The sequence below is a fragment of the Mustela nigripes genome, chromosome 12, assembly GCF_022355385.1.
Source record: "Mustela nigripes isolate SB6536 chromosome 12, MUSNIG.SB6536, whole genome shotgun sequence".
Taxonomy (NCBI): Eukaryota; Metazoa; Chordata; class Mammalia; order Carnivora; family Mustelidae; genus Mustela; species Mustela nigripes.
In genome coordinates this window covers 133,777,518-133,916,167 of record NC_081568.1, presented here as the reverse complement: position 1 = coordinate 133,916,167, position 138,650 = coordinate 133,777,518, and the positions used below count along the sequence as shown (strand labels likewise).

General features: G+C 42.7%; 3 protein-coding genes and 1 long non-coding RNA gene across 4 annotated transcripts; 2 read left to right on the top strand and 2 right to left on the bottom strand.

Moving 5' to 3' along the window:
- Nucleotides 1–36,117: 36,117 nt before the first annotated feature.
- On the bottom strand, nt 36,118–82,803 carry ALDH7A1 (aldehyde dehydrogenase 7 family member A1). The gene is made up of 19 exons (XM_059418402.1): nt 82,571–82,803; nt 81,199–81,252; nt 80,570–80,635; nt 72,721–72,801; nt 72,269–72,392; nt 68,646–68,778; nt 66,288–66,332; nt 61,200–61,277; nt 58,337–58,434; nt 53,459–53,500; nt 52,063–52,157; nt 49,261–49,345; nt 47,781–47,887; nt 45,845–45,961; nt 44,451–44,548; nt 44,174–44,247; nt 39,700–39,775; nt 38,273–38,329; nt 36,118–36,347 (listed from the first exon to the last, which is right to left on the bottom strand). Exons 1-18 carry the CDS (start codon nt 82,760–82,762, stop codon nt 38,275–38,277), a joined length of 1,620 nt encoding a protein of 539 aa, XP_059274385.1. The 5' UTR covers nt 82,763–82,803; the 3' UTR covers nt 36,118–36,347; nt 38,273–38,274.
- A 6,272-nt stretch (nt 82,804–89,075) lies between these two features.
- Nucleotides 89,076–106,986, top strand: PHAX (phosphorylated adaptor for RNA export). The gene is made up of 5 exons (XM_059418399.1): nt 89,076–89,214; nt 92,127–92,740; nt 95,234–95,354; nt 99,884–99,967; nt 105,721–106,986. Exons 1-5 carry the CDS (start codon nt 89,119–89,121, stop codon nt 105,988–105,990), a joined length of 1,185 nt encoding a protein of 394 aa, XP_059274382.1. The 5' UTR covers nt 89,076–89,118; the 3' UTR covers nt 105,991–106,986.
- Nucleotides 106,987–110,650: 3,664 nt separating this feature from the next.
- SPMIP10 (sperm microtubule inner protein 10) lies at nt 110,651–113,301 on the top strand. The gene is made up of 3 exons (XM_059418400.1): nt 110,651–110,736; nt 111,253–111,361; nt 112,972–113,301. Exons 1-3 carry the CDS (start codon nt 110,651–110,653, stop codon nt 113,179–113,181), a joined length of 405 nt encoding a protein of 134 aa, XP_059274383.1. The 3' UTR covers nt 113,182–113,301.
- LOC132028861 (uncharacterized) lies at nt 110,714–117,949 on the bottom strand. Its single transcript, XR_009407571.1, has 3 exons — nt 117,580–117,949; nt 114,098–114,273; nt 110,714–111,320 (listed from the first exon to the last, which is right to left on the bottom strand). It is a non-coding gene; the product is annotated as an uncharacterized LOC132028861 (long non-coding RNA).
- Nucleotides 117,950–138,650: the final 20,701 nt, after the last annotated feature.

Genomic DNA, 138,650 nt, shown 5'->3' with positions numbered 1-138,650 from the left:
AGTGTTTTTTCAATGGAAAAATATGAACTTCCTGATCTCCACACTTCCTTTTGATTGTTCATGTACTGGTTTACAATCCCTATGTTTTAATCAAGTGCCAAATCTTTCTCCCCTCCTTTAGGAACCTTCTAGCTTTTTTCTTAATGTATGAGATAAAATTAGAAAGAAGACAGTTTCTAGGCTTGCAACCTAAAAATGAATGAAATATATAAACTACAGGAAAAGAAGGTAACTTTAACTGTGAAAGAATAACTGACTTGAATGTATTGTTGTCAGTGTTTCATTATGAAAGGCAGACAATATGGTGAAAAAACTAAACTAAAAAAAAACTAAACTCAAAATTAAAGCTGATATCTTGATAAAACTGGAAAAGTTTCTTGTTGTTTACCCTAAAATAGCACTAATATTTTATTAAAGAGGAAGAGTGTATTATTTTTAGCACAAAGGATTATGAAATAAATACATTTAAGAGAAGGCCAAAAATAAATATTGTTTACCAGGTTTCTGCCCCTCTAAACTTTGAAGAGCCAATGTTTTGTACTATCATTTAAATGTATTATTATTTTTTCAAAATATTAATTTGAAAATTGAAAAAATACACCCAGAATCTAATTGTTTTCTTAATTCTTGCTAAATAAGAAATGTTCATCATATGAATATCAAGATTGATTTGGGGGTGATTTCTAAAAGCATTACAAATTAGAAAAGATATATTTATATGTATGATACAAGCTATAAACAGAGATATCTTCATTAACACATATTGTGAAGACTGTACTTAATCGCCTGTTAACCAATCCGTTATAATAGAAAACTCAGATACTTAAGGCTGGCACAGATTACTGAAAGTATAGAAATACCATTCTTAACAAGTACTTTTCAGAGAGAGGTTTAAATTAGGCACATTTATAACATCCTACCTGGGGACTCTTGTAGAATGTTAATGAAGTTATAACATAGTTAAAACTAAAATTCAGAACTAAAATTAATATAATAAAGTCATAGAGTACATAAGTACAAACATTCCTGTTTTGGTCTGGGCATGATTCCCACCCTTCCAAATAAGGGAGAAAGAAGGAAAAATAATTTTTTATTTATTTCAATATTTATCATTAGAATAACACTTATTTAAATAGTTATTATTTAAATGGTAGTATTTAGTTAACAACAGTATTAAGTAGATGGGGAAAAAAGGAGGAAATATATGTATTTGAGCCCTAGGAAATGATCCTAATATTGTATGTGGTTTTAAAAGAGTTATAATAAAAAAGTTTAATAGTAAAATTGTAAGTGTCACTAATGACACTAGAGTGTATTTCTCTCTTCAGGTCACTCTAATAGTCAACTATGAGCAAGATTTAAAAAGGCATTTAACAAATGAGTGTTAAATCAGAATATATACAGAATAGGTCTTAAATATAAAGTGCTTATAAACTAAAATGTTACTATCAAAACTTACATGATCTACTGTTTTGTAAAACTGAAACAGTGATAATAATACCATATAAAGTTTATCACAAATAAAGATTAAAGAGAAGAAAAAACAAAACAACTGCCTGCTAGGTATTTCTGGACAGCAAACTACATGTTAAAATAAAAACTGCGGTTATGTCCCTTAACCACACCGGGATTCAGGTACATAAGACATTACTATAGATTATACTGTTTATAAGACACACTTCTGAGAATTATATAAATGTGTGGGCCCATTAGCAAAAATGGCACTTTTTAGTTTTCCCTAAAATAACTATTTTGGACACAAATAGCTCTATATTGTTTTATTTTATGTAATGAACCCCCTTCCCAGAAGAAAAAAAAAAAGAGAGAAAACCCTAAAAAACCCAAAGTGAAACAAAAATTCCACATACAGAGTTAAAATAAAGACAGTAACATATCAAGAAAGTACCTTCAAAATCCAAAGATTTTGAAATGTATATTTCTGTACAAATTACTTTCTAAAGGTGACTAAGAATATTGAATATATCTCAACAGGGAGGAAATGTTTGATTATATCCATAAATATTCTTTTAATATTTATAAACTGAGATAATGTCCACATATACAGCTCAAATTATACATGTAAATCTTGCCTTTGTCCCTTCCCCTGAATGCAGCTCAGCATAATATCCGACCCAGGCATGAGATTCCATGGTAGTGCTGCAGGACAAACATAAATGCTCTAGAAACATTAGCCCAGATTTTCCTAACTGAGTCTCTCCAGAAAATCATTTCACTGGGATAATTTTCATATTAGAGTACAAGATTGATATACTAACTTTTATGCAACTGAAATACTGGAAATCAGGGTTAAATTCTATAGGCTACACACACACACACACACACACAAACACACACACGGATGACAGAAACACAGGTATTACACCTATAAAAGCAATGCTTCCCCAAATAACTATGTTAGCGCTCGAAGTCATAGATCTAAATATGAAACAGCCCCTGAAAATACCAGTTGTTTTGTTGTTGTTGTTTTTATTAACAGGGATCTTGCACTCATGACCCTAAGATCCAGATCTCTTTGCCTTCTGTGCAGGAAGAGATCCAAACGAAGAGTTTTGCCAGCAAGGCACTGGCTGGTCTGCAGGGGGACGAGGCTACACCCAAGGCTGTTGCCAGGTCTGGTCCAAAGCTCTGTCAACCATAGTGAAGGAAGGTTCATGTAGGCTGAAGCCAGGAAAAAACGTAATGATCATTAATATTCTCTATTTTTTTTTTAAAGATTTTATTTATTTGCCAGAGGGAGAGAGAGAGAGCACAGGCAGGCAGAGTGGAAGCAGAGGCAGAGGGAGAAACAGTCTCCCCGCCAAGCAAGGAGCCCGATGTGGGACTCGATCCCAGGATGGGGGGGATCATGACCTGAGCCGAAGGCAGCTGCTTAACCAACTGAGCCACCCAGGCATCCCCAATATTCTCTATTTTTAAAGTTTAAAATTGGAATGGGTTATTTCAGATTGAACGTGGCCCTTAGAGCTACCCTTCCCTTCAGCAACCCCCAAAAAAGAGCAATTTTAGGCTCTGCTCTGCCTCGCTCAGCATTGGACTTGTTAAAATGGTATTTATTAAGTGCTCAGTGAGGAAGTCATTCAGAGCCAGTCAGCTGTCGGGGAGGCTGTGAAGAAATTTCCTAGATTGCTTGGCATTCCATAGTTCTGGGGACAACTGAGCAATTGCGTATCTTCCACGACACATCCCCACATGGTGAAGGCGGTAGCAGCATTCTGTTCAAGGATTAACTTCGACCACGGGAAACGAAACCGTTTTGTGCTACACTAAGAACGAAGAACAACAGTCCCATGAGAACGCCAGGGCTCTGACGTGGCTGACGTGTGTAACTTTGTGCGGATGCTGGGAGGTGCTCTGGGCTTTACAGACAAGTGTCTTGTGACCCAATTCATTCACCAGGCAGGTGTTCCTGAGAGGTAGTCTACTGACGGAAGACAACTGAAGGCAGAGGACTGACTGGACCATCAAAGCCGAGTGTCTGCTGAAGTGAATAAAACGCTGTGTAAATCTCGGTGTCACCATGGCATGAAGAAAATGAACTACCAAGGAGGAAGAGGGATTAACTCACAAGGAAACGCGAGGTGATCTTGACCTGCACTGACCTGGTAGGCTCATCCCCGTTCAGCTGTCTCCATCCAGAGGCTCATGAACAGAATCTTACCGGCAATCTTGGTAAAAAAAGAAGCCAACAAGCTTTGGGTCAGCATACACCTCCTTTTGCTGCCACTGTTTAACTCTCGAAAAACCTTCAGAGAGATTTTCCGTTGTATTTCACATCCTTCTGTATGCTCAGGGAGTCGTGTATGATTTTCAGGCTCTCCTTGAACACTGCTTTCTGTGATGCCACCACACGAAATCCAGCTTACGTACTGTCTGTCTGGAAGGTTCGTGACCCTACTGCATGAACAGATTTGTGAAGGATGTTTCAGAAGAAAGTAACACGAGGGATGGACTTTCTGAGTGGCTTGAGCCCCCTCGGGGCTCCTGAGTTTTTTCCATGTATTTTCAATGTCAGGAATAATTTGTTTCAAAGAATAAACGATATAAAAAGAGGTCTGTAACAACTGTAAACCTTCTCAAGCAATTGAATCCTTTCTCCTTTTTTTTTTTAAAGATTTTATTTATTTATTTGATAGAGATCACAAGTAGGCAGGGAGGCAGGGAGCCAGGCAGGGAGAGGAGGAAGCAGGCTCCCCGACAAGCAGAGAGCCCGATGCGGGGCTCGATCCCAGGACCCTGAGATCATGACCTGAGCCGAAGGCAGAGGTTTTACCCACTGAGCCACCCAGGCACCCTGAATCGTTTCTCCTTTTAAGGGGCACAATGTGAAGTTTGGTGGGGATCCAAATGCCATGTCAAATTGTCTTCGCCAGAAGATGATTCTTACGGGGCCCCTGGGTGGCTCAGTGGGTTAAAGCCTCTGACTTTGGCTCAGGTCATGATCTCAGGGTCCTGGGATCGAGCCCCGCATCAGGCAGGGCTCCTGTTTCCCTCTCTCTTTCTGCCTGCCTCTCTGCCTACTTGTGATCTCTCTCTCTCTGTCAAATAAATAAATAAAATCTTAAAAAAAAAAAAAAGAAAAGAAGATGATTCTTGCAACATATCCTCCCCTGACTTAGCCAGGGAAGGAAGAACATGACTGAGTCCAATCAGAACTAGCATCTCCCCCATCCCCCAGAAAAAAGAACTAGAGTAGCCCCTTTTTACATGGAGCCAAAGGGAAGGTTAAAAGTTCTAAATACTGTCTGTGGCAGTGGTGGAATAGGAATAGGAAGCCAGTGGAATAGGAAGCCAGGGCCCCTGAAAAGCCCTTGAAGTTATACAATGGCACAGAACTACAGTCTGATGATATTAGCTCTGAGATCAGAACCCATGATGACTCGAATAGATTTGTGGTAAAGGCCATCAGCTTTCTATGCGGTTCTGTTCCAAGTAAATATTCCTATGGTACCACACCTGCTACTGAGGAGAACACAGAGATCGAGGAAAAAAGAGGGGGTGTATCTCTATCTAAATCCATATTTGTACAGTCTTTTGTTTGGGTACCATCAGGCTTTTTACAAATGAAAGACTTCCTGACATGTGGATAAATATTAATAAATCAACCCGTGACATTTATAAAGGACAAAAGACATCGCTCCCACCCTCTGCTTCTAACTTTGCAAACAGAACCTGAGATGGTGAGGTGAAATCGTTTTCTGGAGGCCTAAGCAAAGGGGACTTGCTGTAGATGGTTTTGTTTCCTTTCAAATCTGGGAGCTTATCATGTGGATGCTTTTGTTTGTACACACCTGTACTGGTTTAAGGAGATCAAAAGGTGGAAGATAGTTCTTCCTCCCAGAAACATGGTTTTCATTACAGAGCTAGGATCCTATAAACACTTTGTTATGTCACATTTAATGGTATTGTTTATATTTGGCATTTGACACTAGTAATGAACACACCCCCCAAACAGTATAACTAGACACTGTAATTCCCTGATGAGACCCTAATTTAATCAGCTAGGACACGGACACTGCCCCAGGATGAAACACTTGAAGCCTTAGCTGCTCATTTTCCTAGGTATTAAGTTTCATCTACCTTTCAAGCTGCCACGGGACCCTTGCTCTCCTAACTTTGTCTGGTCCTGGAAAAAACACAGGCCTGCCTCAACACACCCTCCTGTATTTGATGATGCTGAGACCATGGGGCCCACTCTGAGGAGGAATTTTTCTTTTTTCATTTTTATTATATTTCTTCTTTTTTAAAGATCTTCTTTATTTATTTGACAGGCAGACAGAGAGCACAAGTAGGCAGAGAGGCAGGCAGAGGGAGAGAGAAGCAGACTCTCCGCTGAGCAGAGAGCCTGATGGGGGCTTGATCCCAGGACCCTGGGATGATGACCTGGGCTGAAGGCAGGTGCATAACGACTGAGCTACCCAGGTGCCCCTGAGGAGGAATTTCTTGATTTGACTGTTCTAGTCAGTAACTATGTCCTTCCCCAGGATTACCTCACTGAGTTTTTAACAGCATCACCCCATCCCTACCCTAAAAGAGTGCCTGGACACTCTTTTAGTGTCCAAGGAATGCCTGTGACAGAGCCCTTGGGAGAAAGATGTTTGTTGAAACAGATCCTGACATCTTTATCAAATCTCCTGAATTAAAGTCTCTAGTGTTGGGTGTGGGAATCTAGTGTCACTCACTTACTCCAGAGCCATATATTAAATCCAAATTGACCCTGGATCGACACCATGAGGTCCTTTAGGAAATGAAGGAGCATTCAATGCAAGCAAAATCCAAGTCCGTGGGTTCTAAGAAGTACGAAGCAGCAGCCAACATTGTGTTCAGCTCAGATCAGCCCCCAAATTCCTTTAGGCCACCCCATATTCCTCTTTTGGGCTGAGGATGTGACCTAGGACCTGCCTTCATGGTTACGCAATACCCTGGTTATGCCCGTTCGTGATTTATTTCCGGAAAGACAGATATCCAAATCAACATCAACACAGAGCACGAAGAAAAATGTTCACTGAGGGATGTCAGAACACATTTCAAACCACACATTTCCCTGACGCAAACTCATCAGTGCATGTCGAAAGCAGATCATGAGCTGAGAGCATCTCCAGAGGTAAGGAGATGTTTGTGTTCCCAAACCAAAGAAAGAAGTCCTTGAAATACCATATTGTTGGCTCTCAGAATGGGGAGCCTCTCGGGGCCTAGACGGTCATTCACATCAACTTGTGCTCTGTACTCCTGAGGAAATACAAATACAGCAGTGGTGAAATTTAAATTTAAATTTAAATATGCTACATCCACATCAAGGAAATTTCTTGGTATATTTAAGTGTAAGGAATCCCCAGATGTGTGCTCTTCTACAGAAATGAAAATACATGGAAACAGGAAGTCAGCCTCACAACAGAGAGAGGCCACAGAGAAAGAGGACTCACACTTTTTTTTTTTTTTACCGTATTCCATTTGAGGAGACAAAGTCTCCCACAGCCTGCCCATTTCAGCCTTTCCAACTTTCCCACAGGGGAAGAAAAGCTCGGTAACAAAGAATGAAGAGAGGAACAAATCAGCCAAAATGGTAATAATGGAACAATTACACAAGACAATACCAAAAGAAAACCATAATAATGGTTTTACAAATGCATTATTTAATACAAAAATACCAATATCTCCAGATCACGACCATCATTCACACCAAGACACTTATTTTTTTTTTTTAAATTTTATTTATTTACTTGACAGAGACAGATCACAAGTAGGCAGAGAAGCAGGTAGGGGGTAGGGTGGGGAAAGCAGGCTCCCTGCCAAGCAGAGAGCCCAATGCAGGGCTTGATCCCAAGACCCTGGGATCACAACCTGAGCTGAAGACAGAGACTTAACCCACTGAGCCACCCAGGTGCCCCAACACCAAGACACTTCTAAGAGTCAACGGTGGTTTCATCAGGATAGCAGGTATAAATGGCACCTGTCCCAGGACATCCAGGACTTAAGGTCACCGAGTGATCATACACCAACAACATATCCTTCCATAAAAGCAGGGGTATTCCCAGTATCTAGGTGAGTACTTACTTAGTAAAGGCTTTGCAACATTATTGGTGGTAAAATGCTAAAAGTAAGGCCTCAGAATTCTCTAGCAATAGGCTGATTCTAGTGCTCAAAGACTCACATGACAGTTTTGGTCTTCTTGCACCTTAAAGATCTGTCAACTTGACTTCAGTCCATGAGGGTCCAATATGCAGCTGTCTCATCTCTCATGTCACTTGGTCCCAAATATTGCTTAACTTTGTTTCTTTTTTTTTTTTTTAATTTGAGTTCTTTTTTAAAATATATTTTTAAGTTTCTTTTTTCCTTTCAATTTTTATTTAAATTCTAGTTAGTTAACAGGGAGTAGAATACTCATTTCTGGAATAGATTCAATGATTCATCGCTTACATACAACACCCAGTGACCATCACAAGTGCCTTTCGTAATACCCGTCTCTGATCTTGCCCACCCCCCACCCACCTCTCTCCACCAACCCTCAGTTTGCTCCTTTTTTAAGTTTTATTTTTTCAGTGTTCCAAGATTCATTGTTTATGCACCACACCCAGTGCTCCATGCATTACGTGCCCTCCATAATACCCACCACCAGGTCAGTTTGCCTCCCCATCTCTTTTCATCTGTTTGTTTCCTAAATTCCACACAGGAGTGAAATCATATGGTATTTGTCTTTCTCTAAATTTGAGTTCTTTTTAAATCTAAGCTTTATTTAGTGATGGTATTTGGTTTCTAACATGTGAGATGTTTAAGTTATTTTTCTTTTACTGATTTCTAATTTTAGTGACAAGTATGGTCAGATAATATATTCTGGATGATATTGTTCCTTTTGGGATTTATTAAGGTACCAGATATGGCATAGTGTATTATATTAGAATTTCCCACAGAAACAGAATTGATAGGATATATAGAGATACATTAAGTGGACATTAATTATAGGCATTGGATCACGCAATTAGAGAGGATACGAAGCCTCTTCATATGCCATCTGCAAGCTGGAAATCCAGAAAAGCCTGAGGTATATTTCAGTCTGAGCTCAAAAGCCTGGGAACACGGAGCACTGACGTGCAACGGCAGGAGATGGCTGTCACAGCTCAAATTCTATTTGGCCCCACAGGGTCAGATGTCCTCACAATGGTGAACGTGTTTTTGACTTGAATTTACAGACTCAAATGCTAACCTCCTCCCAAGACACTGTCACAGACACAGCCTGTAAATCATTCAAACTGACACATAAAATTAACCATCTTATGTGTGGTTTGTTGTGTTTTTTCCTTAGTTTTTGCTCTAAAAGAACACTTTTTTGGTTTGATAGGTTTACTGCTTCTTTGTGGTACCTGTGTTGCCAGTTCTGGGTCCTGGACTCCACTGTCTTCACCAGTTTCCTCAAAAGGTCCAATTTAAGTTCCTAAATATACAGATTCACCTGTGATGTGAGAAGTCCAGGGCGAAGCGTTTATCATGTACTGCCCAGCCTTGGGCTATCGCACTGCTCTCCCTCCTGCCCCCGTCAGTCACTTCAAGTCTGCCTTTTGCCAAGGTCCTGGCTCACACCATGTGACCCTCCCCAAGCATGCACTTCAGGCCAGCCAGCGTCCTCAGCGTCAAGGCCTACTTTCTGTAACATAGTTTATAATCAATTATAGTAGAATTCTATATTATATATAATTATAATACTCAATATTATAATTAGTAACTGTGTATTTTTTCTCTCGTTAATCTGCTCTTTATCAATTTAATTCACATGCCACCAATACTGAACCGAAGAGGTAGAGGAAAATTTTCCCTCTACTTAAATATCAGGGAAGGTCCATAAAAATTTGTGATGTTCATCCATTAGAAAGACAAAAAAAGAATTTTCCACTTTTAGATCAGAACTGGCCCGGCTAAAGGACTTCAATATTCTTGATACTTCTGGAAGAAGAGATGCACCCATGAAGACCATACTCCCAAACCTAGTGACTTGTGAATTCAAAGGCAAAGTTATCAAGTGCTGAGAGTATGAATTCTGGAACCCATCTCTAGACTCAAACTTTTCTTCTGCTTCCTAATGGTGAGGTTTGGCAGAGCTCCCCATCTTTCCAAGCATTAGTCACACCACCTGCAATGGGGACGAGGACTCACAATTCTGGGGATCTGTGGGGAGGACTCGGTGAGATGATGAGCACAACAATGCAGTAACCGCGTCACCCAGGACACTCAGGGCTGCTGTGTTGATGGCATAATGGGAAGAGAGCCTGAGCCTCACCCACCAGGAATGTTGTGCATATACTTCTCTCTTTTTCACTTATTATTTTTTTAAAGATTTTATTTATTTATTTGACAGACAAAGATCACAAGTAGACAGAGAGGCAGGCGGAGAGAGAGGAGGAAGCAGACTCCCTGCTGAGCAGAGAGCCTGATATGGGGCTCGATCCCAGGACCCTGAGATCATGACCTGAGCCGAAGGCAGAGGCTTTAACCCACTGAGCCAAGTGGGGGGAAGGGAGAGGCAGGCTCCCTGCCAAGCAGGGAGCCCCATGCTGAGCTCCATCCCAGGACAAACCCAAGGCAGATGCTTAACTGACTGAGGTACCCAGGCGCCCTTCCCTTTTTTATTTTCTAACTTAAGGATCGCTTGTCTCAGAGATGTGCACCTCATAAATGAATGGAATTAACAACAAAGCTGCAGATCCTCCTTATAAGAGACAAACATATGAACACGCCTCCTCATACAATAGTAACGGGAACCTGTTACACAGCCCTTTTTTATAATTTGCCTTCAAGCTACACACAAAGAAAATGATTAAAAAAAAAACTGAGGCAGAGCCCCTGGGTGGCTCAGTGGGTTAATCCTCTGCCTTCGGCATGGGTCATGATCCCAGGGTCCTGGGATCGAGCCCGGCATCGGGCTCTCTGCTCCACAGGGAGCCTGCTTCTCCTTCTCTCTCTGCCTGCCTCTCTGCCTACTTGTGATCTCTGTCAAATAGATAAAATCTTAAAAAAACAAAAACAAAAACAAAAACTGAGGCACACGTTAGTATTACCATTCTACAGACAAGGAAGGCAAAGTCCAAGCTAAGGGACTTGCCCAAGGGAATAAATCAAGGAAAAGCACTTGAATCGTGTTCTAATTCAAAATCCCATGCCCTTCTTACCATAGTTGGTGCCTTGTGGATTTGTCCTAAATCCAGAGTATAATACTTAGAAAAATCTCATAATTAGTAGGGAAAAAAAAAATTCCAAAGATATCCCAAAATAACATTATCACAGACTACATGTTCTATCACAACTCATTAACCATCAAACATATCATAGACTATCATATGTACAAGATGAATACAACCATTCTTTAACTCAGTTTGTGCCTTTTTTTTTTTAAGATTTATTTATTTGACAGAGATAGAAAGCACACAAGCAGGGGGAGTGGCAGCCAAAGAGAGGGAGAAGGAGAAGCAGACTTCCCACTGAGTAGGGATCCTGATGTGGGGCTCAATCCCAGGACCCTGGAATTGTGACCTGAGCTGAAGGCAGCCACTTAACGACTGAGCCACCCAGGTGCCCCTCAGTTTGCATTTTCTGTTAAATATGACAAAAGCTCAAGAATTTACATTTTGTCTCAGGTCATGCAAACTTTCCCCAGAAATTCTGAAATATATGTTATTTAGATCTTGTTGGAACAACTTGCCTTGGCTTAAGAGAGGAATGTTTTGCTCAATTGCCTTTCAGAACCCATTTAGCACGGTGATCCTAAGACATCATGAAGACGTGAGGTTTAGATTCAATTTTAAGACCATTATTTGTGATTGTAAAGGCCAAAGGCTGTCCCAACACATGCTACTCTGGCATATTATTTTAAATAAAAGTTATTCAACAAGGACATTCAGAACCTCCTCTGTCCCCCTGAAAGCAGGAAGTGAATCTCCCCTGTGAAAGGACCTTCCTATACCAGGAGGTAAAGAGACACGTTTATCCCCAGAGATGGGAAATTTAGAACTAAGAAGTCTGTTTAAACAACCCTGGAGATAGATAGATAGATAGATATAGATATAGATATAGGTATATAGATATAGATATATATAATTTTTTTAAACCAACTTACTATCACAGCCCAAATTCTGTTTAGAGTTCCTTAAAATTTTAGAGTTCTCAAAATTAAGTTTTCTTTGTCCTGTCAACTCCTCACAGATTTATTGTCTCTTTGTCTAAAAAGTGTAAAAACTGCCCACCTGCCTTGTTCATTTCTTTGGTCTCAATTTCATTACTGGGCCTCCGTGAGCACATAATAAAACCTTGGGTTTTGCTCATGTTATCTGTCTCACATCAATTTAAGTCTTACTCTACCCAGAAAACCTTGAACGGTAGAGAGTGATTTTTCCTTCGCTTCTGATTATATTTTTGCCACTGGTAATTTTTGCTGGAGGGGAAAAATTTGCCTGTACTTTCAAGGTTTCTCTGGCTGGTCTATGAATTAAATTGACATAAGACGAATAAACAGGCAAAAATCAAATCTAATTACACAAGCACAGGGAATCCACATAAACCTAGGAGATTCCAAGGACAGTCAGGCAAAATGAGATTTATACATCATTCCGGACTAAGGAAGAGAGGGTGTGGCTCTGTTCTATAGGAAGAAAGACAATTCGCAGGAATAATGTAAAGAATAAATGTTTAGTAAATAAATGTTTATGGGGCCATCCGAAAACAATGGGACAGAGAGAGTACTTTGATCAAACAGATACTGGTAGGTTCCTTCTGTCTACCATATTCATATTATACTACAGTTTTCTATGGTGATAGCTTCTTTCCTGAAGATGGTTCTCTACTTAGGTTCCTTTAGGCAGTTAGTGAGGAGGTGAAAGGTTCTTCCTGAGCCTGCTTTTTCTTAGTAAGATACCTAGGAATAAACCTAACCGAAGAGGCAAAGAAGCTGCACAAGAGAACTATAAAGTAATCATGAAAGAAATTGAGGACGACACAAAGAAATGGAAAAATGTTCCATGCTCATGGATTAGAAGAAAACTGTGAAAATGTCTGTACTACCTAAAGCAATCCATACATTTAACACAATCCCTATCAAAATACCATCAATTTTTTTTCAAAGAAATGGAACAAATAATCCTAAAATTTGTATGGAACCAAAAAAGACCCCAAATAGCTAGAGGAATAATGAAAAAGAAAACCAAAGATGGTGGCATCACAATTCCAGACTTCAAGCTCTATCACAAAGCTGTCATCATCTAGGCAGTATAGTACTGGCACAAAAACAGATACATAGATCAATAAAACAGAATAGAGAGCCCAGAAATGGACCCTCAACTCTATGGTCAACTAATCTTCGACAAAGCAGGGAAAAATGTCCAACGGAAAAAAGACAGTCTCTTCAACAAATGGTGTTGGGAAAATTGGACAGCCACACGCAGAAGAATGAAACTGGACCATTTCCTTATACCACATACAAAAACAGACTCAAAATGGATGAAAGACCTCAATGTGAGACAGGAGTCCAACAAAATCCTAGAGTAGAACACAGGCAGCAACCTTTTCGACCTCAGCTGCAGCAACTTTTTCCTAGAAATATTCGAGGATGGAGACAAAGGGGAACATTCCTACACTGTTGGTGGGAATGCAAGCTGGTGCAACCACTCTGGAAAACAGCATGGAGGTTCCTCAAAAAATTGAAAATAGAGCTGCCTATGACCCAGCAATCACACTACTGGGTATTTACCCTAAAGATACAAATGTAGTGATCCAAAGGGGCACATGCACCCAAATGTTTATAGAATGTTTATAGTAGCAACATCCACAACAGCCAAACTACAGAAAGAACATAGATGTCCATCAACAGATGGATGGATAAAGAAGATGTGGTGTGTGTGTGTGTGTGTGTGTGTGTGATGGAATACTATGCAGCCATCAAGGGAAACAAAATCTTGCCATTTGCAACAACGTAGATAGAACTAGAGGATATTATGCTAAGCGAAATAAGTCAATCAGAGAAGGACAATTATCATACGATCTCACTGACATGAAGAATTCGAGAGGCAAGGCGAGAGGTCATGGGGGTAGCAGGAGAATAAATGAAAACAAGATGAAATCAGGAGGGCGACAAACTATAAGAGATTCTTAATCTCAGGAAACAAACAGAGTTGCTGGGGGTGGGGGGTAGGGATGGGGTGGCTTGGTTATGGACATTGGGGAGGGTGTGTGCTATGGTGAGTGCTGTGAAATGTGTAAGCCTGATGATTCACAGACCTGCACCCCTTGGGCAAATAATTCATTATATCTTAATTAAAGGGGGAAAAGTAACAATCAAAAAAAAAAAAGAATCAGCTTAAAATAATCCCAGCCAAAGACACACATTTTGAAGGGCCAAATTTTGCTCCCCTACATTTGCATCAATGTTGAAAGTTTAATGCACATGCAATTTTCCTGTTATTAAGGGGGGAGCGAATTCATTACAAAGTCATCTTTCCTAAGAACTAACTGATGGACACACAGTATTTTGAAATTACTATTTTCAGGATCACAGGGAAATCACGTAAAGTATTACTGCTACTAATTATCTCATATGTCTCTGGTCCTAACACCTAAGATTCAAACATCCAGATTCTATCCCAAGTGTCCAGGGCATTTTGTTTTGAACTAAAAAATTCTCCGCCCGCCCCGTACCCCGTAACAGTGAAACTCCTCATCTGTTCCGTTGTCTCTCTTCCTACATAATTCATTTACACCACCTCTGTTATCCAGATTGCAAACCTCCAGAATTCTTATACAACCAGACTACCTCAGAACCTAACAGTTCAAAGGAAAAGTAAGAAAGAACTAGTGATTTAAAAAACCAAAGGAAAACCATTTAAAAAAAGAAATAGCCCAAAGAATAACCTGAAGCATAACTTTGGGAGGCTGGCCAGAGGGAGAAGAGCAGTCTGGTTTTCTGATGACCAGGCCTGGCTCTTTATATGAGGCCATAACACAACAGGGAAACAAAAGATAATACGAAATAAAGCAGAGGAGGGGCCCCTAGGTGGCTCAGTCGGTTAAGCGTCTGCCTTAGACTCCGTTCATGATCTCCGGGAACTGGGATTGAGCTTCAGTCCTCAGTTGGAGTCTCCACTCAGCAGGGAGCCTGCTTCTCCCTCTTCCTCTGCCCTTCCCCCCAACACTTTAGTGCGCACACACACTCTCTCTCTCAAATAAATAAATAAAATCTTAGGGGGAAGAAAAAGGAATCAAGCAGAACAAAGAAGAGTGATGGGTCAGGGAGCCAAGAGAGCAAAGCCACTCTGCTAACAGGGTCACCCTCTCTGCGTGGGTCACTCACGTTCACCACCCTGCAAGGGACCACTCTGTTGTCAGGCAGATGACCTGCATCTGGCACACAGCCCAGAGCCCAACCAGTCCCCACGGCCACCTTGAGAGCAAGGCTATGGAACCCAAGGAGAACACTGTATCTATCACAGCCTCGGACTTTAATAAAAACCACTAATTATCGAGCACTTAATATGTGCCAAGTCCAGCTCTAATTACATCCTTTAGTGCTTCAATTCTACCTCTGAGGTGGGTACAATTATTAGCACCCTCTGTTAGACCAGGTCCTACAACAGTCAGATCCTGAGATAGGAATTAAATTTCCCCTGATTTTTGGCCAGATAAAATATGAGTTCTACTAAAAGTTAAAGTATAGTTTCAAAGGGAATTATTTGTTATCTTAAATTCACATCTAACTGGACACCCTGATGCTTATTTGCTGTTTAACCTGACGACCCTGTATTAGGGGAACTACTTAAATGAGGGATAAGAGGGTGGGGGCTGGACGAGGCTGGGAGAGGCCTGAGACCATGATGACATGTGAGGCCAGGGAGAAGAAAGCAGATTAGTTGCAAACATCACAAAGGGACAGTTAGGCAAAGCCACCAACAAGTCCACAAGCCAGAGCGGTAAATAAAGGATCTTTGTGTGGCCCAGGATTGGATCTACCTTCATAATCATGCCACACTCAGTGGGCTAGGAGCAGCCACAGGGGCCTAGCCTCAGGAAATCCCAGGGATAGATGGCAGAGCACAGGGGCTGAGGCCCTTGGTCAGCTGCAGCTGAAGATTAGCAAAGCACATCCTAGTGGCCACCACACTCCCACAATCCATTTTATTGGCAGTGAAACTGCGTCACGGAGAAGTTAAGTAATTTATCAGAAGTCAGGGCTAATTAGTTCAAGAGACAAGATTTGATGCTCTGATTCCAGAAGCCTTGCTAGAGATTGCTAGGCTGCCTCCTAGGTCTCCATTTCATGCACGTTTAGAAACGATCTGAAACTCGCACCACTGTATTTAACAAATAGCCCCATGCTCACTTGGGATACAGGGTTCAAGTAAACGAAGGCTAGGACAGTTTAAACCGATGTCCACCAAAGCAAGTATGTTTATAAACTACCAAAATTAGGAGATCCATTCCCAAGCCTAGCTAAGTACAGAGCAATATGAAAAAATTGCATAACCAGAAGCGCCTGGGTGGCTCAGTCCATTAAGTGCCTACCTCTTGATTTCAGCTCAGGCCATGATCTCAGGGTCATGAAATCCAGGCCTGGGCTCCATGCTCAGCGGGGAGTCTGCCTCTGTGACTCTCTCTCTCTCCTTTTGCCCCTCTCCACCACTTGTGCTCTCCAAAATAAATAAATAAATATATCTATTAAAAAAATATGTGGCCAGAATTATTCTTGGACAATTAAGAATTGCTCAAGAATGATTCTGTGGTAATTAAGATTAGTACTATCTCTTTTTAATAACATGACATCGCTAAACTCTAATTCATTAGGCTCCTCAAATCTTAGAATACCTGCAATATGTTTCCATTATCAGGCACCAAGCAAGGCCAAAGTCTGAATGAGATGCCAGGTAAACCTTCTGTAACATTGGTTGAGGCTTTTCTTAAAAGGCCTGGAAATACGTCTGAACACCTGAAGTTTAATTTCCTAAAAAGAAACATTTCCAGAAAACATTTCCTTTTTCAGAGAAGGGACTAGAGAATTAAGAGATGACCAAGGCCATCCAACGGGTCTGAGAGGCTAACCCATGTCCACTGACCACCTGCCTTCTGGGAGCAGCTGGAGGTCTGTGCAGGGGCTCCCAGCCTCTGTAGAATACAGTGACCTCAACAAATTCTTGAAGAAGCCAGGACCTGTGCAGGCAGCCCCTGTTGTCCTGGAACTGAAGACACAAGACTTGACCAAAGCCACTTCTCATCTCAAGCCTGCACACAGGAACGTCAGGGGCCCAAACTTCCCGTTTCTCAATAATCTCCTAGAAGTAAATCCGTTACATTGTTCAAGATTCCTAAGTCCAGTCCAAAACACCCTGGATTTTTGTAGTGATGACCTTCAGGGTACTGGGCATGGCTTCTAAATTATCCCTATTAAATAGAGTGTCCTATGCTTTGAGAAGCTCCTCAGGTTAGAAAATCACATGGTGACTTCCATCCAAACATTCAAATGCTGTACCAAAATGACTCACGTGGGAATCTTTTAACTTTCCTACATCCTCAGTCAGAGAGGATAGTTTTCTTGTCCTCTTTCTGCACCTTAGGCTTGCTTAATAAAACACATTCCATGTGTCTTCCTCCCTTCCCAGGTGACAGAGGACCGGGGAACAGGTTGCATGTGAAGAAAATCAATTAACAGCAATAACCAATTTGCATTAGATCCGACACCCCTCCATGATAACTTAGGAAAACAACTGCCAACTATGATGGTTCCAAATCTCCCAGATAGCAGGCTGGTCTGAATTAGCAGTTTATGTTGCCCCTCATACACACACACTCACACAATCACTAATCATGGAATGTTCTAGGTATACGGGATGAGATCTAGAACCAGTAGTCACATCTTGCATTTGAGTTTTACCAAAAAGTGGATCGAGCGGGGAATTCCAGCTGGGTGAGGACTGAAGGTGGTTTTTCCCTCTGACTGGGTGTGGGAGGATGTGGAAGTGTTTTTCAATCAGTCTTACCAAGCAAAGTTTTCCAGTGCACAAACCTGAGAAGAAATTTCTCTTCTCTGGGGCCTGTGCAAACTCTGGGAAAATACCCAAGCATAAAATGGCCCCTGGCTTGTTTTCTTTCTTTGCTTTGTCTTAGGGAAGTCTGTCATCAAGTCTCACCCAAAATATGCCAAACCATATTTGTTGTACTTGTCTCTCAAAACCTTGTGTTTTTCAGTTGAGCCTATGAAGGTGGATCTGTCAGGACCAGATATGCTGCCTTCCAGTGTTGCAACTGGAAACAACTCAAGTCCCAGCCCTAGCATGTGCCATGTTCCCTCAGTGATTATCAAGGGGAAATACTGATGGTAGCTAAAAATAGCAGTGATTAAAAACAGTCTCCCCAAATGCCCCACAGAAGGGCAGAGGAACGTATGAATTTCTTAGAGAAATCAGAGCACGGCTCTGGTAGAACACTAAGTTTTATGAGACTCAGATGAGTAGATAATGTGATTTTAAGGGGTTACAATTTAATGATACTAACACTGCACACAAATTTGATTTTTATCCTCTGCCTGGGCTTTGGAGAGGGCAGGAGACAGGCTCAGGAACAAAAAAATATTTTCTTAGGAGGAAAATGCCCATTTTGTGGGTTTCACTCAGTCCCAGGGACACACTTTCATACAAGGAAGTGGCAGTTTTTCCTTTTCCCAATTTGTATAATGTCAGGAAGAATAGACAGCCTAGTTTTCTCTCCCACAAAGGCAAGGAAGAGCAAGGAACAGGTAGGGTTACTCAAGTAAGGCCACTTGTGTGTCATAGACTGTACACCCCAAATCTGATGATGGAGGAGAAATAAGTGACAGTGACCACGCACACAATTATTCCATTTTGCTTCTAAAATCACATGTATAATTAATAATTACATGGGATACCATTCCACCTCTCTTCCACGCCCTATGAAAATGTGGGCCTCACTCCAGGCCAGACACCAGACACCTTGGTGTCCTGTTCCTCCTCCTGGAAAGTCTGTCACCTGTGCCAGCCTCCTTCCGGCTGGAGGGGAGGAGAGACTTTTCCACCACCTTCTCAGGTTCTGAGGCTGGGGTCCAGGAATTAACTGACAGGAGAAAAAGCAACAGATTTTCCTGATGTTACTATTTCTCCAAGGAATGGGTGGTTTCCTACACGTAAGTTAAAATCCAAAAGAAGCAGTTAGACTTGCAGGCCTATAGACCATTTTAGCAAAGAGCAATAAATTGTGGAGATATGACAAGATGAAGGAAAGGTGGCTTGGGGCCGGACACAGTGAAGTGTGACAAGGTGACTAGTATATACATGGGGAAAACTAGTACCAGGGAAGGGCTGTTTTCATAAGGTATTTGTAAGAATTTCTGTGCAGAATCATCTCATGTTGACTCCCTGTGTGTAACGGTAAGAATGTGCTCCTTCTTCCTGGTACACGGAGGCCATCTTTCCTGCAGGAGATCTAGACTCTACTTCTAGGCACAAAGTGTGAGATCCGACAGCCCTTCCTGCACCTGCTACTTCTCAAGTGCATTTGCTCTAAATATTCAGTATGCCAAAGACGCCTTTTTGGAGGGGTCATGTGCTCTGATCCCTCTCACTACGTTGCCTATACTTCTGCTAAGACACTCGGCAATTTCTATCACCAACTACATGACCATTCTCATCCCTGTGGAAATGTTTTCTCCTCAACAAGGCGATACCTGACCTCCCTGTCTAAATGAACATATTCCAGGGGCACCTGGGTGGCTCAGTTGTTAAGTGTCTGCCTTCAGCTCAGGTCATGATCCCAGGGTCCTGGGTTCAAGCCCCACACTGGGCTCCCTGCTCAGCGGGAAGCCAGCTTCTTCCTCCCCACTCCACCTGCTTATTTTCCCCCTCCCGCTGTCACTCTGTCAAATAAATAAATAAAATTTTTAAAAGATAATAATCAAATAAGTGCACATATTCTTCATTTCCTCTCTGACTCCAGAATTCTACCTTTGTTTTTTTTTTAGTAACAATATTGAGTGGTTTATTCACTTAAAGTTGTTGGATTGTAAAATTTAAGAAATAGTTTATATTTTTAATGTTATAATAATAAGCTCATTTTGTTCCTTTATAAACTCTTGTTTACATACTCCAGGTACTCCTTTTGAATGGTTTCTTTGGCTAACCTAAGAATTTACTTCTTTTTGTCCAATACTAGGCTAGCCATTGATATTTTTAAAATTTTTAAGGTTAACTTGAAAAATTTGGTGTGAGGGAGCTTCCAAGAAAGTTTCCTGAGAGAAATATTATAAACAATTTTGATTGCTTTATTCTATTACAGGAGCTACTTAATTGATATTTGCAGCTGTGTAGAGAGAGAAAGAAAGGAAAAGAACTGATAACTGAATAGTACTGGCCTCTTAAATATGACTCATTATTGTTGTTATTGCTTTCAAATATATCTTATATTTACAACATGAACAAATAGAACTGCATTAAAAATAAACAAGTGACTTGAATAAGTAAGCATGCAATTGAAATGTTTCAGTGGTGATATGTTTTATTTATAAATGTTATAGTCTAGAAATTTTTAAAATTAGTTTAATTTGGAACTATAGGATATATTGAGTGTCATCAACACTGGAATTTACTGCTTATTTCTCACAGGTCCAAAATACATACCTGACTACGTTTAAGTGTGGATATATAACTGGCTTCAGTATAACACACATGTAGCTGGGTTACATTTTAATTTACATTTCAACCGCTGACACACGTGCAGAAAATTACTTTTTTTTTTTTAAACATATTTTAGTTCTTCCTTCTATCTGTCAACTTCTGTAAATAAGTAAAATAAAGCAGAAATAATTTTATCAGGTAAAATTGATCTGATCTCCAAAATTATAAAAAACCTTTTCAGATTACTTTTCTCTCCTTCCTCAAGATGGGTTCTAGGTTTGTAGGTGAGAGTCTTTTTTTTTTTTTTTAATTTTTTATTTTTTATACCCTCTCTTTTTTTAAGGGCATTCTGTTTCAGATATCTCAACATGCAGTCAAAGTATTTGTTGGTGTATTTGTTTATTGACTTTAGCCACCTCCAGACTGAGGGCAAAGACTACATCTACTTGTTCAAACCAGCCCAGCACTTAGTACAGTGCCTGACACAGAGCAGGTACTCCATCAGTATCTGTTAAATAAATGAACACAGAGAGATAAGGACAAATATCCAAGTGTTATCAGTGCTTCTCTCCAGTTGGCGAAACCATGGTTGCCAGATTTTTTCTCTTCTGCCTTGGGTACTTTTTTTTTTTTTTCTTCCCTAATGCCTTGCTTCCATCATAGGAAAATAATTTATTCATACATTTTTAAAAGATGGTTCTTAATAACATACTGGAATGCTTTTTTAATTTCAAGTAGTCACGTCTTTATATAGAAGCTCAAGGCTTTTCAATAGTTCCACAACAAAAGAAGGTTAATTTCTGCTGCGATTACTTGCTTCTCAACTTGACCAGGAGGTTACCACACTGAATACAGTGAAAGGGCAGTGAGTAGTCATGTAAAAATCATAGGCTTCATGTTCAGTAGTTCCCAGTTCTGTACATGTGGAAAAATGATCTGTACTATATGAGCCTTATTTCCTTATTTAAAAAATATTCATTTCCAGTTTTGCTTTATATGTAATATTTTGTTTCTCATAACATTCATGGTCACAATTCTCAATTAACTCTTCAAGAAAACTAAAATCTCCTGTGTAGGTTGATCTAAAAAAAAAAAAGGTAAAATATTGGCAGTTTAAATTAAAAACGAAATGGCAATTTCCAACGATTCAACATAATGGGTGTTTTTCAACCTGAGGTCTCAGGAGAACACCTGGTATTTTGAACTGAGGCACTGCCCAAACTCCGGAAGTTCCCCAAATGACCCCACGTGACAGGACTGTCAGCTTTTTGACCCCTACTAGTTCAAAGTACAGGGGCATTTGAGAGCAAAATTTCTTAATGTCCCATGACTCCAATTAGAACTTTATCAAGTTCCCAATTTCGTCACTGCCTAAGCTGAATGAGAATTCCTAGAGGGGAGGGAAAAAAAAAAAGGTATTCACTTAAAAATGAAGGCAAAGAATTTTCTCATAAAGCCACGGCGCATAGATTTGAATGATAGCTCATCAAGGCCCCTTCTCCACACCTCCTCCCACACCCCTGCCCCGGAGCCCACGTCACCCACAGCCACCAGTCCTTTGGAAAAAAGACAAAATTTCCCTGCTCCTTTATGGCTAAGAAGGTACGCGGAACAAGGTTTAGACAACCGACGTGTATAGGAAAGAACTGGTTTGAGAAACATGCCATTGTTAAGGAAGTGCTTATTCATGTGAGCTAAGTTAAAGGAGACACTAAAGAAATGTAAATCCTTTAAAGGAAACAGGAAAAAGAAACTGGCTCCAGTGACATAAAAATAATAGGGGAGTGGTGGCTGGTTGGCTCTGTGGGTAAAGCATGGGACTCTTGATCACGAGGTTTGAGTTCAAGCCCCATGTTGGGTATGAAGCCTACTTTAAAAAATAGTAGTAACAGGGGAAAATCTTTTTCAAAAAATGCAATTGGTTGATTTTTCCTTATGTTTAAGAATGAAACAAAATACCAAGTTGGACACAGCAAACTTCCTGCTCCATTCAGTTACAGGTACACAGATTCCTTCTGCCTCCTGGCACATATTAAATATTATCAATGTGAGGTTTTGTTTTGTTTTGAGATTTTATTTATTTGAGAGAGAAGGAGCACAAGCAGGGGGAGCAGCAGGCAGAGGGAGAGGGAGAAGCAGAGGAGGGAGCCCCACACGGGGCTCAATTCCAGGATTTGGGGATCATGACCTGAGCCAAAGGCAGATACTTAACCAACTGAGCCACCTAGGCGTCCCTATATCAACATCTGATGTACTAATTTGTTAGTATTTCTAAGTCAAGGGGTGAGACAGGAAGAGAGGACAGGTTCCACATTTGTGAGCAGACAGGTATGAAATAAATCAGCCAAGAAAAGCACCTCACCTAAGGCTGTCCCAAGATTCTGAACACCTGAAAGTGGCATCCTTTTCTATGGTCATCCCAGCTAGATTTAGATTTTTTAATCCCACTCCCTCTGGTCCTCAAAAATGCAAATGTTAAACCAACATATGATTAGGAGGGGCTCCGTGTAACAAAAACACCAAAATTACAGTAGCACGGAACAGGATAAAAGGTTAGCTCCCTGCCTCAGAAAAGCCCAAGGGCTGGCAATCCAGAGGTAGTAATCTGCTTCCAGAAGTCCTCAGAAACCCAGCCTATTTTTTCACAGGCTATACCTCCCAGCAAAAAACTGGGAAGATGCTTTCTTTATTCCATACCTCCTGTTAATAGGAGAGAATGGATGGTAGTGGGAAATGGGGCTCCTTTACCACAACCAAATTTTACCAAACACATGAGAGGGATGAGAATATGCCACCCCCAAATATGCCACTTCAGCATAAAAATTATTTTGAGCTGAATCCAAGTGAGAATCTTCTTCTAATCTGCCTAAAAGTATAAACTTCCCTTATAAAGGTACCCCCCTCTCTTGTACCTGGAAGAGAACAAACTTCATAACCAGACACAGACAAAGTGCTGAGATGAGTCTGCATATACCTTACCAGGTAACTTTATCTTTCATTAGTTTCCCTCATATATTCACCTCTCCACAGTCTACCACCCCGAAAGTCCAAACCCCTTTTCCTTTGTCTTGTCATTTCTCAACAATTTATCACACTTTGTTAAAACAGTATGTGAGCCCCCAAGTTCAACCACTTCTTTCGGCTTTTTACTTCATTTTTATGAAGGCATCCATGCACATAAAAGTTAATAATACAATTTGTATTCCTTTTCTCTTGTCAATCTATCTTTTTTTCAGTTGGATTCACAGGTCCCAATTAATGAACCTAAGAGGGTACAGTATAATTTTTTTATTCCCCTATACATACAAAAAGAAGCCAAAATCTCCACAAAGCATCCATTTATTTGCTCATTCAAGAAACATATACTGATTCCATACTGTGTACCATGCATCCCATTAGATAACAGGAGAGAGTGAGCTAGACAGGTTCTGCCTAAGATGGACAAGGTCTTGACCTCAGACAACTTTCATTTACTTGACTGAGGGAAATGAACAGTTGAAAATAACGATGCATTGTAACTGCTGGGGGCAAAAAGAGAGACAAGTCCATTTGACCTTGGAGTGAAGATGCTCATAGAAAGTTTTCTGTAACCTTCCTTATTGTTAAGGGATACTCACAAGACAAAAGAAATAACAATGAACCAGAAGTAGATCTTGCAAGTGTAAGAAGAATCCTAAAGCAAATTTCCCGTAATGATTATGAGTCACAGCGCGGCGGGCACTATGTTGCTTGATGGTAAACAGGTCAGCCAGGGAGTCTTCGCTGGAGGGAATGGTTGGACCAGTTAGAAAGCCCCTTTTCTTTCTGTAAGCTACTAAAAATTCAAGCCCTTCAAGTCATTTAGGCAACTCTGAGGGAACAATTAGGCTTTTGCCCACTTCACAGAAACCATGTTACAGAGAAGCATTCTGTTGGGGGAGAGAGGAAATGACATACTGATGAGGTTATTTGTTTATAAAGAAGCAAGACAACGATGACTCCAGCCACTTAGCCTGAGAGGCACATGGATGGTAAAATCTTCATGATGGGGCACCTGCCCTCTTGTAGTGTGGAAGTTCTGGAAGCCAGAGTGGAGAGAGCTGCTGGGAAGACTGCACTACCTGCAACCTGCGTAGCTCTTGTGTTTTCTATAAGCAAGAATACTACAAGATCCCTCAAGGAGGAACAGAGGCCGGGTGAGCATAAGAAAGTCATAGTTAAATGTGCAGGGGTCAAAAAATAGAAATGGGGAATGAGGCTAGGAGGCTCTCAGCTTACCTGAGCTCACAGAAAATACTAGAATGATCTGTCATTTACTTGGCAGCCGAGAATGGCAGAGTTGGGAAAATGTCTTACGTTGTCCGACTCCTTGCATAGAGCAAACTAGGAGACTAAAAATTCAAGTCATTTGATGTAGAATCCATAGCCTACAGATTACAGAAATGTCCTGATACTTTTTCTTTAAGGATTCTTTTCCATCTCAGGAGATTAAAATCATTCGATCACTCTTTGGGCATCTGGAGTCAGGGTTAAACACACCACAGAAACACCACAATGATTATGCCTAATTTTTAAAGTTGGAACAGGTCATTACTTCAAGGCAAGAAAATAACTTTTCAGTTAATCATCTTATTTCTAAAATAGTTTGTCATATTTTAAAATTAAAGCTATTCCAGCACCTGGGTGGCTCAGTGGGTTAAAGCCTCTGCCTTTGGCTCAGGTCATGATCCCAGGGTCCTGGGATCGAGCCCCACATCGGGCTCTCTGCTCAGCAGGGAGCCTGCTTCCTCCTCTCTCTCTGTCTGCCTCTCTGCCTACTTGTGATCTCTGTCTAATAAATAAATAAAATCTTTTTAAAAATTAAATTAAATTAAAGCTATTAATACTCAGGAATATAATATAAAATGAAAAACTTATTCTCCAAGCTGCAGTACAAAATACAACAAGATGCATCCCTGGGACGCAGTCCCCTTCATACTATCCCCAGAAAAGGCAATGTGACTCTTCGGCTCTGAAAAAGGAGAGAGGCAAGGCTTCTCTCACATGCATGGTCTAAGTTTGTGAGCAAACCTCTCCCTCCTGGCTCACAGTAGAACGTCCTCAGGTTGACCACCCATTCAGATGATACACTATGAAATGCAAAATATCTCCTCATTCCGCACAGGAAATTTTCACAGCTAATATAATAGCCAACCAAGCGAATATGCATCCACTGCCTCAAACCAGGTCAGGAGCAGGGATGACCAGTTCTATGGCTACCTGGCTCTGAGCAATCCAACATCAGGAGTTCAAGCCACACTCCTTGGGCTGCCACGCCCATCAGAGGCAGCTCTGGAGGTCCCACCACAATGCCATTGCCCAGCCTAAGGTGATTCTGACTACACACCTGAGACATGCTCACGTTCTTCTCTACCTTCCCAGACAGGTAACTACTCTGAAGCCCAGGTCCTGTACCTGACAAAGAGGGCCCCAGCCTGTCCAGACCATGGTCTCTCCCCTAGATCCTGTCTGCTGTAGGAATGACCTTTCAATCAGGGTGACCCTATCTTAACTAAATCCAGGCCCCTGGGTCCACCCAGGCAGGCCTACATGAATTCCACAGAATGTAGAGAGTTTTACCACGTCTCTCAATATCATCTTTCTATTAGACGTTGTACACACAATTTGCCTATTTGTGCATTTGTATTTCATGATAGTGTTGGGAAAAGCAGCCAAATTGTGCCTACAGAAGACAGTGAGTGCTAGAAGAGATGTGGAATCCACTCTAGCCCTTCTGAAAGCCCCATTGTGACACATTATGAAACCACTGAGCCCCAGAGCAGGAAATGGGAGCCAAGAGGCCACACTAGTGGAAGCTCCTGTCCTGGTTCCTGGGTTCCCTTCTATTTCCTACTCCTCTTTTACCAGCACCACCTTCTCCCAGGGTTTGCTCTTTCTCTTCAGCCTGGTGTCCCCACAGGGTTTCCCACCCCCCTCTGCCAACCCTGGTCCCAGTGTCCGACTTGTCCAGGCTTCTCTGTTCCACCTTCTGCTCTTTCCTAACCAACTTCGAACGTTCCCTTATCAGCTGCTTTGGGAAGCTCACCCCCTCCACTTCCTACTAAAGGATAAAGGACGGAAAGCCCTCAGGGATGAAGACAGACTCTAAATGCATTCTTAATTGGCAGAGTATCCACATAAAGCAGCAAAAAGACACGTGACAGAGAATATTCCAGACAGTAAGCAGAGGGGAGTCTTTTAATAAACACGGAGTTGGAAGGCGTAATTTTCCAATATCCCTTCTGTCCTCTCAACATAATGCCATACCCACGTTTTGACTGGCTATCTGGGTCCCAAGAATAAAGGTCTGGGGGCGCCTGGCTGTCTGAGTCAGTAGAGCGTGCAACCTTTGATCTCAGGGTGGTGAGTCAAAGCATAGTGATTACTTTAAGGGAAAAAAAAAGGAATTAAAGGTTTCTCAACCTCTCATTGGTTGTGTCTGCTGTGTGAGTAAGTTCTACTTCTGTAATGTGAGGGGAGAGGACATGTGCAGTGTCTGGGTAACACGCTTCAACGGAAGAGCACCTTCCTTACCCTAAAGAGCGAAATGTGAGGTGGCAATGACCCACCTTTCACTATGTGGGACAACAAAGAAGCCTAAGGCCTGGACCCTGTGGGTCACTGACCCACCCTGGACTAATTTACACCTGAACTCTTAAATCAGAGAAAACTATTCTGTTTAGCCTTTCCTCTCGGTAGTCTCTGCTCAAGCAGTTAAAATAACATCCTTAATAATGCCAGGGTCCTAACTTAAGTCTAGGTAAACTTCTCACTCTTCGTGGAAAACCTGTGCTTAGCCAAGGGCTTTTTGAAATATGCCTAATTCATCAGAGCTGAAAGAATAAAGCCATTGAGCCTCTGGGTGGGAAGAAAAGGTATGAAACTGGGAAAGATCATGGTTGTGGCCAACTGTAGTGAATTAGAGTACACCACCTACGCTTTCAAAAAAATTTAATTTGAGTTTTATGGAAGTTAAATTCCAAACAAAACAGGCACCGGGCCAATTCTGGCCCACAAGGCACTACTTTCCAGCCTATTCACTTCACACGAAAGAGTTAGGGCCAGAGAGATCAGGGGATTCCTCAGAGCCTTCACCCCACTAGAAACAGAGCTGTCCCTAGACATGGACCTTCTGCTTCCAGAGCTTACTTCTCTGTTCGTCCAGTTGAAGCCCCATGCATCTCTGTTCCCTGGCAATCAGGCAGGGTGGGGGGCACCTAAATACCATTCGGAATTAAACTCGAAACTGCACATTTAAGAAGAGGTCAGGTCCTCTTTGTCTCTCTTCCTCAACAGTGCAATCCTAAAGCCATTCGATGGGTAAGAAGGATGTCCTCATGTAGGAGGTAGCTGTGGGGAGGTGTCTCAGGCTGAGCTGGGTGAGGAAGATGTCCATGGTGAGGGCAAGTCCAGTGCCCTGAGAACCAGGGTGAGGTGAGCAGGGTGTCCTTGGGGGAAGAGGGGGTTGGTGAAATCAACCAGAACAAGGATCGAGGGTCCTAGGAAGCAGGTTTCTATCAGAGACAAAAGCAGCAAATCCTGGAAGGGTGAAAACTGAACAAGCACTGTGATGTTGGACTGGTTTGTGAAGTTCTGATGTGACCTCATGGTTGTCCAGATGTAGAAAGGTTGTACGTCCATGTATTTCCCAACTCTGTCTACTGTGAGGACCTGACAGCACTGAAATCTTCATGTTGATACGTCTTGGCTTCTAAATAGGATTCTTGACTAAATGGCTTGAGAAAATGGATGATTCCAGGGCTGGGGCAGGTAACTACAAGAACCACCCAGAACATCTTGCTTCAAAAAGGAAAGCAGGGTCTAAAGAAGAATGAGAACACATCAAGAGAACACAGAAGCTAGTTTCACGGGTATCCTGCTAGCCAAATCAGGTATCAAAATTTATTTTGAGCATGTAACTTATTGGCTAAAAGAGGAAAACATAAAAACATACAAATGTAAGTAAATAAACATAAAATCTGAGGGAAAAACAGGCCACATACATAGTTTCAAAGTACCTCCCCACGAAAGACATTCATGTACAAAGGATAAAAGAATTGTTTTACAATGGAGAATGCCAGCAGACAACACCCTGTGAGAGCTACATGAACATCCTCTGTAACAAACAGATGGCAACCACACCCCACCTATTAAGATGCAGTGAGGCCACTACTGGGTATTACCCCAAGATACAAATGTAGTGATCCGAAAGGGCAAGTGCACCCAAATATTTACAGCAGCAATGTCCACAATAGCCAAACTATGGAAAGAACCTAGATGTCCATCAACAGATGAATGGATAAAGAAGATGTGGTGTATATATACAATAGAATACTATGCAGCCATCAAAAGAAATGAAATCTTGCCATATGCAATGATGTGGATGAACTAGAGGGTATTATGTTGAGCAAAATAAGTCAATCAGAGAAAGACAATTATCATATGATCTCCCTGATATCAGCAATTTGAGAAGCAGGGCAGCAGGTTGTGGGGTGTAGGGAAGGAAAAAAATGAAGTAAGATGAGATTGGGAGGGAGACAAACCGTAGGAGACTCTTACTCTCACAAAACAAACAGAGGGTTGCTGGGGTGAGGAGGGTATGGAGAGGGTGGCTGGGTTAGGGACATGGGGAAGCTGTTATATGGTGAGCGCTGTAAAATGTGTTAAACCTGATGATTCACAGACCTGTACCTGTGGCAAATAATACATTACATGTTAATAAAAGTAATTTAAAAAAAAAGATGCAGTGAGGCAAACACAGCATCACTTCTGTGATTGTATTGCTCTACCAGTTTTTTTGTAGATTTTATTTACTTGTGCGCAAGAGAGAGTACATGAGCAGGGGGAGAGGCAGAGGGAGAAGCAGACACCCTGCTAAGCAGGGAGTGCAATGTGGGGCTTAATTCCAGGACCCTGAGATCATGATCTGAGCCAAAGCAGATGCTTAACCCACTGAGCCACCTAGGCACCCCTTACAACACAAACCTTAAGCCCAAATATTCTCATGAGCAAACACCACGTTCAGGGGCATTCTACCAAGTAAGCTGTAATTTCTAAAGCATCATGGTTGGGATGGCTGGGTGGCTCAGTCAGTCAAGTGCCTATCTTCAACTCCAGTCATCATCTCAGGGTCCCACAATTGAGCCCCATGTGGGGGCTCTCTGCTCAGAGGGAATCTGCTTCTCCTTCTGTGCTCTTCCTCTCAAATTAATAAAATCTTTTTAAAAAGTGTTGGGGTGTCTGGGTGGCTCAGTGGGTGAAGCCTCTGCCTTCGGCTCAGGTCACGATCCCGGGGTCCTGGGATCGAGCCCCACATTGGGCTCTCTGCTCAGCAGGGAGCCTGCTTCCTCCTTTCTCTCTGCCTGCCTCTCTGCCTACTTGTGATCTGTCTCTGCCAAAGAAATAAATAAAATCTTTAAAAAAAAAAAAAAAGTGTCATGGTTATAAAAGCAAAAAAAAAAAAAAAAAAAACCAAAGAAAAAGTAGATAGAATAACACAGCTCCTTTTGGGTATAAAGGAGATTACTGATACAAGGGGCTAAAGTAGAACAGCATCTGAGAACAAGATGTAATATATCAGTAGTTCCCTGATTTTGATGGTGTGTAACAGTTACATAGGAAAATGTCATTTGTAAGAAATATACACTCAAGGATTTGGGGTGATGGGAGGGGTCAACTACATTGTCTCAAATAGTGAAGGGAAAGAAGTTCTTTGTACTGTACTCCAATTCTGAAGGTTGTGAAAATATCAAAATAAAAAATAAATAAAATCATAGAAGAAAAAATGAAGGGACAGCGATTAGAAAGAGGTAGGCAAGGAAGGATAGCATTAATTTTAGATGACTCGTTATTAGAGCACTACTAACTCTGGAGCCAGACTGCCTGGGTTCAAATTCCACCCCACCATTTATCAGCTGGTAGACTTGGGGAAAAGTTACTCACCACCACCCCCCCCCCCGTTCCTCCATTTCCAGGTTAATAAAATGTGGATTATCAGAGTACCTATTTCATAACTTGTTATGAGAATTAAACGGGTTTCTATTTGTTAAGTGCTTTGAAAAGTACCTGGAACATAGTGAGTATCATAAAAGTTCATAAAAGTGTAAGTAAAAGAAATAAAATGTCCCCTGGAGTAGTTCAAACTGGAATAACCTCACACATAGGCTCCACGAGGGACAGGCGGGGAGTGGATGGAAAATGAAACTTAATAATATTTCTTAACTTAAAACAAAAGATACTCCTGTGCAATTACGGCCCAAATACTATGTTTTCACTGACATTCCGTGCTCAGATTTTACCCAAAGTCAATCACCCACGGAAGCTCAGGTGATGTGTCATTAGCCGACCAGAGGTAGGAAATGCGGGTTACCAATGGTGCTGGAATGTAAAGCATTTCATACAAGTAGGGCATGGTGCTTAGCACATCCTTCTTCTGAATACAAAACCTTTTCCAGGTGACCTCCTGGCTAGGACAGTCCACACAACTTCCTTCTCTGCCGAACTTGCGCATTTGCTCTGAGCAGCAGCGCCACCTACAGCTCAACGCCGTAAAGACAACGCCATAGTATGAATCCTGGTCAAACCTCCCCAACTCTGGAGTTGAGGGGCTAAAAGACCTTCACCAGCCAAGAGCAAATGTAAAGTACTGACAGGATCTGTGTTTCCATTTTTGTAAAATAAAGACTTAATTTATCTAACACAGAGAGAGAGCGCACATGCACAAGCAGGGGAAGGACAGAGAGAGAGGGAGCAGCCAACTGCCACTGAGCAGGAAGCCCCATGGGGGCTTGACCCCAGAACCCTGGGATCGACCTGAGCAGAAGGCAGACCTTTAACGGCCTGAGCCACCCAGGTGCCCCCATGTTTCCATTTTCAAACCTAATCCACCTTAGAAAGTCAATTCTATGTAATAACTTACACATAAGGAAAGGGAAATCTCACCTACAACTGGAATCTTAAAATACACAGGCGGGGCTCCTGGGTGGCTCAGTGGGTTAAAGCCTCTGCCTTCGGCTCAGGTCATGGTCCCAAGGTCGTACGATCGAGCCCCGCATTGGGCTGCTCTGCTCAACAGGGAGCCTGTTTCCTCCTCTCTCTCTGCCCCCCTCTCTGCCTACTTGTGATCTGTGTCAAATAAATAAATAAAATCTTTTAAAAAAATCAATAAAATCTGAGTACTATGAAGTTGTTCTCTATTTTATTGATAAATTTAGTTCCAACGAAAACCCCCCAGAACATCCCTTTTCAAAAACATGAAATATCCTTCTACGTTTCTTTTAGGAAAATATGGAAAACACTCTAATAAGAGTGGTCAACATCTACAGAGCCCTCACCATGTGCCAGGCAGTGTTACTTCTTTTTTTTCCTTAAAAATTATGGCAGGTATTATTACCGCCCTGTTGAGTAGAACATATTATTTTAGCAGACCATCACCCACATTTCATTCCAAGATAATATAATTCTTTCCAAATCCTGGGAATTACGCTTCCTTGATTTCAGCATTCGATTAACACAGTGATTATGCTCTTCCTCAAAACAACAAGCAGGTCACATACCTGACAGGCAAAGGATCAACACCAGCCCAACTGCCTGCTGCTTCAATATTTTAATATTTTTTTATGATCTTATTTATTTATTTGACAGACAGAGATTACCAGTAGGCAGAGAGGCAGGCAAAGAGAGAGGGGGAAGCAGGCTCCCTGCTGAGCCAAGAGCCCGATGTGGGGCTCGATCCCAGGGCCCTGAGATCATGACTTGAGCCAAAGGCAGAGTCTTAACCCACTGAGCCACCCAGGCGCCCCACGATTTTAATTTTTAAGTAAAGGAAAATAGTAATAGTAAAGGAAATAAAAGGCCCCCAAACAGTTGAAGTTCATTCATTCTGGCAGAATGACAAGACAGTTCATTATTATCTGCTTCCCAGCTATGTCTGGGGAATAAGGAATTGAGGAAGGTGACAAACCCAGGAAGCACCAACACAACACCATTTGCACCTGGGGAATGAAGGGCAAGAAATAGGTATGGTGTTGCCAGAATCCTGTGTCATCACAGCAGAGGGGACACGACAAGGTCTGTAGTCACAGAAATAGGATTAAAACCACTGAGAGTAACTATCAAAGGCTGACAGAGAGTGGGGAAATGGATACTCTGACCTCTAAGCTTTGATTCTCTACCACTGGCCAAACAATCACAAACCAGAACACAAAGAAAGCCCAGGTGAAGGAGTCCAGAGGTCAGCCCTGAAAGACACACTGCCAGGACGATGTTGGAAAATGAATCTGCAGGAGCAAAGTGAGTGTGACCTTTCTAATTTTTGCTAAAGGCAAAATGGTTTATTTTGCAGCTTATAACAAAGCAGCCAAACTGGCAGACCCCAGATTATAGTTAAGAAAATTAAGTTCAAATAGGTTAGCTGCTTGCTAAAGGTCACACAAGTTGTCTGTATGGGACTTGACAAACAAACAAAAAAAAAACCTTTAGTAACAGGAATTTAAAGGCCTGGCAACAGGAAAAATTGGGCACCTGGATGGCTCAGTCAATTAAGCAACCAACTCTTGATTTCAACTCAGGTCATGCACGATCTCAGGGTAGAGATCAAGCCAGAAATTGGTCTCTGCGCTGGGTGGGCTCTGGGGCCGGCTTGAGATTCTCTCCCTCTGCCCCTCCTTCCACTCTCTCCTTCTCTAAAATTAGATAAAGGCCACAGGAATTAAATGTATCATATTATAAAAGGCAACAGTGAGGAAAGGGAAATTCATTCATGAAATCTGGGGTGAGTACTAAATATCTGAAGGGGAAATCAATTTAGATCAAGTCATAACATATACCCTAAGGCCAAATGGATTAAACACCGATAGGCCAATCCCACAAAAACATTTATGGGCCTTTTCCAATGGGTGGGGGAAAAAAAAGTCTCTGTATTTTTAACCCAGAACACTAGACTGAACCTTCCATTCAACATGGGGAATGCCCTTGCCAAGATTCTGCAAAAACTGCCTCCAAGAGACGCCTGGCTGGCTCAGTGGGTTAAGCCTCTGCTTTTGGCTCAGGTCATGATCCCAGGTCCTAGGATTAAGCCCGGCATTGGGCTCCCTGCTCAGTGGGGAGTCTGCTTCTGCTTCTCCTTCTCGTTCCGCTCCCACTCATGCTCTCTGCTCTCTCTCAAATAAATAAAAATCTTAAAAACAAAAACAACAACAAAAAAAACTTCTCTTGGGGCACCTGGGTGGCTCAGTGGGTAAAGCCTCTGCCTTGGACTCAGGTCATGGTCTCAGGGTCCTGGGAACAAGCCCCGCCTGGGGAAATCTGTGTTCAGCAGGAAGCCTGCTCCCCTGCCTACTTGTGATCTCTCTCTGTGTCAAATAAATAAATAAAATCTTAAAAAAAAAAAATTCTCCTCTCTAAAAATAAAAACAAAACAAAAAACTATCTCTGAAATTACCAGTTGGGAAGTTTCCACAGGATGTGCTCCAGCAAGACTAGAGTATAAAGCAATCGGACAAAATACATGGGAGCCAGGAAGATCGAGAGTCTCTAATGCAGAAGAGCAGCAAAGGAAGGGGAAATCTGCAGATGTCACTTGTATGCTAGCAAGGAGCAACCCATCTCACTGAAGCAGAGAACAAAGAGCACTGGACAGGGGATCCCAGGAAGAATAAAAACAGCTTCCTGAGTAACTGGAAAATATTAATAGGCATGTGACAGAATCCAGGAATTTTGAAATAATTAGTAATGGTCTATTTTTATGAAATATCCAGAACAGGCAAACCCAGAGACAAAAGCAGACTGGTTGACAAAAGTGACTGGAGAATAGGGTGAAAAGGGGAAAGTACTGGTCAATGGGTTATGGGGTTCCGTCTGGGGATGACAAAAATGTTCTGGAACCAGTCAGTGGTGACTGCTGCACCCATGAGTGAATGTACCAAATGCCACTGAGCTGCACACTTCAAAAATGGTTATGCCGTAGTTTAACGCAATTAGAAAAACAAAACGAAATAAAAAAAACAGATGTAGAGCACATAAAGCAATAAGGGCAATTACAAACTCCAGGAAAAAGACGAGATAAGAAAGCAGACATGATTTGTTGCCTTTTGCACAGTCGTAATTAAGTCATGACTACAGACTATGACTACAGAGTTCACATACACAGTATGTATGAAGAGATGAGAGGAATGCAGGGAAAGCAGCTTTATGTCTGGGGAAATGCTAATAAAAAAGTTAATCCTCACCTACTGCACTGAGAACTCTGCATTTAATATCTGAACTGATTTGCTGAAAAATCACAGTAGGAGCTTATTACTTAGGAATTAGCAACAGCAAAAAAGGTGAGGATGGTCATTCCAGTCAAGTGTAGGGGGGGAAGAGGAGGGAACAGTGTTTTAAGCATTCTAGGCTCATTGTATTTTTAACTGTGTATAAGTATTTAAAATACATTTAATGAACAACAAAAAAGCAGAGGAAAAATTTATAACCTAACTTTCTAAACTTAAGATGGAAAAAGATCAAGAGATTTGGGGCATCTAGCTGGCTCAGTCAGTAGAGTATATCTCTTGTTCTTGGAGTTATGAAGTTTGAGCCCCACCTTGGGTACACAGACTACCTAAAATGATTTTAAAAAATTCAACAGATTTGATTGCGTGAGAACTCCAAAACTTCAGTACATCAGAACGTATCAACACTTTCTGGGACTCAAAGGCTGTGGCACCTAATGTCTTCATACAAGCCCTTAAAAACTTTTAAGGCCAACAAACACCTAGAAGAAAACCAAACATGAGCAGTTACGTGCAAGACAAGAGAAGTGTGAAAAGGATAGAAATTGCAAACAGTTACCAGTGCAAATGTCTACAGCAAATAGGCAGATAAATAAAATTACAGCAAAGCCTAGAGGAGAAAAGATCTGAAGTGCTAGGGAAGGGGAGAAGAGCAAGCACACGGACTCCTCAGTCCCTTCAGCATTACCAGGGACAAAGTATGCCATTAAGAATATTATGTAGTGGGGCGCCTGGGTGGCTCAGTGGGTTAAGCCACTGCCTTCGGCTCAGGTCATGATCTCAGAGTCCTGGGATCGAGTCCCGCATCGGGCTCTCTGCTCAGCGGAGAGCCTGCTTCCCTCTCTCTCTCTCTCTCTGGCTGCCTCTCCGTCTACTTGTGATTTCTCTCTGTCAAATTAATAAATAAAATCTTTAGAAAAAAAAAAAAAAAGAATATTATGTAGTGGCACAGCATTGAAGAGAGAAGTGAAAAAAGGAACAGCATCCCTATTTGCTTTGAGAAAACTGCCTCATCTCTATTGTGTGAGGTCTTCGTCATGAGTGCTTGCCTCCCAAAATGGAGGCCAGGACAATCAAGTATTCCAATGCCTGCCTATGGAACTCCAGGAGTCAGGATCCTGGGGTCAGTCATTGGGATGCTCTGTCCAGAGACTGCAGAAGTACGGGAAGATGCCAAGACACTTAGGGTTCACTGTAGTGGTGAAGCTGGCATGCTGACCACAGCTCCCAACGGAGGCTGGGAAATGGCAGTATGGCTACAGTACCAGATGCAAGCAGTCAGGAGGGGCTCGACGGAAACAGTGATCACAAGAAGCAGTACAGGGTCCCTAGCGCCTTAAAATACACAACCCTAATACCACACACAAATGTGCATTTCAACTTCCTTGGTTAAAAATACTAATAAGCGATGTTTATTTTTTGATTCACTAAAAAAGAACAGAGAGGGGGACGCCTGGGTGGCTCAGTTGGTTAAGCAGCTGCCTTCGGCTCAGGTCATGATCCCAGCGTCCTGGGATCGAGTCCCACATTGGGCTCCTTGCTCAGCAGGGAGCCTGCTTCATCCTCTGCCTCTGCAGCCATTCTGTCTGCCTGTGCTCACTCTCCCCCCTCCTCTGATAAATAAATAAAATCTTAAAAAAAAAAAAAGAACAGAGAGGGACAACTGTAGCGCAAATTTTTTTAATAATAAGCATTATGACAAAAATAGGTCCTCATAATTATTAGAAACATGTAGAAAAATTATGAATTAGTCTCAAAAAAAAGGCAATCAATTAATTTTACTCAATTTCTGTATGTTAAGACTAGATCTGCCAGTCATCCCAGCATGCTAGAAAATTGGCCACCGTATCATGACTTTACCGGATACACAGGGATGGAGAGCCTCCTTAAGAACCTGAAAGAAAGAAATTATAAATGTAAAAAACTTTAAGTTAAAACAAACACAGTGATATAGCTTATATCTTAAAACATTTGTTTAAAAATAATATGCTGGGAAAACCAAGGATATGAGAAAATATTTCAATCAAAAATCACCTTGAACAATTTCACAAAATAATAATGGCCTATCAGTATGTGATTCCTCAAAGTGTTTTAAATGGGGCTTTACTTTCTTCAGATAGGACTATAGTCCCTAAGACAGGGCTAAAATACTTGAACAATGAAACCTTAAAAAAGAGAGGGGGGCAAAACAAGGCCATAGCAAGATTTCTAAAGTTAATGTGCAAATCCCATGATCTTCTTAAGGAACCACTTATTTTAAAAGGAAGGATATCGCAATATGGCATAATCCAGTCGATGAGAGACTTTAAAAAATGGAGAAAACTTGGTCTTCAGTAGGATCATTTCATGAGATGTTTCAAGGTCACCTAGGTCAATAGAGAGTACAAGTGTGTGTACAACAGAGAGTACATACAAGTGTGTGTGTGTGTGTGTGTGTGTGTGTGTGCGCGCGCGCGCGCTCTGGGCATGGGGATGGAGGAAAGGTCTGGAAATGAATGACTCCAAGCACCTCGTTCTCCAACATCATTTTTTTGTGTGTCGGTTTTCATTTTAATCAAAGTTACATATTTTCTTGACTTGAAGAATCAAACCGTTCTCTAAGACATGTTCTGAGAAACAGCCATCCCTCCTGTCTCCACACTGACCTCCCACTTGCCCTTCTGAGACAGAGCTTCTTTCAGAATTTACCTCCCTACCTCCATCAACCTTTGTTACTATTTCTTACTTCCAGGACATAATATGAATACCTTTCTCACCGTGATGAATTTTCAATTGCTTCATTTTTTTCATTTGCTTACTTCTTTGTCATAACTCAAGCCAGTCTTTACCGGTTGTCCAAATCTCTCCATACATCCTAATGCATCCGATTACCTACAAATACAATCTTCTTGGAAGGCTTCTGCCCAGGTCTAACCCAGCCGGGCAGTATAGATGGCCAGGAAGACAGGAGACCTTCAAGAGCCAATGTGGACTCAAGAGGCAACCCTGGGCTGAAATGAACCACTCCAAAGGGCTCAGTTTCCCAAGAGAAGGAAGCAGATTCTGCTTTGCAAGTTCTACATGTGAACTTCCTTTCCTCCTTTCACAAAAGCCACACACTGCCACATACATAGTGGTCATTCTCCCAGAACAAATCCAAGGGCAACCGCACAAATATAATAGTTATAAAGAAAATGCCCTAAGATTGTATAAGAAACCCAGATGATACTCTCCATAAACACAGGCAGGTGCAAAACCTATGTCCACCGTGCTCTATCTTTTTTGTGGTGACATAAAGCCAGTACGAGCAAGAGAAGCCATAATGGTGATGAACACCCTTAGTCATTTCAAACACAGCAAGTCATACCACATCGATGCTGTTCTGTGCTAATCTACAGGCAAGGAATACAAACACACTCCCTGCAAACACGCACTAGAGGCTAATGTCCGTCAATACTCACTAAAGCAATCTCTACTCACACTCAGATGTTCCTGCATCTACCAAGACTTCTATTTTCTTCCTTTTCTATTCTGTGTTTTTCCAATTTCCTCCTATGGCATCTACTCCTTTTTAAAAAAAAAAAAACTGTAGTAAAAAATTCAGGAACTCATCAACTACTAGTAAAAAATTCATCTTACCTTTTATTAAATATGGCTATATCATGACAATTTAGTTTTATTTTTTAAAAATTAAGTCTCTTGATTTAAGTGGGGCCTAGGGTTAAGAGACTAGCCACCGTCATAATCAAAATGATGCATTTATTCAGGACAAATCTTAACTTCCTTCATCTTCTTCAGAAGAAAGTCCAAGAATCTGAAGTAGTACCAATTTACTGTCACCTTTACTCAAACTTGATTCCTTGAGCCAGAGGAAGGTCCTTACTGTAATTGATGGTACTAGAAGGAAAAAAAAAATTGAATGAAGGATAGTATATACATAATTTAGAATATTTAATGTCATTAAGAAAACCTATTATATACACATACCTGTTATATACACATCTGTGTATATAACAAGGTGAAATGTCCCAAGATACAAGTTGGTACAGAAAAAAAGTTAAGATACAAAACAAGGTTAGTACAGATCCAGTTGCATGAGAGAGAAAAGACAAAGGAGAGAACATAATCCGGAAAAACACGTTTCAAAAACGTTATTCGTAGTCTTTGGGGCACAATATGGGGATCCACTCTAAATCTCAGGTGCGCAACGAAAGTAAAAGAACATAACTGACTTTGAAGAACAGGTACCAGGAAACAAACAAAACCCACAACAAAGAAATGGAACCAGGAGAGGGTGCATATGTCTGAGACTTAAAGCACAGCCAAAAGCTCCTCAGAATTTCTAGACAGACATCAAGTCACTGAAGCTCTAAGGGACTAAGGTTGAGAATCCACCTGAGGTTAGAGGGCTAGTGAGAAGCAAGAAATGAGACCAAAATGAGCATCCTGGGATCCTCAACCTTTGCTCTGTAACATAACAAGGGCCTGACCCACATATTGTTTTAATATACTTGGGAAAATCATTTCTATCTAAGGGAGAGAAAAAACAGCATACAAGCAGGGCGCTTGGGTGGTTCAGTTGGTCAAGTGCCCAACTCTTGATTTCGGCTCAGGTTGGGATCTTGGGGTCATGAGATCCAGCCCCACACTGGGCTCTGTGCTCAGCTGGAGTCTGCTAGAGACTCTCTCTCTCTCTTTCTCCCTCTGCTCCTCCCCCAGCTCATGTACCCTCTGCCCCCCAAAATAAGCTTTTAAAAAACAAATAAAAAATAGCATACAAGTAGAAGAACCAACTCCTTAGAAAACCCTCCCTGAAGCAGGCTCCGTCACCAGCCACCAGTGTGTGCTGGGTAAACAAGCTAAGGCACCATCAAGAGCCATGCTCACTACTCTGGCCTGCAAGGGCCCTGCACACTTCCCCTCTGCTGCTGCCCCTACCACCTCCAGGGGTGGTGGCCATAACCAAGGAGAAAACCCCAAGTACAGCTTCTCCCACTTTCTCCTACTGGCTGACCCTCCAATGTCCTGCTCTTCTGGTGTCTCCAGACAGAAACCACAACTGAGTTGGTTTCACGGTCGAGCCCTAGGCACTAGCTCAGGTGGGACAACCAAGGGAGACAAGTAACAATATAGGACAGATGTCCTGGGAGGGGACAGCTGCGCTTCATTACAAAACCAAACTGAAGTGAAGCAGTACAAAGAAAGAGCATACAGTAGAAAAGCAGAAAAGCACGTTCCAAACCCACCCTCCCAAAGCCTTTTCTTACCAAGTGGATCTTCTCATGTACTGTTTCCAGGCATCGCTACCAGACTCCCGGCCACCTCCAGTGTGCTTTTCTCCTCCTAGAGAAATACACGAGAAGTTCACAAATCATGAGCAGTTTTTCTGGGTACAGCACCTACTTGGTAGCATGGAGAGAAACACACCAAAAGGAGACTAGAGCTAGCCGACCAATGAGTTCACATTTAGCTCAGAGTATAGGCCTCCTCTATAAAAAAAGGACAAGAGGGGTGCCTGGGTGGCTCAGGGGGTTAAGCCCCTGCTTTCAGCTCAGTCGTGATCCCAGGGTCCTGGGATTAAGCACCCCCATCGGGTTCCCTGCTCAGCAGGGAGCCTGCTTCCCCCCCCCTTTCTCTGCCTGCCTCTCTGCCTACTTGTGATCTCTGTCAAATACATAAAATCTTTAAAAAAAAATTCAGAAAGATAAGAGACCAAATAAACAGCAAAAAAGAACTAAGGCGGTAGGGGTCGGGAGTGGGGGGGGGGGTGACACAAAAAGGGCATATAGAGGCAGTAAATCTGCCAGAAGCAAAAGAAAACCAACCTTACCACTGGACCAGATATTAAGATGGAAAATTTCTGGACAGTGGAAATATAATTTCACACTTAACCTCAGCTATATAATTTTCAATAACTATACACAGCTTTTACAATGTTCTGAAATGTTACATTAATGTCCTTATAACATAAGAAGGTAATGATTCCATAAAATAAGAGAAGGGTATTATGTGCAAGTGTGCTATCAAACCACAAGAAATAAGTCTTGGTAGTGTTTTTACTAACAGTAGAGGAGAAAACACTTAACAAAAGAGCTACAAGAAAGATCTGAGGGGCGCCTGGGTGGCTCAGTGGGTTGAAGCCTCTGCCTTCGGCTCAGGTCATGATCCTAGGGTCCTGGGATCGAGCCCCGCATCGGGGTCTCTGTTCAGCACGGAGCCTACTTCCTCCTCTCTCTCCGCCTGCCTCTCTGCCTACTAGTAATCTCTGTCAAATAAAATAAATAAAATCTTTAAAAAAAAAAAAAAGATAGAAAGATCTGAGCAGGTATCCAGCTGGCTCAGTGTTTGATTCCTGATCTCAGGATTATGAGTTCAAGACCCATGCTGGGGATAGAGATTACTTAAAAATAAAATCCTATGGGCACCTGGGTAGATCTGCCAGTTAAGCATCCAACTCTTGAATTTTGGCTCAGGTCATGATCTCAAGGTATTGAGATTGAGCCCTGTGTTGGGCTCTGTGCTCAGAATCTTTCCTTGAGATTCTCTCTCTCCCTCTCCCTCTGCCCTTCACCCAGTACACATGTACCCTCTAAAATAGATAGATATTTTTATAAAAATTAAAATATGTGAAAATCTGAGGAAATTGCCCATATTTTTTTTAAAAAAGATGAAAAATAGAAGGGAAAAGATAACAAAATTAGATGATTCTTGAAGAGATATTATTCAAATAATAGTTCTAGTCATTAGAAAAAGAGAATAATTGCAGCACCTGGCTGGCTCAGTCCATAGAGCACGTGACTCCTCATCTCGGGGCTTTAAGTTTAAGCCACATACTGGGTACAGAGAGTACTTTAAAAAAAAAGGTGGGGGAGGATGCCTCACTGGCTCAGTCAGCTAAGTCTGACTCTTGGTTTTGGCTCAGGTAATGATCTCCAGATAGTGAGACTAAGTCCCGAGTCAGCCTCAGCATGGAGTAGAGATTCTCCCTCTCCCTCTCCCTATGCCCCTCTACCTCCACACACACTAAATAAATAAAACCTTAAAGAGAGAGAGAGAAAGGGAAAAAAACTGTCAAAAAAAGACCCAGCACTGAAAATTATTCAGCCCCAACACTCTAAAGCTAATCACTGGCCCAATGTCTAAGAAAATGTTTTACAAAGATCTCAAACCTAGGACACCTCGTATTTTTTGAAATAGGAAAAAAAAAGAGATCAGAAATTGAAGTGGACTGGGCTCTTCAACCATGACACCAGCCATAATGCAAATGAATTAACAACTTCAAATGTCTGAGGAAAAACTGCTGCAAACTGTGCAGGACAGGCAGAGGTCTGTCGGCAACACTGCAGCATGTAGGAACCCAGCTGCTGAAGACAGCCCTCCATGGGTAGCAAACTGCCCTTCAATGATTAGTTTCTTACTGGGCCTCAGCTGCTCTGATACAATGTGGTTTATGTGAAAGCCCTCCTTGCCTTCAGGGAGTCTGGAGTTTCAGTATGTGCCAGGGAAAGGAGGCCTCAGCGACCAGCCTCCAACAAAAGCCTGGGATGCAGAGCCTCTCCTAAGTTTTCCTGGTAGAGAACATGTCATGTTTGTCGTCCCAACCCACTGCTGGAAGAAGGAAGCACATCCTGTGTGACTGTGATGGGGAGAACACAGAAGCGTGGTTGCTTCCTCTGGTTTCCTCCTGACCTCACCCGGCAAAACCTCATGCTGCACACACAGAAGACGGAGGCTTAAGAAGGTTCATCTATGCTAACAGAGGGTCAACAAACAATGTCTACAACAGAGAAGAGTAAGCACTGAAGCACACTACTTTGAAAGACTGAAGGAGGGGTGTCTGGCTGGCTCAGTCGAGGGATCACGAGGCATGGGGGCACAGAGCTGTGAGTTCCGCCCCATAGTGGATGGAGATTATTTAAAACTAATAAAAAACAAAACAAAACAAAACTACAGTGAATTAAGGTAAATTTCCTTTTAGTAATTTCCAAGTAGCTGCCTCTGGGAATGAAGCCGGAAGAGAAAAGTGCAAGAATCCCCTTTCCCATTTAAAAATTAACTTGTGGGGTGCCTGGGTGGCTCAGTGTGTTAAGACTGTGACTTAGACTCGGGTCATGATCTCTGGGTCCTGGGATTAAGCTCCTCATCAGGCTCTCTGCTCAGCAGGGAGCCTGCTTCCCTCTCTCTCTCTCTGCCTGCCTCTCTGCCTACTTGTGATCTCTGTCAAATAAATAAATAAAAATAAAATCTTTAAAGAAAAATTTTAAAATAAAAATTAACTTGTGTGGGCTTCAGGGAGTAAGAGTCAGGTGCACAAAGTAGTGTGGGCTACAAACAGGCACTAAGGCCCTGCAGGGGGAGAGCTGGACACGGGGGCACACAGCCTACTCAAGAGCACAGTGCAGGGGTGAGCCTGAAGGAAAGCAGGAACCTTTCCCCAAAACTTATGTAATGAATAGTAAGTACAGCAAACACTGGTCTGAAAACACTAAAAAGTGCCTCGAATTATTTACAATGTTGGAGGTATTAACACATGCGTGTTCTGCTCTATACATATATAGATGTATATGTAAGTATAAACAAGGTCATGTTTTTACTCTACTTTCGCTCATTTTTAGTTGAAATGCTTAAAACCCAACTGCTGACTGGGTTGACTTCAAGAAAAAAACAAACTACTACTTAATTTAAGCATTAAGAACTCAAGGCTTATTAAGAGAAAATACAAGCAGAACCCAGTGGAAGAAAACACATTAGTGTTTTATATAAAATAAAAACTAATGTTTAACACCACATCCCTTTGCAACAAAAAAAACAGAATTTTTTGTGTGACAAAATCTGGCTTATCTCTAAAGCCAGGGGTTCTTAAATGTTCTTTGGGTCACTGACCGTCTTCCCAAAAAAAGAGATGTCACTGCTTCAAGGGGTCACATATCCTAGGCTAAGGGCCCTGGCTCCAATGTGATGCAGAGTTTGAGAAAAGAGTCAGGTTCTGGATCATCACTCTGAATACGGCAGTAAGCTCCTCTCAAGCATGTTAGACCGGACTCTTACCAAGTTCTATTATTTCGGTTTCTTTCTTTTTTTTTAAAGATTTTATTTATTTGACAGAGAGAGAGAGATCACAAGTAGGTAGAGAGGCAGACAGAGGGAGAGCGGGAAGCAGGCTCCCTGCTGAGCAGAGAGCCCGAAGTGGGGCTCGATCCCAGGACCCTGAGATCATGACCTGAGCTGAAGGCAGAGGCTTAATCCACTGAGCCATCCAGGTGCCCCATTATTTCGGTTTCTTGGTCAAACTTTTCTAAAAGCTACTACTCCTTTTCCTTTGCTGCCTGAACTGTGTCCCCTCCCCAAATACTTATGTTGAAAACCTAACTTCCAAAACTTAGAATGTGGCTGTATTTGGCAAAAGCTCCTCTTAAAGAGGTAATTAAGGTTGAATGAAGTCATAAGCCAAAGAAAGATGTCACAAAGGTGCAGGCCTGTAACAGAAGGACTGGTGTCAAAGGAAAGGAAGAGGCACCAGGCATGTACAGGCGGGCATGGAGAAAAGGCCACGGCAGGACCCCAGGTCATGAAAGAGGGGGCTCAGGAGAAACCAGCACTGCCAACACCTTAACCTTGCACTTACAGCCTCCACAACTGTGAGAACATCCATTTCTGTTGTTCAAGCCACCCACACCATGGCATTTTGTTATGATACCCCAACCATGTGCCCCCGACGTAGAACAGGAATTCTCTACATACCAAATGCACCTCCGATCTCAGCCCCGCTTGTGGGGATGTTGACGTTCACAATGCCACAGTCGGATCCTTTCGGTCTGTGTGTAGAAAGGGAAGCAAGGTTGAGAGCAACAGATAGGAATTAAGAAATAAACTGAAAAAATCCAAGCAAAACCTCTAAGACTCTTCATGCTCAAAAATGGGATTTTCAACTATAATGGTTTCTTTCTTTCTTTTTTTTTAAGCCCACTCGTGACACAAACTAAGCTTATGTAAATTCTCAAAACAGACAGAGTTATACCCAAGCCAGCGGAAGATTCTGCCCAAATCCTTGGTAAAGATGCTACTGGAAAGCCCCTGTTTTACTTCATTATTCCAGGCGAAGACTTCCTCTTCATTCTAAAAAGGACAGTGGAAGCTGTTAGAGGATGCAGCAATTGCTTCAAAATTCACAAGAGTCCATTTCATGAGCTGTACCAATGTAATCTCCACACACAGAAGTTAACTAAAACCTCAGTATCTTACTAATTCTGTTTCTCTCATGCACAGCTTTGTGGGGGTTTTCCCTGAATTGTACTCTGAGAAACAGACGAGGACATGCTTCCACTCAAGCTGCTACATGTAAGACCTATTACTTACTGAGCTCCTCTTCTATGCAACCCACTGACCGAAGCACTTTGCACACATTTAAGTATTTAATCCTCATCCAACAATACAGGTTTTGTATTACCCCCATTTTACAGATTAAGCAAGACACACTAAATAATTTACTCAAGAATTCACTCACATACACAGAATACAAAACATGAAATTATCCTCTGTCACAAGACATGAAATAAGACGACAATTTAAATCAATATTTTTGAAAAGCAATCCTTTGAGGGGCACCTGGGCGGCTCAGTCAGTTAAGCATCTGCTTAGGCTCAGGTCATGATCCCAGAGTCCTGGGATCAAGCTCCTCATCAGGCTCCCTGCTTAGGGGGAAGCCTGTTTCTCCCTCTCCCACTCCCCCTGCTTGTGTTCCCTCTCTCGCTGTCTCGCTCTGTGTCAAATAAATAAAACCTTTAAAATAAGTAAGTAAGGGCGCCTAGGTGGCTCAGTGGGTTAAGCTGCTGCCTTCGGCTCAGGTCATGATCTCAGGGTCCTGGGATCGAGTCCCGCATCAGGCTCTCTGCTCAGCAGGGAGCCTGCTTCCCTTCCTCTCTCTCTGCCTGCCTCTCTGCCTACTTGTGATCTCTCTCTGTCAAATAAATAAATAAAATCTTTTCAAAAATAAATAAATAAATAAGTAAAAATAAAAAGTAATTCTTTAACTGTAGTAAGATATAATTCTTGTTAATATTTTCTTAAACTATTAATCATGGCATATTCAAACCTTGATTTGATCACTAAGTATTGGCTGGCATGGCTCTAGTCTGTCTGGGGAAGGAGAAGGTGGGGTGGGGAAGGAGACCCTCCAGCTTTTACCATCTGCTAAAACCTCCACAGGCTGTCCACAGATACAGGTTACAACTGTAGTAGGTCTGAAGACTGCATGCAGCTTGTCACTTGTCTGCTGATGCTCAGCACTGAGGCTATGGGACGGTCTGGTCCCTTCCATGTGGAAGCTGACCATAAGGCCTACACAGCTCAGAGCAGATGACACACAAAGGCAGCCATCAAACTCGAGAAATGGGAAACAGAATCCATTTTTACCTTGAATTTAAAGACATAAAGAATCGGAGCAAACGTCTCTGTGTGTGCAATGGATGCGTTGTGAGCCAGACCTGTCACAATTGTTGGTTCTACGTAATTGCCAGGGCGATCCATGACCTTCAGTAGAGAAATAAAGTAGAAAGAATGAAGGTGTTTTGTTTTTTGGTACTTAGGGTCAGAGGACACAACCTTCCCCTATACTTTGGAGAAAAAAAAAATAAACACCATTTATACATATGAATCATTTCCCCAAAATAACTTCCCATCATGAATAAAAATAACCTCTGTCTTGGTTGGTCAGAGAAAAACAGAAAAGAAAGTGAAGAAGCAAAACCTGTCACAGGTTGACACGACCAAGTGACACTGAAAAAAAGCAGTTATAGCTGGCTTTTTAACAAGTATATAATGTAAAAATAGGACTACACGGCATCTGAAGACTGTATCATATCCCCATCCCAAATTCCTACAGGGAAGCCTTAACCCCCACCAGTGTGACTGAAACTGGAAACAGAAGCTTTTAGTAAGTAAGTAAGTTAAAAGAGGTCACACAGGTGGGGCCTGAATCTGGAAGAACTGAAGACCTTACAAAAAGAGGAAGAGATACCAGAGACCTATTTTCTCCACCCTCAAGGCAAAGGCCGTATGAGGACACTGAGAAGATGGGCGTCTGCGTGGTCTGTGTGCCAGCAACAGAGGCCTCACCAAAAATCAACCCTGCCAGCACCGTACTTTAGACTCAGCCCCAAGAACTGTGAATAAAGTAAATTTCTATTGCTTAAAGGACCCAGTGGGGGACCTGGGTGGCTCAGCTGGTTAAGTATCTGCCTTAGGCTTAGGTTATGATCTGGGTCCTGAGAGCGTGGGGCTCCCTGCTCAGTGGGGAGTCTGCTTCTCCCTCTCCTGCACCTCTCCCTGCTTATGTGCTCTTTTTCTCCCTCTCTGAAAAAAACAAAATCTTAAAAAAAAAAAAAAAAAAAAAGGAAAAAAAAACTGTAGGTCAATACTGTTCAAATAATTGATTCTGTGGATGGTACGTAATTACTTGTTTTCAAAATCTCTCATTTATAGTATTACACATTTTCTTGCTTGTTGATTTGACTCCTTGTTTGACATCATACTTTCTCTTTTTTGGCTACAATTTCTTCCTTTGTTAAGAGAGGCATCAGTTTCCAAACACTAGGATGCGTATTTCTAATTGAGCTTTGTTCTGCACTGTGAACGCCTCTGCCTTGTTTGTGCTTGGCATGTTCTCACATGTCTGTTGACAGACATTTCAAGGTTCTGTGGGAAATGCAAAGTCCACAGTTCTGTGGAAAATGAGTTCAAAACTCTGCACCACTGCACAGACCATCACGAGGGCTAAGATTTACATAGTATAAAAATGGGAAACTACATCAATGAAGAAATGAAACCTAACAGTCAACCCAATGATTAGGCCAATACAGTGACCAACCAACCAGCCAACCAGTTATGTTCATTATTTTCATTACCCTTTATGCCAAAATTGCCCTTATAACCAACCAATCAGTTAAGAAACAATAATGTTTCTGGTGAAAATGCTAGCAGGAAAGATACCTATTATGGCATCCTAGTATCCCGCTTTTTGATACCCTGCCTTTTAAAAATAGCCACTAAATACGGATTCTGACTCTTCTAAATACAAAGTCTTGTACTATCCCAGGAAAAGGAGGTGTCCCTTCCATACAAAATCCCAGGGACTCAATTCAAAAGCAACCATGGCCCTGAGTTTCCTGTGTGTCCTCCAGAAGTGTTCCATGCATTTTACTTTGTCACTCACCAAAACACTGATTTCCCCCTTATAAAAGTATGATGGAGAAAAACAAAGACAGCAGTAGGAGACCCTTCGCCCATCCGCCCAGAGCCCTGCTTATGCTAAGGAAGCAAAATGTGTCACTACTGAGCTTAGTGTCATTACCTTGCCACCATAGACCACGGTGCCACCTTCTTTCTCTGCTTGCTCCACTGCTCCCAGAAACATGCTCACGGCCTGTTTGGTGTGGAGTGGCCCATAGAGAACATTGGCTGCAGAGAAAAAGGAATGCTCTCAATCTCAAACTGAATGGCATCATTTTCTTGTTAGAAGAGCCCTTCCGATGAACAGCCCTATGTCTTCATACAGTGCCCCAGTCAGGCAACCTTTCCCAGTGAAAGGACAGGAAATACGGAATGCTCTGAAGGACACATGGACACCATCACCACCACTCGTCTCTGCGAGGGGAGCGAGAGTAGCCGCAGAAGACACAGACACCAGCAGGTGGGACTGTGTCCTGAAAAAGCTGCTCTATGTGAACAGGGGGAAGGCCAAATCTGTCACGCCCCCTGAGTTAAAGGAATGGCTATCAATGAATCAGAGCACTGCATTAAAAATGCAAGATCCATTGATTCATGACCATGGAATCACTCTCTAAAACTTCACAGGTTTGGGAGCTGGTATGGAATCTAACCAGCAGAGATGGATGCTGCTGGAATCCAGAGCCTTAAAGGTGACCGGGGGGCAGAGGAAGAAGGGAGACTCAGGTACGCCTCAGTGAGGAGGTGGCATCTTACAGCGCCAGGCATGAGGAAAGTGGGTAACGAGAATTTCCAATGGAAAGGGTAGCGGGACGGAGCCTGGGACAGGGGAGCTCTGTGAGAAGGACACAGAAGCTGGAGCTCAGGGAGTAGGTCCACAGAAGTCATGGTGGGGGTGGTAAACAGAGGCAGAAGTCACATCATGAAAGAGCATGAGCGGATCCAGAGGGACTGGGAAGGAATCCAGGTTTTAGCTGAAGAGCAATTAGGAGTCACTGGAGTGCAGGAAGCAGGCAGGTGATTTGTCATCTAATTACATCTTTTAAAAAAATCACTCTGGGGGCGCCTGGGTGGCTCAGTGGGTTGATGTCTCTGCCTTCAGTTCAGGTCATGATCTCAAGGTCCTGGGATCGAGCCCCGCATCGGGTTCTCTGCTCAGTGGGGAGCCTGCTTACTTCTCTCTCTCTGCTTGCCTCTCTGCCTACTTGGATCTCTGTCTGTCAAATAAATAAAATCTTTGAGGGGGAAAAAAAATCACTCTGGCTTCTCTGGAAGGCAGAAGTGAAAGCAGGAAAGTCAGCTAGGTGCCTCCTACAGCCTTCCACGAGGATGGTGATGGCTTCCATGAGCGTCATAAGAGTGAAGAGAGAAAAGCTCATCCAAGTCATCCTGCCCGAACACCAAGACCTAAGCTCACCCACCAGCTGCCATCAAGCACTCACAATCCTAAACTAGGAGCAGATGTGATACCCCAAGTGCCCAATGACCCTACTTCTTATGCCCTCTGGCCTCTCAGGAAAGGAAAAACAGAAAATGTAAGATCAGAAACACTGTTAAGACCAGTTGTTAAAAGCAAACATCTTTGAAATAAACCAGATACTCACAGTCCCATGGGTTCCCCACACGGATCTGTGCATAGGCCTTTTTAAGTCTATTTACAACTTCATCATGGATGCTTTCGTGTAAAAACTAAGTGAAAAAAGGAAACATTCAAGGGAACAGTAAAATGCACAAATTAACAATGTGCAATTTTCCTTAATACTCCTGACTTACAACTCATAATGGTTTTTAAACACTGTGACCTCTGAAAACATAAGCAAATTAAGTCTTAAATAATTTCTAATTTTAATATTAACTACATTAAGGCAGTAATTCCCACTCAGTGGAGGTTAGAAAAAAATTTTAAGCCATGTGTTTAGCAAGATTCTAAGGACTTATGTGGCCAAGCTTCACACACCAATTAAAGCCTGTTTTTTGTTCTAGAGCACTTGATATCTTAATTACCAGAGAACCTCAAGTTTATCTAGGCTAATCATGGTGAACACACACCACAGCTGTGCGGTCAGCCTGGGGCTGCTGCTGTGTCACATGCCCTTAGCTCTCAGGCCAAGCAGGGCTCCAGAGGGAGACCTCAACCAGGAGCACGGCCCTTGGGCTCATTCAGGTAGGATGTAATAACATCCTGTGCTACACTCCCACGGATAGAGATGAACTTGGCAAGCCATCCACTCTCTGGGTTGGTCTCCATGTAGCATATGGACTGACAGTCACGGAGAGCTGTGGGATGGATTTTTTTCTACATACCACTAACTGTCCCTGCAGAAACCAATCTGGGCAGTGACTAATAGCATCCTCTAACATTTAACACTAAGTACAGAGCCTGATTATGTACAGTTGCCCCAAGACACAAAGGAAAAATAAAACTCAGCTGAATAGACAAATGCTTGACTTCCATCTCATTTTTTGGAGTACTGATTTCTTCTCAGCATTAGTGTAGTAAATGTTTAAAGCAAACAAATTCAATAAATTGTTAACTATTCTATGAACATCACATCTCAGATTTTTTTTTTTTGAGAACTTCAACTAATGGAACAACTATGGAACAAATGATTACAGATAATCAATTGTCGTATACAGGGGAAAAAATGAATACGAAAAGTTACAGAAAAAGGAGATTTACATTCTAGGTATCTTTTAGTCTAATTAATTTATATTATGTCAACCTTATAAAGAATTGGTTCATACTCACCATGGGTGAAAATAAAAACAAAAAGCCAATTCCTCTAATTCAACTGCAAAATTTTTTTAATTAAAGAAGGAAAACTCAGTGATTTTTAAAATGTCAAATGTACAAGCAGCACCTGTGTGGTTCATTCAGTTAAGGGACCAACTCCCAATTTCAGCTCAGGTCATGACCCTCAGCCCTACATCAGGCTCTACAATGGGCATGGAAACTGCCTTGGTTAAGACTCTCTTTCTCCCTCTCCCTCTGCCCCACCTGCTCTGTTCTTTCTCACTATCAAAAAAAAAAAAAAAAAAGGGGCGCCTGGGTGGCTCAGTGGGTTAAAGCCTCTGCCTTCAGCTCAGGTCATGGTCTCAGGGTCCTGGGATCGAGCCCCGCATTGGGCTCTCTGCTCGGCGGGGAGCCTGCCTCCCCTTCTCTCTCTGCCTGCCTCTCTGCCTACTTGTGATTTCTGTCAAATAAATAAATTAAAAAAAAAAAAAAAAAAAACCACCTTAAAATTAAAAAAAAAAAAAAGAAGAAGAAGAAGAAGAAGTCAATAATGTAGCCAGATCTTACACCTCATCAAAACTTGTTTGGGGGGGTGCCTGGGTGGCTCAGTGGGTTAAGCCTCTGCCCTGGGCTCAGGCCATGATCACAGGGTCCTGGGATCGAGCCCCACATCAGGCTCTCTGCTCAGCAGGGAGCCTGCTTCCTCCCCTCTCTCTCTGCCTGCCTCTCTGCCTCCTTGTGATCTCTCTCTCTGTCAAGTAAATAAATAAAATTAAAAAAAAAAAAAACTTGTTTGGTAGTAGCAGAGTTTTCAGCACCATGAAAATCAGGGTTGCATCCCACACAGAAGTGAAATCTAGCTAAAATCTAAGTATGGAGATTAAAACTTCCAAACTCCACACACGGATGCTAACCCATAACTCCATATATGCACTTAATACCAATGTGGTCTATATTTGTATGCAGTCTATATATTCATCCAGAGACAAAAAACAAAGTCATTTACTTTTCAATAAACCATGCAGAATCAAGTCTAGATCTAATACCAGACTTTCAGGCCCCAAATTAAAATCTTTCTAACAGTTTACTACTTAAAGTGTTTTTATGAAAAAAACTAAAGCTGGGGCACCTGGGTGGCTCAGTGGGTTAAAGCCTCTGCCTTTGGCTCAGGTCATGATCCCACGTTCCTGGGATAGAGCCCCGCATTGGGTTCTCTGCTCAGCAGGAAGCCTGCTTCCTCCTCTCTCTGCCTACTTGGGATCTCTGTCTGTCAAATAAATAAATAAAATCTTTAAAAAAAAAAAAGAAAGGAAAAAACCTAAAGCTATTTTTTAGCAAATGATTTGCAAATTCTCTGAACTCTGACCTGACTTTATTCTCTAAGTGACACTGGACTCTGTCCAGATCGCTCTAGGTTTAAGACTGAAAACAGTCCCAGTCAAACTCTAATCAATGAGTGTGAGTCTGCTTGTAGTTTGAGTGGAGGGTGAGGCTGAGACCCCGGTTGATCAGCACCACCACCCTGAGCAAGGACCACAGATGTGCCAACCATATCTGCAGAATACAAGTCTCAGGTCTCTAGCAGTACTTCTACAATGTGTCCTAACAGTACAATGTGATACTAAGGGACTGTATGTCATTCAACGTCATGTGCCCTCATGGACACACTCACCAGGCGCCTCGCAGTGGTACACCTCTGGCCAGCTGTCCCCACGGCAGCAAAGAGGGCTGATGGAACGACTAAGCTGAGGTCTGCATCTTCAAAGGCTTAAAGAGAGACAACACAGATACCCATCAGTGTCACCAAGGAGACGTGCTAACCGGGACTAAATGATGCTCTCAGAAAGCTCTGTAAGGAGCACTAGCATTTCCTCTGCGACAGAAGCATGCTCACATCACAGGGCAACTTTTCTTCCAGGGAGGATTACATAAGAGCATAATAATGAGCTCTAAGGTCTTTACCCCAGTACAGATGTCAAAGGAGATTAATAATGGCATCTACCTCACATCTACCTCACAGTAATAAAGGGATTACTGTGGGGATTAAAGGAAATAACTCAGATCAAACAGCTGTACACAGTATCTGTGAATACCCAGTGTCACTAAATGTTAACTGTATTTTTGAATACACGCTCTTTAACTAGATGGGTTCAACCAGAATAAAGCCATCACTACAAACTTTTTACATTTCTGGTGTATACCACAAATATACAGGCATTTACACATGATGATAATGATGGCAATATACAAATTACCAAATTTGGTTTCAATATACAAATTACCAAATTTTTTTTCACAAAATCCATGTTTCCAGCAAGCAATCATCCTCCTAATGTTCGTTATCCAGAACAGGCTGGTGCCCTATTTCCTTTTGTGGCCAAAACCAAAAAAAAAAGAAACACGTCAACTCCGAGCCTACAGGTAAACGATACAAAATGCTTTAAGGGCGGGCTCTTTCCTGGTATAAAAGCACTCAGTATCCATTACAGACAAGCAAATATTTTAAAACATAAAGGAATCAGGAAGTCGTGTAAGAATTACTCACTTATTCTAGAGAAACGTGGCCAGTTCTCCTGAAGTAGGAGAAAAGTAAGAAATCATGCCACACTATAAAGTCTCAGTGTAAGCTCTAAGCCCCAGGTAGCATTTCCTAACGTGAACACCTGTCCTTCCTAGTCATCTCTGCCTCATACCTTTACATCATGACTCCCAAGTAAAACCTGAAAACTAAAATTACATCTTAGGCGCATGCAACACAGGAGGGATGAGTTCCTATTCGAGTTCTGTATGTTCATCTGAGCTACCAAAGCTATTCTGAACAGAAAATAAATGAAAGGCAGGCAGGGGTGTCTGGGTGGCTCAGTCGTTAAGCATCTGTCTTCAGCTCAAGTCATGATCCCAGAGTACTGGGATCAAGTCTCACATTGAGGTCCCTGCTCGGCAGGAAGCCTGCTTCTCCCTCTCACGCCCCCTGTTTCTGTTCCCTCTCTTGCTCTGTCTTCCCCCATCAAATAAATAAATTAGAAAAAGAAAGAAAGAAAAAGAAAATAAATGAAAGGCAACCTTACCAATAATGGCATTGTTTCCTCCAAGTTCTAACAAACTTCTCCCTTTAAAAACACAAACACACTTTAAAGCCCATTTCAGTATTTAACACACATTGCAAGAAAGCCTGAAATCACAGCTTATTTCAATTATGTCTTATTTTCAGATTCCAAATGTAGTATGAGCATTGCATCCACATCAAACATCTTGATTTTGTTAACTGTACCATGGTTTTATGGCACAATGTCTGTATTCGTAAGATATACCCCAAAATATTTAGTGGTAAAGAAACACAATGTTTTCAACATATCTTGAAAGGTTTAAAAAAAACGAATACGCACTCACAGTTTATGTGCATGCATGCATGTCGCTAGAGAGAAAATGATAAATGGGCCAACACGTAAGCCACTGAGTGAATTTAATTAAGGGCGTACAGGAATCCCTGTGTTAGTTTTGGAACTTTTCTCTCAATGTGAAAGCTCTACTCCTTGAAACTCCTTTTAAAAGTCTGGGAAATTTTGTAATCTGCCAAGATATTAAACAATGAATTACCATACGATCTAACAATCCACTTCTGGGTCCTTCACCAGTAGCTAAAAGGTGGAAGCCAAGGGTCCATCAAAAAATGAGAAAATAAACAAATTATTATCCAGCTCTAAAAAGGAAGGTGGTTCTGACACATGCCACCACCTTTAAGACATACGATGTAAGGTCAGCAGGGACTGAGTGGTAATGCTACTCACAGGAGGTTCTTGGACTGGTCAAACCGATGAAGAAAGCAACCAGAATAATGGTAGCCAAGAGCTGGAGGATAGCAGAAACGGGGAGCTCGCTTTTAATGGGGATACAAGTGGGAAAACAAAGTTCTGGAGAGGTGTGGTGATGATGGTTGCACAACAATGGAAATGTGCTTAGTGACATAGAAGTGTACACTTAAAATGATTAAAATGATACATTTTGTTATATCCATACACACACACATATATATACACACACATTTCTTTTACCACAATAAAGAAAAGAAACTGAACAACAAAAATCTTTTTTAAATCAGAAGGTATCAAATAGGCAAAAAGCTATGGTTTGTAAGTCACCATGAATCTCTCCTCATAATCTGATACAGCGCCTTCAAATCTCTTTCCTGTTCACTTGTATTTTCTTGACATAACAGGAACTAATGTGCTCTTACACCTCTTCCCTAAGTTGTTAAGAGCTGCTTGAAAAATCACTGCACACCATTTCAACATGATGATGGAACAAATTTTACTTAGCTCCTGCTCTAGTGCTGAATAATCTATTGATTATCTACCTCCTGATTATCTACTTCAGTCAAGGCCACAGGGTAAGTCTATTAGAGCTCCTGATACACACTGCCAACTTACATTCCAAGAAGTCACACAGCAGGCTATGAACACCACTCTTACCTTACACACATCAGCAATAAAGAACAAAGATTTGCCTCGATTTCAGAGCTGTGTTTACGGCTGATCTCTTGAGTATGTTTCCTTAAATGCCCTTTAAAATCAGCTTCTATGTAAATAAATACTACTGATTTGTGCTACCAGGAGCACATGTGCCAGCCAGAGATGTTCTCTCCAATGCCAACAGTTAAGCACCCAGGGGACATTAGAAGGAGATAGGGCTGTTATAACCGAAGCCCCTGTTACTATTAGCTGTAGTCTTTGCTACAACAGAGGATTTAATGATAACCTGGCTGGCTACAGCAGAGGACAATACTACCTGCTGAGAAAAGGAAAGCCACAGCAGATTCTACACCTAACATGGGCTCCTGCTGCCCAGCTTCAAGGGACACACTGCAGAGAAGGGACCCACACATTCCGGATCCTCCAAATTCTCCCTGTGCTCCCTAAATCGACTCATAACCACCAACCCTGTCCAAGAAAAGAACCTGCAACTGACAGCAGATGGATACGTGTTTCTAAAGACCGCAATCCTTCTCCTAAACAGTACTACTTAAGAGAGAGTAACAAACTACGGCTTTAAAGTAATAAGGGGATAGGAAAAGGAAGAGATCAATCTGTTCATGGAAGCAGTAGCATTAATGATCTTGAGCACCCCGGCATAAGCTTCTTGGGGTCATGGTGAATATTCGAACAAGTATCTATTCAAAAGCTTTGCCCATTTTTAAACTGGGTTGTGTTTTATACTGTTGAACTTTAAGAATTCTTTATTTATTCTAGATATGAATCTCTCATCAGAAAAAGGATTTGCAAATACCTTCTCCCATTCTGCGGGTTTTTCTTTCCACTTTTAAGTTTCTTTGGAAGCACAGATGTTTTATTTTTGATGAAGTCTTCTTAATCTTTTATTGTTTCTGCTCTAGGTGTCATGTTGAAGAAAGCACTGCCTCATCCACAGTCACAAAAACCCATTCCTGGGACGCCTGGGTGGCTCAGTTGGTTGGGCAGCTGCCTTCGGCTCAGGTCCTGATCCCAGCGTCCTGGGATCGAGTCCCACATTGGGCTCCTTGCTCGGCAGGGAGCCTGCTTCTCCCTCTGCCTCTGCCTGCCATTCTGTCTGCCTGTGCTCGCTCTCTCCTCCCCCCTCTCTGATAAATAAATAAAATCTTTAAAAAAAAAAAAAAAAAACCCCATTCCTATGTTTTCTTCTCTAAGTTTGACGGTTCCAGCTCTTATATCCACGTCACCAGAACATTTATTTTTTGTGTACAAGATGAAGCTGGGGGTCTAATTTCTTACCACGTACATGGATATCTAGTTGTCCCAACACCCTTCGCCCTTTGTTGAAAAGACTACTCCTTCTCCATTGAAATGTCTTGGCACCCTTGTCAAAAATCAAATGACCCACTGAGCCAGCCAGGTGTCCCCGTTTAATTTACTATTAAGTATTTTATTGTTTTAGGGGTGCCTGGGTGGCTCAGTCGGTTAATGGGAGGTTGGGGTACCAGGTGGTGGGTATTATAGAGGGCACGGATTGCATGGGGCACTGGGTGTGGTGCAAAAATAATGAATACTGTTATGCTGAAAATAAACAAAAAATAAATTTTAAAAAAATATTTAAAAAAATATCAAATGACCTAACTGTAAGGGTTTATTTCAGGACTCTCACTGTTATTACACTGATCCTGACATCTATCCTTAGGCAGGTACATCATCTTGATTACTATATTTTTGTATGAAGTTGTGTTATCAGGAGTATGGGTCCTCGAAATTTGTTCTTTTTCAAGACTGAGCTGCTTGCGGTCCTCCACAGTTCATCTAAATTTAGCGATCAGCCTGTCGATTTCTGCAAAGAAGCCACGTAACATTATGAAAGGGACCACAATCTCTGTAGACTACTTGGGCAGTATTGCTCTTAGGCTATAACAATATCAACTTTTCCAAAAAGTGAAAATGGGACATCTTTACATTTACTTAGCTCTTCTTTACTTTCTTTCAATGGTATTCTGTAGTATTTTGTGTGAAAGACTTCAACTCCTTCTATTATTTTTTTTTTTTTGAAGATTTTATTTTTAAGAGACCTCCACACCAATGTGGGGCTCCACCTCACAACCCAGAGATGAAGAGTTGCACACTCTACCCACTGAGCCAGCCAGGTGCCCCCGTTTAATTTACTATTAAGTATTTTATTGTTTTAGGGGTGCCTGGGTGGCTCAGTCGGTTAAGCATTTACCTTGGGCTCAGGTCCTGATCTCGGGGTCCTGGGATCAAGCCTCGAGTTGGGCTCCCTACGCAGTGGAGAATCTGCTTCTCCCTCTGTTCCTGCCCCTTGCTTGTGCTCTTTCTCTCAAACAAGTAAATAAAATTTTTTTCAAAAAAAAAGTATTTTGGGGGCGCCTGGGTGGCTCAGTGGGTTAAGCCGCTGCCTTCGGCTCAGGTCATGATCTCAGGGTCCTGGGATCGAGTCCCGCATCGGGCTCTCTGCTCAGCAGGGAGCCTGCTTCCTTCTCTCTCTCTCTGCCTGCCTCTCAGTGTACTTGTAATTTCTCTCTGTCAAATAAATAAATAAAATCTTTAAAAAAAAAAAAAAAAAAAAAGTATTTTGTTCTTTTTGACACTACTGTGAATGGAATTGTCTTCAGAATTCCATTTTCAGGTTGTTCACTGTTGAGGTATAGGAATACAAGTGATTTCTGTATAGTGATCTTGTATCCTGCAACCTAACCTTACTTATTAGCCCTAATGGTTTGTAAGTCTCCTGTTTAAAAGCAACACCCTGGGGTGCCTGGGTGGCTCTGACAGTTAAGTATCTGACTCTTGATCTTAGGGTCTTGAGTTTAAGCCCTGCACTGGGCTCCATGCTGGGAGGGGAGCCTACTTTAAAAAAAAAAAAAAAAAAAAAAGGTCACACCTTCAGGATGGGGAAAATAAGTAAAAGCAATGCCTTTATAGCAAAACAACTGGCAGATTTAGTAGTCAAGCCTCATTTTAGGCTAGGGTTTGTCAAAATTCAGCAAAACCACCAAAAATTGAAAGTCATTATTATTCTTGAAAACGTAACTCTAAGAAGCCGTCCAGTGGAGCACAGAACACTCTGTATACAACTCGTCAGTTGTATATACGTAAAATGTAAAGGAGAACAGACTTAAGATTTCCATTCCTAAATTCACTCATGTCCTGTCAATCCCTACACCTATTTAAAGTATGACTTTTCTGTTTTTAGTTTGCCCAACCCTTCTGACAGAAATCAAGAAATGTATTTGATAGGATTTCGCTCTGGTCATTTAGGAGGAAAAACGACACGCTTTTCCAAATTACGTTCTTAAATGTGCCATCTCCCCATTGGTATCTGTATCCCTTCTCTTTTACTTGGACAGTCAAATAAACATGGCTGGTGTCCCCATAGAAACAATCCAAGGAAAAAACCCAACTTTGAGATTCCCTATCCATCACACTGCTCATGAGAAAATCAACACTTACCAAACCTCTCCTGCACCATAAGGGCCACCTGTTTTCCCACCTGTGTGCTCCCGGTGAAGGACAGCAGGTTCACCCGCTCATCTTTGGCCATTGCTGTGCTGCAAGGGAACAAACAAGGTCACCCAGGCACAGAAGTCCAGCAACGGCACCACCTCCTCGCACCAATCCAGAGCACTGACATGCTTCCTCACCACAGAATGGCTCTCAGTCAAAGATACACGTCAGTCTATCCCAAGAGTGCAAAGGAAGGTCTTCATGAAAATGAACTAGATTTTCACAAGCAAAACCATACAGTCCAACAGGCTAATCTGATTTGGGAGCTCTCAATAAACGAAAATCACCTTGAGGACATTGTTAAGGATCAAAGTCCTGGGGCACCTGAGTGGCTCAGTTCGTTAAACGGCCAACTCTTGGTTTCAGCTCAGGTCATGATCTCCGAGTCACACATTGGGCTCCACACTGAGCAGGATGCCTGCTTCAGGATTCTCTCTCCTTCTGTCCCTCCTCCCACTCACTCTTGAGTGCTCTCTCTCTCAAATATTTTTTTTTTTTAAAAAGGATGATATACATTGTAACCTTAGCATTTCCTCTATGAGCATCCCAATTACGTGGCAGACTCCTAAACTATTAATTCTTTTAAGAATTAAAATTCTGAGGTGCCTGGGTGGCTCAGTGGGTTGAAGCCTCTGCATTCAGCTCAGGTCATGATCCCAGGCTCCTGGGATCGAGCCCCGTAATCGGGCTCTCTGCTCGGCAGGGAGCCTGCTTCCTGCCTCTCTGCCTACTTGTGATCTCTGTCTGTCAAATAAATAAAATCTTAAAAAGGGGGGGGGGCACCTAGGTGGCTCAGTTGGTTGGACAATTGCCTTCAGCTCAGGTCATGATCCTGGAGTCCCTGAATCGGGTCCCATGTCCGGCTCCCTGCTCGGCAGGAAGTCTATTTCTCCCTCCGACCTCTCCCCTTTCATGTTTTCTTTCTCTCATTCTCTCTCTCTCAAATAAATAAATAAAATCTTTAAAAAAAAATTAAAAGTCTGAGGGACACCTGGGTAGCTTAGCTGGTTAAGCACCTGCCTTTGGAAGATGCTAGGGTCATGATCCCAGTGTCTTGGGATAGAGCCCTATGTCCAGCTCTGCTCAGCAGAGAATTTTCCTCTCCCTCTGCCAGGTGCTAACCTTGCTTGTGCTGTCAAATAAATAAAATCTTAAGGAAAAAAAAAATTAAAAGTCTGAAGACTACAGGGAAACATCCTAAATATCTCTCATGGAAGCTCACTTAATGAAGACTGTGCTAGGATTTCCAGTTATCTCTAAGAAATATAGACCAGACACTACAGATGCAAATCTCTTGGCTCTTGGTTCAGTGCTCCAAAGGGCTTGGTAGCAGACTAGCAGATCAACCAGCGCAAGAGATAAACTGTTAAGGCTAGAACTGCTTGATGGGATTACACACCGAGATGTCCCCAGGTTCAGCAAACCTTAGCACTGATACTCTAAGTACCGTTACCTAATGCACAAGTAGCTGTTACTTAATGCATGCCTGCAAACACTCCCCCCTCTGAGCCAGTCCAAGACCAATATGAAGGATGGATGCTCAAAGAGCACAAATGTTGTAATGTTATATTTCACTAGGTACTCTACATGTGGAAGTTGTATTTCCTGCTATTCTCTCATTCTCATCAAAAGACGAATGTATTATTCCTTCCTGAAATGGGCAAGTGGAGCAGTAAGGTAAGTGAAGGAGGGAGACCAACGTTTCACCCAAGCCAGTGCGGGCTATAAGGCCCGACTCCCAGGGACCTCTGGGGAAAACACACCTAATCAATATCTAAGCCAGCAGTAGTAACTTCAGCTTTCATCATGGATCAGGGCAATTACAGCTCCTGGCTTAGGAAAAGGCTCTGATAGGATGCTGAGTTAAAGAAACCACAAAGCCTGCATGTTGTAGTATTCCACTTACATGAAAGGTTCCCAAAAGGCACACGTACAGAGACAGAGTAGAAGAGTGGTTGTGGGGGAGTAGAGGGGATGCCAAGTGACTGCTAATGAGAATGAGATTCCTTTTTGGTCTAATGAAAATGTTTTAAAAGACCATAACGGTAATGGTTGCACAACAATGTGAATCTTCTAACTGTACCTTTTTAAAGAGCAGATTCTACAGTATGTGAATTATACAGCAATTTTCTAAAAAGAATACATTTTTTAAGAGGCTACATTCCCAGAGGTCCCTTTTATTGGTCAGCTGAAGAACCTAGACAACAGGACAGGTTCTCAGCTGAGGGATACACCAGAATCCAATTCCACAGCTTTGGTTTTTCTAAGTAAGCACCTCTATGAACTAACTGGCAGAAAGCCATAGACTCCTCAATGTTACAGGAGTTTTTCTTTTTCTTTTTTTATTTTTTTATTTTAAAGACTCTATTTGACACAGAGAGAGAACTAGCAAGAGAAAGAGAGCACAAGCAGGGGGAGTGGCAGACAGAGGCAGAGGGAGAAGCAGGCTCTCTGCTGACCAAGAAGCCCAACATGGGGCTCCATCCCAGGACTCTGGGGTCACCACCCCGAATGGAAGGCAGATGCTTAACAGACTGAATCACCCAGGTACCCCAGGAGTTTCTTATTTTAGACTATAAACACCTCACAAAACTAGCTCTGGGCAATTAAAAAGATAATCTTATTCATCCTCCAACAAAGGCTATGTCCTAACAAAGGCAAAGCCCAATGACATACGAGATAACAATGATACCCCAAAACCCCTCCCTCCTCCTCAGCTGTCCTGGGTTTCATTACTCTAATAAAGAAGATTCTAACCAATGAACCTGAAGCCCTTCAACAAAAAGCTGCTCTGGGCCCAATGACTTACCCGATGTCCGCTCCACCGCAGGTCAAGGAACAGATCGCACCAGGCAGCTGATTATCCTCCAGAACCTTGGCTATTATTCTAGAAATGGAAAAACAATTACGGAGAAAGGGAACAATTTAGTTTCTTTCTTTCTTTCTCTTTTTACGATTTTATTTATCTATTTGACAGAGAGATCAAAAGTAGACAGGCAGGCAGGGTAGGGGGGAAGCAGGCTCCCTGCTGAGCAGAGAGCCGGATGTGGGGCTCGATCCTAGGACCCTGAGATCATGTCCTAAGCCAAAGGCAGAAGTTTAACCCACTGAGCCATCCAGGCACCCCAACAACTTAGTTTCTAATAGTTTTTTTATTTTATTTTATTTTTATTTATTTATTTGACAGACAGAGATCACAAGTAGGCAGAGAGTCAGACAGAGAAAGAGGAGGAAGCAGGCTCCCTGCCGAGCAGAGAGCCCATGCGGGGCTCAATCCCAGGACCCTGGGACCATGACCTGAGCCAAAAGCAGAGGCTTTAACCCACTGAGTCACCCAGGCACCCCTCTAATAGTTTTTTTAAAACTAGAATAATTTTGCACCACCTGACTTTCCCGTTTGAACTCTTTTAACCCCTTAGCCCAAGACCCAAACACACAGGCCTGGATTTCACCTGACATCAGACACAAGGATTTCTAACACCTTAAAAGCACGACTTATTTTCCCCTAAAATCTTAAGAAGAAAAATACATGGAGCACCTGGGTGGCTCAGTCTGTTAGGTTTCTTTTTTTAAAAGATTATTTTAGGGGCACCTGGGTGGCTCAGTGGGTTAAGCTTCTGCCTTCGGCTCGGGTCATGATCCTGGGGTCCTGGGATCAAGCGCCACAATGGGCTCTCTGCTCAGTGGGGAGCCTGCTTTCCCCCCTCTCTGCCTGCCTCTCTGCCTACTTGAGATCTCTGTCAAATAAATAAATTAAGAAAAAGAAATCTTTATTTTAGAGAGAGAAAGAGCGCGCGAGCAAGTGAGCGCACCACCCAGGTGAGGGGCAGAGGCAGAGGAAGAAGCAGGTTCCTCAATGAGCAGTGAGCCCAACTGGAGGCTCAATCCCAGGACCCTGAGATCATGACCTGAGCCCAAGGCAAATGCCTAACCGACTGAGCCATCCAGGTCCCCCAAATGTCTTGAGTTCTGACTTCAGCTTGGGTTATCATCCCAGGGTCAGCAGATTCATCCCGGCATTAAGATTGTCCCTCTCCCTCTCTGTTACTCCCTCCGCCCTGACCTCTCTCCCTCCCTCTTAAAAGAAAGAAAAAAGAGGGTGCCTGGGTGGCTCAGTGAGTTAAGCCTCTGCCCTGGGCTCGGGTCATGATCTCAGGGTCCTGGGATCGAGACCCACATCGGGCCCTCTGCTCAGCAGGTAGCCTGCTTCCCCCTCTCTACCTACTTGTGATCTCTCTCAAATAAATAAAATCTTTAAAGAAAAAAAAAAAAGAAAGAAAGAAAGAGAAGAAAAATACAACAAAAAAATAAAAGATACAAAACACTGGCCAGGTAGTTCAAGTGTTCATTGTTTTCGAAGATTTTTTTCTTTCTTTTTTTTTTAGAGTTTATTTCCCCAAATAAATAGGTAAATAAATAATAAAGATTTTACTTATGTGACAGAGAGAGAGTGCTCGAAGTAGGGGAAGCAGCAGGCACACGGAGAGGGACAAGCAGACTCCCCACTGAGCAGGGAGCACGATGTGGGACTTGATCCCAGGACCCTGAGATATGAGCCAAAGGCAGATGCTTAACCAACTGAGCCACTGATGTGCCCTGTTTTCAAAGATTTTCTGCCAAACTATGAACATACGGCTGGGTTCAAGATGACACACTGGTCGGAAGGCATTTGTTTGGTCTCTTGCCCCAGGTCCATTAAAATGAATAAAATCTTTAAAAAAAAAAAAAAAAAAAAAAAAAAAAAAAAAAAAAAAAAAAAAAATAAAATGAAGGAAAGGAATAGAAAGGAGTAAGGACTATAACCTAGAAAAATGAAGAAAAGGAAAGGTAGTTCCCACCAGCAAATGAGAAGTTCAACCCATCTCTGCGAAGAGACACCAGCCAGGGAAGTATCAAGGATGAAATGGGAAAGAGGCCCCAAACTTAGTGCTGCTAAGAAGACAGGGCAGAGGGAGCTGGACCTGCCAGCAGAATCTAAGCAAATTCGAGACTAGTGTCCACTGGTGTCGCACCAAATCCTTGAGTCCAGAAGCATCAGCACCCTCCACTTTAGAGCACTGCAGGCCAAGAGAGCGTTTTCTAAAACATTATCCTACTACTTAACATTATTCAAGTTAAGATCATAAATACAGTTCAGTGCCACAATGGGATATATATAAAAAAGGGCTCCAGTGATCCTGGTTTCTCTGATGCGGAGTTCTTTCATTCACTGAGCATCCTAGGGCCCTCAGGCCCAAAGACAGCCAAGGCTCTTTTCATCCATCACCCTAACCTTCTAGCCACTTCCTAAATTAAAAAAAAAAAGTCCAGGGGCGCCTGGGTGGCTCAGTGGATTAAGCCTCTGCCTTCCACTCAAGTTATGATCTCAGGGTCCTGGGATCGAGCCCCACATCGGGCTCTGCTCAGCGGGGACCCTGTGTCCCCCCACTTTCTCTATCTGCCTCTCTTGCCTATTTGTGATCTCTGTCAAGTAAATAAATAAAGCCTTTAAAAAAAAGAAAGTCCAAATTCTATACTGACTTCCATGAAAAACATACTGTTGTTATATTCTCCAGTTGTCCCCCAATATGTTCTTTTTATCGGTTTTCTTTTTTCCTGTCCATCAAGGATCACAGGTGTAGCTGTCATGTCTGTGACCAGGCATCAGGTTGTACAATTTCTTCCAGGGACTGAGGGTGTATCTACCATCTGCACAAGGAGACAGACTATTCTTCAAGGGAGGGGATTCTGGTTTGTGCCTAGGAGCTCACCAAACCCTTTCCTGTACTGCATGAGCCCCTGACACTGGATTAACTCTCTCATTCTCCCGCCCTGGTTGCCTGGTAAATGTTGGAGTATCAACAAGTCTACAGAGACACATCATGACTTATGCGAGAAATGACCCCTGAGCTGGTCAACGCTGAAACCTGGAAATGTGAACCTCACGCGTTTTGGTCGTCCCTGAGCATAGGGACTCTTGGATTTTCATGTCCCTTGTGGGTAGCTAAGAGCTCTGCCTAAGGAACTGTTCCAAGACATTTTGGATCCTGAGGGTCAGAAGGCTTTTATACCAGGGCCCCCCGCCCCAAATCTGTCCAAATAAACTCTCATCTCCCTACTCCTGCATGAGCTGCTACAGAGACACAGAATGAAAAGAAATACTGGATGTTATCCTCCCGGCAAACTAGGACCTTTCCAACATCCTTCTGAAGAGAAACGGGCAACGCATGGCCTTGTCGTCATATACAAATCTGAACGTTTAGCTCAATTTATAAGAACTACTCAATTTATAAGAACATTACGGCACCCTTGGCGAATACCAACAAAACCTAGCATCATTTTACTTACTGTATTCTGTGACAAAAACAGGTAATCTCCTCAATTATGTCAAGAACAGGCCATGTTCCCCTATGAACATTTCAAATCCTTCAGTCTGTTTAGAGCAAATACATAAATAAGCTCAAAACAGCAATCACCTAGAACATTTGAAACTACTGTCAAAATAGGTATTTTAAACCAGCTGCTTAATAACAACTGGCAAGTCTGGTTCACTATGTTGAGAGAACTGTCTTGGGTCTTTTTTTTTTTTTTTTTTAAACTCCCTGGGAGGCAGCTCTTTCTGTCCGTAGGTCCTATCACTGTGCTTTAAGAAAACCAAATTTTAACAAAGAAAACAAAACAAAAAACCCAACAACAAAACCCAAACCAAAAAACCCCCAAAACCAAAAAAACTGCCTGGGAACCTCATTATTTTTATAGATATGTTCTGTCTTGTGTGTTTTGCAGATTATCATTGTCTGTAATACTTAATTATAATTTAAGTATAATTATAATCAAATTTTAATTATGGTAAGCCAATAATTATTTAACTACTCAATTTAATTACTTTGCCTTGGAGGATAAAGTTTCCTCAATATCACATTCCTTTCAAGTAAATACTAACACACACACTATTCTTTTTTTCGGCCCATGTTTCAATTCCTAAACCACTTTCCCTAAGTGAACTTTTCACATTAAGGACCCTCTTCCACAGAGACTCCACATGCTTTCTCCGAGCAATTCTTCTATCAGAGAAGGCAGATCATGCAACCAATGGGACATCAGGGACAGTCAACAACTACCACTCTACATGGGAAGGCATCCTCTTCTATACAGTCTCCAAATTCCACAATGACAGATTAGTAACACTAATTTTATGACCTAACCAGAATTGTCAATTTCTCAAAAATGAATAAAAAAATCTGTAATCCAAAGATGAAATACATTTTAGACACTGTAAGTATCAGTAGAACAGTATTATCATTTCTGTTTTGCTGATCACTTATTAAACAAAAGCAATAAAGTATTAGCTGGGTAGAAACCAAAAACCATGAACATGTTCAGCAGTTACTAAATACTGCTCCTAAATTGCACGACTTCCTTTCCACTGGATTTGTTTGTATTTCCCAAGTGACATAAGGTTTGTTAAGAGCTCAGTTTCAGTATGTTAATCAATATTTGGCATGTTTCCAAAGAGCTATGAAAGAGCTCCATATACTGTAAAATGATTATCAAAATGTTATTACAATCAAAGGAGAAAGATGTTATATAAATTTCCTGCTTAAGTAAATGTGACTCTTCCATTGAATTAAAAATCAGTGCCAACCGGGCGCCTGGGTGGCTCAGTGGGTTAAGGTCTCTGCCTTCAGCTCTGGTTGTGATCTTGGGGTCCTGGGATCGAGTCCCGCATCCAGCTCTCTGCTCAGCAGGGAGCCTGCTTCCCCCTGGCCCCGCCCCCACCTGCCTCTCTGCCTACTTGTCATCTCTGTCTGTCAAATAAATAAATAAATTCTTTAAAATTTTGAATAAATAAATATAAATCAGTGCCACCCTTTGAGATTATGCAACATTCAGGAAAAAGCAACCCACACATACTTACTTTGTGACAGCTACACTAATGAGCGAAGTTGTTGGAGCTCCTTTCCTTGAGAGGGTTAAAAAAAAGAAAAATGCAACTGAATTTGGTGGAAATCATAATACCTTTTACTGTCAAGCAGAACCAAAAGTCTGTGTGACAAATTCTGTCCCAATCAGACCACAGAACCTGATAACTGAAATAAAAACCTGTCCTTCTTCAGCTTTGTGTCTCTGGGACCCAAGGGACTATAAAACTTCAAGAAACATAAAATGGCAATTCTGAACCTGCCCGCTGCACTGAACACAGGGACTGTTATATTAACCTTTGTCAATTATGGAAATGGAATTCTATCAACATGAACTTTAGAAGTTCCCCAGAAGGCACGCAGAGCTGAGAAAAACCATACAACTAGTCTTTATGGACTGAAACACCAGAAAGTGTGGGTCTCTTTGGCAAGATGGTGTCAAATCATTAATCTCCCAGCAATGCCTGGCTTTTGTAGACGGTCTGTGAATATAATCAACCTAACACAACATTACAGTTAAGTACGTAACTAGTGAGACAGATGCCAAGCAGGCCAAGACAACTCTCTTGGCTTTCCTGATCTCACCATGGAAGCTAAAAACAGGAAAGTGTTTTGCCATCTGCAAATAGGCATTTCCCAACTAACTTCTACTATCACATATTTTATAAAGTTGTAAAAGTTAATGTATCAATGGGAACACTGGCCAAGGACCGAAGAATCACTTGGGAATTCACTATGAAATTTTTATGGAAAGGGGGCAAAAAAAAGTCAAAATTTCACAAGGAAGTTGTGATTCTTCCCAAGTTCTTTTTTTCTCCAACTTTTTAACTTAGTTTTGTTCTTAGAGGGTGGTATAAAGGCTACATCCGGGTCTTTCTTCCCAGTTTCTGAAAGCCTTAACAGAATCCTCTGGAATAATCCCCAGGGTATGTGTTATGCTAACAGGGAGTTATATTAACAAGGTGATTTGGGGAGGGGGCAGTGCTAGACAGGGATGCGATGGGGGCTGGTCACTGGTCACCATAAAATCCAAGGCTGTGATCGAACTATCAGCCCTCCAGAACTCCATCTATGGGGACGGGAGGAGGGCTGAGAAAGTCCAAACACATGTCCAACGATTTAATCAACTGTGCCTTCGTAAGGAACCCGCAAGAGAAACTGCAGACACCAAAGATCAGGGTGGCTCCTTGGTAGGTAGGGTGCTGTGCCCCAGCTCAACTGGGAGGAGGCACAGAAGCTCTGCATCTGGGACCTTTCTACACCTTACCGTAGGTGTATCCTTTAAAATCAAACTATAATCAAGTGTCTGGCTAGCTCAGTCGGTAGAGGACGAGACTTTTAAAATCAAACTGTAATCATCATTAAATAGAGCATTTTCTTGAGCTCTGTGGGTCATTCTAGTAAATTACTGCAACTGAGGATTCACGGGTACCTCCTAATTTAAATAAGACTGGCCAGAACTGCAGATGTCCTGGGTGACCTGGGACACTTGTGGCTTACATCTAAGCCTTGAGGAGGACTGAGCCCATAAATCTGTAGAGCCTGTAACTAACTCTTACAGTATATCCCCTTGGGGTGGAAAGAGCTGGAAACCAGAGTGGGGACAAGCCATTTGCCAAAAAAGTAAGGCAAAAAGAGTATTGTTACCAATGGCAAAATTTGCAGTAATAAAAAAATCAGCACCATACAATTAGCAGGTGTGACTTGTATGTCCATTAAAGAGTAGGATATTAGAAAACATTTCAATACATTTAAAATCCTTCAGGCTGTTATGCCCCAATAATGGTATGCCCACGATTAAAGGAGCGAGACTGATACAAAGCGAAGGTCAAGCAAAGCTTTATTTCGCGCCAAGCATCAAGAACCTAACAGAAGGTCCAGGGCCGCACCTCTTACAAGAGAGGGCGAACAAGAGAGGGTGACCCTTCTCTGGAAAGGCCATGCAGTCGGGCCTGGCCACGCACAGGTGGCCAATGAGATTGTAACACACACAGAAAACTCCACAATGATGCTAGGTGACCGATTGAGTTACAATTTACCCTAGTAGACATTTGAATCAGCCTATTACACCTTGCTTGGGATTGGCACCCAAAAGGCAGGGCCCATACTCCTTGGTAACCAGGGAGACAGTATGCAACCCCCCCACCACCACCACCGATCGGATGTCTCCACCTGGCCTGACCCACCTTTGTATCTGGGCTTTGTTACCTGAAGCTGGTTTCAGGGACTTGTCTCCAAGTAAATCCCCTGGGGGAAGGGGAGCAGGGACAGTTTCTAAATAGGTCCTTACAAGGCAGTACCTGAAAACAGCTACTTTTATCATCTTACTACCACTTAAGAAAGTAAGGTCTTACCAAAGGCAGACATTCCCACAGATCATTGCGATGGCGTTGTTCCAGCCATATACTGCCACAGGGAAGTTGAATGCAGTGATGATCCCAACCAGGCCTACAGGATTCCACTGTTCAATGAGGGCGTGGCCAGGTCCTGAGGACACGGGATGGGGCAGAACACTTAAGCTAGTATCTTAATGCATTTGATGGTACTAAGAATCTGAAATCATTCATTATGAGAAAGAAGGTGCACCAGACCCAGGGTGGACTCCGGGTGCCTTACAGTGGCTCACTTTACACAGGTACATTAATTAGCATACAATAAAGCTGTTGTTACTACACTAGGTTATAAAGGGTACTGATCTTGTGCCTCTGATCTTATAGGAGCTCTGTATGGAGCAGGCAGCATCAGCACCCTCTGAAAGACAAAGAAAACGCCAAGAGGTGATGAGAGTTGCCCTGGGGGATGTGAATGCCAAGAGCACGACCCCAGAGCCGTGGACCTCTTCCAAGAGAGAAAAGGTAGCTCATTTAAATGAAAAAAAGAACAGCTCTAAGAATCACACGTATGGTAAATGAATGAAGTGCAAAAGTCTGAGTTCATGAGAAATGAACTCATTATCATTATCATGATAAATGATAAATACAAAGAAATGTATGTATTCTATATACAAATTTTAAATATACTGTCACCCACAGTCCCACAAAGGGGGTATTTTTTTTTTAAAGATTTTATTTATTCATTTAACAGAGAGAGATAGCTAGAGCAGGAACACAAGCAAGGGGAAAGAAGAGGGAGAAGCAGGCTCCCCACTGAGCAGGGAGCCTGACGCTGGGCTCAGTCCCAGGACCTGGAGATCATGACCTGAGCCCAAGGCAGTCACTCACCAGCTGAGTCACCCAGGCGCCCCAAGCAGCATATTTTAATCAAAGGAAGCCAGAGCAGAGAACTGAAGCAAGAAAGGTCACAAACTGAGTTAAAACCACAGACCAACTAGGAAGGTGGGGCTCCCAGCTGTCCATCTTTCTGGACAAATTCACTGCAGAACATGGAACCCAGCAGTGGCTATCCTCCCTCCCTGGCCCTCCTTTAGTTGAGCTCAATCCCCCTGGAAATGATGTACTGACACAGCCTCTTCCTGGCCCCTCCCCTCGCTGTCATCCTCCCCAGGAAGGCTAGAGCAGCCCTGATGCCCTCTGTCCTCTGCTTACAAGCCTGTGGTGTCTGGATGGCTACTGCAGCTGCCCTCAGGACAAAGTCCGAGCTCCCGACCAGGACAGGTCTCTCCCCTCACACAGTGCCCTCAAGCTACACCAAAGCAAGGCAGCTACCCAAATAAGCCAAGTCCTCTCATGTTAACTAGCAGACTTCTTCCCAAGGTCAGAGCACCCCTGGCCCAGCACTCCACCCCTCTCCGCCTTGAGGCCTGATCTTGGATTACTGTCTCTCCTAGGGGCGTTTCCTGATTGCCTCACAAGGCTGACTCAGGGTCACCACCCTCCCCTGCACCCCATCACAGTACCCACCATGCACTTTTACAATTATCCCATTACTTGTCTCCCACTTCCCTCCCACTCTAAAATGTCAGGTATCTTTAAGCTTTAAACTCTTTCAGGACAGGGTGCCTGGGTGACTCAGTTGCTTAAGGCTCTGACTTGATTTCAGCTCGGGTCAAGCCCTCAGGGTCATGAGATCGAGCCCTGTGTGGGGCTCTGTGCTGGGCATGGAATCTGCTTAAGATTCTCTCACTCCCTGTCCCCCTACCCGTGCCTCACTACTATGCACACTCACTTGCTCAATCAATCAATCCCTTCAGGACAAGGATAATAATGCCTGACTTGATCAAGTATCACTATCAGTTCACCTGGTACCTGGTGCACACTCAATAAGTATTTACTACATTAATGAAATCAAAGTCGCCCAAAAGCCTCTACATAGACAGACTAATAACCTACTTTTCTAAAAAATGTGCCTACAGGGGCACCTGGGTAGCTCAGTCATAAAGCCTCTGCCTTTGGCTCAGATCATGATCATGGTCCTGGGTTCAAGTCCCACATCGGGCTCCTCGCTCAATAGGGAGTCTGCTTCTCTTTCTGCCTCTGCTTGACACTCTGCCTGCTTGTGCTCTGACAAATAAATAAATAAAATCTTTAAAAAAAAAAAAAGTGTCTACAACTGAAAAATATTTTAATCGGTGAGGCAGACATCTCAGTAAGTATATATCAAAGAAATTCCTTGTTTGCATACATATGCTTCTCCAAACTGACAATTTACTTTTTTAACTCGAAAAGCCTATTGGAAATTATCAGTAATGGGGCACCTGGGTGGCTTAGTCAGCTGGACATCTGCTTTTGGCTCAGGTCATGATCCCAGGGTCCTGGGATGGAACCCCACAGGGGGTTTCCTGCTCATTGGGGAGCCTGCTTCTCCCTCTCACTCCCTCCTTCCTCCCCACTTATGCTCTCTTTCTCTCTCAAATAAATAAATATTAAGAAAAAGAAAATGATCAGTAACATAAAACATAAAATGCCTCTTGGCTAATGGGAATCATTGCTATATACCTAATTAAGGACAGTAAAAAAACAAAAACAAACAAACAAAAACCTCCCAATTCTTTCCACCAATAGGAAATTTACCAAATATGCCAAGAAAAACAGGAAAATTTGCTCTTTAAAAAGACATATTCCTGGGCGCCTGGATGGCTCAGTGGGTTGAGCCACTGCCTTCGGCTCAGGTCATGATCCCAGCGTCCTGGGACTGAGTCCCGCATCGGGCTCTCTGCTCAGCAGGGAGACTGCTTCCCTCTCTCTCTCTCTGCCTGCCTCTCTGTCTACTTGTGATCTCTGTCTGTCAAATAAACAAATAAAATCTCTAAAAAAAAAAAAAAAAATATTCCTGGGACACCTGGGTGGCTCAGTCAGTTAAGCATCTGCCTTTGGCTCAGGTCATGATCCTGGGATCCTGGGATCCTGGGATCGGGTCCTACATCGGGCTCCTTGCTCAGCAAGGAGCCTGCTTCTCCCACTGCCTCTCCCTCTTCCACTCCCCCTGCCTGTGCTCCATCAAATACATAAAATGTTTAAGAAAGAAAAAAAAACCCCAAAGTGTGGGATTAGGGGACAGCAATCTCCATTAAGTATGACTTTCAAAATATATTACTAGACTATCAAAATTAGCTTAACATATGCCATATGATACAGGATTTAGGTCATTTCAGATTTTTCCTAGTGATACTACAGCAAACACCTTTATATACAAACCTTTGTCATATTTCATATTGAATATTTACTCAAATTAGAGTCTTGAAACTGGTATTAAACCTTGGGCCCTTTGGATTTATTTTCAAATTGTTTTTGCTATGGACTGGTGATTCATGTTGCCAAAAGTCCCCATGAAAGAGTGGCTATCTCATCTACAGACTTCCCAAAACGGAGTTTTGGCTTTAAAAACACAAAATTTCAACAAGGATCTTGATCTGATATTTTCACCTATTTTACGTTTGTGAGTACAGAGATTAAAGACATTTTCACATGTTTACATGCTACATACAATTCTTCTTCTGCAAACTAGTCATAGCCAGAGCATATTTTGGAGTACGGTCTAAGAGCACAGAACTCTAAGTTTAACTGACTTCATTGCTTACTTTCAGAAGGCAAGATGGGTCCTCCAATCATCCGCGATAATCCAACAGCATAATCACAAATATCCACATACTCTTGAACTTCTCCCACACCTTCCACTAAGATTTTCCCCATCTCCAGCGACACCTAAAAGCCAAGAAGCATTCTTACAACACAATTCATGTTTTAAATACTAAATTTATGGGGTGGGAGGGGACAGGGGGAAGCAAATGGCATTTCTTGTCTATTTTGTCAAAATATAAACTTCAGAAAGTCTGTTATTATCTTAATTTTAAAACCCATGAATTTTCTTTACTCTTCCCTGTTCATCTTGTTCATCTTTCTTCTAAAGACATTTTTTATATGTATGAACTGACCCCTTTAAGCATCACAATCCTAAAATCTTAAACAAAAACACTCAACAGCCATAATCCCCAACTCAAAGGAATGTCTATTTACTAAGAAAATACTTTACCAAATTTCCTAGTTTTTGGATATTCTCCCGCAAAGCATCCCCAATCTGTCTTACTATTTCTCCTCGCTTCGGAGCAGGAACCTAAGAAGAGAACAGAATCTTAGCATCTGATTCAACATGTAAACTGGTGTCTGTAATACGGTATTAGAAAAACATCCTCTAAAGGAACTAAATACAAACCCATCAGATGACTTTCTGATCACATCCAAACAGTATTATGGCACATCCCTAACACAGATACCAGAGTCCCAGAAAACATCAACCAGATTATAGATTTTTGGAGAGTAAGGGTCTGTGCCAAGAACATAGATAAATTATAAGACTAAAAACAATGATGCTTAAAAAGCTTAAAATACCCTGAATACCAATAAACCTCTGTGATTCCCCCTGACATCTTCTTACGGGTCAAAATGACTGCATACCCAAATCCTAGATTCAGCTAATAAAACAGTATTCCATAACCCATTCAAATTATGATCCGCTATTTTCTGAGCATCTACTTACTACGTGACAGGCATCATTCCAGGCACTGGGGCAAAAAATAAACAAGGCATTCACAGAACTAATAATTTTACTGAATCTTCCTGTAAGTGCAATGGGAAGTCTTTAATGGTTTTTAAGGAAATGATTTGCTTCACTTTTTTTTTTCTCCAAAGGTTTTTAATTAAGCAAGCTTTACACCCAAACTGGTGCTTGCACTCAAGACCCCAACACCCCAAGATCAAGAGTTCCATGCCCTACTGACTGAGCAAGCCAGGTGTTCCTGCTTTGCTTTTTTTTTTTTTTTTTTTTTTTATCAGAGAGAGAGGGGGGAGAGAGCAAGCACAGGCAGACAGAATGGCAGGCAGAGGCAGAGGGAGAAGCAGACTCCCTGCTGAGCAAGGAGCCCGATGTGGGACTCGATCCCAGGACACTGGGATCATGACCTGAGCCAAAGGCAGCTGCTTAACCAACTGAGCCACCCAGGCGTCTCTGCTTTGCCTTTTATAAGACCACCATGCAGAGGGCACCTGGGTGGCTCAATTAACCGTCCAAGTGTCCATGTCCAACTCTTGATTTTGGCTCAGGTTGTGGGAATGAGCCCAGAGCCAGGCTCTGCACTCAGCACAGAGTCTACCTGTCCTATTTCCTCTGTTCCTCTCCCCACTCTCTCTCTCTCTCTCTCAAAAAAATAAAATAAAATAAAATAAAGAGAATCTTTTAAAAAATCAATGTGGTATAGGTGAAGCATATACTGGAGGGGAAAGAGAAGTAGGGAGGCCAATTAAGAACATACTCTAGTGCCCTAGACCAAAGATTACAGTAACTCAGTTGTAAAACTAAAGCAAGGGACACAAAGCAGATTCAGGATTAATCTGAAAACAGAACAGACAGGACACCCTAATGGAATAGGTGTGGGAAATGGGGGTGCAAGAACCACGGATGGAGCCCAGGTCTGTGGCTTGAACAGCTGGCTGGATGGAAGTACAATTCCTGAGACAAGACAGAAGTGTAAGGGGTTTATGGAGGCAAAGAGTACAGGCTGGGTCACGTGAAGTTTGCGATGTGCTTCACCTATGGAGACATGACTTCCTCAACTGTGATCGCCACTCCTTTCTTCTCTCCCCTCCAGCTCTTCCCAATTAACTCAGCCTCTCCTTCAGAGGCACAGTACAGTTGTACAACTGCAACAGGCCCCAGGCTGGGGCCTGCCCGCACCCCCTCTTAGAGAGGGCTATCACAGCACTGCTCAAAGGCTGCCGCCTCCCAGAGCCTGACCCAGAACTCAGGGTTCATCTTCATGCTCTTCTTCCCAGAGAGATCACCGGGTCAGGAGAGAGCTTTTCTGGAAGGAACCTGGCATCCTACTAACCCTTTAACCATTCCTCCCCTTTGACTAGGTAATTCCATTCCCAGATACCAAGCATACACATAAGTGTACAGAAGGATAGGTACCACACTTAACCACAATGCCATTTCTAGCAGACAAACCAACCACCCTAATGTCCATCAACACATGACTAGTTAATATAGGAACAGCTATAAAATTGGGACACTTCACACTCTCCAAATAGGAAGAAAGACTCATAAGGAAAAACTTTCAAGAGTTTTAACAGGATAACAGAAAACAGCAAAATAATATACACAATAACTAAACTTTCACTTATATTTGAAGAAATATACATTAAGATGTTAATGGTCATTTCTGGGGAATAGGATTTTTTTGGTGGGGGAGGGAGGAGGAGATGCAATGCTAATAGACTTCCAGTCCCCATATTTTCTATGTCTACAGCATTTGCCATTTTTACAATACAACTCTTCTGAAAACAATAAAACTTGCAATGTTACATGAATCAGCACAGATCTACACACTTTCTAGAACATGGGGTGGGCTCATTAATGTTTCAAATGAATTTAGCCTACAGGCTTCTAAGTTCAGCGAATTGGTTAATATCAACCCAAAATGGCTAATACACATTTACATTATATTCTGTGTATATATTATTCGGTCTCTAACCAGTAATTATTGCACACTTTCTATGTGCCAGATATTCTGATCTTCCCCAGGGACACCAGGAAGACAGCTACAATTCAAGCCCACTAGAACCAACACCCCAATGGGGGGGGGGGGAGGGTGGAAACAACAAACAGGTGATTTCAATCTCCTATGGTGAGTGCTGTTCTGGAGAAGCCAGACTGTACAAGGAGAGAGCCTAGCAGTGTTAACTGAGTGTTGCTTGGGGTTAGCAAGCGGGGAAGAAGGCAGCTTTCCGAAGAAGTTTAGAGATCTAAGACCTCAAGCATGATTGCTGCTTGCCAAGTAAAGAGGCAGAGAAAGTAGAGGGAAATTATGGGCAACAGGAAACAAAGCATATGCAAAGGCCAAAAGTCAAGAGAGGAAATGGAAGATTTCTGGAAAATTTAGGTTTAAAGGAACCAGGAGATAAAATTAGGGGCCACAGTGCAAAGGACCTTATAAAGGATGCTTCAAAAAATAGTGGGAAAATCAGCAGAGAGTATTAAATGGTAGGGGGAAATTATAGCACCTTCTAAATATCATTCCAGGAGCACCTGGTGGGCCCAGTCTGTAGAGTATACAACTCTTGATCATGGGGTCATGAGTTTGAGTTCCACATTGGGCTTAGAGCTTATTTAAACAAACAAACAAACAAACAAACAAAATCACTCCAGTTATGGTCTAGAAAATAGATCAGAGATTCACACTAGGAGACCAGTAGGCAAGACAAAGATGGTGACTTGTCTCAATTATAAAGACAGCAAGAGAGATAAATGGAATTTAAAATATTCAAGACTTGGTAACTGACAGTAACTAACAGATTCTCAACCCTGGGTATATAGCAGAATCACCACCCATAAAACTTTTGGGCTAGATTCCAGGCAAGACCATTCAAATGTGGCCTCTGCATTTTTGTTCCATCCTCGCAAATGACAGGACAGAGTAGTATGAACTGAGAAAGCCAGGATTAGGTCTGGGGACAGGGAAATGAGGGCAGAGTGGGCAACAAGACAGCCCCACCTCCCAGGTGAGCTTGATTGGCCCCAGCACGACAGGCCATTCAAAACCTCATGCCCTCCTGAGATGGGCAACAAGACCCCTCATCCCTGCACGCTGTAATAAAAGAGCTTCCACGTAAGTGGTCTTCCTTTATGCCCTTACAGATAGCTCATTACCAGTTGCCTGTCCTCACTCTGGCTCTTCCTCACCAGAGATGGGAGGGGGGAAAGGACACACTGGGGATGCAGAGGAGCCTAACAGTGGCATTCTGGGCTGAAACCAGTTCATGAGAGCAGCAGAGCCAGTACTCCTGACCAGGTTCTCTGTGCTCAGGTGTAGTTAGGAGAAAGAAATCATGTATATAAATGATCCTCCAATAAGTTTTTATTTTTGCCTTCAAGGAAACCACTCCCACTGAAAAACTGCAGGCCTAACACCAATGAACTCACTGAAACACACAAGGCCAGCCGAAACCATCACAGCAAAGCAGAAGCAGCCTGATGCCAGAAAGGAGCCTGGAGGGTTAAGTGCATAGACCAGGAGGGAATGAGCTTTGCTCTGTTCTTGTCTGAGGCACCAGCAGCTTCTAAGTAACTGCCCCATTGACAGGAGCCCCAGAGGCAGTTAGGTAAGGCTATGCCACTTCCCTCAACTTTGAACTCAATTGCTGAGCTCAAATTCTAACAAGTGGGATCCCCTACTGACTCCACCATCACCCTGCACAAGCCATTCCCACTCAGCAACCTCATTCTGCTAGGAGATCTAAAAAGAGTCCAGGAAGTAGGAGAAAGCATGGTAGGTGCAGAGGTGGGCATTGTTCAGGCAGAGCAGACTGCCAAATGCAAGCCTCAACAGGAAAAGAGCATAACAAAAAAGTATAGCACCCTATTAAGGAAAGACAACACAGTATCAGCTGCCAGCTCTAGGGCAGAGCCAAGACTAACCTAAAAGCCACTTCGGGAAAGGCAAGATTGTGAATCACAGGTGCCTGGGTAAATACACACACATGTAAGAGATGTTTCTGGTCACAGGTTTCCCTAGCATTCCAAACAGTGTATGCAAACAGCGAATCCGAACGCAAATTATGGACTTTAGTTAATAATAATTGATCAACATTGGTTCTCCCACTGTAACAAATACATGGCACTAATATAAGATGGTGGTAAGAGGGAAACATGCCAAGTACGCTAAGGAGGTAGAGGGCCCTACCCCACCCCCTTTTACAGCTCATCGCTCAGGTGACAGGGCTTAGACTGAGCCAGAACGTGCCACTTTGGCGCGAGGATTATTTTGAGCTGAAGCCAACCAAGGCCTACCAGACTTGGGAAAAGCCTTTTTCTTCCCCCTTAAGTTTCTGAAAGAACTTACAAGGGGGATCTCTGCCAAGGAGCAAGTTATTACCAGAGATCACTTTGATAAGGAGATAATTAGCTGCATGGCAGAGAAAACATTTGTGTACCAAACATTTACTCCTCTCACCTTTCTGTGAATTGCCTTCCTCCACAAGGAGCCCCAGAGCTCTGGATTCACAGAAGCCTCAGTGTCTGGCTGCCCCTGGGTCTTGGATCTTTCCTCACTGCCACCCTTCCCTGCTCCACACCAGAAATTACAATGTTTTTCTCCTGTGATCTGTTTTATGCCAATTATTGGACCAGACACAGTACACAGAAGTGAAAAGCAAGATTCTTCTTTCTTGGACGTCTGGGTGGCTCAGTGGTTTAAGCCTCTGCCTTTGGCTCAGGTCATGATCTCAGGGTCCCAGGATCAAGGCCGATATCAGGCTCTCTGCTCAACAGGAAGCCTGCTCCCTGCCCCCCCCCCAACCAACGCACCTCCCGCCTGTTTCTCTGCCTATTCGTGATCGCTCTCTGTCAAATAAATAAATAAAATCTTAAACAAAAAAAAAATTCTTTCTTCTCATACTATAAACCTAAAATTGCTCCCCCGACACACACACAAAAAAGTCTGATTAATTTTTCTGTAAATAGCTTATATATAGGAAACCAATGTTTTTATAAATTACGCAGTAAACTTAGGCTGGTATGCAGTGCCACTGTAAGTCAAAAATTTTACACACGCCCTGGATAATAATTACAACTATGAAACACATAAAGATGAAGGAAATGCACAAAATCTAACTCTAATAACTATTCTGTATAGAAGAGGACGAGGTAAGAGGATTCAATGTCATTATCTTAGTGCCTCATCTAATTTTTAGTAAAGATGTATTACTTTTTTTAAGATTGCATTTATTTATTTGATACAGAGTGCATGAGGGTGTGTGTCTGGGGGGGAGAAACAGAGGGAGAAGCAGACTCCCTGAAGAGCAGGGAGACACCAGCAATCCCCCCACCCTCCCCCATCATGACCTGAGGTGAAGGTAGCCACTTTACAGACTGAGCCACCCAGGTACCTCAAATACGTATTACTTTTACATCAAAAAGAAAAAATTATTTTGCAAACAATTAATGACACTGCTCCGGGTACCTTTCTCTATGCAGGGTGAACTGAGCACACCGTTTGCTTTTGGAAGTGGCCTTTTACTGCTCAAGGACATTTTTCATTGCGCATAATGGAACCCTAGGCCAACTTACAGCCAGATTTGGTTCAAGTACAGGAAAATGTTCTTCCCGCTTTGCACTGAGGCGACCTCCTGCCTGACAACTAAGGGGCATCCAACTCAGGGCTCTCTGGGAAAACCTGTCCCTTCCCCAAGTCACCCTAGCAACATTGGATTCAGAGAAAACAGTGGCTCAGCAATCCCAAACGCAGCAGCACGTGGTGTTTGTAGCTCAGGCAGACATCTGCAAAAGCAGGGTCCCGCAACAAGCAATTCCAATGATTAACTCATTTAACCCTTACCATAACCCCAGGAGGCAGGCCGACCTAGTCTCCTCTATTTACAAGACAAAGCCCACAGAAAGAAATTCATTTACCCGGTAGAGCTGGCTTAAACCTTCCAGGATGTTCCTTTAGCCTCAGGCCTAATCTTCAGGAGGCAGCAAATGGGATATTCAGACTGGGGGAGAGGTGGGAGAAAATCTACCTTAACATATAAAAATTCCGGGGCGCCTGGGTGGCTCAGTGGGTTAAAGCCTCTGCCTTCGGCTCAGGTCGTGATCCCAGGGTCCTGGGATCCAGCCCCACATCAGGCTCTCTGCTCCGCAGGGAGCCTGCTTCCTCCTCTCTCTCTGCCTGCCTCTCTGCCTACCTGTGATCTCTGTCTGTCAAATAAATAAATAAAATCTTAAATATATATATATATAATATATAATATATAATATATAATATATATATATTATATATATATATAAATTCCTTTGGAAACTTCCTTTATCTCTAAACCCTCCAAGACACGTGTTGGCAACCATTCCCCAAGCATATATGGCCCACCGATATACACCTGAAGGGTCTCATGACTAAGGCTTTATTAGATGGTAATAGATAACTTTGTGCTAAGAATAGTTAGCCCCTCAAGGTTCTGGAAACCTTGCTTCCAAAATTCCTTAGAGACTTACAGTCTCCCTAATCCCCTTTCAACCTGAAAGTCCTCATGACCCCAGTGCCACTTTCTGCCCACCAATCCCCTCCCCATGCTTTAACAAAACCTTTTTGCACCAAAGATTCTTTCTTGGTTGTCAGCTTCAAACCCTACTGTTCTTTCCTACATCACAGATAGATGGAGGAGGAACCACCAGCTTGACCAAACTGCAGGAACTCAAGACCCTGCCCTGTGAACTGGGACTATCAACCAACTGCAGAGATGCTCCCTCCCACACCCCAGCCCCCACCCCTGCATGAAGCCGTCTGGAAGGAGTAGGGAGAAGCAGGAAAAAGGGTATTTGTAACATAGACGGTCCTTTGTTTTTGTCCAGTGAGAAACTTGAGAAACTTCAATTGGAAATAGTATTCACAGCTGAGGTATATGCTACTTCAGTAAAGACTTTAAATCCACTTAAAATCACCATTTACTGAAGGCAGATATAGAAAAGGCACTATCGGGGTGCCTGGGTGGCTCAGTGGGTTATGCCTCTGCTTTCAACTCAGGTCATGATCTCAGGGTCCGCGGATGGAGCCCCGCATCGCATCGGGCTCTCTGCTCGGCGGGGAGCCTGCTTCCCCCTCTCTGCCTGCCTCTCTGCCTGCTTGTGATCTCTCTGTCAAGTGAATAAATAAAATCTTTGGGAAAAAAAAAAGTAAGAAAGAAAAGGCACTATCCTGGGACTACAGCAGAGGGAGATTATCACTGCCCCAGATCAACTCCCACTGCAGAGAGCACCGACTGCTTGGAAGATTTTTCTCTTATCTCCCTGCAGTCACCAGAGGTCATCGTGCTATGACCTTCGCACTCACCTCTGCCCAGACTCTCCATGCTTCCCTCGCTTTCTTCACCGTTTCTTCATAGTCGGCCATGCTAGCCTGAATTACCAATTAGGGGGAGACAAAGAGAAAAACAAAGGGAAGTAATGATTCCCCTTTTGAGAACATCCAAGATTTCTGGAGAACTGGCGTATCTCTAGGTGACCCTCAGATCTGTAGCTTAAAATGAATTTCACAGCCTGTGCTTCCCAACACTTGTGATAACCCAGTAAGACAGCTTAGAATCTAGCTATACTTTCTAAAACATTGCTTCTAGAGGCAAGGTCCATTAACCTCATCTGGGGCCAACACCTGAGATGTCAGAAATTCAGAACCATGGGCTCCAACATAGACTTCACAAGAACAGGTAATTCAGGAATGTGGTGATTCAGAAACGTGGCCTTAAATGGAAACCCCCTCCCACACACACACACAACTTTTCTGTTTCACCTTTCCTAGGACACCCCAACCCAAAGAGTGGGCTGTCTCTCCCAGACATTTTTCAACGTCCTGTGAAAAAGAAACACTTTATTCTTGGACTGTGAGAATCCATACTGCTCTTCATCACTGGCACATACCCCATGGGCAGTTTGTATTAATAAAAGCAAAACCAAAAAACTTACCTGTCGTACTCTTGCTATCGGTTCATTGTTAGCAGGACAATAGGTGGTGATAACCTTAAAACAAAATAAACAAAAAGATGAATGCTATCTATAGAAAATGTAATCCCTTCCAAAATGGGGGAACAGACCAAATGGGGGTTGTAAGGAAAAGAAGAAACTGAACTTAGATACCATATCCAAACTTGGAAGTTTTACATTAACTTTTACTACAAATAGGTCACTTAACAGAGCTCTTTTTCATTTTTGACCTAAACGTGCAGAATCATTTTGCAAAACCCAGCCTTGCCACCGGAACACTCGGTGTAAAAGCAACAGTCTAACGTAACCCGTTACTTCGCCTCTTTTTCCACAAGTAACAGACCAATCTGACTGACGAGATTTGCTTACTCTTCATACTCTGCCCTAGTTAGAAGGTCAAAGAACCAACAGTGGACAAATATGGGAAAAGCCTATCTCCACACAAACGGCATAGATTAGTAAGAAAAAAAAAAGTCAAGGCATATTGAAAAGATTTTCAGGAGAGTAATTTATCCAGGAACCTAGTATCATGCCACAGGAAAAACAGGATCAAAGTGAAAACAGGAAAGGATTCAGAGGATAATTAAAAGCACCTGAATCTCCTACAGTCACAGGTAACCATAAGAACTGTTCCCTCTAACAAAGCAAGTTCATTATATCACACTCGACAAACTTCGTGGCATGCTATGTAACATTTCCTTTTTGGGTTTTTTGGTAACATCTTGTAAAAGCTTTCTTTTGTATGCAGCTTTCAAAAAAATCTGAGCGGTAATAACCTTACCTTTCCATGGTATTCTGTAAAACAACTTAATTGAGCTTTCACGGAGGGCCAGTTATGGTGCCTGGCTCTGGAAATAAAGAAATGCTTAAAATCCTGTCCTCCAGGAAGCTCAGCGCCCAGTAATTTTAACAGGATTTCAGCAAACCCGGACTTGCAAACTCCAACAAAGGATTTCAGAAAAGACAGTATAAAACTAAGGCAGAACACAGGCAGACCCGTGGAGCCAGAGTCAAGCACAAAACTGAGATAATTTCCCAAAGCTAAGCGTGTGGCCTATCTCTCTACACATCGAGAACTCTTGGGTTGTAAGCCTGCGTGGAAGTTCAAGCTCGACCAGCTCCCAAATGACGCTGATTTCTCCAAAGCACACAAAGACCTAATAATCTAAACGCATTTTTAAGGCACCCTACACAAGCACACGTTTACTCTGTCGCTTCCAAACTTGCCCCCCCCCAGTACAACCGTCCACAACGGCAGCGGGGGTGGGGAGTGGAAAATGGGGCGGAGGGGCGGGGGATCCGGTTGGGCAGGGACCGCACTGAGGCCGCACAGATTTCCCGCACACCCGCATACCTCTCCCCGGCCTCCCCAGCTTCCATTGTATACGCCCTCGTTTTCCTCGCGGAGCCCGAGCTCCTTCAGCCAAGCGTACTGGGCCTGATTGATGAGCAAAGTGGACATGAAGGCGGCAGGCCTATTCCAAGGACCAGAGAGCCTGCTTCCCCTCGCAAAGTGCACACACAGCTGGCGAGGAACGCGCCACATACTGAGCCCCGGACGCGCGGCGTGCCCGCGCCCCGCGGGAGCGGCTGAAATAGCGCCCCGCCCCCTGCCCGGGGGAGCCCATTGGGCAGGCCGGGCCCCGCCCCCCGGAGCACGCTCCCGCCGCCGCCGCCGCCGCCTCGGCGGAGGCCAGTCTGGGTCTTCCGGAGGCGCGCGGGGCGCGCCCTCGCCTGGCACAGTGGGGTGCCGCTAGGAGGACGTGGTCGAGCTGCTGCCATCTGGTGCAAGACGCGGCGAATTGCGGCCGCAGCCAGAAATGCTTTTCAGCAAAATATTGGTTCTACAGTACCCTAGCTTAGAGGGGGGCTTCTTGGGCTTTCTCCTGCATGGAATCACCTGGCCATCACGTTAAGTGCACATTCCGATTCGGCGACTCTGGCCTGGGGTCTGAGAAGCGCCGGTTCTAACCAGCCCCCAGGTGATGGTGAGGCGGCTGCTACCTGGAGTAGCCAAAGAAGGTTTCTTGGTGGAGGGAGAGAGAGGATTGTGTTCACTGCTTTGTTGAATTACAAAGTCGAGTTTTCTAATTAATGAAAAATGTGAAATGATGATACTGCCTTCTCAATATCCTGCCAGGGATATTGCTTTTGAAGAATAAAGACGGTTTTGATAATTCCCTTCATTCTCCATTATTTCAATTTTCCTGCAATAGCCTTTCCACTCACTCCCCACCCACCCACGATGCTTAAGCATGCCATCTCCCATCTTATTCCACAGTCACTAGGCCTACCCTATAAAAGGGAAATACATCTCTTAACAGCATGATTTGGATGTGGGTTAAAAATATATATGCACTCTTGGAGCGCCTGGGTAGCTCAGTCTGTTGAGCATCCAACTCTTGATTTCTCCTCACGTTCTGAGCCCAAGATGGAGCCCCATATGGGGCTTCCCGCTGGTGGGGGGGGGGGGTGTCTGCTTGGGATTCTCTCTCTCTCTGCCCCTCCCCGTATGGGTATGTATATATGTACATATGTATATGTATGTATATATGTACATATATATGTATATACACATGTATATATGTATCACGAGTACTCTCTCTCAAATAAGTGAATGTTTTTTAATATATATATATATATATCCATTCTCTCTCCCTCTCTCTCTCTCTCTCTCTGGGGCTCCACTGAACCTCGGACTCTTGGTTTTGGAATCTGGGGTTATGGAATGGAGCCCCACGTCTGGCTCTGTACTGAGCATAGAGTTGGCCTGGGACTTTCTCTCTCTCTCCCTCTACCCCTCCTCCCCCCTCAAATAAGTAAACCTTAAAATACATATATACATACCCATACGCACACCCCACTCCGGAATCAGTTGAGTTAGGCCTCTCAGCAATTTCCAACAAACCTTTTGAAAATATTCCTCCTAACTGCTGCTGGATTTCTAAATTGCAGCCAGACACACTAAGTCACTTTGTTTCTATGCAAAGCCTGTTTTCTTCCCACTGTGCTTTTGTCCTTTACTATTCTCTCTACCTGTGAAACTTCCATCTCTGTATTCAAACTTGAGCTTTATCTATTCCATCCTTATGGCTCAAATAATTTCAACAAATAATCTGGCATTTCAAACATCTACAAGAAAGTATAGAAAGCACTGGATATACAGGAATGATGCCTCTGTTTGTAAACATTACATTTTCTGTTCATCCTTGTATGGCTCCATGATTCCCAGCATTCTACCAGGCTCACGGGCACTTACATGAATGAATGAACAAATGAAACTAGGAATACACCTGAGGAGCAGTAGGCACAGACACCTTGTCCAGCACTGGTAATCCACCAACAGCCCGGCTACTATCTTCATCTACCCTAGGACTGAAGCCCTAATTTCCCTCATTTTAAATCTCAGACTCTTTTTTTCCCCCCTCAGGCATTTAACTGAGAATTTAATTCTTCTCACTTTCTGGTGGCTAGCAAGATTCCTTATACATATATCCAAATATCACAGTCTTCCTTCTCTTCTCCCCCATTTAATTCAGAAGATACTTAAAGATGCACTAAATTTTAGGAGTGACAGATAATACCCTTAAGGAATGTAATATTCTCCTCACTATGTCAAGCAGAGAAGTTCAGGACTATCTCTCTAAACCAGTTGTAGCAAAAAAAGACACCAGCAATTGCCTACATTGAAAAGGGAGATTACATCTCTCATTTCTACCTCCAGTTTTCAAAACTACTTATCCCTGCCCAACAGGAGGTCAGGAAAAAATTATAAGCAATGAATTCTGATGGGGCAGAGCAGAAGAGCACATTTCATATATGAAAGAGAATTAAGTGAATCACATATAAAAGCATATAAAAATTGCAAAGCCTTACAGAAATGTCAATGTACTGACTGAACTCCGAGCACCTTGAAAGTATTGTGCATCAGAAGTGGCAGAGTCTGCAAATAGCCAATCCTGCTTTCCAAATAACTTATCAAAGGCATCACAGCATGGTGATCAAAGCAAGGACTCTGGAGTCACAGCATTGTAAAAAATGAACAGTGCTTATAATGTGATGTCCTCAGGAATGCTAGAAGTCTTCATTCTTCAAAGATAGCTACCAGGAGGCAGAGGCATGTGACCTGAACAGGCATGCTTGCCCCAAGGCTGCAATACATTAGAGAAATCCCTACCACCCAGGATACAATTTCATTTTTGCAAACGCAAAACATGATTTATCAGAGCATAGGTAAGTGACATTATTGCTCTGGGCAAACTCATTAATCAAACTCACAAAGAAATGATGCTACAACTACAATGCTGGAATATTATTTTATAGGGAAAATTATCTTCAGAAAGGACCAACAACTCACATCCTATAATCACTGCATTCTCTCCCAGGACACAAACTACCCATCTAATTGTTTAATGAGTCCAGAATAAGAAGAGTTATTCATTAATAATATATGGTTTCTGCTTTTTTTTTAATGTTTTAAGGGCTTTATTTATTTGTCAGAGAGAGAGAGAAGGAACAGAGGGAGAGTAAGAATCCCAAGCTGACTTCACGCTGAGCACAGAACACATCACAGGGCTCGATACCAGGACTGTGATATTATGATGCGAGCTGCAACTAAGAGGTGGTCGCTCAACTGACCCCCAATTCCAACTTTTAATAGCATCAGCTAAGATAGTCTCCTCACTGTCTGAATTAAATGATAGGTTCAATGCAATCCCAATCAAATACCAGAATTAGCTAGGGGATCTCAAGTTTAAATGGAAATGCAAAGGATCTAGAATAGTCAAAACAATTTTGGGAAAAATGAACAAATTTAATTACCTAATTTTTAACACTTATTATACAATTGTACCATTATTATAAACCTAAATAATCAAGACAGTGTCACATTGGTGTAAAGACAGACATAAGGAGTAATGGAACAGAACAGAGAACCCAGAAATAGATTCTCACATACATAGTTAATTTTCTTTTTTTTTTTTTTAAGATTTTATTTATTTATTTGACAGAGAGAGATCACAAGTAGGCAGAGAGGCAGAGAGAGAGAGAGAGGAGGAAGCAGGCTCCCTGCTGAGCAGAGAGCCCGATGCAGGACTCGATCCCAGGACCCTGAGATCATGACCTGAGCCGAAGGCAGCGGCTCAACCCACTGAGCCACCCAGGCGCCCCACATAGTTAATTTTCAATAACGATGACAAGGAAATTCAATGGGGAAAGTATAGCCTTTTCAACAAAAGGTACTATATTAATTGGATATTCACATTCCAAAAACAAATGAACCTTGATGTTCTTCATTATATATACACATCACATCATATACACACTTCACATTATATACAATAATTTACTCGAAATGGACCGTGAACCTAAAAGTAAGAAGAAAATCTCTAAAACTTTTAGAGGAAAACAGTGGAGAAATTCTTTAGGATGGGGAGCTGTTCTCTGTATTTTATAATATTTAGCTGCATTACATACCACATAGTAAAATGTTAATTATAGCATGAAATTTGACTCCTACATCATACCATACAGGATCAACTCCAAGGGGATTGCAATTCTATGCAGGAAAGATAAAACAATAAAGTTGTCTAAGAGTTAGGAGAACTGGAGTCAAGAGTCAGTTTAAATAGCTCAGCTGTGTCAAAAGGGATTGGACTAGGTCTTAGATCTTAAACTCACATTTCAAAAGTCTATATTCATTCTTTTCCATGCAATCTAGAAACTTATCCCAAGGAAATTATAAAACAAGTTTTTAAAAATATGTGTTAACTGCAAAATTGGCTACAGCCTAAATGGATACCGTCAGAGACTAAATAAGTGCTGGTATCTCTATGCAACTGAATTCTAGGTAGTCATCAAAAAGGAGCTAGATCTTTCTATTTTGGTACAAAAAGGTGTCCAGGATAAATTGTTAAGATTTTTTAAGACTTTTTTTTTTTAATAAGTGCAATCTACCCCCACAAAGTGGGTCCAGAACTCATGATTTCAAGACCCAGTCATATGCTCTATGGATTGAGCCAGCTAGGCATCCCTATTGTTTTCTTTTCTTTCTTTCTTTGTTTTTTAATTAGATTACAGGGGCACCTGGGTGGTTCAGTTGGTTAAGTGTGTGCCTTCAGCTCACCTTCTGATCCAAGTATCCTAGGATCCAGCCACCCCATTGGGCTCCCTGCTCAGTGGGGAGTCCGCTCCTCTCTCTCTCCCTCTGCCCCTCCCCCTGCTTATCCACGCACTCTGCTCTCTCTCACTCTCTCAGATAAATAAATAAAATCTTTTAAAAATTCAGATTATAAAATAGTAAAAGGTACAAATAGTAATATTTCATGTAAAAAAATCCATAAATATTTCTTGATCACCTATCATATACAGTAAGTCATGGAGCTGAACACTGGGGAGAAACAATAGTCAATAAAAACAGGCATTCCATGGGTCGCCTGGGTGACTCAGTCATCAAGCGTCTGCCTTCAGCTCAGGTCATAATCCCAGATCCTGGGATGGAGCCCTGCCTTGGGCTCCCTGCTCTGCAAGGAGCCTGCTTCTGCCTCTCCCACTCCCCTTGCTTGGGTTCCCTCTCTTGCTCTCCCTTTCTGTCAAATAAATAAATAAATAAAACCTTTTTTAAAAATAAATAAAGGGGCACCTGGGTGGCGCAGTGGGTTAAAGCCTCTGCCTTTGGCTCAGGTCATGATCCCAGGGTCCTGGGATTGAGCCCCACATCGGGCTCTCTGCTCAGTGGGGAGCCTGCTTTCCTCTCTCTTTCTCTGCCTGCCTCTCTGCCTACTTGTGATCTCTGTCTGTCAAATAAATAAATAGAATCTTTAATAAATAAATAAAACAGGCATTCCAGAGGAGAACGAAGGCATAAATAAATAAATAAATAACAACAAAACAAATACACACAGGCGGCGCCTGGGTGGCTCAGTGGGTTAAAGCCTCTGCCTTCCGCTAAGGACATGATCCCAGAGTCCTGGGATCGAGCCCCACATCGGGCTCTCTGCTCAGCAGGGAGTCAGCTTCCCTTTCTCTCTGCCTGCCTCTCTGCCTACTTGTGATCTGTCAAAATAAAAAAATAAATAAAAATAATAAAAAAAAAACCCACACAACAAATACACATAGGACTATTGATGTCATGAAGAAAAGCGCTCAAGAGTGGCAGTAGAGGATCTTGTTTTAGTTAGGGTGGTCGAAGAAGGACACTCGGAGAAGGTGGCCCTCGATGGGAAAATCTAATCATGGAGGAGAACAACCTGTGCAAAGAACCAGGTGTCAGGGCTCCTCCAGGCAGAGGCAACGGCAACTACGAACGCCTTGAACCCCTGAAGAACAAAGGATGCCTGAGGGACAGCAAGAGCAGCACCAGCACGGCTTCGGAGCTGGACACAACACAGACGGCTGCATGTGCCCGGCGGAGAACTCAGAACCCAACTGCGCGGAGCGAAGTCTCTGGAAGGTCTGAGGAGGGTAACGACCTGAGGTGCTGCCTGAAAGGCTCTGCAAGGAGCTACAAGAAGAGTGGGTCGTGCAGGAGTAAGAGTAGGAGCGAGAAGACCTGCGCAGAGCATCTTGGTGAGGAAGGCGAGGCCAAGGGAGGAATCCCCGACGGCCGCTGTCCGGGCACAACCTTAGGTTGGCACGAAAAGAAAGCTGGGGAGAAAACACGCAGGAGTGCTGGGGAAACGGGAGGTTCATCATTTCCCCCAGAGCGGTGCAAGTGGTGCACAATTTGTCCGGATGAGGCGTATTCGTCAATGCGGACCCAGGCGTGAGGAGAAAGCCCAGCGCGGGCCGTCGCGGCGGGAGCGACTCCCCTCGCGGGGGCGCCCGAGCAGCCGCAGCCCGCCGGCCCTTCCCGCCGCCGCGCCGGAAGTGTTCTCCTGACCCGCCGCGCCACGCCGCGGGAAGATGGCGCAGGACGCCGGCGACATGGAAGATGGGCAGCTTTCCGACTCGGATTCCGACATGACGGTCGCACCCAGCGACAGGCCGCTGCAGGTGCCGGTGAGTGTAAAGGGCAGGCGGGTCGTTCGGAGCCGGAAGCGCGCAGGCCGGGCTGCGAGGAGGGGCCGGCGGCAGAGCGGGTGAGGGGCTGGCGTGTGGAGCCGTGACTGCGGGAAGGGGCGGGCGACTGTACGGATGAGCGGCGGCCGGGCGACCCGGGCCGGGCGTCCCCCGCGGGCCCCGGCGGCCGGGGGGAGGCGCTGGGCGGGGACGCCACGGCGGGCCGTCGGAACCCTGACCCGGCATCTCGTTGCCAAGCTGGGCGGCGAGGCTTGCGGCCTCCTGCTGGCTGGCGTGCGGCCGGCTCTTCTCCGCCTGCAGGGTGCCTCTCTGGGTTTTCTAAATTTGGGGAGTATCCCCCCCCACGGTAGCCTGGTTAGGGTGTCCCGGCCCGGCAGAGGACGCCGAAAATGTAGAACCAGGGGACAGCGGGCAGAAACATCCTCTGGCGCTCTTTTTCGCCCTGATCAGAGAGGGAAACTGAAAATCGGGAGTGAAGTCCATCATTTGCTCAAGGGCCTGGTTTTCCATAGTCCCATCAGATCTAGTTTCGCCACGCAATAATGCGGCACCGGGTTTTGGATTAATCTCTCCGCTTTCTTTCTTTCTTTTTTTTTTTTTTTTAAAGATTTTATTTATTTATCAGAGAGAGAGGGGGAGAGAGTGAGCACAGGCAGACAGAGTGGCAGCAGAGGCAGAGGGAGAAGCAGGCTCCCTGCCGAGCAAGGAGCCCGATGTGGGACTCGATCCGGGGACGCTGGGATCATGACCTGAGCCGAAGGCAGCCGCTTAACCAACTGAGCCAGCCAGGTGCCCCTCTCCGCTTTCTTAAAGGGGAGTTTGTCTTGATTGCCTGCTAGGTCGCAGACACTTGGAGCAGGCTTTGTGCCAGGCTGCTGCCTGCATTTGAAAACTGGCGCCTCCACTGCGTGACCAGTGGCAGGGTTTTTAGCCTAGTGCCCTAATTTGTATAATGAGAATCCTAAAAGTACGCCACTGATAGGGCGTCTCTAAGGATTCAGTGAGTCACAGTGAACAGTAAGGACCGATAAATCTTAAATGCTGTGGTTATTTGAAGATGGGAAGATTGCCTCTTTATTGATTTAAATCACCCCCTCCTGCCGCCATTTCTAGCACATAATAGTACAAATAATAAGATCCCCTTTTTTAAAAATAAATATTTCTTGATCACCTATCATATGTCATAAGCCATTGTGCTGAACACTGGGGAGCTCAGCAAATCCTTCGTTTAGTTCAAAACACAAGTGTCGAGTTTTTTTTGTTTTTTTTTATAAGATTTTATTTATTTTAGGGAGAGAGATGGGGAAGGGGCAGAGAGAATCCCAAGCTAAGTGCTGAGGTTCTGAAGTGGAGCCCAAGGTGAGGCTTGATTTCATGACTCTGAGATCATAACCTGGGCCAAATCAGGAGTCCAATACTTAACTGACTGAGCCACCCAGAAGCCCCAAGGTGCTCCCTTTTGCATATAGATGTCTTAGGAAGTTGATATGAAGGTTTCAGTTTAGGTTTTCAATCTTTTCCAGGTGGTTTTACATAGATTGACCCATGACTTCGTAAACTTAATGCCGTGGACTATGCAGTTTTAATAGTGTGGCAGGAATTCTTACCCAAAGGAGTTGACTATCTGATCTCAAAAGAGTGTGGTCACTAAACTGTATAAAGGAAGTTGGTTGTGTCCAAATGCAAGAAATACATGTTTGGAAAGAAAGAGAACATACTCTGTTAACAACTGCGTTAACCTTTAACCAGTTATCTTACCAGCAAAAAAGGGTTTATTCTGGAACAGCAGAGAATCACAACTGAACAGGCATGCTAGGGCAAAACCATAGACCGGTGGGAAACAGAGGAATGCTCTTATAGAGGAAGGGGAGAAGTTGAGAAGGGCTGTAAAAAAGTCCACTGGAGGGCGCCTGGGTGGCTCAGTGGGTTAAGCCGCTGCCTTCGGCTCAGGTCATGATCTCAGGGTCCTGGGATCGAGTCCCGCATCGGGCTCTCTGCTCAGCAGGGAGCCTGCTTCTCTCTCTCTCTCTCTCTCTGCCTGCCTCTCTGTCTACTTGTGATCTCTCTCTCTGTCAAATAAATAAATAAATCTTAAAAAAAAAAAAAGTCCACTGGAATAAACTGGGAGTTAAAAGTAGTGGTTTTTTGGGTTGCGTGGGTAACTCCATTGGTTAAGCATTTGCCTTCAGCTCAGGTCATGATCCCAGGGTTCTGGGATCAAGCCCTGCATTGGGCTCCCTGCTCCACAGGGAGTCTGCTGCTGTCTCCGCCCTTCCCCCTGCTTGTCTCCCTCTCTCTCTCTTTCTCTTTCTAATAAATAAATAAAATCTTAAAAAAAATAAAGTATATGGCTTTTAATTGGCTGAGTTGGGACAGTCTTATTGGCTGGACTGTTGCCAGGCAAGAAGAAAATCTTCTGCTGTGTTAGTAAGATATAGGCTTCTTCGTGTGGGAGATGAAACATCAGGTCTTTTCCTCTGATAGGACATGAAAACTCCCCCTTCAAGCTTCCTGACTCCAGTTTAGTGAGGTTTCCTTTTAATTTTCACAACTGTTACGAAGTTATTGTGCATGCCATTTTTAAACATTCTGACAATAACCGTAAATACTGAAAATCTTCTGATGTGGGAATTAAATAGCTTTTTAGAAAGAGACTTTAGAACTAAGTTCTGTATTAGCTTTAGAAATACGAATTTGTAATGGTTTTAAAATTGGCAAATTCCATGTGGAACTTTAGAAAAGAAGGGACTGGGTTGGTTTCAGAGATTCATTGAGGATTGTTCTGCTTCAGTGGTTCGGCTGAATCCCGAAATAATTTTCTTTTTAAATAGCACATGGTGAGTGGATTTAATATGTTTGGTGGAATTGATTGTATTTCCTTTCACTTGCAGAAAACACTAGGTGGGGACAGCGCAGTGAGGCCCTACCAGGGTACTGCAATACCATGTGCACCAGTATCACATTATCGGACTGTTAAAAGTGTGGATTCAAGTGAAGAGAGTTTTTCTGATTCAGATGATGATAGCTCCCTTTGGAAACGCAAGCGACAGAAATGTTTTAACCCACTTCCGAAGCCAGAGCCTTTTCAGTTTGGCCAGAGCAGCGAGAAACCACCTGTTCCTGGAGGAAAGAAGGTTAACAACATATGGGGTGCTGTGCTTCAAGAACAGAATCAAGATGCAGTGGCCACTGAACTTGGTATCTTGGGAATGGAGGGTACTATTGACAAAAGCAGACAATCCGAGACTTACAATTATTTACTTGCTAAGAAACTTAAGAGGGAATCTCAAGAACATACAAAAGAATTAGACAAAGAGCTAGATGAATATATGCATGGAGGCAAAAAAATGGGATCAAAGGAAGAGGAAAATGGGCAAGGTCATCTCAAACGGAAACGACCTGTCAAAGACAGACTGGGGGACAGACTAGAAATGGACTATAAAGGCCGATATGAGATCACAGAGGACGATTCGCAAGAGAAAGTGGCTGATGAAATTTCTTTCAGGTGAGCATTAAAATTTGGCCTGCAAATGAGCACTTGACCAACTATCTTCCGTTTATAGGAAATAATTCCAAATGCATTAAGGGTGATGTTTCTTTGTGTTTCCTAAGTTTGGACAGGCCTGATAAAAATAATGAAATTTTGTAACTTTTATGAACTTTTTTTTTTTTTTTGGCTTTTTTGAAATCTTTTTTTTTTTTTTTTTAAGTTTTTTTTTATTTTATTTATTTGTCAGAGAGAGAGAGAATGAGAGCGAGCACAGGCAGACAGAGTGGCAGGCAGGGTCAGAGGGAGAAGCAGGCTCCCTGCCAAGCAAGTAGCCTGATGTGGGACTCGATCCCAGGACGCTGGGATGACCTGAGCTGAAGGCAGCTGCTTAACCAACTGAGCCACCCAGGCGTCCCAAGCTTTTTTGAAATCTTAATGATTTTTGTCATTTAGTGCTTTGGAGCTCTTTAGATCAAAAAATATGTTTTTAAATCATGGGTGTTTGGTTTTTGCTTTGCTTTTGCTCATTTTTAGTGTTTCCAGATATTCATGACCTTTTATAACTTCATTGAGGCATATTGTACACTTGATAAAGTCCACCCATCTTGGGTATTGATTCTTTAGTAAATTTATCGGTTTTATGAATATCACCAAAAATCACTTTTAAAAAACATCATCCTATAAAGATCCGTCATGACTATATGCCCATTTAAAGGTTTTGGTTTTGGGTTTTTTGTTTTGTTTTGTTTTTAAAACATTTATTTATTTGTTTGTTTGTTTGTTTGACAGAGTGCTTGTGCACACAAGCAGGGGCAGGGGGAGGGAGAAGCAGACTCCCTGTTGAGCAAGGAGCCCCCATGTGGGGCTCGATCCCAGGACCCTGGGATCATGACCTAAGCCAAAGGCAGACGCTTAACCAACTGAGCCACCTAGGCTCCCCTAAAGTTATTCTTTGTTCCTATCCCAAATAACTGCTCATCTACTTTCTGTTGGCATAAATTAGCATTTTCTGGACATTTCATAATAATGGAATCATACAGTGTCTGGTCTGTATTTGTAATGTTTTTGAGACTTGTCCATTTTGTAGTAGGCATCAATACTTAATTTTTAAATTTCTATACATATGCAAACCATATTGCTATTTTACTTTTTGACTATCATGCTATATGAGCATAATATGAGAAAAAAAAAAGCTCTCTGCGCTTTGACATGCAGATATTAGGACATATATTTTAATTTTTCCTGAGTAAATACCTAGAAGTAGAATTTCTTGGCATTTGGTAAATTTATTTTCAACAAGTTCAGATTTTGTTTAACTTTTTCTTAGCTCTAAGTATTAAGGAACAAATTTAAAAACAGATATGGTTCGGGGTGCCTGGGTGGCACAGTGGGTTAAAGCCTCTGCCTTCGGCTCAGGTCATGATCTCAGGGTCCTGGGATCGAGTCCCACATTAGGCTCTTTGCTCAGCAGGGAGCCTGCTTCCTCCTCTCTCTCTCTCTCTGCCCGCCTCTTTGCTTACTTGTAATAATAAATAAAATATTAACAAAAAAGATATGGTTCAAGAATAATAATGCTAATACTAGACTTTTAACCTACAGAGTGAGCTTGGAATTTGACTGTTGGAAAAGAATTTAGAGATTTTGTAAACCAAAGCCTTCATTTTACTGATAAGGAAACTGAGACCCAGTAGTCCAAAGTCACAGTTTTAAGTGTCAGATTTGGAACTAAACCTTGGTTGCTTTGTTCCTAGTCCAGTGCTCTTTCTCCAGTAATTCACTGCGTCTTGTTGAAAAGGAGCAAGAAAACTAGGTCTAGTTAGAGAACTGGTAGAACTTCTGTGTTAATCCTCACTCATCTCTATGGAGTGTGGACTATGATGTGAGAAGTATTAGGTTTCCTGTGTTTTTACCTCTCAGTGGTAAGATGAAAATAAGTACCTAGTTCATAAGGTTGTTGAGGTGATTAACTGAGATAATGCATACAGAGGTTTTAGGATTGTGCTCATCCCATGGTAAGTCATCAGTTAATATTAACTATGGCCTTTATTCTGAAGCAGAGAGACTGAGAGAAAGATCCTATCCACTTTAAAGTTACCACACATCTCTGGATTTATGAGAACTAACTTCTGGCATGATAATTGAGAGCATATTGTATGTTTGTTACTGGTTTTGACAAGAATGGATTTACCTTTTTTGCTTTTAGGCTTGCATTCCCCTTGCTGGATGTGCACATTTATTATGAAATTCACCCTAGTCCATTAAGGCAAAATGAAAAGGCCAGTTCTGAAACTTGAGATGGAATCTTGAGTTTACTGTCTCTTTGACCCAAGGTAGTAGTGTTGGCATGTCAGTGATTCTAAGGTTAAATATTGAAGATTGTAAAAAGCAGATGTTACCAGAATAGGATTTTGATTCTACTTGGGAATTAAACTGGAGACAAAGATATATTTCTTCAACTTTATACAAGAAATAAAGAGATTAATATTATTTTACTCTGTTCCTTAACAGGTTGCAGGAACCAAAGAAAGATCTGATAATGCGAGTAGTGAGAATAATTGGGAACAAAAAGGCAATTGAACTTCTGATGGAAACTGCTGAAGTTGAACAAAATGGTGGCCTTTTTATAATGGTAAGACTTACTGCTCTATTGTTTCCATTTTGTATTGTGTTTCATGTGATTTTTTTTTTTTTAAGATTTTATTTATTTATTTATTTATTTATTTATTTTTTATAAAGATTTTATTTATTTATTTTACAGAGAGAAATCACAAGTAGATGGAGAGGCAGGCAGAGAGAGAGGGAAGCAGGCTCCCTGCCGAGCAGAGAGCCCGATGCGGGGCTCGATCCCAGGACCCTGAGATCATGACCTGAGCCGAAGGCAGCGGCTTAACCCACTGAGCCACCCAGGCGCCCCAAGATTTTATTTATTTATTTGACAGAGATCACAAGTAGGCAGAAAGGCAGGCAGAGAGAGAGGAGGAAGCAGGGTTCCTGCTGAGCAGAGAGCCCAATGCGGGGCTCTATCCCAGGACCCTGGGGTCATAACCTAAGCCGAAGGCAGAGGCTCCAACCCACTGAGCCACCCAGGTGCCCCTCATGTGATTTTTTTTTTAATAAAATAAACTTGTTTCTTTCTTTCTTTTTTTTTTAAGATTTTATTTATTTATTTGACAAACAGATCACAAGTAGGCAGAGAGACAAGCAGAGCAAGAGGAGGAAGCAGGTTCCCTGCTGAGCAGAGAGCCCGATTTAACCTTTAACCCACTAAGCCACCCAGGCGCCCCAATAAACTTGTTTTTGATTGTTGGATCTCTTATTGTTGGATACCTTATTATCTTTTATTATTACAGTGTGGCTCAAATTTTAAGAAACTGAATTTAAAAATTATGTGTAGTTAGTTTTTGCAATTACTACTTCCCTTACAAAAACCGTACATAAGTTGTATCCTGTTAATGTGCAGTCAACAACACATCTCTTATAGAATTCATTAAGAATAGGGGCTGAAATTTTAACCCACTGAGCCACCCAGGCACCTAGGGCTGAAGTTTTAAGAAAATAGTCTGGAGGGAACTTGGAAACTCAAATTTTTAAGAATACAGATTTTAGAACTTGGGATACCTTGTTTTGAATTCTGAGTCTGCAACTTCCTACGTGTGGGATGTGGCTATATTATTTGACTTCTCAGAGCTTCTTTCTCCTGGGTGCAAATTGGGGACAGGATGAGACAAAATGATATACATAAAATACCACAGTGTACCCAGCCCCTAGTTGGCAGTGATGAACAGGCATGTTGCTTTGGGTTCGTTTAATTCATGCATTCTTGGGGCGCCTGGGTGGCTCAGTGGCTTAGGCCTCTGCCTTCGGCTCAGGTCATGGTCTCAGGGTTCGGGGATCGAGTCCCGCATTGGGTTCTCTGCTCGGCAGGGAGCCTGCTTCCTCCTCTCTTTCTCTCTGCCTGCCTCTCTACCTATTTGTGATCTCTGTCTGTCAAATAAATAAAATTTTAAAAATCTTAAAAAAAAAAAAAAAATTCATGCATTCTTGAAGATTAGTCTTGGGGCCAAAAAAAAGAAACCCCGAAAACACATATATCTATAAAACACGGGTAGATGTACAGTGTATCAGTGGGTATTAAAGTTCCATAGATGGTGGGACTTTAGGGTAGGAAAAACTCTGCAAAGGCTCCTTAGGGTAGGGGAAGCAACAGTGAACAAAAACTTGAGAAACACTTTTTTATTTTTATTTTTTTGAGATACACTTTAGTAATTGTTTTTCTTTAAACTTTACTGTTTTGTGTTTTGTTATTTTAACTGAAATATAGTTGACATACAAAAATAATTTTAACTGTAAAACATAGTGATTTGACAATTAAAATCCTTACAGAATGCTCACCATGTGAGCATAGTTATCAGCTGTCTCTATATGAAGTTATTACAATATATTTTTTTAAGATTTTATTTATTTAATTCAGAGAGTGAACATGAGTGATGGGGAGGGGCAGAGGGAGAAGCAGACTCCCTCGTGGTCAGGAAGCCCGACTCTGGGCCCAATTCCAGGACCCCAGGATCATGACCTGAGCTGAACTAAGGCAGATGCTTAACCAGGTGAGCCACCCAGGTGCCCCAAAGTTATTATTACAGTATTACTGATTATACTCCCCATGCTGTACTTTCTATCCTGTGACTTTATTGTGTCACTGGAAGTTTGTACCTGGTAAGGTATACCCTTCACCTGTTTTGTCCATTCCCCCACCCTCTACCCCTCTGGCCACCACTAGTTTTTTCTCTGTATTTTTGAGTCTTTATGGTTTTTTGGTAAACAGGTTTGTTTTGGTTTTTAGATTCCACATATAAATGAAGTAATCTGGCTTGTTCTTTCTGACTTACTTTGCATTATATCCTCTATGTCCATCCATGATGAGAATGACAAGACTTCGTACTTTTTTATAGCCAAGTGATATTTCATCATATATATAGATAAGAGTTATATCATCTTTACTCACCATTGGACATTGAGGTTGCTTTCATGTTTTGGCTATTTTATTATTTTTAAATTTTATTATTTTTTTAAGATTTTATTTATTTATTTCACATAGAAACAGGAAGAGACAGAATACAGGCAGGGGGCAGTGGGAGAGGGAGAAGCAATCTTCCTGCTAAGCAAGGAGCCCATTGCTAGACTCGATCCCAGGACCCTGGGATTATGACCTGAGCCAGAGGCAGACACTTAATGACTGAGTCACCTAGGCGCCCCATTTTGGCTGTCCTAAATAATTCTGTAGTAAACATAGGGGTCCATATATCTTTTCAAATTTTTTTTTTTTTTAAAGATTTTATTTATTTATTTGACAGAGAGAAATCACAAGCAGATGGAGAGGCAGGCAGAGAGAGAGAGAGGGAAGCAGGCTCCCTGCTGAGCAGAGAGCCCGATGCGGGACTCGATCCCAGGACCCTGAGATCATGACCTGAGCCGAAGGCAGCGGCTTAACCCACTGAGCCACTCAGGTGCCCCTGTCTTTTCAAATTTGTGTTTTTGTTTTCTTTGGGTGGATACCCAGCAGTGGAATTGCTGAATCATATGGTATTCCTGTTTTGAATTTTTTGAAGAACCTCTACACTGTTTCCCATACTGGCTGTACCAGTTTACATTCCCACCAACAGTGCTCAAAAATTCCCTTTTCTCCACATTCTCACAAAAGGAAGTTTGTTACTCCCTTTTGTCTTGTTACTAGCCACTCTGACAGATGGGAAGTAAGAAACACTTTACTGCTTGAGAATGGCAGAAAGAGCACTGCTCTGCTTAGGGTCAGATCACAGGCAGTGGTGCTTTTCCCCATATGGTTCTGGAGATCTTATTTAATTCAGCTTTCACTGCATGGTGAGGATGAAGCTTGAATGGCTCCTTCTTATTTGTTCTTCATGAATCTGAATGGTATTATCACATGAGAATGAATCACTATTATGCTGTGAAGGTGGAGAGAAAAGAAACCAGTTAGAATTGATAGCATTGGCTATGGGAATAGGATGTGAATATAGATTTCAGAAGTCAAAATAGAACTTGAGAACAAAATAAATTACAATAATCATGAATGTACTGGCACCCTTGTTTGTCACTGCTGAGGTACTTGGATTTTTGTTTAGTTGACCCCAAAGTTATAGATTTATTAATATCTTAATACTGTAGTAATAAAAGCTTTTATTGAGTGAGCTAGTGAAAATGTACTGGTTATTGGAAAGATGCAAGTCCAAATTCACTTTCTTTTAATAGACAGGTTTTTTTAATTCTTTCTTTCTTTTTTTTTTTTTTTAAAGATTTTATTTATTTATTTGAGAGAGAGAGAGAGTGAGAGAGAGCATGAGCGAGGAGAAGGTCAGAAGGAGAAGCAGATTCCCCATGGAGCTGGGAGCCTGATGTGGGATTCGATCCTGGGACTCCGGGATCATGACCTGAGCCGAAGGCAGTCGTCCAACCAACTGAGCCACCCAGGCGTCCTTTTTAATTCTTTCTTAAACGTTTTATTTGGGGGCGACTGGGTGGTTCATTCAGTTAAGTGGCTGCCTTTGGCTCAGGTCATGATCCCAGGATCCTGGAATGGAGCCCCACATCGGGCTCCCCGCTCAGCCGAGAGCCTCCTTCTTTCCTCTGCATGCTGCTCTGCCTACTTGTGCTCTCTATCTTTCTCAAATAAATAAAATCTTCCCAAAAAAAGGTGAGGAGAGGGGCAGAGGGAGAGGGAGAAGCAAACTCACCGCCGAGTAGGGGGCTCGATGTAGGGCTCAATCCCAGGACCCTGAGATCATCACCTGACCTGAAGGCAGACGCTTAAATGACTGAGCTGTACATTTTTCTTGTACGATTATTTATTGCTGTGTACTAGGCACTGTTGTAGACAGAGCAATCTTACCCTGTAAGTGGGAGTGGGAGTGAGACAATGTATAAAGAATAAATACATCTTCAGGTATGTTAGCAAGTGATAAGTGCTGTGATAAAAGAAATAGATCTCATGGAGGTGTGAAGAAGAGAGGAGGACATTGCAGTTAAACTGTGGTGATCAGGGAAGATCTTTTTCTTTCTTTAGGTACCTTTCTGTTTAAAAGATGCTTTAAGCCATTCATAGGAACAGTCTACACAGTATCGTTTTTCTCCTTCTCTTCATAGAATGGTAGTCGAAGAAGAACACCAGGTGGAGTTTTCCTGAATCTCCTGAAAAACACTCCTAGTATCAGCGAGGAACAAATTAAGGTAAAAATTATAGTGTCCTTCTTTGACTTTTAAGATCTGTCATATTTTTACTTCTGTTTGGGTTCTAGCTGCATATTCTCCTAATCCCTATCACCTGGTCTGCCTTAAATTGACCAATTCTGTCATTGTCTCATTTCAGGTAAAACAGGTGCTTTTATGAACTCTGCCTCCTCTTGTTCTTCCCTTTCCAAGCCAAGGTCACAATTTCTTTTGTGTCGTTTTCCTGGTCTTTGAGCACGTAATTTCTGGTCTTTTTAGAACGTATTATCTACCTTTTACAACTTTTTATTAATTAAAAATTTCAAACATGCAGAATAGATGAAAGAATAATAGGATGAATTTCCTACACTAACATTTAGGGGTTGTTAATCTCAAGAATTTGAGATTCTTATCTTACAGTTGTTTTTCTGTACTATTTGGTAGTAAGTTAAGAACATCATGACACTCAGCCCTAATTTTTTCAGTAAGCATCTGTCAGTAATAAGGACAGTTTCCTACCAAGCTTCACCTAAGGGAAAGAATAGTTTCATAGTACCATCTAACATCTTGATCATATTCCAGTTTCCTGAATTGTCCCAAGAATGTATTGTTTGCCCTTTTTCCCTCCTCCAAACCAGGATCCTGTCTAGATTTCCACTGTTATCTCTTTTCCTCATTTTAACTCCACATTTTCTTTTGTGATTTAGACCTTTAGAAGAGTCTGAGGTGGCTTTTCATAGAACATAACCACATTCTGGTCATTGTCTCCTCATGGATTTGTTTCATTCATTCCTCTGTCTCCAGTAGTTCTTATAAACTAGAATCTAAGCTCCTCCTCCGCCCCACAAAATCTGGCTCTTCTCTTTTTGATTTAAAAAAAAAAAATTATTTTTAATTTTATTTATTTGACAGAGAGAGACGCAGTGAGAGGGGGAACACAAGCAGGGGAAGCAGGAGAGGGAGAAGCAGGCTTCCCACCAAGGGGGGAGCCTGATGTTGGGCTCAATCCCAGCATCTTGGCATCAAGACCTGAGCCAAAGGCAGACGCTTAACAACTGAACCACCCAGGCACCCCTAGAATCTAGGGAAGCATTTTGCATTACTGAATGTCCTATATGGCAGTTCTTTTACAATGTGAGATTTTCACAGCTCAGAATTTATCTTTTATTTTATTTTATTTTAAAGATTTTATTTATTTGACAGAGAGAGAGAGAGACCATGAGAGCAGGAACATGAGCAGTGGGAGTGGGAGAGGGAAAGCAGGCTCCCCACCGAGCAGGGAGCCCCATGTCGGGGCTTAATCCCAGAACACTGGGATCATGACCTGAACTGAAGGCAGACATTTAACAACTGAGCCACCCAGGCGCCCCTCAGAATTTCTTTTAATTTTTTTTTTTAAGATTTTTTTATTCATTTATTTGACAGACAGAGATCACAGGTAGGCAGAGAAGCAGGCAGAGAGAGAGGAGGAAATAGGCTCCCTGCTGAGCAGAGAGCCCGATGCCAGGACACTGGGATCATGACCTAAGCACAAAACAGAGGCTTCTGAGCTACTCAGGTGCCCCTATCTTTTAATTTGTTAATTAAGGAACATGATTACATTTAGCAGGTAGGATCAAGATGGAGAGCTTGCTTCTTGCATGGGAAAGAGATGGTACTCAGGCAACGCAGATACTGTATTTGAGCAGCTTTGTAGTCTCTTTATCGTAACAGTGGGTAATACAGGTGGGTAATACAGGTCGGAGGAATGCCCTTGAGCCATTTATAATGCTAATGAAGACATAAATAAAAGCCACTTCTTGAGCTGCCTTTCCTTGTGAGTTTATTTTATGTAAGCTCAGTGTTAGATTTTTTTCCTCAAGTTTCTAGCTGTCCACTTCTAGTTGTTTTTTAAAAATCTGTTGTTGAAATTCTTACAGGAAATGTTTCTGTTATTGCACATTTGAAATCTTTTGTCCATCACTGCCTTTATTCCTAATTGGAGCAATGACCTTGATAAATTTGTAACAATGTAATTTTCCTCAGGAGCACACCTATTGAGTAGTAGAACAGAGTTTATTGCTTATGTTCTCCCTCCTCCCCCAGTGTAATCTCTGACAGAAGGTGTGTACTGAGAAGAAACATGCTTCTAAGTACCATTAAACATGGTTTGACAGGAAAATGTCAAGAGAAATAGCACAATGTGGTAAAAAGAATTTTTTAATATTCAAAATCTGGGTTTTAATCTAGTTTTGCCAGTTAGTAATTATGTGACTATGAGCAGATCACTTAATCTCCCTCAGCCTTAATTTTCTCTTTTATAAAGTGTGGACTGTCCTGCCTATTGAATGGAGATCTTAAAGGATTAAATAAAGTGATATCTGGAAAAACTTCTTGTAGGTAACTAAACTTTGGATAAACAATTTCAACAATTAGAAGAGAATAAAATAACATTTATTCACCATGTCCCCAGCACTGGGCCAAATATTTATAGGACTTAATCTGTACTAGGTTCTGTCAAAGTGGCTGTTACCATGGAATGCACATGAAAAGTGATAAAAGTGATCTCCCTGGGATTGCACAGAATACTGACTTGAAACTGGTTGTTTTCACTGAATTACATCTTTGCAATGGGGAAGGAGATTTTAATGTTAGTAGCTTACGTTAAGCCACAGAAACATTGCATTATAACAAGCAGAAACATTTGAAATATCTAATAGTAGAGGAGTGTTGACCAAGAGGGACATTTTTAAAATGACCATGCTGTAGCCTTTATTTTTGAAGCATTTTTAAGAAAAGGAGAAAAATGAATACCGAATTTTTTTAAAAGGCAGAATACAGGGCGCCTGGGTGGCTCAATGGGTTAGAGCCTCTGCCTTCGGCTCAGGTTTTGATCTCAGGGTCCTGGGATCGAGCCCCACGTCGGGCTCTCTGCTTGGCGGGGAGCCTGCTTCCTCCTCTCTCTCTGCCTGCCTCTCTGCCTACTTGTGATCTCTCTCTGTCAAATAAATAAATAAAATCTTTTAAAAAAATAAATAAATAAAATAAAAGGCAGAATACAAATTTGTAACAGAGGCATGAGACAATTAAGTTGATAGGTAAAACACCAAAAAATTACCAGGGATTTGGCCTGCTCCAGGGGATTATAAGTGCTTTGGCTTTTAAGATATTTCAGTGTTTTTCCAAAATTTTTGCATGTGCATGGGTTGAGTCCTTTTGTTATTAGAGGAAAAAACCTAAAGCGAATAGAATTTCATCATAGGTGATTTCAGATCATCTAAATGGTCATGTTATAATTACTGTTGTGATCACTGTAATGCTAATCATTAGAAACCAGAACTGAATGGAGTGAGTGGGCTTGTTTGCAATTTTTTTATTTGATTTCGTTTGGTATGTGACGCCATTTTGTTTTGGTTTTCAGTTGTTTTTTGTTCTGTTTTGGAAAATAACAAAGTTTGTGAGAGAAAAAAAGGTGAAGAGCAGTTAAAACTTAATTTATTATACTTTTTTTTTTTTAAAGATTTTATTTATTTATTTGACAGAGAACACAAGTAGGCAGAGAGGCAGGCAGAGAGAGAGAGAGAGGGAAGCAGGCTTCCTGCGGAGCAGAGAGCCCGATGCGGGGCTAGATCCCAGGACCCTGAGATCATGACCCGAGCCGAAGGCAGCAGCCCAAACCACTGAGCCACCAGGTGCCCCAATTTACTATACTTCTAAAAAGCTCAGCTGTACTGGTCTCCTTCTGCAAGTAGTATGGCATTTAGGTTCTTAACTTGTAAAATTAATTCTATGCAGGTGGATAGGGAAGGGAGGACAAAAGAACTCCTCTCTGATTATCTGCTGTCTGCGTTTGTTGTAACAACATTAACAGCAGGTTACAACAGCATTTCTGTGGGCCATTGCCCCATTTTTCTGTCAGATTCATAACCTATGGAATGTTGTTTTTAATGTATTTGGGGGCAAAAGAGAAACTTTATAATTTTACTTAGTGTTCCTAAGCATCGTACTACTTAGAATTGTTTTTTCTGAGTCGCTTGGATGTGCTTTCCCATGAAATGGAAATACTTCCCCTCACAGCTTCTTTATATCTCTCCTCTTGACAGGTAAGTAGAGTCTTGAAAAAATTGTGAATTGCTACACTTCCATGTAAACAGTGAGTTTTAAGAATGTGAATTTGGAGAACTAATATATGAGCCTACACTTTATACCATCACATGTTGGCTGCGCAGTCTTGTGCCTTCCTTTTCTCATCTGATTTTAGTGTGTGTGCTGCCAAAATGGGCACTGTCACTTTCCCATCTGAAGACAGGGCTAATACGCACTGCATAAGGTTCAGTTGAGAATGAAGAATCCTTAGCACAGTATCTGGTGTATAAATGTGCTCATTCAGTAAATGGTACCTATCTGAAGTCACTTTTTCTCTAGTCCTTCCACTTCTTACACCTGTACCCTCCTTCTCCACCCCCAGTCTTGTCATTTCTTGGCAGATGCTTTTATTCCTTCTTTCCACAAAGCATTCAACTTCTGAAACTTTCCCTTGTTCCCTTAATTTCAGGGCTCCTTCCTCCTTCCTCTGCTAGTTCTCTGTGCTGCTTGAAATGATCACAAATATTAGGAGAGGGCTTCCTTTATTTCACCATCCTCCATAGTGCTTTTTATAAACAAGAAAGGATTTGTGATTTGTGGACTTGAAGAATATAATAGGGAGTGACTTAGTTATAGCTTTTAATAGTCTCTTCCCAGAAGGTTGTAGGGTGTCCTGCCTATCCTAACTTCTCTTCTAAATCTTTGAACCTTCTCTGTTTTAGCATAGTCATTTTTGGCCTTCTCTTTAGATCCCTGGCCTACTTTTCTTTTTGTAGCCTCTGAAACTACACTTCGCTGTCTGTGTCAAGGTTTCCAGATGTCCTTTTATGTTTTCCCACGTAGTAGTTGAATGAAACATTATTTTGCACTTTGGCAGCTCTCATCCACTCGCAGTTTTGCCTCTTGGAGGACGTTGGGCAACACCTGGAGATGTGTTTGATTGTCTCAGTTGGGGGATGGAGGAGGTCTGTGCTGTTGGGGAGAGGCCTGGCATGCTGCTCACCCTCCTGCCCTGCACAGAGCAGAGCGCCCAGCAGGGAGCAAGCTGAGGTTTCAGATCCCCTGGTGGAGAAGCCCTGTACTAACAGTCTCCTATTTTTCTGTTACAAAGTCCCTTTTCTAACATCCTGGAATACATCCCAATGCTGATTACATCAGTTTTATGCTTCATGGTATAAGTTGTTGACAGATTTACATTCTTCATGCTAATTACAGTAACATTTTTTTAAGGGATAGATTTTTTCCCATTGTGTAGGTTACATGATCATACTTAGTCATACCCATCAGGCCTGGCTTGGTTTCTTAGCATGTGCAGTCACGTGTGGTTATGATGCCATTTCAAAGTTAGTAAACCCTTATTCCAAAGACTTCTGTTTGGTTGGGACAAATCATATTTTATTTAAATCCTGAACAACGTGGTTTTTCTACCGTAACTTCTCATTTAGGAAACCTGTCGCTATAGAGATGGTATGTGATGGTTGACTAAGCGTGCACCCCAGAGCTAGCATGGGGTTGAGCATGAATTAAAGCTTCATCCTCTGGTTGCAGTGGGGGCTTCCCTGCTTTCTTGGACTCTGTGTCCTATCAGTCTAATAATATTTGCTTGTTTTCTGTGAGAAATGAAGATAATGAACATAGAGGAAGGGCCTGCCTTCTAATAAACGTTCAGTACATAGCAGTTTTTACTTGAAGTCGTTCTTTTATTGTAGGACATTTTCTACATTGAAAATCAAAAGGAGTATGAAAATAAAAAGGCTGCCAGAAAGAGGAGAACACAAGTGTTGGGAAAAAAGATGAAACAAGCTATTAAAAATCTAAATTTTCAAGAAGATGACGATACATCACGAGAAACTTTCGCAAGTGATACGAACGAGGCTCTGGCCTCTCTTGACGAGCCGCAGGAAGGCCAAGGAGAGACAAAGTTGGATGCAGAGGAAGCCATCGAGGTTGATCATTCTCACGATTTGGACATCTTTTAGTACATTTGGAGGAATAAGCCTTTTTAGAATAACCTTGTAATAAGCCATTTCTACTGAAGTTGCTTTGTTTTACTTTGCACTGATACATAGAAAAATCCGGAGAGAAAGAACTGTTCTCTTGTTTAAAATAAAGTTAAATCTGGGGGGGGAGATGAATGTTATTGATAGAAACATTTCTCATGTCTGACAAAATACTTACAGGTATATATAGAGGAGGATTTAATTTCTCAATCTGTTGCATGTGTCAGTTATTACTAGTTGATAATTAATTTTGTCCTGGTCATGGTAACATGCCATTCAAAAATTTGTTTTCTTTTTCTGAGTTAGGCAGTGAATTATGATTCGCTTCAAAACATTCCATTAGAAGATCCTAAAAAGGCACATACATTGTTAAGCTGTTACAAATGCATTCAAATTTAGTTTTTCTGTGTTATAAGAACTTATAGGCAGTTTAAGGATAGAGACTAAAAATAGGTTTATACTGATGGCTCTTAACCACTTATTTGTCCAGAAGTAAATTAACATCAGAAGCTTCTCAAAAGAAATATTGGTTCTTAACTTTGTTTTTCACTTCTTTCTAATTATGCGATCATACACTAAATACTGAATGTGATCATACCTGTGTAATTACTATGGACATTTAAAAAATTCAGTGGTTGCTTGCCTAAGACTGTTTTACCTTATGTTAAGGAAGTTGGGTATTAAAAATGCTGCCTGAAGTGTGGAATTACTCATTTTTATTGAAGGAAGTAAAGGTAGTTAAGGTGTTCTAAGGGTTGACTATGGTTTATAAAGTAAATTAACCAAAAATCTGTAGGAAGCAGTTATAAACTTCTTTACAAAGAGTACTTAAAGTCTTTCTGTAGTTTCTGGAATACATAGTCATTGAAGTTGGATCTAAGGATATAAGTGGGAAAAGAAGAGGAAAATGGTTATTGGTTGCTTTTTATTCGTAAAGAATACAAAAAATAAAATTAGATTTTGGGCAGTCCTTAATGTGCTTCAAGTGACTTTTTTTTTTTTTTTTAATTATTTATTTGTGTTATCTTTATACCCATCCTGGGGCTCAAATTCAAGATCCCAAGATCACGAGTCTCATGCTCCTCTGACCAAGCCAGCCAGGTGCCCCTCAAGTGACTATTTTTTTAATCTCAGATATTCTTGCATGAAATTGCTATAACCAAGGGAAGAAAGTATTTTAAATAGAGAACTGAATATTGTTCCGAGGTTATTCACGAGAGGTAATTTTAAAGGTACAATACATTGAGAAAGATAACATTCAGGTAACTGCTGCTTTGGTGTGTGTGTGTTTTTTTTTAATGATTTTATTGATCGAGAGAATAAGAGAGCATAAACAGGGGCGTGCAGGTGAGGGGGAGACAGAGAGAGGAGAAGCAGATGCCCCACTAAGTGGGGAACTTGAAGTGGGACTGATTTCAGGACCCTGAGATCATGACCTGAGCAGATGCTTAACTGACTGAGCCACCCAGGCGCCGCTAACTGGCACCTTAAATGCCATACATTTGTGTAACTATTAAATTTTCTAGTGAAAGTTAAGGTTTTTGAAGGTCATTAACATATGAGGTTACTTCATCTTCACTAAATAGTCCATCCCGGTTCCTTTTCTTTTTAAGATTTTATCTATTTTTTGGAGAGAGAGTGAGCACAAGTGTGAGAGCAGGAGTGGAAGGGCAGAGGGAGAGGCAGAAGCAGACTGCCTGCTCAGCAGGAAGCCCAACGTGGGGCTGGATCCCAGGACCCTGGAATCATGACCTGGGCCGAAGGAAGACACTTAACAGACTGAGCCACCCACTGCCCCCTAGTTCATTTTCACCAGTAGTTGTTGCCTTACTACTTCGGAAACCATGGATTTCTGGATTACATTAGGATTACTTCCCAATGTTAAATAGAAACCAACACTTGAGGTGTTTTATTTTGCTTCTTAGTAATCCATTACGTTTTATTATCAATATATCTTGGATGCTTATCCTGCACTTCTATTGACAGGTACTCAAGTTTTGAAAATATCTAAATAACAAACATCCATCAAAATAATTCTGCAGAGCGGCACCTCTTGCAGGCATATGATGCGGGGATCGATGCCAAATGTTCCACGGGATTTTCGATGTCTCCCAGATGGCTTTAATTATGAATGAAAGAACTGCCTTAAACCTCACAGAAGAGATCCAATTCGGGGTCAGTATCTTGAGGTGGCAATGCCAAGGTAGGGAGCAGAGACACCTCCTGGAGCCCCATGAGCTTCACCGAGAGCAGTCTGGAAAAACAAGCACCGAGACCTGGATACTTCTATTGTCTGATGGCTTTAGCTGCCCCATTATCCTGTCTTCAACATCTAGGCCCACCAGGGCTAGGAGTAGATGTATGAAAAAGAATCTCACTGGGAGGTTTCCTCTTTAAAATAGCATCTTGAGGGCGCCTGGGAGACAGTGGGTTAAAGCCTCTGCCTTCAGCTCAGGTCATGATCCCAGGGTTCTAGGATCAAGCCCAGAGTCAGGCTCTCTGCTCAATGGGGAGCCTGCTTCCCTTCCTCTCTTCCTGCCTCTCTGCCTGCTTATGATCTCTGTTTGTTAAATAAATAAATCAAATCTTTTAAAAAAAAAAAAATCTTGGCCACTCCCTCTACTGAGGATCTACCCATCCACTCCTTAGTCAACTCAAAGCACTTGTGGGTGACCTGGCTGCCTTCATCCTCACTCACCATCAGCTCCCCATAGAGCTGTGTTCCCATGGCCAAATCCCCTGAAGGATTTTCTCCACATCTCTGAACATTTTTCTATATTTTTTGCCTAAAAATGCTTCACATGACTGCTGATGGACCTCTACATCCTGCTGGGGAAGGTGGTGTGTCCTCTCAAGACTTTGCAGAGTTTGGGAGTTCACAGTCTTCTGCTCCAAGACATGCTCCAGAAGCAAGATAACCTGGTCTGAAAGGAGTGAGAGTCCTAATGTGGCACAGGCCAGAGCCTGGAGTCCTCCCTAGCACTTCAGTTTTTTTTTTTTTGTTTGTTTTTTTAAAGATTTTATTTATTTATTTGACAGAGAGAAATCACAAGTAGATGGAGAGGCAGGCAGAGAGAGAGAGAGAGGGAAGCAGGCTCCCTGCTGAGCAGAGAGCCCGATGCAGGACTCGATCCCAGGACCCTGAGATCATGACCTGAGCCGAAGGCAGCGGCTTAACCCACTGAGCCACCCAGGCACCCAGCACTTCAGTTTTTAAGGTTCTTTACATTTTTATCTATTAAAATTTTTCTGTATACCTTTCTGCTCATCTAAATCTAGAAATCTCTATCCAGGGACACCTGGCAGACCTACTTGGTAGAGCACGGCAACTCTTGCTCCCCAGATTCATGAGTTCAAGCCCCACGTTGGGAGAGAGATTACTTAAAAAAAAAAAAAAAAGGAAACAAATGTCTCTTCAAACTTTTGTTAGGTATATATTCAGTTAATACTCTCACCAAACGGCATTTGGCAGTAATATTTGCTGCTCAGCCTAACTTTTTTGTACTTGGTGCCTATGGCATTGACACTAATACCCCTCCACCTCTCATGGTGATGTGTCATTCTCACTTGTAAAGACACACTCCCTGTATTAAAATGAGTTTTTATAATCTCAAATACTCTGAATTATTACTCAAATCCTAGGGCGTAGAAGGGGTTGGATTGGTTTTAGGTTCAAATATATTTAATTTCCACTCTTAAAGGTGTGTCTAAGCAATAGGTGGTGAAACATAAATGAGACATATCCACCATGTGCAGTATATAAATAGGACAATTAGCCAAGGACAAGTACAGAGTGTTTATATGAAGGGCTACTTTGTGAATAATTGCATAGTCCAAAATGTTATCTAGTATGTTTGTGTCAAATTTGTAACATGTCCACAAGCATTCTCATCTTAATTGTTCATGATAAGAATGATGTTTTAGGGGCACCTGGGGGATTCAGTGGGTTAAAGCCTCTGCCTTCAGCTCGGGTCATGATCCTAGGGTCCTGGGATCATGCATCGGGCTCTCTGCTCCGCAGGGAGCCTGCTTCCTCCCCTCTCTCTGCCTGCCTCTCTGCCTACTTGTGACCTCTGCTTGTCAAATAAATAAAAATCTTAAAAAAAAAATGATATTTTAGTCCTGGGGTACTGAAAAAAAATACACAAAAAATAGCTTTTAAGCTTCACATTTTTTTAAAAAATATGCTTTTAACTTTTATTTAATCTCTACAGCCCACATGACCCCAAGATCAAGAATCATGCACTCTTTCAACTGAGCCAGCCAGGCACCCTTTAAGCTCTACATTTTTTAAAAAAAAAGATTTTATTATTTATTTGACAGAGAATGAGCATGTACACAAGCAGGGGGAGCAGCAGGCAGAGGGAGAGGAAGAAGCAGTCTCCCTGCCAAGCAGAGAGCCCAATGTGGGGCTCCATCCCAGAACCCCAGGATCATGACTTCAGCCAAAGGCAGATGCTTGACTGACTGAGCCCACCAGACACCCCTAAGCCCTAGGTTCTTAATCACCTGCTAATGTAACTGCTCTGGGTTGCTATGAAGTTAGCAAGACAGTGTTCTGTCTGTGGCAACAATGTCATCATAATTAGAGGAGTGAGTCAGTGAAGTTCTAGAAGAGAGTCTGTCCCTACTGGCAGTGATGGCTTCAGGGAAAGACACTTGTCCTATCTTACCTAAGCTTGCCAACAGTTGCTGTGAAGAGAGTTCATACAAGCCTTCTAATAAGTGAGGACTTAAGGGTTCTGGGTTTGGGGGTTTTGTGTTTTGTTTTGTTTGCCCTCTGGGAGCCACACGGATGAGGATAAACATTTTGTGCTTGATGTTCTAGAGGGAAACAATGGGTGGGCAGGGAAAGCAAGTCTGCCCAGAGTATAAAGCAGGTACTAAATTCGGAAGCTGTTTGTGGCTGGTCAGAGACTTCTTTAGGCCATGGGTGGGCCTGGCCAAATCAGGGTGTGCTGCATTCTTCCTTAGTATCAGCTTAAATGAACACTGCAAGCAAGTTGTAAAGGTCAGCATGCAGTCGAAGGTGCAGATATCCAGGCCCGATTCTTGATCTTGGTGATACTTGGAGTTTTGATGGGTTCATAATTAGATGACCCTCAAACAATGCCATAGCTCTCTGTTCTGCAGCTGGGGGAGGGGGAAAACCCAACATCATAGACACAGCACATGAATAATGCTAAAACAATTATATTAAACTCACCAGATATCCTTTCTTCCTGCCTTCCTAATCTTCAGGTGTAATGAAGTTCATTTGCCACGGTTTTCATTAAAGCAAGGGATGATCCCAAGACATTATGTTATGCCTTGGAAAGAAAACATGAAATTCAGGAATGTGAATCTGAAGGTATTTTCCTATACATGTTCATAATGAAAAACTCATAGTTAAATAGTCTAGTTTAACATATCTATGAATAAAATGTAACAATACAAAAGCTATGGTTAAATTTATATTTATTTTTTCCAGCTTTATTGGGTATAATAAATGTATGTATTTAAAGTGGACAATGTGATAACTTTGATAAGCGTACACGCTGTAGAAGTTACCAGGTTCAAGATAATTAACACATTCATCCCCTCACAGTGTTAATTCATTTTTTCTTCCTGTGAGCTTAAGATTTACTCTCTGCAACTTTTGAGTATACAATACTGTATTATTAACTATAGTTACTAGGTTGAATATGACAGCTTTAGAATTTGGTCTTATAACTGAAAGTGTGTGCCCTTTGACCTATGTCTCCCCATTTCACCCTCTCTCTAGGCCCTGGTAACCACCATTCAATTGTCTGACAAAAACTATAAACTAGTTGATGCATTTTCACATAAACTTGCAAGGAAGAGTTAAATAGCAACATCTATTCAAATATTTGAGCCCAAAGATGAACTTAAAAAAGATATACCCAAAGATTTCAGAACTCTTTGTCTACCTTTCTCACATAATGGCAACCTGCAATTAAGAATTAACTTAGGGGCACCTGGGTGGCTCAGTGGGTTAAGCATCTGCCTTCAGCTCAGGGCATGATCCCAGGGTCCTGAGATCGAGCCCCGCATCAGGCTCCCTGCTCAGTGTAGTCACTTGGGAATCTCTCTCCCTCTGCCCTCCTCCCATAAGATCTCTCTCCCATACAATAAATAAAATCTTAAAAAAAAAAAAAAAAAAAGTAGAATAGGAGCACCTGGGTGGCTCAGTGGGTTAAGCATCTGCTTTCGGCTCAGGTCATGATCCCAGGGTCCTTGGATCGAGCCCTGCATGGGGCTGCCTGCTTCTCCCTCTCCTTCTGCCTCTTCCCTCTCCTGCTTGTGCTCTCTCTCTCTCTCAAATAAACAATAAACAAAAATCTAAACAAGAATAAAATAAAAATTAAAAAGGGATGTTATAATGCTCTATCCACTAGATTTTTCCTTTTTTATTTTTTTTATTTATTTTTTTTAAAGATTTTATTTATTTATTTGACAGAGAGAAATCACAAGTAGATGGAGAGGCAGGCAGAGAGAGAGAGGGAAGCAGGCTCCCTGCCGAGCAGAGAGCCGGATGCGGGACTTGATCCCAGGACCCTGAGATCATGACCTGAGCTGAAGGCAGCGGCTTAACCCACTGAGCCACCCAGGCGCCCCGATTTTTCCTTTTTAAAAGATTTTATTTATCTACCTATTTATTTGAGAGAGAGATAAAGAGCACATGTGCTCAGGGGATGCAGCGGAGGGAGAAGGACAAGCAGACTCCACAGTGTGAGCTAAGTGGAGAACTCATCACGGGGCTGAACCACAAGACCCTGCGCCCATGACCTGAGCTGAAAACCAAGAGTCGGGTGCTTAACTGACTGAGCCACCTGGGCACCCCAGACCTTCCTTCTCAACAGGGGTAGTTAGGAAAAACTATTGGGGAATCTCCATCTTCCCCTAATCCAGTGCTGTTTGGCGTGATTTAAAGTGGGATTTTTTTTTTTCCACCCTTAGCACACAGAAGTATGTGGGATCCACGCTGGTCCTCTAGAAGACACTTTGTTTTTGAATCACAGTGAAAGGCTCTGCCATGGGGAAGATCGGGCAGTTGTCTTGAAGAAAGGCCCACCAGAAATAAAAATTGCAGATATGCCTCTGCATTCCCCGCTCTCCAGATACCAAAGCACTGTGATCTCCCACGGCTTCAGGAGGAGACTGGTCTAAGAATGGAAAAATAAAGTATCAGAGTATTTCAACCCCAATCTCTTTTCTCCCCACAAATCTAAGCCTGTTGCACAATTGTATTTCACCTACAGATTCACCTTTTTTAAAGGCTAAAATAAAAGTCAGTTGTACTCTTGATCCATTATAAAAGTTTCTGTACTCTTCATCCATTATAAAAGTTTCTGGGGGCGCCTGGGTGGCTCAGGGGCTTAAAGCCTCTGCCTTCAGCTCAGGTCATGATCCCAGGGTCCTGGGATTGAGCCCCGCATCGGGCTCTCTGTTGAGCAGGGAGCCTGCTTCCCTCTCTCTCTGCCTGTCTCTCTGCCTACTTGTGATCTCTGTCTGTCAAATAAATAAATAAAATCTTTAAAAAAAAAAAATTTTCTGAAAGCAAACAGGCTCTGAGAACAATGGAGATGAAGCGGGGGGGGGCGCAAGGCAAACTCTCACTGAAATTAATTTCACTCCATTTAACTGATGGATCCAGTCCAACCATCTACCCTCACTGTGCTGCTCCTCCTCCTCACTCCTTTGTTGTTCATCGCCTCCAAAACCCAGGGTCAGAGGATCCACACCGAGAAAGAGGGGCAGGATGTGGAATTATTTCTGCTGGTTTTCTGCTTTTTCCAACACCATCTTTCTGCCCTGCCTCAACCAACACCTCCCCCCACCAAGGCTGTGGGTCCTGGCAACTCTTCCACATGGTAACTTGAAGTATTTGGCAGATACCTCCAAAATCCACAACACCATTTCAGCTGAAGTGTATTTTTTTGTATTGGTTCAATGTATCCAAGGATCAATTTCCTGTAGCAAAGAACGGATGAGCATCATTTAACCTAAAATGACCATATGCAAAACGGTACACCACTGTGGAAAAGGGTGTAGTACTTTCTCAAGCCATTAAACATAGAATTACCTTATGATTCAGCAATTCCTCTTCTAGGTATATGCCCCAAAGAATTGAATGCCGGAGGGGTCAGTGGGAGAGGGTGCGCCAGGCTGGCTCCAGCTCCAGAAGGTGTTCAGGTTTTGATCTCGGGGTTTTTGTGGGTTTGAGCTCCACTCTGGGTGTAGAGATTATTTTTAAAAAATCTTAAAAAAAAAAAAAGATTTGAAAGGAAGGACTCAAACATATTTGCGTGCCAATGTTCCTAACAACATTATTCACGGGGTGCCTGGGTGGCTCAGTGGGTTAAAGCCTCTGCCTTTGGCTCGGGTCAGGATCCCAGGGTCCTGGGATCGAGCCTTGCATGGGGCTCTCTGCTCAGCAGGGAGCCTGCTTCCCCTTTTCTCTGCCTACTTGTGATTTCTTTCTCTCTGTCAAATAAATAAAAATCTTTTAAAAAAACAAAAAACAAAAACATTATTTGCAATAGCCAAAATGTGGAAGCAACTCACATGTCCCCTGAGAGATGAATACATAAAACGTGGTATATTCAGGCAATGGAATACTATTCTTCAGCCATAAAATTCAGTCATGAAATTCTGATACATGCTGCAACGTGGAGAAATCTTGAAAATATGCTAAATGAATAGGCCGCACACAAAAATACAAAAATTGTGTAATTCCTCTTGTATGAGATATCTAGAATAATCAAATTCCTAGGGAAAGAAGAATAGTAGTTACCAAAGGCTGCAGAGGTGGGAGGAATAGAGTTGCAGCTTAATGGGTACAGAGTTTTCAGTTTGAAATAAAGTTATGGAGACAGTTGCTGGACAAGGTAAATGTACTTATTGCCACTGAATTGTACATTCAAAGAGAGTTAAAGTGAATTTTATGTCCTGTTTATTTTACCACATTTTCTTCAAGATTCTTTTTATTTTTGAGTAATCCCTACACCCCATGTGGGGCTTGAACTCACAACACTAAGTTCAAGAGTCACCTACTCTACTAACTGAGCCAGTCAGGTGCCCCTTACCACAATTTTTTTTTTAAAGATCATGGTAGAGGGCGGCTGGGTGGCTCAATGGGTTAAGCCTCTGCCTTCGTTCAGCTCAGGTCATGATCTCAGGGTCCTGGGCTCGAGCCCCACATCGGGCTCTCTGCTCAGTCGGGGGGCCTGCCTCCTCCTCTCTCTCTCTGCCTGCCTCTCTGCCTACTTGTGATTTCACTCTCTGTCAAATAAATAAATAAAATAAAATAAAAAAAAGATCATGGTAGGTCTAAGCTACACTTCACCCAGCCGTGTTCATACATGATTACTGCATGAAGGAAACTGTTATAAAAAAGACAAAGAGGTCCATCTGATACCAACTTAAAGATCACTGAAGTAGGGGAGCCTGGGTGGCTCAGTTTTTGGGCATCTGCCTTTGGCTCAGGTCATGATCCCAGGGTCCTGGGATGGAGCCCCACATCAGGCTCCCTGCTCCTCTGCTTCTCCCTCTCCCTCTGCCCTCCCCTTGTTTGTGCATGTTCTCACTCTCTCTCTCTCTCTGACAAATCAATAAAATCTAAAAAAAAAAAGAAAAAAAGAAAGAAAAAAGAAAAAGAAACAGAAACAAGGAAGGAAGGGGCATCTGGGTGGCTCAGTGGGTTAAAGCCTCTGTCTTTTGCTCAGGTCATGATCCCAAGGTCCTGGGACTGAGTACCACATCAGGCTCTCTGCTCAGCAGGGAGCCTGCTTCCCCCTCTCTCTCTGCCTACCTCTCTGCCTACTTGTGATCTCTGTCTATCAAAAAAAAAAAAAAAAGACAAGAAGCAAGAAAGGAAGAACACAATCCATAGTTCACTTGGCCTTGGGGATTGGCTGGCTGGATATACTGCATTTCTGATCAGGCAGAGCACTTTCAGGGACATGACAGTTATCTAAGCTTTGCTTTGCCAATATGACATCATGGGCCTGGGGAAGCTCCATCTTGGGCCTAGAAATTTCTGGGATATCCAAGGTCAAAAAAGTGAATTGATGAGTTTTTCACATACTGAGAACACTGGTAATCATATTTGACCTTTACTAGTCAACTTCCTGTGGGGCCACCAAGAGCAGGTGTGGCAGAGAAGGGGAGTATGGCAGAGAAGATGTGTAGCAGCTGGAATGTAGCCAGCAATCAATCCACTCACCGTGCTCTGTGCCTCTCAGTGCATCAACAGGGGCCCTGGCAATACAGACACCATGTAAAATTATTCATTGAAACTCCTCTGGCTTTTAGATGACTTACCAAAGGAAGTCTGGCTACCACAATACATCTTTTTCTTCTTTTAAGAATATGGAAAGGGGCACCTGGGTGGCTCAGTTAGTTAAGCATCTGACACTTGGGCTCCTCTCAGGTCTTGATATCAGGGTCATGAGTTCAAGCCCCAAGTTGGGCTCCATGCCCAGTGGAGCCTACTTAAAAAAAAAAAAAAAAAAAAAAAAAAAAGGAAAAATAGGTGTGATAAAACACTGAATGAAAAATCTAGATTTACACAGTTTGTGGACAAAAAAAATGTATGTAACCAGAAAACAATGCAGAAACCCAGTGCATCAGAATGTTTTATACAGTATAATTTCTGGACAGTAGAGTTATGAGTGATTCGTACATCCTGTGCCTTTATAAATTATCTACAGGAAACATATATTTTATCATCAGAAAAGAAGGAGCCCTTCCACTCCTGTGCCAAGGGCTTTATATGAGTGGGATCATTCCTTTCTCTGTTCTGTTTGTCAAAGTTTGAACCCCAAAGTCAATGTCAACTCTTAGAGGAAACCTGTTTCATGTTTTATCTTCTTTCCACCCTAACTTTTTCCAAGTTGGTTCTCTGCCTAAGACTTCTGCTTCTTGACCAGAAGAGGTCTCTCTTGCATTGCTCAAGAAAAACAATTTTCTTAAAAAATGTTTATTTCATGAATGAAAACGGTCTTCATGTGTTGGAGATACTATGGTATTGTAGAAGTTTGAGAGAATAATTCTTCAGTGCGTCCGTAACTAACAAATTCCCAAACTATTTTATTAACAAAGGGGAGCTTGAATTCTGTGGACTAACCCCGTTAATACCCAGCACTTTGCAGAGTCACAGAAGAATTTTCTCTGAAATTGTAAAAAATTGAAAGAAAAACAGAGAGCAAGGGAGTATGCATTTAAAAAGGAAGACGTATGTTTCCTAGGGACAAATTAAAAACCATCAGGGAAGTGCTTCAGAGGATATGGGCTTTATAGTTAGGCTGAACTGAGCCAAATTCTGACACTGCTAATTACTGTGTGGCTTGAAGCAGCCCTGCAACTTGATCATCGCCTCTCGTTCACTTTCCCATCTGGAGGCTAAGTAGGGGGTAGAGCCCTCACAGGGACAGTGCAGTATCAGGACCGGCAGGGTCCCCAAAAGACCAGGGGTGCCTGAGGTTGGCAGAGCTCCCAGGTATTGGAGCGGGGAAGCCGGCTCCAGAGACCGAGCTAAGGAGTCGATTCTCAGTTCAGGCTTACCTTAAACCGTGATCCCAGGCACAGTGGGGTCTCTGCTCTTCAAGCAGGTTCCCCACAAGTGGCAGATCTGTGGAGACCCCTTCTTCCTCCTCTAGGAGGAGTGGCACGGGAGTGCGTGGCCGGCGTCTGCTGCGTTTGGAGAATCCAAACGGGGCTGTGCGCCTGTGGTAGAAACGCTTGCTCACAGGCGGGGAGAGCACAGAGTGTGGCCAGAGGCGAGGAAGATGAGAGAGATTGACTGCTTTCCTCTGAGGGCGCACTGAGGAGCGCCGCCCGGAGCTCAGATCCAATGGGGGCCGGGGATAGGGAGGCCGCCATTTTCATTCCCATCCTCCAAAGCTCTATGGAAAGCGTTCAGGGAACAGAAGCTCCTAACACGTGCCATCTTGCTTTTTCCTCTACACGTAGTGTTTATTCTGTTTCCTTACTTTTCTGAAAGGAAAATAGAGTGGTGACTGGACCTTTGTTTCTGGTTCGAAGGAATGGGAGACAAGAGATTTGAGAGAGGAGTGTTCATGCTGACGTGCTGCTCCGTGCCCAGTGAGTGAGGGTTTGAAGCTTAGACCTGGAAGCGTTGGTGTTCAGGGAGGATGTGGTCTGAGTTTCCCCGCACACACAGTCACTCGGCTGGTCTGCCGAAACAGGCCCGGTCCTGCCTTTTTTTTTTTTTTTTTTTTTTTTTTTTTTTGAGATTTTATGTATTTATTTGACAGAGAGAAATCACAAGTACATGGAGAGGCAGAGAGAGAGAGGGAAGCAGGCTCCCCGCTGAGCAGAGAGCCGGATGCAGGTCTCGATCCCAGCACCCTGAGATCACAACCCGAGCGGAAGGCAGCGGCTTAACCCACTGAGCCACCCACCCAGGCGCCCCCCCGTTCCTGCCTTTTGAAGGGCAGTTTGAAGGTGGCTCAAAACCCTAGGGCACTGGAGGAATGATTGGAAGGGACCCCTGGGTAGGCCAGTGTAGACAAACCCAGGGAATTCCAGAGCTAACAATGAACACGTTTCTGAGCCTGGAGTTGGCTTCTCTGTGAGCAGCGTTGAGCTGGGGTGGAAAGCAGTCTCTGGGTGACTTACGAGTCACCGTGTCAGCAGTTATGAGTCTGGCAGGGGAGTCAGATCAGATAGCTGGGACACTGTGAGACCGTGGTGGTGGCCTTCACTCTTGACGCACAGGCCAGCTTGCTCTAGAGTCAGGGCTCTGCTCCCCAGCCAGCCCTCTTGCTGCAGAAGGGATATGAAACTTGCTTCCTGTTGGGTTCTCCAGCCCTCGTCTCAGCAGGGGGCTTGGTGGGAAGCTGCCCACAGACAGCATTATGGCTTCTTGCCCAGGGTGCCCCTTGCTTCCTTGGATGAAGCAGTGCAAGTGTCCTCTGCCTGGTGCCTGTGAATTCAGCCAGCAGAAGCAATTCTTTCAGAGTAGCACCCCTGAGAAATCTCCACTTTGTTGTGCTGTGTGGAAGAGGCTGGTTTTCATTTGGAACTGAAATCTCAGCTCCTGCCTTGAGGTTCCAAGGCCACACGGCACACCAGTCTCCCTGAAGCTCTACTTCCACATGGGGCCTGACATGTGAGACTGACCCTGATCCTGGGCAGCCTGCTTCTGTTCTGCTGCTGCTGCAGGTTCCTTCCTGAAAAGTGTGATGGCTTGTGATAACGTTCCAGCAAAGAGGGACAGGTGCACCATTCTGCCCCAGCACCTGAGGATACCGGACGTCAATCACAGGTGGCTGGTGCCTGGAGGAGAGATGTTCTGTTTCCCAAGACCTTGGCCAGAGGGAGATTTGGATAGAGATGCTTCTCTGCTCAGCTTTCTCAGGTGAGCACATCAGGCAAGGGGAGAATGTGTGTGTGTGCACCTGGAATTAAGGAAGATGTCTGGTTTCAGGTTTCATGTGCAAGTGGATTCTCTTAGGTCTCAATTTCCTGATGGTCTTCAGGGTGCCTGAGGGGGACTCATTGTCCTGGGCATCCTGGTTGTGCAAGAGCTCTGGTCACCTTTCCCCCCCAGGGCTCTGGACTAGGAAATTGGAAGGAGTCCGTGGTGAAACCATCTGAGTAGGGCTCCGTTTTTGCCTTGCCAAGATGGCTTGGTGACTGTGATAACTGGTCTGGAAATAGGAAGCAGGAGACAGGGCTGGGGTGCTGAAGGGAGGTGGCAGTGATGCTTGCTATTCACATAGGGGCCAGGTGGGTCTTCACAAGGAAGGTGATGCTTGAGTCAAGTTCAAAAAATGTGAGTGATATCAATGAAGAGTCTTCTAAATGGAAGGAAAAGCATATGCAAAGGCCCTGGGGCAGGAGCATACCATGTATGTCCAGGAGCAGCAAGCCCTGTGGCCACAGGAGACAGGTTAGGACATGACTTCAGGGAGGTGGCAGTAGGGTGACAGAAAGCCATAGCAGGTCTGTGACCCCATGGGACCCTGTTTCACTGGGCCATCCTGGCTACAGTGTTGAGAACAGATGACACAGGGTTGAGGATGGGCAGGGAGGTCAGTGATGAAGATTTTCCAGGAAGTCAGGCAAGATATAGGCTCCAGTGTGGACAAGACAGGCAGTCTTGGAAGGAGGGCTTAGTGCTATTCTGGGTACCCTATTGAAGATGGAGCTTACAGGGTTTGCTGTTGGGGATGGGAGAAAAGAGGAATTATGGTAAGTCCAAGCTCTTGTGGGTTGTCCCAAGCGAGGTGAAGGAGGAGGTTTCTGGGGGTAAGAGGTAGTCCATGTTCCACCTGCTGAGGAAGGTACCTTTCACAGTGGATCTGCTGATGTTTGTGTCTGGGAGCACTCTGAACTTCTACCCCCTCAGCAACTTTCACGTACAAGTCTTCCCCATTTTTCTCAAAGTTCCTGGTAAGAGGCTTAACTTTTTCGCAAGATCTATGTTATTATGCAGCTCCAGTAGCAAGAAGAAAACTGAAGAGGACTTCTCTCTTATGAAAAAAGTCAAAAAGTGGGCCCTGCGTTCAGAATCTGTTTTGTGGAGAACCACTACAGAGTGGTGTGCATCCCAACTGCTCCTTCCTGGGCACTGCACTCCGTGTCCAGCCACCAGCGCTTTGAGATGTGTCCGTGAGCATCTGCTGTGCTTTATCCCCAAGTATTTTGGGCATCCCTTAGGATGTTGTGTCCTGAGGCTTAAGAAGAGCCAGAGAGAAGGAACTTTTGGTGTCTGAGCATGCTCACTCATTTTTCTATAGAAATGAATGATAATTTTTTTTCCCATTTACGCCACTTCTGCTGTGAAAGGTTTCCTAGGGACACTGTACTTTCAAGTAGCAGGGGAGCCTGTACCCCATCCTGCAGGGTTAGCTTTCGTCTTCATGCTGCACAGAACATTCCATGACTTGTGGATTTTATCACTCAAACATGGCATCTTTGACAACCTTCACCCATTTCCTCCCACCATCCCTGAAACAGGAACCACCCATCTGTTCTTATTACCTATGCATTCAGTACTTTTTTTCCATGTGGAATGTCCATCAAAGCCTCTGGTGTTTATCTGTGTCTAAGTTACTTAGCATAATGCTCCCATGGTCACTGTTTCCATGTCTGGTTATTGTGAATAATGCTCCAGTGAACATGAGAGTGCATCTCTCCTTTGGAGAGAGCGTTTTTGTGTTCTCCAAAGAAATACTCAGTAAAGCAGTTACGGGGTCATGTGGTAGTTCTATTAATTTTTCCTGGAATCTCCACAGCATTTGTCACAGTGGCTGCACCAATTCCCATTCCCACCAACAGTGCACAGGGTCCCCTTGTCTACAAACCCTTGACCACACCTGGTGTCTCTCTCTGGGATGACTGCCATTCCCACAGTTGTGAGGTGATAGCTGATTGCAGTTTTGACTTCTGTTTCCCTGACCACAATTAGTGATGTTGAACAACTTTCTCTGTGTCTGTTGGCCACATGTATGCCATCTTTGAAAGTATCTATTTACATATTCTCCCCAGTTTTAATTCAGTTTTTGTTTGTATTTGAAGGAGTGTTTTGTGTCTTTTGGATATTTGTCTCTTCACACACATAGGATATGCAGATATTTTTTCTCCTTGGGATGGTTGCCTTTAAGGGTTTGGTGGTTTCTTTTGTCATGCAGCAATTTCAGTTTGATATCGTTCCACTTGCTTATTTTTGCTTTTGTTGCCTTTGCTTTTGGTGTCTCATGTAAAAGTCTCTTCCCCAAAACCAGTAAACCAGTATCAAGAAACTTACTACCTGTGGTTTTTTTGTTTTTGTTGTTGTTGTTGTTTGTTTTTTGTTTTTTTTGTTTTTTTTTTTGGTTTATGGATTCAGTTCTTATGTTCAAGTCACTCATCCATTCATAATTTGTATGTGCCGCATAAGAAAGTGATCCAGTCACATTCTTCCTCATTTAGTGTCCAGATTTCCCAGTACTGTTCATTGAGGAGACAGTCCTTTCCCCATTGTATATTTTCTGCTGTGTTGTAAGTTAAGACCATACATGTGTGGGTTGGTTTCTAAGGTTTCTATCTATCTTTTTCTTTCTCTTTTTTCTTTCTTTCTTTCTTCTTCTTCTTTTTTTTTTTTTTTAATTTGACAGAGATCACAAGTAGGCAGAGAGGCAGGGAGAGAGAGAGGAGGAAGCAGGCTTCCTGCTGAGCGGAGAGAATCCGAAGTGGGGCTCGATCCCAGGACCCTGAGATCATGACCTGAGCCGAAGGCAGCGGCTTAACCCACTGAGCCACCCAGTCGCCCCCCTTTCTCTTCTTTCGTTCTCTTCTTTTTTCCTTCCTTCCTTCCTTCCTTCATCTGGTCTTACAGTTTACTTGTTGGGAAAATATTTTTCCTGTTGGAATATAGGCAGTGTGGACTTCATTGGATACGTCTTCATACTTTTTGGTAGGACTTTTCTCTGAAAATTGTGTATTTGTAAATGATCACCTGGAATTATAGCTTTCAGCAGGTTGAACCTTTGGGCAGAACTACGTGTAAGTAGTATTCTGTTCTTCCATCAGACACCAGATTGCATCTGATTGTCTTCTTTTGTGATGTTCTCAGTTGTGAAGATGGATATCTATATTTCCATTTCTGTGGTAGGTTTATTAAAGTGAATTTAATTTTTCCTAAAAGTCTGGATTCTAAATCATCCTTATTTTATTATATATATATATATATATATATCAGCATGTTTTATATATATGAAACATGTTGATATATATATATATATATCAGCATGTTTTATTTTATTTATTTATTTTTAAATATTTTATTTATTTATTTGACAAACAGAGATCACAAGTAGGCAGAGAGACAGGCAGAGAGAGAGAGGGGGAAGCAGGTTCCCTGCTGAACAGAGATCCCAATGTGGGGCTGGGTCCCCGTAACCCTGGGACCATGACCTGAGCCGAAGGCAGAGACTTTACCCACTGAGCCACTCAGGTGCTCCAAAACAGCATGTTTTAAAAATGCATTTATTAGTAGCAAACGTTGGAACAGGACATCAATATTATAAATTCCCATTCAGAGTTAATAATTCTATCAGAGATAGATTAAGTACACCTTTAATATACAAATGAATAAACTTTTCCAAAAGTACTATGATTTTATCAGTTTCTGAGCTTTCTGTTGTGCTCCAGTGTCCTGGGTGTCTGTTTTAATGCCAGTACCATACTGTTTGATGACAATAGCTTTGTAATCTAGCTTGAAATTGGAGTGTGGTGACTCCGGGTGGCATAGTCACTTGTTTGCTTGCATGCTTTCTTCCTTCTTTTTTTTCTTTCTTTCTTTCCAGTGAGATTATTTATTTATTTGTACATGGTTTACATTTGTACACTAAATGTTTTTCTTTCACTTCTTTTTTATTATGATCATATAATGTGTTATTTGTCTCAGGGGTACAGGGGAGACCCTTCTGTTTCACACAGCACACAGTGCTCAGCACAGCACATCCCCTCCCCGTGCCCATCACCCAGCCATCCCATTCCCTCACCCTCCTCTCCTTCAGAAACCTCAGTTTGTTTCCTGAGATCAAGTGCCTCTTTTGCTTTGACTCCGTTTCTGGTTTCATCTTCCTTCCTTCCTTTCTTCTTCTTCTTTTTTTTTTTTTTCCTCTTTCACTATGATCCTCTGTCTTATTTCTTAAATTCCACATATCAGTGAGATCATATGATAATTGTCCTTCTCTGATTGACTTATTTCACTTAGCACAATACTCTCTAGTTCCATCCATGTCATTGCAAATAGCAAGACCTCATTTTTTTTGATGGCTGTGTAATATTCAATGGTATATATATCCATATAGATCCACTCATCTGTCGATGGACGTCTGGGCTCTTTGCATATTTTGGCTCTTGTGGGCATTACTTCTATAGACATTGGGGTGCAGGTAAACCTTCTGATCATTACATTTGTGTCTTTGGGGTAAATACCCAGCAGAGCAATTGCAGGGTTGCAGGGTAGCTCTATTTTCAATTTCTTGAGGAACATCCACATTGTTTTCCAGGGTGGCTTCATCAGCCTGCATTCCCATCAACAGTATAAAAGGGTCCCCCTTTCTCCACATCCTCACCAACACCTGTCTTTTCCTAACTTGTTCATTTTAGCCATTCTAACTGGTGTAAGGTGGTACCTCATTATGGATTTGATTTGTATTTTCCTAATATCCGGGCACTTTTTAAATTGTCCATTGGCCATTTGGATGTCTTCATTGGAGAAGTGTCTGTTCATGTCTTCAGCCCTTTCTCTTGATTGGAGTATTTGTTCTGTGGGTGTTGAGTTTGGTAAGTTCTTTCTAGATTTTAGATACGAGCCCTTTATCTGTTATGTCATTTGGAAATATCTTCTCTCATTCTTTTTGTTGTCTTTTGGTTTTGTTGACTATTTCCTTTGTTGTATAAAAGCTTGTTATCTTGATGAAATCCCAACAGTTCATTTTTGCTTTTGTTTCCCTCACCTTTGGAGACATGTCTAGCAAGAAGTTGCTGTGGCTGAGGTCAAAGAGGTTGCTGCCTCGGTTCTTCTCAAGGATCTGGATGAATTCCTATCTCACATTGAAGTCTTTCATTCACTGGGAGTCTATATTTTGTGTATGGTATAAGGAAATGGTCCAGTTTTATTCTTCTACATATGGCTGTCCCGTGTTTTTGAAGCACCATTTATTGAAGACACTTTTTTTTCCCCAATTGGATATTCTTTCCTCCTTTGAGGAAGATTAGTTGACCCTAGAGTTGAGGGTCCATTTCTGGTTTCTCTATTCTGTTCCATTGATCTGTGTGTCTGTTTTTGTGTCAGGATCATACTGTCTTGATATTATAGCTTTGTAATAGAGCTTGATACCTGCAATTGCATTGTCATTAGCATTGGTTTTCTTTTCCAACATCCCTTTGGCTATTTGGGGTCTCTTCTGCTTCCATACAAATTTGGGGATTATTCCTTCCAGTTCTGTGAAAAATGTGGATGGTATTTTGATAAGGATTGCATTGAATTTGTGGATTGTTTCAGGTAGCATAGACATTTTCACAATATTTGTTCTTCCAATCCATGACCATGGAACGTTTTTTCCATTTCTTTGTGTCTTCCTCTGTTTTATTCATGAGTATGGTATGGTTTTCTGAGTACAGATCCTTTGCCTTTTTGGTTAGATGGAATCCTAAGTATCTTACAGTTTGAGGTGTGATTATACATGGGATGGACTCCTTAATTTCTCTTTCTTCCATCATATTGTTGCTGCAGACAAAGGCAAGTGATTTCTGTGTATTGATTTTATATCCTGCTACCTTATGGAATTCCTGAATGAGTTCTAGCAATTTTGAGGTGAAGTCTTTGGGGTTTTCCACAGAAAGCATCCTATTGTCTGCAGAGGGTGAAAGCCTTACTTCTTCTTTGCTGATTCAGATGCCTTTTATTTCTTTTTGTTGTCTGATGGCTGAGGCTAAGAATTGAGGCACTATGTTGAACCATAGTGATGAGAATGGGCATCCCTGTCATGTTCCTGACCTGAAGGGAAAAGCTTTCAGTTTTTCCCCATTGAGAATGATATTCTCTGTGGGTTTCCCATAGATGGCCTTTAAGATGTGGAGGTACCCTCTATTCCCCCACGGTGAAGAGTTTTGATCAAGAAGGGTTGCATTAATTTGTCGAATGCTTTTTCTGCATCTATTGAGAGAATCCTATGGTTCTTGTTCTTTCTTCTATTAAGGTAGTGGGTTCCATTGATTGATTTCCAGTTGTCGAACCACCCTTGCAGCCCAGGAATAAATTCAGTTTGGTCGTGGTGAATCATCCTTTTAATCGGCTGTTTGATCCTATTGGCTGGTATGTTGGTGAGAATTTTTGCATCCGTATTTTCAGAGATAATTGTCCATAATTCTCCTTTTGGGTGGAGTCTTTGTCTGGCTTTTTGGACCAAGGTAATGCTGGTCTTATCAAAGGGAATTGGAAGTTTTCCTTCCAGTTCTATTTTTTGGAAAAGTTTCAGAAGAAGAGGTACTAAATCTTCTTTAAATGTTTGGTAGAGGGGCGCCTGGATAGCTCAGTGGGTTAAAGCCTCTGCCTTCAGCTCAGATCATCACTCGGGTTTCTGGGATCAAGCCCCGCATTGGGCTCTCTGCTCAGCAAGGAGCCTGCTTCCCTTCCCCTCTCTCTGCCTGCCTCTCTGCCTACTTGTGATCTCTATCTGTCAAATAAATAAATACAAATATTTTTTTAAAAAAATAATATTTGGGGGCGCCTGGGTGGCTCAGTGGGTTAAGCCGCTGCCTTCGGCTCAGGTCATGATCTCAGGGTCCTGGGATCGAGTCCCGCGTCGGGCTCTCTGCTCAGCAGGGAGCCTGCTTCCTCCTCTCTCTCTGCCTGCCTCTCTGCCTACTTGTGATCTCTGTCTGTCAAATAAATAAATAAAATCTTTTTAAAAAAATAATAATATTTGGTAGAATTCCCCTGGGAAGCCATCTGGTGCTGGGTTTTCATTTCCTGAAGGATTTTTGATGACTGATTCAATTTTGTTGTTGATTATAAGTCTTTTCAGGTTTCCTTTTCTTTCTAGTTCAGTTTTGGTCATTTTTATGTTTCTGGGAATGCATCCATTTTTTCAAGACTGCTTTGATTGGTTGACATAGAGTTGGCATCCTATATTCTTATACTTGCTTGTATTTCCTTGGTGTTAGGTGTGACCTCTCCTTCTTGATTCATGATTTTATTTATTTGGATCCTTTCTGTGTTCTTTTTGAGAAATCTGACCAGGGGTTTACCATCTTATTAATTCTTTCAGAGAAGCAGCCCCTAGATTCATTGATTTGTTCTGCTGTTCTTTTGGTTTCTACTTCATTGATTTCTGCTCTAATCTTTATTATTTCCCTTATTCCTGCAGGATTTAGGTGTTCTATGCTCTTCTTTCTCCAGCTCCTTTAGGTTTAGGGCTAAGTTGTGTATTTGAGACCTTTATTTGTTCTTGAGAAAGGCTTGTAGTGCTATATACTCCCCTCCTAGAACCGCCTTTGCTGCATCCCAAAGATATTGAATGGTTGTGTTTGCATTCTCCTGTGTTTCCATGAATTTTTTAAAATTCATCTTGAATTGACTGGTTGACCCAAACATTCTTTAGAAGGATGCTCTCTAGCCTCCATGTATTTGAGTTCTTTCCACCTTTCCTCTTGTGATTGAGATTCATTTTCAAAGCATTGTGGTCTGAAAATATGCAGGGAATGATTCCAGTCTTTTGGGATGAGAACGAACATGGCAGCCTCCTTATCTCTGGCCCCAGAGCTGAGAGCTCAAGGCCCCACTCCTCAGTGCACCCTCACAGGAAAACAGTCTATCCTTCGTGTCTCCCTGGTCTCTGTCTGCATTCTGTGCTCACTGGACCTGTGAGCAAACATTTCTGTCTCTGACATATGACCCATTTTGGAGTCTCCAAACCCAGCAGACTCCTGTAGCATGCTCAGACACCACTCCTCCTAGGGGAGGAAGGGGACTCTCCCCAGTTGTGCTGCTTCTTGGGCCCCTTTTCAAAGAACAGTGGCCAGACTGTGCTGTGGATCATAGTTTCTGGCAGCCTCCAGGTTCGAGCCCACTTCTGGGCTCACTCTCTGCAACCGGCTTCCCTGCTCTGATACCTGGGAGCTCTGCTGCCCTCAAGCACTCCTGGTCTCCCAGGGACCCCAAGGATCCTGAGACCACACTGTCCCATCGAGGGTTCCACCCCCTGCCCAGCCGCCAGAGCAACATCCCTCACCAGAGCAGACTTCCAAAAATTCCGATTTTGTGCTCTGCTGCCCCTAGCACTTGGCAGTAGCTGCATGACAGAGGCTCCCTCCCCCCAGGGTTTATCTTCTTGCCTATCAACTTAGACTCACTTTTCTCTGCCTCCTACCTTGTGGAAAGTGGTCGCTTTTCTGTTTGTAGAGTTGCTGCTATTCTTTTCTTGGATCCATGCTTGAATTTTCAGGTGTTCAAAATGGTTTGATAGCTCTCTAGCTAAGTTCCTTCTGCCAGATGAAATGAAGGTGTCCTACTCCTCTGTCATCTTGGACTGTCTCTCTCTCTTCTCCTTTCTCCAGATTTCTTTGGGTACGGTGGACATGTTAACAATATTAACTCTCTAGTTAATGAGCATGGCATATGCTTTCATTTATTTGTGTGATCTTCAAAATCTTTGACCCATACAATCACCCACCAACACACACATATGCTCCCTTCCTTTTCCACCATGTGTTCAGTATACCAGGTCTTCCTCATTCTTGGTTACTTTTATTCCTAGATTTTTTTTTTTCTTGATGCAATTGTCAATGGCATTACTTTCTTAATCTCTTTGTGAAAGTTGGTCATCAGTAGATAAAAATGCAAGTTGGGGCACTTGGGTGCCTCAGTCGATTAAGTGTCTGCCTTCAGGTCAGGTCATGATCCTGGAGTTCTGGGAATAATTCTGGCTTTGGAATCCTTGCTTAGCAGGGCATCTGCATTTCCCTGACTCTCTGCTGCTCCCCCTGTTTATGCTCTCTCTCTCTGTCTCTCTCTGTGTCAAATACATACGTTCTTAAAAAAAAAAAAATGCAACATGTCTCTATATATTGACTTTGTATCCTGCAGCTATGCTGAATTTATTTATTCTAATTTATTCAAATTTGTTTATTTGTTAATAAAACAATTTTTTATGGATTCCTTAGTGATTTCTACATACAGTATCATGTCATCTGCAAATAATGACCATTTTCTTTCCCTATTTAGATTTTATACCTATTTTTTTTTTTTTTTTTTTTTTTTTTTTTTTTTTTTTTTTTTGTCTAAATGGTTTAGCAAAGGCTTTCAATATGATGATGAATAAAAGTGGTAAGAGTGGGCATCTTTATCTTGTTCTTGCGGGTAGCGGGAAAGTTGTCAGCATTTCAGCCTCGAGTATAACATAATGTCAGTTGTGGGCTTTTCATATAGGGCCTTTATTTGGTTGAGGTATGCTCCCTCAGTACCCAGATGGTGTAGAGTCTTTATCATAAATACATATTGAATCTTGTCAAGTGTTCTTTCCTCATCTATTGTAACAATCCTAGGGATTTTTATCTTATATTTTGTTAAGGTGGTGTGTGCTGTTGGTGGATGTGCAGATGTGGAACCATCCTTGCCTCCCTGGAATAAATCCCACTGGATCATGTTGTGAGATTTTCCTGATGGATTGTTGAATTGATGTTGCTGATAATTTGTTGAGGATTTTTTGCATCTCTGTTCATGAGGGATATTGGCCTTTCCTTTTTTTGTAGCATCCTTGTTTTGGTAACAGGGTACTGCTGCCTTCATGAAATGAGTTTGGACATATGCCCTTCTCTCCCTTTTTAAAAGCAGTTTGGGAAGGGTTGTTATTAATTCTTCTACCATCTGGTTGAACTCCTCAGTGAAACTGTCTGGTCTTGGGCATCTGTTTCCTGGGAGGATTTGATTATTGAATCAATCTTTTTAGTAGTGATCAGTCTGTTCAGATTTATTTTTCCCTTCACAGTTCATTCTAGGTTGTTGTTAGGAACTTTTCCATTACTTCTCGGTTGTCCAAGGTGTTGGCCTCTACTTGCTCATAGTACTCTGTGACGATCCTTTGTATTTTTGTGAGATTCCTTGTAATAGCTCAAGTTTCTTTTTTTTTTTTTTAAGTTTTTCACATTTTTAATTTAAATTCTGTTAGCCAAGATATAATTTTTGATGTAGTGGTCAATGTTTCATTAGTTGCACATAACACCCAGGCTCATCACCACATGTCCCCTCCTTAATACCCATCACCCAACTACCCCGCCCCCCCAACCTACCTTTCCTCTATTTCAATTCTTATGATTAAGAGTTTCTCATGGTTTGTCTCCCTCTCTGATTTCTTCCCATTCAGTTTTCCCTCCCTTCCCCTGTGGTCCTCCACTCTATTCCTTATGTTCCATGTATGAGTGAAACCATATGATCATTGTCTTTCTCTGCTTGATTGATTTCATTTAGCATAACCCCCTCCAGTTCCATCCATGTCAATGCAAATGGTAGGCATTCGTCCCTTCTGATGGCTGAATACGATTCTATGGTATGTATGGACCACATCTTCTTTATCCATTCCTCTGTTGAAGGACATCTCAGCTCCTTCCACAGTTTGGCTCTTGTGGGTATTGCTGCCATGAACACTGGGGAGCATGTGCCCCTTTCTTTCACTGCATCTGTATCTTTGGGGTAAATACTTCTGGGTTGTAGGCCAGCTCTACTTTTTAACTTTCTGAGGAACCTCTTTGCTGTTTCCAGAGTGACTGCACCAGCTTGCATTCCCATCAACAGTGTAAGAGGGGTCCCCTTTCATTACATCCTCACCAATAGCTGTTGCCTCCTGTCCTGTTAATTTTAGGCATCCTACCTGCTGGAGGGTGGTAGCTCATTGTGGTTTTGAATTCCCTGATGACAATTGATGTGGAGCATTTTTTTCATGGACTCTTGGCCGTTTGTGTGCCTTGTTTGGAGAAGTGTCTCTTCCTGTCTTCTGCCCATTTCTTGAGTGGTCTATTTGTTTCTTGGGTTTTGAGTTTGAGCAGTTCTTTATAGATCTTGGACACCAGACCTTTATCTATCATGTCATTTGCAAATATCTTCTCCCATTCTGTAGGTTGCCTTTTAGTTTTGTTAATTGTTTCCTTTGCTGTGCAGAAGCTTTTTACCTTGATGAAGTCCCAATAGTTCATTTTTACTTTTGTTTCCCTGACCTTTACAGACATGTCTTGCAAGAAGTTGCAGTGCCCAAGGTTGTAGAGGTTGTTGCCTATGTTCTCCTCTAGGATTTTGATGTGAGACAGTACTCAATTATCTTTCTTTCTTCAATATATTTGAGCCCTCTCATTTTCTAGCTAAAAGTTTGTCAGTTTTGATTTAACTTTCCAAAAAAGGCAGCTCATATTTTCATTGTTTGTTTGTCTTTTTAGTTTCCATTGGATTTTTTTCCACTTTCCTTTTTGTTATTTCCTTCTATCTACTGATTTGGGGCTTTGCTTGTTTTGCTTGTTTGTTTGTTTTGTTTTGTTTTTCCTTCTCCACTTCTTTCCCATGTATGTTAGGTTGGTTATTGGAGAGCTTTCAGATGGATTGATGAGGACCTGAATTTCTACGAACTTCCCCCTTAGAGCTACTTTGTGCTAAAGCTGCATCCCATAACTTTTCATAGGTTCTCTTTTCATTTGTCTCAAGGTACTTATAAATTTTATTTGGATTTCTTATTTGACCATTGGTTGTTTATTAGCATGTTGTTGAATTTCCACATATTTGTGACTGTCCCATTTTCTTCTTGTGACTGATTTCTACTTTCATACTGTTGTGGTTGGACTAGATTTGAAGCAGAGTGTGAAGGGAGCACTCAGTTTAAAGGTTAGTTTCCTGGGGTATTTTCTGAGGGCAGACCATGACTTCAATGGGGGACAGAGGAAGGTTTTGTGAGACTGGTTGGGGCGGGGAGAGGTGGTCAGCCCTTGTTAGAATTATTGATTACTACCATGCCAGCTGTGTACCACTGTTCTCACTGTAGCCCTGATGGACATGTACCTTCTTAGAAACATTTTCCAGGAGGTGCAGGGTGGTCTTCTCTAACAGAAAGGTGCCATGTGAGTTCATGGCATGGCCCCAGATCATACACCAGGATGTATGGTAAATTGGGGGATCAGAACCTGACTTTCTGTTGGAAGTGACAGGAACAGGGCATGGTGAGTTTCATGACAATAGCCAAGGTCCTGAATGACCCACTGAGTGTTGGCAGTGGGTGGGGAAGTGGGGCCTGTGGTCTGTCTCATCAGAACTTGTGGAATTCAGGAACACCCTTCTGTCTGTTGAGTTGTGTGGAGACAGGTAGACAGCAGTCTCTGGCGAGGCATGAGGGTCACAATAGACCGCCACCGGAGGGGCAATGTATGGTAGGAGCCCATGCTCAGTTTCCATGAAAACCGATCAGGATCTGGTGACTGTGATTCCTAGCAGCAGCACGGGGAGAGGAAGGCGGTGGTGGTGCACACTTCCTAGGGTTGTGGTCAGCACTAAACTGGAGTCCACTGAAGTGAACCGTGCCTGGCACAGAAGGTGCCCAGTCACTGTAGCTGTGGGCAATGTGCCCATGGCACTTTCATGCCAGGGGCTCCCATGCTGCTGCCTCCTATTTTTTTATCATCTTCATGGTAATGAGCTTCTGCTCTTGCCCCATGGTCCCCTGCGGTGTTGCCCTCCCCCATCTGGCACTTATCTTCTGCCTTGTGCAAACCAACGTCAGGGTAGCCTTCTCAAGAGGCAGCTCTGTCAGTCCCCTGATGAAACACTTCCATCGGTCCCCTATGAGATGAGGACGATACTCTGCTGTGGAAGGAGGCTGCAGTTCCCCAATCAGGAAAGCCACATCTTCCTTTTCAGCCTGGCCTGTCCTCCCCTCAGTCCTCCTCAGGGAAGCTGTCCCCACTTCCTCAGGTGACAGCTGTGACCTTAAAAACCAATATTGTTTTGTGTTTCTCCATGCCTAAGTTCATCCATGTCATGTCTTTCAAACCTCTCCATGGGTTCTCAGCAGTCCTGCAGGGCTGTCTGCCCAAAGAGGGGATGACCTCGGAGGGCCAGCCTTCCCTGCCATTGCCCTCTTCATGTCCTTGAGACCTAGAGCCAGCTGCCCCACTGAGTGCTGAGGGACCCGAGCCAGCCCATCTTGAGCCCAGGCTGTGTCAGGAGTGTAGACTGATGTGTGCTAGGAGCGATGGGCAGGTGGCATGGGCCAGGGGCAGGCAGTTTCTCTTTCTCTTTTTTTTTTTTTTTAATTTTTTATTTTTTATAAACATTTATTTTTATCCCCAGGGGTACAGGTCTGTGAATCACCAGGTTTACACACTTCACAGCACTCACCATAATCCCACCCCCTTCTCCCAAACCTCCTCCCCCCAGCAACCCTCAGTTTGTTTTGTGAGATTAAGAGTCACTTATGGTTTATCTCAGTTTCTCTTTCTTATTCATTCCCACCTCCTTCCCAGAGGTAGCCCAGAGCAGCCTCCACACCCCACATCACGAGATCCCTTGATCTGTGCCTCCAGCATTCAGCTGGGGAGCTTGGTGGCTTCCCGTTGCTTCTGTCTCCCATACCCACACCCATGCAATTTCTGGATCAGAGGAGGGCTCGTACCCTTGTCTGTACTTGACCCTCTTCCTATCCCGCACAGAGCCCACCCACCACACCATTCCGTGGATGTGGTTGGAAGCAAGCTCTTCCACAGGAAATCTAGTAGCCAGATGGATCCAAGTAATGACCACTGAATTAGTGACCCAGGATAGAGAACAAACCATCTCTGAAACCTGTCCCACACTCTGTGACCATCTCGTACTAAAACAGAAACAGTAATAGCTTTCTGGATTATGACATAGCATCTTTCTCTACTTACATTCTCTTGAATGCATAGGTGCTGATCTTGGATGAAAAGGGACCATGGCTCCTGTGGGCTAGGATAAATAAGTAAAATATAAGAATTTAGTGAAATTTGAATTCGAAGCATAGAATGAATAAATATTGATGAGAAAATACTCCGAAGTACGGCATATGAACATTGCATATCAAAGCTTTTTCAAATAGGTTACTGAAAGAAAAATCTTTTTTTATTGTTTATTTTAATGCCAGTCGAGTTAGCATACAGTATTATGTTAGTTTCAGGTGTACAATAGCGTGAGTCAGTAATTCTATATATTACTCACTGCTCATCAAGAAAAGTGTACTCTTAGTCCCCATCATCTATTTCACTCATCCCCCCCACCTCCCCTTTGGTAGCCATCAGTTTGTTCTTGTTAAGAGTCTGTATTTTGGTTTGTCTCTTTTTTCTCCTTTATTTATGTGTGTTTGTTTCTTCAGTTCTACCAAGAGTGACATCACATGGTATTGTCTTTCTTTGACCAATTTCACTTAGGATAATCCTCTCTAGATCCATCCGTGTGGCTGCAAATGGTAAGATTTCATTCTTTTTGTGGCTGAGTAATATTCCACTGTGCGTGTGTGTGTGTGAGTGTACACATATCTCTCATCTCATTTAGCACTTTATCAAAAGACACTTGGGTCCTTCCATATTGTGATATTGTAAACAATGCTGCAAGAAAATAATGCTGCAAGAATGTGCATGTATTATTTTGAGTTATCATTTTCATATGCTTTGGGTAAACACCCAGTAGTGTGGTTGCTGGATCCTAGGGTAGCTCTATTTGTAACATCAGGAGGACCCCCTCCATACAGTTTTCCAGAGTGGCTGCAGCAGGTTGCTTTTCCACCAACAGTGCACGAGGGTTCCCCTTTCCCACACCCTCCCAGAACCTGCTGTTCTTTGTGCTGTTGATGGGAGCCATTCTGACAGTATATGCTAATATCTCATTACACTTTTGACTTGCCTTTTCCTGAGCTTGGGTGATGGTGAACATCTTTTCATGGGACCATTGGCCATCTGCATTTCTTCTTTGGAGACATGTCTGTTCAGGTCTTCGGACTATTTTTTAATTGGATTGTTTGTTTTTTGGTGTTGAGTTGTATCTACTCCACATATTTTGGACACTATCTCTTTACTGCATAGGATATTTGCAAATATCTTCTCCTTTTTAGTAGGTTGTCTTATTATTATTACTTCTTTCTTCCTAGTTCTTCAGCTGTGTGGAAACTTTTTATTTTGACATAGTCCCAGATGTTTATTTTTGCTTTTATTTTCTTTGCCTCAGGAGACAGTCTAGAAAAATGTTGCTTTGGGGTGCCTAGGTGGCGCAGTGGGTTAAAGCCTCTGCCTTCAGCTCAGGTCATGGTCTCGGAGTCCTGGGATCGAGCCCCATATTGGGCTCTCTGCTCAGCAGGGAGCCTGCTTCCCCCTCTCTCTCTGCCTGCCTCTCTGCTTACTTGTGATATCTCTCTGTCGAATAAATAAATAAAATCTTAAAAAAAAAAAAAAAAGAAAGAAAGAAAGAAAGAAAGAAAAAGATTGCTTTGGTCCATGTCAGGAAGTTACTGTCTGTGCCCTCTTGTAGAACGTCTATGATTTCAGGTCTTCCATTGAGGTCTTGAAACTGGTTTGAGTTTATGTGTCTGTATGGTGTAAGGAAGCAGAGTACTTGCATTCTTCTGTGAGTAGCTGTCCAGTTTTCCCAACACCGTTTGTTGTAGAGACTGAGGGGTGCTGGAGGGGAGATGGATGGGGGATGGGGTAACTGGGTGATGGCCACACAATTGCGGGTTTATATCTGAGCTTCTCTCCTGTTCCCTGGGTTGCCGTGTGTATTCTTGTGTCAGTATCACATTGTTAGGGTGACTACAGCTTGGTAGTATAACTTGAAATCTGGAATTGTGACTCCTCCAGCTTTGTTTTTCTTTCTCAACATTGAGTTGGCAGTTCAGTATCTTTGGTGGTTCCATATGGATTTTTAGGAGTGTTTGTTTGAGTTCTTTGTGTTTAACTGAATGTCAATGAGCCAACTTATAGTACATCATTAGTTTCAGATGTAGTGTTCAACAATCCATCAGGTGTGTATAACCCCCAGTGCTCCTTGCATCACGTGCCCTCCTTAATGCCCATCACCCAGTTACCCCATCCCCCATCCGTCTCCTCTCCAGCAACCCTCAGTTTGTTTCTGTAATGAAGAGTCTCTCATATTTTTCTCCCGCTCTGATGACTTCCCTTTCAGTTTTCCCTCCCTTACCCTCTTATCCTCTATGGTGCTTCTCCTATTTCACATATGAGTGAACCCATGTGCTGATTGTCTTTCTCTGATAGATTTACTTCGCTCAGCATAATGCCCACTAGTTCCAGCCAGGTGGATGTGATGGTAAGTGTTCATCCTCTCTGATGGCTGAATAATATTCCTTAGTAGATATGAACCACATCTTCTTTATCCATTCATCTGTCTGTGGACATCTGGGCTCTTCCCATAATTTGGCTAGAGTGGATGATGCCACAATGAACATGGGGGTGTACAGGTGTCACTACTTTTCACTCAATCTGTATCTTTGGGGCAAATACCTAGGAGTGTGAATGCTGGGTCATAGGGTAGCTCTGTTTTTGTTTTTAAGTTCTGGGCCATCTCCATGATGGATTCTATCTCGGGAGTTCTGATTCCCATGGGCCCCACTCCTATGGAGTTCCCCCATTGGACACAATGGCTGTTTTATGGAGATTCCCCAGGGCAACACTGGACTAGCCAGTGTCTTCAGGGTGTGCCCCTATGCCATCTGATGTGGCTGAGGGGCCATAAGCAATTGTGAACCCAAACCAAGGTTTTGGTCGTGCTGTCTTGCTTGCACAGAAATAGCACTGCCTGGCTTAGGCCTTCACTGCAACAGCTGAGCCAGCTTAGAGAGGTCCTTGCCCAGGACACTAGCCCCCTGACACTGTGAGGGCACAGCGAAGTCAGGCAATGCGACAAGGGATTCTACATCAGGGTAGATGATGCAAGGTATTGTTTCCCACCAAACAATGCAAAAAACAGTTAAATGACAGAATAGTAAGTAGTTTAATATACTATAATGGCAGTAGTATACTGTATAGTACAGTATACTGTGCTATAATGGCAATGTAGCATAATGGCAGTGATGGGAAAAGTGAACGATGGGGTCAGAAAGGGGAATGGGAGTGCCAAGAAGCAGGCTGGAGTCATCAGGAAGTAGGGGGTTCTTGTGGAGGAAGGGACCAGGAGGCATTCATGGGTTCCAACAGGGCAGCATCTGGGTATGTGTTCTGCCTCGCCCAGGACCCCTGGGGGCACTGGGGGCATTCTAGCTCCAGAGGATCTACAGAAATGCAAATTAGCCTGAGCAGAGCCTTCCTGGTCTGTCTTCTTGGTTCCCGGTGTGGCTTTTTCTCTGCTTCTGGAGGCTGTTGATTCTCCTTTGTTTTCCTCTGACCTACACTATTTTGCACTATTTTACTGGTGTGGATTCAGTGCTGGTAGTTGACACAAATTCTTCCTGAAAAGAAGTGGGATAGAAGCCATCCTTGTTTTCTAATTAGACATGAATAGATTCCATAGTCATAGCCTTTTCCCAGGCCCCTGGGCCTTCACGAGCTCTCCAAGTCTGAGATTTTAGGAATCATCTTCTATTATTAACAGGTTGAAAGAATTAGTTCAGTTTTTTAAAAATTCAACAAAGTCACACTTTTCATCATCTCTGCCATGATTTGTAAACACTGAGTGAACAAGGTTTGACAGGATGAAGGAAGAATGATGGGTTTTGCAGCGGGGTTTGGGGCACTGTTTCCTCACTGCTGCCCCCGTGTGGCCACTCTCCAGATAGCACATGGCAGAATGCATTCCAATTTACAGGATTCAAGGGAGAATAAGACAGAAGAAGGTCGGTTCCTAAATTCCTTAGCTCCTAAAAACCATGCTCTAATTTATGAGCAGTATTCTACATCGAGTATCTCTTAAATAGATATTAAGGTTAGGGTCAGGGTCAAGTTACATACATCAACTACAGGACAACTTCTTGTATGTCAATCTTACCTGCCTGAGGTGTTTTTAAAGAATACAATAGGAGAAGATATAGTCACCAAAGCACTGACTACATGACCTGTCCCCAGAAACTGGTCACTTCACATAATGATTGTTTCATCTTAGCTGAGGACCAGGAGCTGGGCCTATAGGTACTCAGCAGGTAGTAGCATCTGTGGCCAGCTAGCCATCTCCCGCCGACAGCCACACCCAGCTCAGCCCATCATCTGCTCTGCTCAAGGGCAACAAACAGACAGACCACGTACAGGTGGGACCCCCTCCTGACAGGCATGGCTTGCTTCCAACAGATAGAGAAGTGGGCCAGTTCCCATGCACATGATGTGTTCCTTTGGTTTCTCCATTTTCTGTCACCGTGGTTTCCATTTTCTGTCACCCTGGTCCTGAACCTTTAGCTCCTGGAAGAACTTGGGTTTGCGGATTTCTGTTGACATTTCAGACTGTGTTGCCTTTGTTCCCTGTCCTGGGGCCGGAGATGAAGGCAGGAAAAGTCATCCTACTCTGAAAGCAGCCAAAAGAAAGATCAAGTGTGCTCTGCCCTTGGCACCACAGGTTTGAAAGCCATGGCCAACTAGGTACTTCATGTTCTACACAATCAGCTTTAGGGACTCATGGACACATGTGACATGAAATCGCCTGAAAGAAATCTCTTTATTGACCTTTTGCTTTTGCCTTGCACAAGAGAGTTTAGGGACACCTCCCCTCACCTGTGCTATCATTGTCAGTCTGGTCAATGCCCAGTCACACTGACACGTGTAGCCACCCAAGGGCACAGCTGTGACATCCTCCTGGAGCACCCCTGGTCCCCCTGCCCCCCGCTCTGGCCAACCCTACACACCCCCAGTCCTCCTGAGTGTCCCCTGTTGTGGCACTTGTCACACAAGGCTGTCATTTGTTGTCTCTTGAGCTGTCCTTTCTGCTTGGAGTCGATCTCTCTCACAGATGCCTGGTTGGATGACATGTGGATGAATGGTGATGGGATCTTTTGCCCTGGAATATCAGGCATCTTTCAAAACCCCGATGGGCAGGGGGAGTCTCTGTCCCTCCATGTGCCTCGGCGGAACCTAGTGTCCAGGACAAGGGACTTGGGAGTCCTCCCAGATAGTTTGTTCTATGAAGGTGGTTT

Coding starts and splice junctions, on each gene's coding strand:
- PHAX (XM_059418399.1), top strand. CDS start 89,119: ATGGCGCAGGACGCCGGCGACATGGAAGATGGGCAGCTTTCCGACTCG. Junction 89,215..92,126: donor ACAGGCCGCTGCAGGTGCCG/GTGAGTGTAAAG, acceptor TTTCACTTGCAG/AAAACACTAGGTGGGGACAG. Junction 99,968..105,720: donor TCAGCGAGGAACAAATTAAG/GTAAAAATTATA, acceptor CTTTTATTGTAG/GACATTTTCTACATTGAAAA.
- ALDH7A1 (XM_059418402.1), bottom strand. CDS start 82,762: ATGTGGCGCGTTCCTCGCCAGCTGTGTGTGCACTTTGCGAGGGGAAGC. Junction 52,158..53,458: donor AGGAAACAATGCCATTATTG/GTAAGGTTGCCT, acceptor TCTCTCTTTAAG/CCTTTGAAGATGCAGACCTC. Junction 44,549..45,844: donor TTTATGTCTTTAAATTCAAG/GTAAAAATGGAT, acceptor TGTCCTTTTTAG/AATGAAGAGGAAGTCTTCGC.
- SPMIP10 (XM_059418400.1), top strand. CDS start 110,651: ATGGCTTCAGGGAAAGACACTTGTCCTATCTTACCTAAGCTTGCCAAC. Junction 110,737..111,252: donor TCATACAAGCCTTCTAATAA/GTGAGGACTTAA, acceptor CCTAATCTTCAG/GTGTAATGAAGTTCATTTGC. Junction 111,362..112,971: donor TCAGGAATGTGAATCTGAAG/GTATTTTCCTAT, acceptor TTCCACCCTTAG/CACACAGAAGTATGTGGGAT.